The following is a 144,179-nucleotide window of genomic DNA, read 5'->3' on the forward strand; positions in this document are numbered from 1 at the left end:
GCTCTAGAAATTGTAGAATTGTAGAAACACAATTATCATTACTTGTGTACATCAAGGCTCAGTCTGGCAATGCGGTCTATCCCTCCTTTCATGTGTTAAGATAAAAACGGCTCATCCTCTTTAAAGCTGGGCTCAGGAACAATGATCAAGATAAGATGCAATTTTAAAAAGCAACACTCCAGTAGAACCACAGAGAAAATACATCATAACACGTCCAGAAAATGTCCAGAGCACCGAGCGCTGCTGAGACCAGTGAATGAAGAGTTTTGTGAAAGGATGGTCTTTCATTCGTCCTGGTGTAAGCAGTTTTGAGTCAGTTGTACTTTTTTACTTTTACACCCATGAAAAGGATGGAGGGGCATTAAGTTACTCATCCTTTATTGGAAAAGCAATAAAAAATGCAGTCAATTTTTGTGGTGTGACTAGCTTGTTATGAATTTCTGGAGGTGACCTTTGTATAAGTGTTGAGTTTCAGCATTGCGATTTTCGTCTTTTAAGGGGTAACAAAGGTTTTTACTGCATGCAACTGACTCATAAGACCTCTCTCTTTTGAATTGGATAATTTTGAAAAAGTTCTTCTTTATTCTCAGCTTCCCTACTCAGGAATGGGCTGCATGTACCTTGTTGTATTGCATGGAAATAGATGTTCATGGGTAATTTCACATACTCATAAAAATGATGATCTGGCGTGGTAAAACATCTTTGTCTGCTCAGCTTTCGTTCCTCAGTGTCTCTCTGCTTTGTTGTTGCTTCTGTCTGTCTTTTGCCTCCTTTTTTTCCCCATATCTGGGGCTTATAAACTCAGTTGCAAAGACCACTGTCATGCATGAAGCTACATTAGTCGTACCTTTTACCTCCTGGCTGCAGCCACACTTCGAAGACATCAAAGGAGGCTTTTGGGCAGGGCAACTGTCAGATGGCTGGTTTGGGTCACAGGGTCTGTGGGATTGACTGTTTTTTTTAAAGCCCCTGTCTCAGGGAAGAGTGAGCACATATTACTGCCTAATTGATGACCAGGCTCTGAAGGGTCTGCCTGTTCCTCAGGGTTTAGGTTTGATGATCATGTAGATGCTGAAAAAATAAATAAATAAATACAGGTTGAGCAGATTTTGAAAGGGACTACTTCCGCATGATGTTCCTCATTTATCACATACACTCCACACCAAATTACCATCTTGTAAGCTTCGATTAAGCAAAAATATCATTGTTAATTACAAACACTGGAAATGAGTGTTGCGCACATTCTGAAATGTCATATTCGGAAACCCAGTTAAACTCTTTCCTTCCACCTCAACTTCACACTATCCTACAGTACATCACATCAAAGGAGAAATGTGGGATTTTATTTACGTTAGGTAGCAGCAATCCTTGAGGGGTGGCAATGGTTATTCACCACAGTTTAAGCTGCTTGTCTCTAGTGATCTAACTACACTAAGCAGCACTAGCACCGTACCGTCTATGCCTCTCTCAGAAAATTCTCAGTTTGCAACTTTTTAAATCATAAAGCCTAACTTTTGTGTGGGAATATGAACATTGCTTGATAGAAAGCCACAGTACAGATATTAAATTACATGATTTAAGTTGTGGCCTTGGTATCAGAGACAGTCTGAAGTTTAATTAAAAGATCTGGTACAAGTTGCCTTTGTGGCTGCTTCCGTAAGTTAAATAAATGCAAATTAGGGATTTCAGGGAGAGTCAAAAAATTAGTGAAGTGAAAAGTTTCTTTATCAATATGCTTCCGTGGGGCAGCATGACATAACCAAGTTACTACAGTAGTCATTAATCAGTCCAGCTGTTGGGTATTAGCTGAGCAGAGTTGCTCATGGTTAGCACAGGAACAACATGAGATAGCTTGATATTATGCTGTTTAATAGTCATTCAATTGGATTACAAGCCACAGTCATTATCAGTTGTGTGCCTGTGCGTGTATGCATGTCTGTGCTGTGTAGAAGTTAACGAAGTGAGGGAAGTGGGAGAATATTATCCACATCTAATATCACCTTGTCTCTAGTCACTAGACAGGACAACAGTGGGGTTACATCAAGTCAGTAAACTGAATTTGTTCGTAACATTTTTTTATTACAGCATCAGCAGTGATGAGCAGAGATTCGTTCTAATGACAGCTGGTCATGGCAGTCACAGGGAGATTCCTCTGTAGTTCATAGATGATAAATGGGCATGGAAACTGAGCTTCTACCCTTGGGATAAAAAGAGGAGGATGCATCAGTTGACTGGTACATTAGATCAATGATTCACATTCTGCTTGGGGGAAGGTTGCAAGTCAATTGCATTATATTGCTGACATTTTAACAGCCATGTGTGTTCTGTAATAAAAGGCCTAAAGCAGCAGCAGAATAAAGAGAAGGACTATTTAGCTAGTGATTTACGAATGTGAAACATTTATTTGTGGGTTGATTTATCACAGAATTTTGCGGGAAATTAAATATTTTCTTTTTCACTTGAGACAATTAATAATTTATACATTTGAGTCATCCCTCCAGCTAAATTAGTTTGAAATATGAATAAAAGCTCCACTCTGGGGCTTAAGAAATTGATCGTAGGATTCAGTTGGGTTGGGAGAGGCTACCAAAAGCATCACAATCCTCTTGGATCTATTACTGTCAATCCCAGACTTCTGTTTAGTCTGACTGTAAGTGTTCAAAGTTCTCTGCTGTACCGCGGGTGAGCCCTTGATTCTGGGAGTGACTGGTCTGAAATCCTTTCAAAATGGCCAAATATTGCATGACATACTAAAACTGGCTGTGAGTCACCAAGCTGTCTTTCTTCTGCTGAAGTTGTATTGTTGTGGCTTAATGAAAGATTCTCCAGAACACCAGCGGTTTGAGTGCCACTGTGACTTCGAGTCACGGTGTGTGACATTTCAGTGCAGTGTGCAGGAGACTGCTAACTTCAACTGGAAATATTTCAGTTTCATTGTCTTCAGGCGAACCTGGAGAAGAATGGAGAGGAAAACATTGGGAACATTTTGTCAGATATGATTGATGTGAGGAAGAATGATTGAGGGCAGACAAAATACATTTTTACCTCCTCTAGCTAAACACCAGTAGTTTGCAGATGAGAAGTGTAGGTGGAGAGTTAAAGAGGTGAGAAGTCTCCCATCGTGACAGGAGTGCAAGCATTATCACCCAACAGCCATGGGTATTAAATTGAGTTATTTCTGCCACGTCCAGCTGCCAGCTGGTGATAAGCACTGTTTGGCTGAACCTATGAACTTACCGGCATCTCTTGGAACCTGTCCCCACTACATTAATTGATGCATGTACCTTCAGCCCTGTTGCCTCATATTATGGCAACGAAACGTACTGTAGCTGAGCTGAGCATATTGGCAGTTTGATTTAAAATTGAGTTACTGTACTGCTGGGTGACGCATGTGATTACACACTGCGCACCCACCTAAAGAACACCTATAGAGACGCAGTTCCTAAGCTACTAATAATTAAGATGCAGTTGTTTGTAAAATAGATTTTCTTGCAATATTTTATTGTTTTTTAAATTCTATAACAAGGAAAAAATGTAATTCATTTATTCAAACTGATGAACAGGAAAGAGTGCCTCAGAAAAGGGGAAAAAAAAGAACCTTTTACGTAATACAAACTAAAGGCTGCTCTATGAGAGTGCTGCACTCAGCCACAATCCTCAAAAACACAAACATGGCCTTGTAGGCCACTGAGTACAACTCAAGTATTTTGAACCAAAATCTAGAAGTGAGTAAACTACCTGGGAGCCTGAACAATGTTCACAAATTGTTGCTTCAACATGGCCTGTATAAAGCCCCAGTAAAATCTGCCACCGTTGCTCCAGAATGACATTCAACTGAACAAATACATTAGGATTTTCATTTTTCCAAAGGCTATGCTGCTTTTTTAAATGCAATGATGAATTATTTACCACTTGTGTCCTGATTGATGCTTCATTTCCTTAAGCAATGTTGCCCTTGGTTGAAAGAGTCCCCTTTTTCCAACACAAATTTCATTAGATTTTTACCTTCACTTACTGTTTTCAGGCTAAGAAAAGAAACTATTACCACCTTGTTGCTCGGGTCAGCAATTGCCCACGGCAAATAGGGCAGCACGGTGGCATAATGGTTAGTCTCTACAAGAAGCTGGCGGGTTTGGTTCCCAGGCTTGGGGCCTTTCTGTGCGGAGTTTGTATGTTCTCCCCCATCCTTGCGTGGGTTTCCTCCGGGTACTCGGGTTTCCTCCCACCATCCAAAGACTTGGATTGTCAGTAGGTCTGAGTGTGAGTCTGAGTGGTTGTTGGTCTCTGTCTGTCTCTGTGTGTTGGCCCTGTGATGGACTGACGGCATGACCAGGGTGTACCCTGCCCTCACCCAATGTGAGCTCCAATTGCCTTCGCACCCCCCGTGATCCAGAGATGGATAAGTGGTAGAATATGTGTGTGTGAATTACAGCCACAGACTCAAGAAGCATAAACTGCAGATTTTATACATTTGAATTATTTTACTTTTTTTTCTATGTTCTGTTGTTTGTTTGTTTTTTTCAAGATTTAGCAAGGGAGACTTTTGCTTTTGATGTTTCAGGTCCAGGGTAATGCTAAGCCTTTTGATAGGCTCTTGTAAAGAGAGATGAAGCCCAAGTCAAGGTTGAGGATTTACTGGGGAGCAGCCATAGTTACAAGGTTAGCCAGCGAGGCTAGTCCACTCGAGAACGCAGAGGGGGGATTAGAAGCTAAAGATTATACTCTAATGATCCTCAGGTTTGTGTGGTAAGAGCTTCAGCACAAGCAACATTAACCACTCATGGCCTGTCATCAAAAAAGAGTCCATGGCTTAATAAGTTTCACTAGTGAATTCCAGCCCACAGGCCTCTTTACTTGTCTTCCTCTGCACTCAGATAATATGTAGATAAAGTACTGTAAGTGTTGCAAAGCACTCTCTTGACCTTGATAAGGCAGTCAGCCATGATGAGGGGCTTGGGGGAATTTATACATGAGCTTATCTAAACAGCTCAGTGCTGACAGTTCATGCTGAGAGAAGAAGGAGGCTGGAAAAGAGAGAAAGAAATACAAACAATGATGATGAAAAAAAAAAAACCACAAGAATAAATCAGAAAGGATAAGAAATAAGAATATAGGAGGAATCTACAGGAGGTATATGTGTGTGAGTGTGCATGTGCGTTTGCGTCCGTGTGTGTGTGTCTTTGTGGGTTTGTGTTTTGAAAGGATACTCAGTAATTAAACCTATATCTTTGAAAGAGATCCTTTGCTCCTCTGAAAATACTGTATTCCTGTTTGCAGGATTACAGCACGGAACAAATAACTGCCTCAGAGGAATGAAAGCATTTCCATTTACTCAAGTAGAAAAAATATAAAGGGCACTATCGGTTTTGTGAAAATAATCACACCTCAGTCATTGATCATTAGATGAATAAACAGGGTCAACAACTGTCCCCAGTACAGAAAGCCAGAGCAAGAACACAGAGTTGCTTATTGGAGGATCTCTTTCCTCCTTTCACCATCTCTGTAATCCCCACCTACTTATACTGAATAGATTATACCACTAAAGACCACAATGATTAAACAAAAACTATCAGCCTTGGGTTGAAAGTTTGCTCTGTGCTGGATAATCCACCACTGTCCTGAAAATAGCTACTGACCAGAAGTAGCCATCTACTGACCTCATGAATGAGGGCATGCCACAGCAGGGTTGGGTACACGTCCAAGAAGGTCCATGCAGGTTTTATATCCATCAGGACTTGAGGAATCTGGTTTAACAGGTCAGATCACAGCCTAGCAAACCACCACTCCATTGTTTTAAAGTGGGACCACAGTATGTGATCAAATAGGTACATGGCAGTCAGACAGTCAGAGGAGTCACTTGGTACCCTGCAAACCCCAGCAGTCTCTGTCCTAAACCTGTAGAATTTAACACATCCTTTTAACACAGCATGAAGGTCATCCAGGTGAAAACAAACATTTGTTACCTACCTAGTTCAACAGTGAGTAGAGCATGTCCATATATTTTGAGTGCAAGACCCTGGAGAGTAGCCAAGTGGTAAATTGCTTAACTCCCTGAAAGGCAAAGAGGAAAGAACTGGCTGTGCCTGAGAACCACTGATACATGATAAAAGTGGATTTCAAATGTATCTTAGTAAGTCACTCAGAGGTGGAATGTACAAGGGAAACAATCAGTAATCATGTGACTTACTTTTTCAGGTACCAGCTTCTGAATATTTAGAGAAATAGCACCAACATAGTAATTAAAGGTCATAGGGGAAATTGACAATCCCTAAAAACTGTATAGGAGAAGGAAGGCAAGCTTCCCACTGTGGTGTGAAGACTTTCACTCCCCAGTGTTAGCCCTCATCAGTCCCAATGGTTTAGATAAACTGAAGGGGACTGAAATTAACTGAGGCACTCGTCCTGTACAGAGACCAATGACCATCTCAAACCAGGGAGGCCAAGAGTGGGGAGGCTGCATGAGAAAGGGATTGCCACTATTATGTTGCTCATGAGGGCAAAGATAAAAATCTAGCAGAAAGGGAACTGAGCACTATAGGGGAGTGAAAATGCCCCTATGGCTCTTCTTGTCGAGGCCATAACATGCATGGGATCCCGCTGCTTCCATCCACAGGCAATGAATGTTTCAAAACCTTCAGACAGTAATTTCACCAAATATATTAATGCATGTGTTCAATGGTGTTTGACACAATTACATTAGAAGTACTAAGGAAGAAAAAATAGTGACAGGATTCCCATAAAGAAATTCATAATCCGGCTAAGTATCAGCCTCATTACTTTATGTTAATCAACAAATGATTTTGAGAGCCATGCATAATTCATAGGCAGGGAATCTGCAAGGACAGGATGAAGATGCAATCACCCAAAAACCTACTGAGGATCCTCTTCACCTCTTCTGAGACCATATTCAATTGCAAAAGCTTAAATAGGAAAACACATTACATAGTGAGCTAAACAGAAAGGCTATGGTCATTACATTACTATTACCGCAAGGTCAAACAATTTTACTGAAAACAAGCTTAATACATTTAGTAATGAGTCTCCAATACTGTACATTACTGCAATTTTCATACCACCCTAACATTTTACACACCACCATGCATATTAATTTGAAAAAAAAAAAAATGCTCGAGGGCTTTGGGGAGAAAATTGTAATTAAACCAAAAGTACTCAAAACGAATTTGTCGCTTCTGAGGATGAACAAGGGTAAGGGTGCACGGTATACAATTCAAACAAATATACGATACGTTCTACATTCTTACAGCAAAGCCAAAAACAAAACTCCAAGGCACTGTGAAATAAAACCACAGTGGTGAATAAATGTTTTTCCTCTCTCCTGTTTTCTTCCTTTGAAAGGAAGTGTGTTTTTTAACAATCATGCCAAAATTACCAGTAAACATTCATCTATCACTTTACGGTGTAGCTGCATAACAACAAAATATTTGTGTTGGAAAAATGAAAGGAGCACAAAAATTAGTTTACAGAGAGGCAGTAGTACAAGAATCTATAAAACCTTCCTGAATAAGCTTACTATTGCAGCACTTCCTGAAAACTATCATGTAGGTTGTGATGTTACAGCTTGGAGATATGACTGATCAAAGATTCCCAGATAGGCACATCTGAAAGTCAGTAATTGGCATCACAATTGTTCCTTTATACATGCGTATTTCCATGACACACCCACACACACAGCTAGTACATATACTAACCGATGCATATTCATTCTGTTTTCCTGTTTTCTATTTCTCATGTGACAGCAAGTTATGCATTCAGTATTTCCATGACGATGAAATGTGGTGCCTGTATCTCATTATCTGCTCTCAAATATTTTCCTGTTGATGTGTGATGCTTGTCCTCTGAGACCCAGTGAGATTATCCATCGCTAGCCTAGTATATTCATCCAAACCCATACGTGTAGCAGTGGCACCATCTCCCATGAGAGAAGGTGTTGAAACATCCCCACTCAGCAGCTTAAAGGAGAACTGCAGTTTCCATAGGAACAAGTCTAAAAGCAATTAGATGTGAAGTGCAGAATTACGCTTGATGAGCCATCATTCAGGAACAGCCCTCGAAAATTCCATGAATGATGCGCCGAATCCTCCATACGGATTCTTTTTTTTATTTCCCGATCACATTCCTTGTGTTACCTATGTCTCTCCTTTCCTCTCATCGACAGATGCTACTTTAAAACACCAATCTCATCTCTACCTCATGAGGACCCTATTCATCTTCTCATCACCCAGCATGGTGACAGCGTTGCTTTCTGAAAAGGAAGATGAAGCTATGAGGACAGGGTGGGGAAGCAAACACAAGACTTTGGGGAGAGATTAAGAGGTAAGGGAAGACATTCAGGAGAAATTTAAAATTGGGAAGGTAAGGGCACACACACATTAGACAATGAGGAGAGAAAGGAAGGGAGACAGACACACAAAGATTGGGAAGGGGAAGATATAGTGATTGCTGACCCTGCTTGGGAGCTTTAGTCTATGTTCCATTAAAGCTCATCTGCATAATGTTTTTGCCCTCATTAAAGATGAGTAGAGAATGTAGAAGCATTCTGCCAGGTAAAACATGTGATAGCATCTCCTCCTCCTTTTCATCACCCAACCCCCATTTCCATTACTACCTCCCTGCCTTCACTCTTCTGCTTCCACCTGCCTCCTGTCCGACCTTCCCTCACTCTGCATATCAAAAACACATAAAAGAGATAAAGGGAACATCTGACAGTCTGCAGCCCTCTCCACCTCTCATCCATCATACATAAATGTTTCCATCCCCTCCCCTAACCCTAACCCTCCGCTGCTGTGCTGCTGCCTCCCAACTCATTTGTTGGTACACACACTTTTCTATCCCTTTTGGCATATCTCTGCTTGTTCTAGGCTAAAGCATGAATGCGCACCAACAGCAGTTTAGCTAAGTGCACATCTTTCCAGGAAGCAATGAAAGAATTTCATCTCTATTTTTGTCTTGCCCTCCTTCCTCTCCATGCAAGAGTGAATGGAGAGTGACAACAGGTCTGGCACCAAGGCCACTGCTAAATGAATAGCATTGTGGGAAAAAACATAAAAAAAAAAGAAAAAATACCCACAAATAGTGAGCACCAACTAACATAAAATTTCATCCATCACGTCACCCTCCTTTATTTGTGTTTGTCTCTTGACTTGGAAAATAGTGTCTGATGTAAAAATCAATAGATTTCCTCACAACTAATGTCACTCTGTATGCTGCTCTCTCCCACACACCTCCTCACTTGTTGAGAGAAAGCACCACACAGATTTGTTCTCATCTTCCACTCGCACACTCCATTTGTTTTCTTTGTACATCTTTGTACTTCTCTCCAGTTCTGGTCCCTTTTTGCTCTCTCTCTTTCTTTCTGCCTCCTTTTCTCTCTCTGTCTCTGACAGCTGTTGTTGCTTCTCTGTTTGCAGCCTACGCCTTATCTGGGCATGAATTCATTTAGCTGCCATTAGATGCCTCTCCACAGACCCTGCCCAGAGCTCTTCTAAAGGAGGAACCCATTTAAACAGCATAATTCATAACACAGAGTGCAGCAGTACATATGGAGGAGTAATGTGCTTTAATGCTGTCAACTGTGAGCAGACAAATAGCTGGTCATTAACATTCACATCAATGTGTGTGGGGGAAAAAAGTAGATGCTCCACTGTTGTTATCATTTACATAGTTACAGTAAGCGTTGTGTTTTTCACATCAAAGTATTCTCCCAGCAAAATGGCACATTCCATGGGATTTGTGCCAAAATGCAGGGTATTATTTTGCTCCCGCTGCCTACGTATGCAAATTCTACTCAATTTTTAAACCTTTTATCCAACTTCCCTGGATTGTCTGCCACTCATCCATGCCATCAGCTCATTTCAGCAGTCACCTAACCAGCTTTGTCGTACCATGTGCCTGTTTTCGACTAAACCGCTGTTCTTTCTTCCTTTTCCCTTCTGTCTCTGTCTTCGAAATACTTATAGACATACTGGAAAACTGGGTGAGAGTCTATCACACAATGGAGTACCCCAAGCTTCCATTCTTAGGCCTCTTATGCTTATGAAAACATCAGAAAATTTAATATCCTTCTGAGGATAGCATACAGATTTATGGTACAGTATTAGCAGGTGGTAGGAACATTGGGAAAATCACAGGTGGCCTTTGACACATTTTTCTCCAATTACAGAGAAAGAAAACTGAAATAATTGTCTTTGAATTCATAAAGTCACTGCTCTGCTTCTGTAACGCCTCACACCCCAGACCCTGAGAGCAGAAATGTGGATCGCATCTTTCTCCCTTTTGTCAGAGGCATAGATTTTTAAAATGCCCCCAATTGTCTCGAAAGCACAGACTGGGTAAAAATGAGTTTAAATCTGGGCTCAAGATCTCTGTGTTTGACACTGACTATTTATTCAAATCTCACATGTTCCTGTGATTTTTATCTCTCAATTTTATTCTATGGTAACTTATTTCTGTCTTCAGTAACCCATTTGAGTGGACTCATTTTTAAACAGTTCAGTACAAATAAATTGCACTTTTGTCCTTGTTTTACCTGTGACAGTGTTGAGACCATGGATTATGTGGTAACTTCCTCTTTACATCAAATCATCAGGTAGTTTTGTCATGTGCACTCAGCTCTGATAATGTGTCTTCATATCATTTCTCTCACACAGGTCTACTCATACATATTAATTGGAAATCAAATTGAAGCAGGTACGTCCTGCCCATCATTTTATCAGAGATATTAATGGAAAAGTCATTAACCTGTTAATGGCCAGCAAACTGTAATGGCCAATTAACTGGCATTATACATGCATATATTCAGTTTGTGAGGCATGGTTCAAATATTGGGCCAAAGCATAAAATGAGAGATTGTAAATGTGTAAAAAATGCAAATAATGATAAATTTAATGTATTCATATAAATCAAAGTGTGAGAAGTATTTTTATCGTGCTTCCCTTCACCAAACGCTACGCTTTTATTTCTTGCGGAAAACAAGGGAATGATCCTGAGATTTGTCCCTACTTGATGGTGTCATTTCTCCAAACTGCCGGGTCATTACTGCACCACAAGCATCTTGGCTTAATGTCTTCTGACTTAACTCTAATGACTGACTGCATCTGTCCCTGCAGGGAGGAGAACGGAGACGGAAAAGTCATACTAACTCTCATTTGCAACAATTAAGGCAGTGATTGTCATTTCAGCGGTTTTCTTAAAGCCTATCCACGAGGAGGTTTTATTATGACTAAACAAAAACATTTGCAGGATGGTAGTGGGGGAAAAAAGGAGAGAAGAAGTTAGAGGAATTAACAGGAGAGAAGCGGAGATGAAGCATTCACATCTTCTTTCCCACTCATCTATCTTTACAGTTTCTCTCCTCTCCATTCCTCTTTCACCCCCTTTTTCCCCACTTTGTGTGCTGTGTTGAATAACCCATGCATATTTAACATAGCTGCATCTTCAAAGCCATGAACTTATTCATTAGCATTTATAGTGCTAATGAAAGCACACAGAGTGCCAGCACCCTCGCTGTTTCCTTACACCTCCCTTCAGCTCCCCTCATCCCACCCCATGCCACTTTACACAATCTACAGCACCTCTCCCCGCCCCCCCAACCTGTTCAATTACACAAGGACAAACTTTAAAGTGAAAAGAGAGGAAAGTGTGGGAGAGGTAGCCGAACCCCACAGGGTTTCTTCCTCTCCTCATCCGCTACCACCACCATCACTTCCACCAAGGGTTGTTCTATTCATGTTTCAGCCTGACTGAGGAGGTAGAGGGGTTCCCAGTGGTCTTGAAGGTGTGTTGTTCTTTCCTTCAAATGCCCTCATTCTCACTGTGTCTTTCTCTATAGCCACTCTCTCCTAACCTCCTTGCCGCACGCACACATAGAGTAGGCTGGAAACGGCTGGATGCTCAGTTAATTGGACAGGAAACATTTCCCCTATCCCATTCACTTCTACTCAGTGAATGTTTTGAAAAGTGGACACAGCGACCTGGCCCAGATGTAATGCATGTCTACCCCTTTTGTCTTCAGTTTTGGTCTGTCGCCTCAGTTTCTCTCCCACACGTCCCCTTCCTATGGAGAGACAAATCTTTAAAGCTGAGGCCACGCATTCAAAGCGCGGCTGGACTTCCACACCTCCTCCACTGCTCGAGATTAATTGCAGTCCCACACTAATACACAGGAGCCCATGTAGGTAGCCTGATTGACAGAGAGCAAGAGAGAGACCGAGCATATACAGAAGCAATAAGGAAGGAATTGGAGAGAGTGATGGAGGAAGAGGAGGGGGGGGCAAAGACGGAAATTGGAGATAGTGGGTGTTTTGGAGAAAAGAGGACTCTGGAATGACAGAGTTAATCTGCACAGGAACAGATTGGCTCCACATCCCTCCTTCCCTGTCCTTCAAAGGGAAGTACAAATTCAGCACTCTGAGACACACATGTGCAGGAACACACATACACACACACACACATCACAAACACATACACTCATGGGATTATTATTCTCCCTGCTTCTGTCTAAATAGCCAGGACTACTGTTATCGTATAGGCTATGCACAGCTCTTCCTGTGGCTCATAGCTGCTCTCCATTTTTTGGCACTAAGATATTTGGGATGACCAGAGAACGGGGTCAGCAACTTGAAAGATATGGGTCAATGAAACACAAGGGATGTGTTAGTTTGAAAGGAAATTGATTCTCAGCAGCCAGAATGTGCTGTGACCTTCACCAACCTTGACAGGTGCTATTCTCATGACTTTGAGAGTTGAGCTTCATTTTGTTACTTGTTTGTTCCAAACAAGTCCCACAGCTGGTACTGCTGTGCCCCATCAGAACTTCACCCTACATTAGCTAAGATAATCTGGACTGTTCACCTCATGGAATAGCTGGGTTGAATTTTTTTTTTTTTTTTTTTTTTTTTTCACAGTTTCCACCATTTAAACAAAAGGGTAGTTTTCATTTTTAGTGCCTGAGTCCTCCATGCCCACTCTGGATTGAGGGCTACTGTCTGCCATGTGATCAAAGCAGATTCATATGTGCTGCAGGCAAGCAGCAACTGTGATTTCTTTCTGTATGATTTGAAAAGGAGTCCTGTTCTAGGGAGTGAGTGTGTATGGATTAGAGCATTGAGAGTCTGTGAAAGTGGCTAAGATGTCCTGCTTGCTAAAATGTTAGTAATTCTGCTGCGTTTATTGACTGCTTTCACTTTCCTTTTGTTTCTCCTCCGTTACAGCACAGCAGATTTTACACCGCCCTTCTTCTCTCCCACTTTCTGCCGCAAGATTCGAGTCAGACAGGCAGCATCAGGCTCTGATTGAGATCATTAGAGCTGCTGATTTAACAAGCTCCAAGCACCCCGTGCAGCTGTGGCAGTAAAGGTTTGTAATGCTGACATAAACACACACACATTTAAACTTACAAATTGATTGGACCAGCGGTGACTTCCCTGGGTAAATATCTGTTGTGTGGTTGCTTTAATGGGAAAGAGCTGTCCGCTCCATTGGTTGCAATTTATGCTGCAACATATCAGCCATGATATTGAACCCTGCACATGTGTGTAAAAGAGAGAGGAAGCAATAAAGAGCCAAGCAATGAAACCAGCCTCAAAGGAGGATTTCATTATTTGAAAATTAATTACATTGCATTTAAATTTTTTTAAACATTGTATTATGTTTTATAATGTAGATTTTCAAAACATGAGCGGAGGCTTTTTCACTGTCTCAACTATTTCAATGGTATGTTTTATTGTCACTACCTCTGTCTAAATAGCCAAGACTACTGTTATCGTATGCAGCCACTTCCACTTTCAGTCGGAAAGGCTTCTTATGAAAACGGTTCGCAAGTAAACATTGGCCAGTAAGATTGACAGCTCGAGGTCCTGTTAATCATTTATTTTCCTTTGACTGTCCCTGTAAGCGTGTCTGATCTCATTTGTGCTGACCCTGTTAGCTGCACAGAACGTTAATTTGTTTGGATTGATCCTAAATGCTTGTTAGCGAAGGCAGGACATTCATACAGGGACACGGCAGACTTGATATTTAAACTCATCAGATGCTGAGACAGTTAGGTAACATATCAATTTACACAACACAAATTTACTATTGTTACAGCACATTTGCATGAATTATATCCCTGCCATCATAAGGGGGCCTGAAAAACAAATGCAAAGAACCACTACAAGTACTTGACATGATTTAAATAACAGTGGTTTCTTGCATTTTTTTTGTGTAGTAGCAGATGGTGAAGAGAGTAAAGGGTTTTATGGAAAAAAAGCAAAATGTATTTATCCTCTTCAGTGAAGAGAATGGGAAATCTCATTTGTTTGGTGTAATTAAACCACTGTGTCCATGCCCCTGTGTGACCATCACACAATACGCTGAGTGAATGGTTTGAATTACTATATATTCTTTATAGATACAGCTACAGATTAAAACACCCAACGGTATAGTCGTTACCATAGTTTACTAGAAGGTTGCAGGTTCGATTCTCAGCCTGGGGCCTTTCTGTATGAAGTTTGTACGTTCTCCCTGTGCCTGTGTGGGTTTCCTCCCAGCGTCCAAAGACATCATGTTTGGGTTAACTGCTGACTCTAAATTGTCTGTACTTCTGAGTGTGAGTGGTTGTTGGTCTCTGTCTGTATCTGTGTGTTGGATAAGCAGTTGAAGATGAATGAATGAAGTCTCAGAATGAAAAATTTGATTGAATTATCATTTTTGGACCAATTGTTTGCTACAGTCTTAAAAAACTGCTTAAACATAACTTTAAAATGGGAAACTGTTGATTATAGGTATAGTTTAGATTTTATGTGACCTATATTTATGATGGCCTTTAAGTGCACTTTAAGTCATTGTTTCTCATTTCATTTTCTTTCCAAGTAATCAAATCAGGAACTCAGTGACCTAAGTTCCAATATGTGGATTTCTATAGCCTGACTTATTAACACTGTGTTCTTATTGAATAGCCAACTATAAATGCTAGGTCAGTGAGCTATAGAAAAAATAAATTAGCAGGTCATGAACTGATACATTATAGATACCTAGGTTGAAATAATCGTGAAGAAATCTGTGCAAATCATTTGGAAGGATTAAGGACAACTAATCATGTCACAAAAGAGCTACCTGCGAAATGTGATTTATCATTTACTTCCTTTTCAGGCATCAGTAAGCAGCCACAGCTGCAACTCTCCTCTTCATCAGCCTTCCCTTGTGTGGCCACAGCTACATGACAGATACAAAAGCCCCCTGAGTCTGGTGCAATTGTACAAGTCTGCGTCCTCCATGAGTTCATAGGTATTCAAAATATTTTCATTTCCCCCAAGGGGATTAATCATGATGCAGGCCATTGTAATTTGTTCCCTGAGATTTGTCATGTTTGTGTGCGGCAATGCTCGATGTTCTGGAACTGCACAAGTATCGACTCCATCAATCAGTATTACCTCAGTAACGTTGAGAGAGCACCACTTCCTTCGCATCCAGTGGAGGGGAAAGGCAATTACGCAGGCACCCTATGAGGGAGAGTGAGCTGAAGACAGAGCCACAGAGAGAGACAGAGATAGAACACCTGAATAGCAGAGTAGGAGAGCATGTTTATTTCCCATGCCATTTAATGTGCTTCTCTTTGTAATGAATGCCTGTTGGATATTTGGCATCTGATTGACGGTGCTGTGTGCACAAATAGCTTCAGTGGGCATGTGAGAGTGAATGATACAAATGTTAAGCGTGACCATCTGCAGTGCGTTTTTCATAATATGGAAACGGAAAATTGCACTAAGGCAGTGTGGCAAGTGTGCCTCTTAAAATTTTTTGTGGCTACATTCATGTGAGTATGTGATTATTCATTCAGCTGTTGTGGTTCATTAACAGCACAGTCAGTTTAACCTATATAGTATATGGTACAATGCCGATGAAAACATATTGCACTATCCTATTAGCAATCCAGATACCGTTATCCAGCACTGTAACTGTCTATGGACAATTATTTTAAAAACAAAATGAGGATGAGAGACCTTTCACCTGAAAGATCGAGCAGCTCAGCTGTTAGCTGAGAGACTGCTCGACAAATTCAGCACTGCCCAGAACATAGTTCAGGAGCCAATCCAGTTTCACAAAATTCAATTCCCTGATCCCACTGATGAATCACTGATGAAAGAGAACGGCTTTAATGTGAATCTAACTGACGCCAATGACGTGACCTGTGCCCCAATTTTTTTAGGACTGACAAGTTGTGAGAAAACTGTCTCCACCCACTACCCCGACATCTCCATGTAAGACAGTTGAATAACCCAATTTGACCTTGTTGATGCCATACTGTAGCGAAAATAGGTGATACCAACTGTGCTGCAGAAAATAGGTTACGCAAGTGCAGACAGTGAAAAGAGTTAGTATACATTCCTGTTAAAAGGGCTATACCCAAGGCCGCCTCTGCTCCTGCTGCCAAGTGCTGCCCAGGAATGCCACGTTAGCAAGGAGGCACCAAGACTAGCTGCTGTGAAAGCCAGGTTAGCTTCTGCAACATGATATTGGCTGTTGTGAACGCCCAGTTAGCAGCGGTGGATTCAAGGTTACATGTTGGGTGGTGTAGCAAGATAAAAAATTAAAACCACATGCTATTGTTGTATTGTAATATTGTTCTATTGTTCTATAATGCGTAAAAATTCTAAACTGTGCGTTGAAACCACCAGTGAGGAAAGACTGTATCCTCAGAAGCTTAGAACAATTTTGCTTTCAAGACAAGTTTTAGGGTCATTACATTCAAAAGCCCAAATTTTCTTTTCTTTTCTTTTCTTGTCTATTTTTGAAGGAACACTTCCTCTCTGGGCCAACCTGCTCAGTCAATTATGGGGGGTGACTAATTAAGCCACTTGTCGATAACTCATCCCAATTCAGGTACTGAGCAGAAATCAGGCGTGCACTGTCCAGACCACCACATCAATTTTGAGCTAATGCCAGGCATTTGTACAACGCTGTCGGTATATTTCCAAGGCATCTTTTAGTCCATCAACAAGCACTGTAATTAAGTTTGCAGATAAAGCGAGCACCCAACCAAAAATCATCCGACTCAATCACCGATTTTTCTGTGTTACAAGGAAATTGATCAGTTCAAGCATGAGAGGGATGGGGACAATTTTCTTTAACTTTGTGCAGCAACACACTTTTTATATTTTTGCCTCCAGCAGTATGACATACTCAAGTACTTGACAGAACAAGTGCAGTGGCTCAGTTATACATAGGAATAACATGCTGGGGAGTTTTTCCTTTGTTTCCAGCCCTCTCCTCACTCAAGCTGGAGTGGAGCAAGCAGATTTTGACAGATTAGCCTCATTATACTCTTCAGCTAGACTTCTATTAAAAAACCTCCACTGACATTATAATCTATGGTAGAGACATCTTTAGGAACAAAAAGATGGTGTATTATCTTCTTTCTATGACTGAAAGTCGGTCTGATGGTGACGATACTTTTAACCAGAAACAACAAACAATTGCTGCTGTGCTGTACTGCGCTGTGCTGTGTTGTGTTGTGTGCCAAATAATTTTTTCTCCATGGTGCTAATGCTATTCTAAGATTTATTTGCATTAATCAGGACTTTAAAAAAGATTTCATGATGCACATTACACATGGGGCACTGCAGGCAAACACAAAACACAACCAAGTACTGAAATAAGCACAGTGGAATATACTGGGTAAATATGAACAAGTCAAATGTGTTCTTATTATTTTCATAATGTTTTATGAAGCAAAAATCTTGCACAATCATTTGTGCCTGAGGTAAACCTGTCGTCATTTTGAAAAAAGGTTGGGAAAATTGACCATTCTGCCACTCAGCCATCATTCAAACATTAGATAACCTTTTACTTCCTACATTTCCTTTGCTGAAGTGTGTAAAGCGCTATGGCCAGAGGTAGTCAGTCACTTTTTTTTCCTTTTAGCATAATGGTTTTTGCTCACTTGGAAACATTGCAAATATAATTCAACATAAGCTTGTTATCTTCTAAATTTCATTTTCTTGGAGCAGTGTGCACGTCACGTTTTGAAAACAATGAGTGGGGAAAGTGATTTTAAGTAAAATAAAAAAAAACAAAAAACAAAAACACCCTGCCGTGGACTGATAAATAAGCTCATCCCTAATTCAAATTTTGTCAAAGGCAGGATTTACTACTCCATTTTCCAACCAAGCACTAGGGCATCACACCTTGGTGTGGTATGCAATCAATCTCGTGAATATTGCCAGTGTTGCTTCATTTTACAGTGTGTACAAAAGCATAGGCGGCATGCACCTTTCTTCTTCAGGAAATAATTGGGGGTAGCTGTCAGTGAATATATGGTTTAAATCACAACCCCCCCCCTTATCAGCTGCTTGCCACTCCTGCACTGTGTGAGGGGACAGGGGAGCATGCAAAACAATCATTTGTTTCTTTATTTCTTTCTTTCTTTCTTTCCTCAACCTTCTGAAACCAAAATTTTACCTTCAATTCAAGTGGCCTTGTGCTTTCAGCCCCCAGTGATTGAGAAAAAGACTCTCAGGTAGAAAACAAACAAAGTTGAGCCATCCCTGGTGGTGATGTTTTCATCGAGCCAGCCATCCCATTTATCATTCCATAATCCTGCATTGCAGGGAAAACCAACACTGGCTTTTTTTATTTAAGGCATGTAATTATTTTCTTAACAATAACTCTGAACCAAGTGTGGAAAACAGTAAAATTGGACAGTATTGTATAGTTACTGGTCTTTGCACTGCCATCTACATCTGCCTTAGCTTTAAATAGATAGCTGTGTTCAATCATGTTTCAAACCAAAAAAGTTTGAAACTGATTTTGTTTTCTTTTATGATAATGTACATGATTACTGTATTATACCCTATCTGTACCAGCATTTTCAAATCACACCAAATGTTCATGTCCCTTTGGGTGTAAATAACACAAAAACCCTCTTGTTGCTTCTATTACTGAAAGTGAAGCAGAAGACAATGGTGTGGTTGTTGTGTAATGTCTTACTTAAAGGTAAAGGTTTTTTTGCCCGTAATCTCTCTTTGCAGTGGGAGATTTAAACTTTTATATTAGCTGACTGAAGTAACAGTTGAAAGCCCCTTCAGTAGCTTCCCTGAAGCTTTTGGTTATATCATATTGTCTGCAGATGGAGATTTCTCACTTCATCTTCACTTTGAGCACTTTTTATTTGAAATGATGTGAAACTTTGAGGTTCAAAGTGCATATTTGACCAAATATGGCAAAAATTTTAAACTCTCTTTTAAGGTGTACATATATATACAGTTTACTGTAGAAATAGTACTGTTGAAATAGTTTTTACATTATCTCCAAAACTGCATATTTACATATGCCGTATTTCCTTCCAATAAAGCTTATATGGTCCAATCAATGAAATATAATCAATGAAAATAAAATCTATTTTTGTTGTAAATAATGAATAAAAAGAAAAAGTAAAAGTAAACAAGGATAACACGTTTAGTCTAGAACTGCAAAAAAAAATGGCAGCAATCCCAAAAGAAAAATGATTTAGAGCTAAATGAAACAGGGAAAAATGGGCATTCATTAAAGCCTGTGCACATTTGGGTGCGCTCAGCGCGCACTGCAAAAAGTACACAAGTCAACCCGCGCAGTCTTCAGAGAGGAATCTTAAGGTTGAGATCATTTTTAGATTATTTCTAATTTCTCTACAAGTCATTTTAATAATATTATTGTTGTAGCTGTTGTTTATCAGAGGCTCGTTTCACTAGCACTTGAATCCTTAAACAGGTCAACAGCAAGTCAAGTCTTTTGATCGCATTATGGGAAATAGATTTTTGATTTTTTTATTATTTGTTTTAGTTTTTTTTTTTTTTTTTAACTGACTCTGAGAGTCAACAGCTTGTGGAGACTGGGTTTTTTGTTTTTTGTTTTTTGTTTTTTTTTGCAGTGCTGAAGTCATTCTCCATCTCAGGCATTCAGGCAACAACAGCAGCCAAGGACGAGAGAGCATCAGCAGACAGGGAGGAGGAGAGAGAGAGAGAGAGAGGACGCTGCCTCCTCTCGCCATTGCCACAGTTGCCTCTCTGCCGCCGCCGCTGCTTCTGCTGCTGAATCCATGTCGGTGTAAATGCCGCTCTGACGGCCAGGGGAAGGAGGAGAAGCTCTGGATTTAACTTCACACCCCGGACAAGCCTTTATGCTCGGATTTCGGCTCTTTTTCCCTTCGCCAATGCAAAAGGAAATATGCAGCGAAGCTTCACCATCCTCTACACCAGTTTACTGGGGATGTGCTTGGGTTCGAGCTCAAGTTTCCCAAGTAACATCAATATAGGTGAGAATGAAGAGCTCAATTTCAAGTTTGCCTCACGTCTTTGTTGAACATGTGTGTTTTCGGGCTTTTCCTCTCGGCTCCGGTGTTGTTGGTCGGTGTTAACTCCTGATTCTTTGCTGCTCAACAGGAGGATTGTTTCCAACCGAATCGCACGAATATGAGGTTTTTCGGTTCGCCCTGTCGCACCACCAGGACATCCCCAAACTGGTGCCGCAGGTGGACATGGTCAAAATGGGGAACAGCTTCTCCATGACATATGCCTGTAAGTATGATCTGTGCTGCTGTGTACCTGTTTTCTGTCTGTTGATCTACTAGTTCCAAAGCGCCTGGAAGTCACTGAGTAGGTTGCCAAAAAAATGACCTCCTCTGGCTTCTATCACAGAGCTGCTTCAAAGACAGTGTTGGTGTCCTCGTAACTGTTGCGCGGGACTTCCATTCACTGCCTTCCTCTGCATAGCTGCTGCTTGATTTTGCGCTCCAGGCAAACCACGGGGATTTAAAAACCAGCCACTGCAGTATCATCATCATCAGCAGCAGCCCAACAGTCATATAACATCGTTTTTTGTTTTTGGTTTTTTACAGCTATGTGAATCGTAAAACGCCTGCCACGTATCTCAGTGCGTCTTGCCTCCTTTAAACCAGAGGGGCACACAAAAGAAGCAGAGCGTAGATCAGGGCTCTCTCTCACAGGGCAATGGGAACAAAGGGAAAACGACTCTAAATGCAATTCTAATTAACCACGGATCACAATCCGATTATTTATTTTTGGCAGGACACAACTTTAAACCCTCCCACCCTACCCCACAAAGACAGCTTCCATTCTGGCATTAATGCATGAACAATTTGTATATTTGAACTTTTAACACTGTGGTTTCCTGACCGATCTCTGTATATATACTATACACATTTCAATATCTCGCCTATATCTAATTAGAGTGATAGGCTTTTTATTTAATAATAATTCATAACATGGTGGCAGATAAATGCAGTATTTATGGTCAGTAAGGAAGTCTGAAAAATCGTTGTTCTGGGTCCCTGGTTGGAGCAGCAGAGACAATATTCTCTTGTGGTTAATAATGTGTGATAATATGCCAACCAAACAATAACTCCATGCCTGGGCGTTACAAAGGAAATGCCAGTCTAGGTCGTCTCTTCTTTGTCAGGCGTGAACTTATCCCTCCTTCTTATTCTGGCAAGAATTTGTTGGCCTTGAGGCTCTCCAGCCGCGTTTTTCCCATTCCATCCTCAACTCCTCCGAGTTTGTCTCCGGCTCCCTCACTCAGACTACTGAGGTCGTAGACTTCCAGGAGATGCCTTCCTGTCTCTCTGGCAGATGTGTCACATTGCCTCAACAGGAGATAATTGATCACTGTCGTCATTTGTTGCATTTCCACTTTAAAACCCACCAGGAACTCAACTGGTCTTTCTTCCTCCTCTGCTTGGTCGTATGCAGTCACATATTTCCATCAAAGCTAACAGAATAAAAACAAACGAGTGGAAAAAGCAAATGTGCTTTTATATATACAGAAAATACGAGCATCATGGCATTCTGACTCAGACGCTTTATGTAATGTGATTGAAGCAGTCCCAATGAGAATCAGCTCTGAGCTTAAAATTGGACTGAGCATAAAGCATTATGTACCAGAACAATCATGCAGATTTAAAGACATTCACTGTTGGCTGCCAATGAAAGTTGAAAACTGTTTAAAAGAATAATTACTCTCTTCTGAGTTGACTATTGTGTAGATTTCCCTTCATTTTGTCTTTTATTGACATCCATGTCTGTCTATATAACCATGCTCCATGAAGTTCATCCTGTTGAGTGGGTGTATTATTCTCCAGAATTGTCTTTGAGAATATAGTAAGCACTTTGGAAATTATTTAGAAACCTGGACAGTCTCCAAACGACCCTCCACCCTTTCCCCCTTTAGCTACTGAGGCCAGGATTCAGGCAGAGCTGTATAATGAAATGTAAACACACCCAAGATGCCCTCATTAATGAGGTGGTCCTTTGCTCATGTGAATGTGATGATGTGAATATGAGGGCCAGGCAGCAGCTGAACATCTCCAGGGATGTCACTAGTGGACTACACCAGAAGCTAATGCAGCAAGGGTAGATTTGAGAAAGGGGAACAAGGAGTTGGGGGTCCCAGGGTGTACCCAGCGGAGAGACAGCAGCATATGTAGTAGGGTTTCAAAGAACAGTAAGGCATCTTGAGCTCTTTTGTCTACCATGCAGCGTGGCATACCTTCCCTTACCTGTTTTCCCCCTATTTTTGATTTGATTGAAAGCATAAACAAAACACAGGAGGACTAATTTTACACAATAAGGTTGATTTTCCTGATATGAAAGTGCTCAAAACTCCTGTTTGCTGCATCAAGGCGCTGTCATGATTGCTGGATACCTCCGTCTCAGCCTTCCAAGTGATGCCATCGTCTTCGACACCCTTTCTTCATACTGTCACTCACGTCGCTGCAGTCCACAGGTGCAACGGTGGTCTGTGGTACAGTCGTGTCAGAAAGATTCACAGCGGAGGGAGATGGCAAAAGTGAAAAATGACACATCCTCCTGCTGCGTGTCATTCTTTTTAAGAGCGAGAGAATATTTGGATGTGGAGGCTGCAGAGATTTGTGAGAGAGGAACGAGGAAGGGCTCCGGGGCTTGTTTATAATGAGTCAGATGAGAAAAGCAGTCTATTCCTGGTTTTTTGTTTAGCAAGACTCTGTGGAGGCTGCGTGCATCTGCATCTGGGTGCATATTCGGCATCTGTGTACAATAATTTGAGCAAGTGGCGGTTCATCGCTAAAAGTGGACTTGAGTGTGGGAACGTGCACTGGGGGCTCAAGAGGTCCACGAATGTGAAAAGCAGCGGGTGAATGGGCCCTTGTGCATGGGGGATGAAAGGACCTCCAGATAAGGGTGACACTCATCAGCTGGCTTCCTCCAGGAGCAAGCCCTCCCACCCCTCACACACAAACACACCCGTAGTCATGCTCACTCACGCTCGCTGGCACCTGCCTGAAGAGAGTCAGAGTAAGGCGATGTGTGGATGGGGACTAGGGCAAAGGTGAAAAGAAAAAGAAAGGTCAAGAGAAGGAAAAGAGAACTAATGGAGACATTACATAGGTTATGGTGTGGTGCTGTATTTTATATCCTGTCTGGAGTTAATTTTAGATTAGATTCCTTTCTGTCATTGTAAAAGATATAACAATATTTTGTTGCACCGGTGTAAAAACCAATCTCAACATACAGTACCTAAGAAAATACAAGCAATAACTTGGTTGTAATGGCGATGTCAACACTCTTGTCATAATGTGACACGCAGACAGGAGATGATTTGCACTTTTTCTTTTCCCTTTGATTCACCCACACAAATAAATTATGAAGAGGTACAGAACCTGTATTTTTTATATGATGGATACTTCCATTTTTTAAAAACAGGGCCCAATGGTCCGAGACCACTTGTATGTATTGTTTCATTTTGGTTCCCCACTGCATGTGCCTGTGATTTCACATGTTCTGTAGTGCTGGGCTGGACTGGCTCTTTTTATATGTTTCCAGTGGTTAAAAATAACAACCAGGGAGGCTGTGTGTACAAGGAGAATATTAGTCACTGTTCTCCACAGATATCACATTACCATAATCTGCTATTGACTTGGTTTATAATAAGGACATCACTGAATCGCTAGCTTCATGTCAAATCCCCTGCAGTTTCACGCCTATATTATCTACTCTCTCTTTTGATATCCTACGTTAGGGATGAGGTTTAGGCTAAGCTTTGGCTATTTTTGGTGAGGAAAAACCTGCAGATTATTTTGCACATAGCAACAAACTGTAACACTTCACATCAGGGAATTTTGAATCTGACGTACATTTGGCTTCACGCGCAACTCGCTTACATTTGATTTTGTGTCCGGTTCAGCCATGCTGATAATAAGCCTTTCATTAAGACTAATTAGTGTTCATGGAAAAGACGATATGTGTTGTCAGTGTTACATAGGCAGCAGTATTTCCCTGGGTCTCTGAGGGCCAGTGGAAGAGGACTGGAAGAGGATCTATAAGGCAGCCATGATCAATGAACTGAGTACCGCACAGAAGCCTTCCCAGCCAATCAATATGGCACAGATGAGAGGAGAGTGGGGGGTGGAGGTAGCTTCCCTCAGGGCAGGCACAGAGGACAGATATGAATTACTATTGGACAATAGGATGTATGTAGTTCTATGTTGTGGAGAGTGTGTATAGGTAAAGGTCAAATCCAGGGTTGGTCAAATGGTGGTGGTAAATCAAATCCTGTATTGTTAGATGCAATTTATAATATCAGTGGTGCAAATGGGGATATCCATAATGGGCAGAACAAAGCATTCTGTTTTTAACTTTACTTTGAGCTATTGGATGAATGTGTTTAGTCATCGATACGAAATCAAGTGTAACGCTGTGTACAGAGAGGTGTGATATAAACTTGTTTCACAGCAGCACAATACAATCAATGGCTCTTCAGAAAGAATAAGAACAGAAAGTTTGCCATGAATGCAACGACTTTTTTCCGGTTTTCTCGGAACTGAGAGGCTGAGTGGTATGACTTGGTGGCATGACACAAACAGGCCACTTCAGACGATCAAAACATATTTACTCTTTTCTTTTTTCCATTTTTTCTTGAACAAACTTAATTAAGGTTTAGTTTTACCCCAAAATAATGTATTTTAGATCAATGGTTTCCAAACATCTTTGGCTAGTGGACAAAAGAAGCCATGTTTACTAGTGAGCCATCATCACTGCCTCCACGAGGACCAATTTTTCTCCTTTATTTGAACTGTTTTGAAGGGAGGTAAAGCTTATATATATGTAAAATTGTTTAAAGATTACAGGAGTATTAGTGTGCTGATATATATATTTTTTTCTGTGTTGGACCTGTTTTTCCCCTCTTTGGTTTGGAACCATTGTGTAAGAGAGTGCTAATGCTGTGTTGCCATGTCCTCAGAATTCAGTGTTTTGATGAGCAAAAGCATGTTTATGTCCAAAACCATAAAAGCAACTCTCAAACAGTTATAAACCAAGAGCATGAATTAACAGTTTCCCGTGTCCATCTATTGCAACATTAACCTGCCTCATGTTTTCCCTAATCAGTCTGCTATCATAATCTCACTACTAAGAAATGTGTGCAGTCTTGTAAGACTACTTCATAAAATTCCGTGGTCACACACTTGCATACACACAACAGCTAACAAGAGACAGAGCTTGAGCAGATGCATTTAATGTATTATTCAGCACAGCACATCCAAAGCTATCACTCCGTGGAGTTATAAGCATAAATATGTAATAATAACCCGGCAGAAAAAAGAGGATTGAACTGGCTCTGTTAAGCACTGTAATGCTTAAAAGTACTCACCGCTCCACAGGAGATGCCTCGAGAAACTAAAAAAGAAATGTCTCCTGGAAACTTTTATTTATGTACTTTTTCTTTTTTTTTCCCCCCTCTACACCCCATTTGCTCCACTCTTTTGCCCCCTCAGGGGCAAACAACACCCCAGAAATGAGTGTCTCGGCTGGGGTGTTAGTGTTAAGAGGAGGAGGGAGAGGAGGGATAGAGGTTAAGCTGCAACATCGTACCCAGTGTCTGGTGTCAGTGATGCTCTGGGGTGTTTTTTTTATGTTTAGCTACTGTGTTAGTCATTGAAGTACAGCTGTGGTGAATGACTTCCACAGTGGATGCATGCTCACAGGGATTACTACTAAGCTCATTGTGTTAGTGAAAAAGGCAGATCACTGCTCCCTCCTGACTGCTTGGGACATGACAGTTATTTGTTTTGGAGGGAAAAAGGAGAATGGGGAGGAAGAAAAGAAAAGAAAATGATTGTAGTACTCTTGGGCTATAGTCTGGCAGGTGCTGGTTTGATGAATGAGACGGCTTTTTTTTGGGGGGGGGGGGGGGTCTGAAGCACCAGGGATACAGAAAGGCCCATAGCAATCAATGTAGATCAGCCAAAACTGCTCCCCCAGTAGCGGAGTGTGGAGCAGGAGGGGGAATGAAATTGTTTCTGTGTGTTGTGCATGCTTGTGTTATTTTGCAAATCAAAGTCAGCGTGAATGTGCTTTTCGTGGAGCAAGGATGAAGGAAGAGAGAAGACGCACATGGTATGGAAGGAAAACATAAGTCATTTAATGATCTTTCCCTCTGATATGGTCTTTTTTCTAAGAGCCGCTCACCACAAACAAGCAACCTGAACCTCCATCCAGTGCTTTGATGTTTGAGAGATCAGCTGCAAAGACAAGAAACCTGTCTTCATCAACACATTCAACACTGACAGCTGTGTCCATTTTGCTCTTGTCAGTTTCTTTGTAAGCCTGCTCTGAATCCTTCTCTGTATTCATACAAGCACAGCAAGCATTTAAAAGAAATCCGTCGTCTCTGGAGGTAATGGCAGCTGGGACATGGCGGCCTGAGCTGAGACATGTGGGGCTAGCAATTAGAAAACAATGTGTTTGGTGATGAGGACCAGGACTTGTGCTGCGGGCTGGCGGGACCAGTTCTGGATGATGGCAGCTGTCATGTTTTTCCAATAAAAGACAAGACTGGTGTCCCTCTTTTGTCGCACAGCACATCTCAGGAGCTTATGTGTTCTGTAATGAGGAACAAATTCCATAAGCATATTAAACAGTGTGACAGAGTGCAACTGCTCTTACAGTGACAGCACAAGACTGCTGTTGTCATCCACAGAGCCGTGCACACGCTCACAGCGCTAATCGTCTGACACCGAGCCCACAACAGTTGCCTAAAATTTTTGAAGCAAACAAAATGAAGAAATCACAGCAAAAAACAAAAATATATTTTTCAAATGTGTAGCTCTCATGCTCCCCTTACACTCAAACCTGATATAGAGCCTCAATTCTCTTTTTTTCATTTTTCTTTTTCTTTTTTTTGGTTACATATTTGCAGCCATTTGTTACCAAATGAAACCTGGCTATAATCTATAATGGGATAGTACTGTTATAAAGATGTTTATAATGAAAGGATAAGTTGTTGCTAGTTCCAGCTTTTCTCATTTCCCTATTTTAGATAAGGAACTGCGTATCTGACTAATAGTTTAACAAAAGATTCTCTCTCCGTCTGGGGAATATCATTTCCTTTCGAATCAAATTATGAAAAAACTGTTGAATGGCAATAGAGGTTATTGGCTTATTTAGTCAGTAAAATATGAATATCACATTTATGTCTGCGCTCATGAATTTGCTCAGGTTCAGTAGTAACACTTTATTTCCCAGAGGCTCGGCTGGAATCGGTTGAAGACAATTGTTAATTTTAACAGCGGGTCCAAACGAATTAGCATGCAGGATGTGTGTTTGTCTGTTCTTGCCGCCTATCCACCTCCATCACTTTCTCTGTCAGAGAAATGAAAGTGTGAGGGGGACCGTCCCTCTGCACCTGTTGACACTGATACGCAGATGGGGAGATAATTGCGAAGGGATGATTGTTAAGAAGATAATTGGAGCTTCCATACCCCCTGACAGGAGTTGTACTGGGCTGGGTTTCTGACCTGCTGCCCAGGTAAGTATTTATTCAGCGGGTGGCTGAGCACCACAGCTAAGCAGATTTGAAACATGGCGAAAGCAGCGAGGAAGAGAGACAATGGCCTGGTGTGAGGGTTGGAGAGGGAGACACGAGGAGAGAGAGATGTTTGGAGCCGAGGGGGATTGCTCTCACACCCTCGATTACCCATTTAATGAGGTGATGCGGTGCCATTGTTTTATTACTTAGAGGAAATAGGAGAAATCTAGATTCCGCCGTGTGGTCTCTTTCCCACTGCTGGGCTGGCATCTGCTCTCTTTGTTTGCAGCGGTCCTTCTATCATCCCCTCTCACAGACACCAATGATTCAGTTTTTTCCTCTTCTTCAGCGAGCAGTTTTGCTTCCCATCTGCCCTCCTAAATTTTGAAGAATGCTGACTTTTTGGCTCTTCCTCATTAACCTTCCCTTGTCTCAGTTTCTGCTGATGTGAATCCTCGTGGATATCCAACGCTTCCTGACATTAATAAAATTGACTGTGTTTGGCTGGTCATGTACATTGATCACTGACATTCCAGCACTGGAAGTTTAAGAATTTATCATCCAATCCGCCTACTTTTTTAGTTTTTTTTTTTTTTTTCTTTCTTTTTACTCTTATTACTCGTTTCTTTTGCTTTTCCTCCCGTTGTCTTTCATTTTTACCACAGACGGTTAGCAGCAGTCACTTAAACTCGGTTTTATTCATCAAGTGCAGACAGTGAATCTTCCTTGAGCCTGGTGTTTATACCAGGAAACTGAAACCACACCTCTTCACCCTTGTTTTTTTTTTTGTTTTTTTTTTTACAGCATATGCATGCAATAAAACTTTCTGCAGCACACAGACTTTTTGAAATTATTTTCTCCAGAGCAGTTTCTCAGTTGTTTGTGGGAGATCCCAGGTACAACTGCTCCCACAGAAAGAACCTCCCACTGTGTTATGTCTGGGGACGTTCCTGCACATCCAGGTTGGTGCTGTGTTTTGGTCCCCTGGGCCCCTGTCCTCCTCACAGAAGGAGATTGATTGCACTGTGTGAGTCATGCTGCGTTGGAGGGCACATGTAGTAGGCCTCCTCCACCCATCACCTGAGGGATTCTTCACAAGCACAAGCTGTGCACGAGACTCACTCTTGTGAAAAACAGTAAGACTTTTTTTTTTTTTTTTATTGAGAGGTATTTTGAAGGAGGGTGGATGGAAGGGGGGCAGTTTTATAGCTGCATCAAGGCCATATAGCCTTATGAGGTCCTGAATGAATGCATCCATGAATTTGTGTCTGTGTGTGTGTGAGTGTGTGTATAAACTTCTTATGCCGGTCTTCTCATTAACATCGTTGATTAGCTCTTTGGAAGACGGATGGGTCCAGGGGGACCACAACATGCTCTCTGTTTTTATTACACACATCATCTGACAGTTATTAGCCATGGGTGGCTGAGTGGAGGATTTGTGTGCATCATCCAGTGTGTGTGTGTGTCAGATGTGTTTATCCCCTCTCAAAGTGCCCTGTGGTTGATTGAGTGACCCTTCACCCTTGTGGAGTGGGTGTATATTACTGCCTGATGTGACAGCAACCTCCCTGCTCCTGTCATACCTATTACCATTCAAAAGGATTCCTTCAATACTAAATGTGGAAGCTGCGGGGACAGTAGCATTGTGAGTCTCATATATAACATCCAGAATTAATCACTTCATACCTGCACTAGATTTTTCTTGAATGAAAGGGTGTGAGAGGCATGAGAGATGGGAACTGTGGGCAAAGATTCCTGGCAAAGACCCGCTCCAGCATCATTCTGGTTCGTAGTCAGCAGCCGAACCTCAGGAACACACCTACAGTAGTTCATATAAGGTAAGGTCAACTTTATTATCCCCGAGGGGCAATTCGTCAGCAATGCTAACAGATAAATCCAACACACACACAAATACACACAGTCAGGAAGGACATGTCACATTATACTGTTGACGAGTCCAATGGTGGCAGGGACAAATGAGTTCTTCAGTCTATCTGCACCTCAGCAGAGCATATCTGCGGCCAGATGGCATAAGATTGTATTCTGTCCAGAGAGTGCAGTCGGCGAGGATGGCCTGAGCCTTCATTTGTGGCTCTGGCTCTATATAAAAGTGCAAGTTCATCCAAGTTGATGCCAGCGATTTAACTGCACATTCTCACAATATAGCTTAGGGCTTGGGGCTTCAGTTCCTGTGCTAAAATACTGAGGAAAAAAGATGATAAAACATTTTGGATCACAGTGCACCTTTGTAGAATATGACAAAACAAGAAAATTGTGTGTTCATTTCTGCAACACCACATTATGAAGTAGATGACTGCAATGAATAACAATGAAAGAAAAGCAAAAACTGAGCTGGAAAAAAAAATTATGAGGTGAATGAAATAAGTAGATATCTGCAGCAATTTTGATCATTGACTTATTTTTTTAAAATCAGGCTTCATGCAAAAGGAACAGCTCTGGAAAAAGTAGTACTCAATCTCAGCAATGCTTTGAGGTGAATACTAACATCTACAATTCTAACATGCTAGTGTTAAACTGGTGTAATGATAAAGATGCTCCCCATCTTCCTTGAGCAGGTTAGCATGCCAGTATTTAGTAATTAGCAGTAAAAACAAAGTAGAGGAGGGGCTTATTGGAATTTCATTAACAGTGTGGATGTATGACCAAATCCAATTAAAATGCTAAACCTGCTCTGGAAATATGAAAATGTTCTGTTGTCTTTCTGGTGGGGAAGAAAATGTTGTTGCCTTGGGCTGCAGGAGATTGTGAAAGGTATTTTTACTAACTTCTGACATTTCAATGACTGGATGATTAATAGATTGATTAAAAAAAAATTGGCTTGTTTTGCAACTGAGAGGTAAAATAGATTTCTCTTCCTCAGACATCAGTCTAAAAGCTGTGGTCCTGTGGTGCAAAGGTGACTGAAGGTGAATGAAGATAGTGTGGTACTATGGGAATTTATGCTGAGGTGGAAGAGGGCTAAACTGGATTTAGCTGCTCACTCTTCCATTGCAGTCTTTCTTTTCCAATGCCCGAAGGAAAACAACACGATTTCTCCTGAGTTTGGCAAGAAAAAAAATGAGCAATAGAGAATTGTATGAAGTTGATCAGTGGGTACAAAGAGTAACTTAAAATCTAGCACCATACTTTGTGGACTCACTAACCAGTCAATGGCAGTTGAGCTCTATTTAAGAAGACCTTTATGGATGGCTGAACAAGAACCCTCCAATCAGTTTGCTCCTTCCAGCTGAACCCAGCTCCCTCCTGCTCTGAAATTCCCTTTCTACTGCTGACCTTAACGTCATTCAGAATAATAACATGCAAGTCCCAGGGGAGAAAAATAGTAGAAATCCTCTGTACCGTCTGTGTGTGCTTGCGTGTGCGCGTTCATGCGTGCATTTGTGTTTGTGGAGGTACATATTGAATAAAATATACTTGTTAGTATTCAAGGTTTGCTTGTGGTCACAGTAAACAAATTAGTCTTACTTGAAAACCTAGATGTGTGAAAAATCTGCTTCTGGACCAGTTGAATTCAAAACTATCCTTTTTGTTTGTTTGTTTGTTTGTTTGGGTTTTATTTTTGTTTTTTTGTTTTTTGACATATCTGGCAGTGCAGAGGTATCCATAAAGGAATCACACCTACGTATGAAGGAGCTGCTCTGTAACACTTCAATCCCAAAGACAGGTTAGTGCCGCTAGAATGGGGCAGCTCCGAGATAGGCGCTGAGCACAAGGGCACCTTGACTCATGTCACTCATGCATTCATTTTCCGATAATACTAATCATACTAATGTTGACCATTCAGATAGCCTCACTTCGATAGCCAGAAGGAAATAAACAGTCTCCGCTCATTGAGTTTTGTTTCTTTTAAAACAGTGCATCCAATTTTAGGGCTTTATTATGTAGAAATCAAGTGACACTTTTTAGGAGCCAGTGAACATCATGAAATTCTGTCCCCCTCTTTAAGCATTCATTAGTATTATGGAAGACGCAGCGTTCCCAACGACCAACTCACAGCCCTCCCACCATCCACAACTTCAGATGCAGGAGCCACTGTCACAGGCACACCCTCTTTGCGCGGCTGGCACAGACTGTCTGTCATTTGATATTTGGCTCATGCTAAGCAGAGGAACAGCTGCAGGGCACAGGAAACAGAACAGGGAAGACAGTGGCTGTGTGAGTTGTTTCTGACAGCTCCTCCTGTTGTACTAGTATCAGTTCCTTTAGGAATTGAGTAGGTTTTTTTTTTTTTTTTTTTTTTTTTTTTTCTCTGCCACCCAAAGCTCTTTGGCCACATCAAATTCTAATCAGCTCATGGTTCGTTCATAGGAACAGTTGAATATTTCAGGGTTTTGAAATCTGTGCATGTGCTGAAGGATTCTGCTGACTGAATCGTTATGGTCTGTTCTAAGTGTAAATAAAAAAATATTCTTCATTAGAATTGTGTTCTAATGTTCCAATATTTCAGATACTAACTCCTTGAGGGGAAACCTAATTATGACAAAACGCCCAAATTCTCACAATTCCCACTCCATCCTTCAAAAGGCCTTTAGCAGCTTTGAGCTACTCTAATCCCTGCCAAAGCAACAGACCGTTGCCTTGGCAACCTCAGTCCTGCCACCATGGCAGCTGTAACTGTGGCGAGGACACACAAAGTGCCAGAGTGGACAGGTGTTGCTGGGGTCCTCTCGATCACTTTAGGTGTTTCGGCCCGGCCTCCTGTGTCGCTACACATGTGGAGCTGAGGTAACAAGCTGCTCACACGCAAACACACTCAGTATGTTGCTCCTCAATTCCGCTATCTTAACTGAGGCTGCTGGGCTACACTGATGTTCTCTGCCGTGCTCACGCTGAATTAGACAAGCACATGGATCTCTTGCCAGCTCACACGGCTGCTCCCCCCCCGTTTTCAGACAGTCATGCTGTATCTATGAGAAATGGCTCATATTCAGTGAAATGTGGTAACCTGCTGTAGGGCAGAGTAATGGGACACTGCACAAAAAGTCAAACAAGCTCTCATTACCTTTTATCCCAGCAGAACATGGGTGCCACTGCTGAAATTGGTCCTAGAAAATGGGAAGGGGAAAATATAATGTGCGCTGGAAAGCAATAGCTGACAGAGTGTCCATTTACTAGCGAGAGCGTGTGCAGAGCATGAGGAAAGATAGTTCTCTTACTGAGTCAGTGTGGTGAGGCGCAAAATGACTATATCAGGGCTTGTTTTAAGTAGGGTGAGTCACCAGGCTTTTGGAGCACTAAAGGCTGCATATGTGTGTGTTTGTGTTTGTGTATGCACAGGCATTTTGTGTGTGTGTGGTACCACTCTCCCTTTCTCACCCTTCCTCCATCTCCGTCACACATACGCAAAGGCCCACACACACGTGCCTGCCCAGAGGGTGCAGGTCTGTGACAGGTTAGGCGGTTTGGGTATGGGCCATCCTCTCTCTGTCTTTCCCTAAGCTCCAAGCAGCGAGCTGGCTCTCACACGAGGGACAGGCAGCGACTTCAATCTGTTTGGTAAATACTGGGATAACTAAGGCCCACCCATCACCAGAGCGGAAAATAGCCTAGGCCAGACCTGCGGGCACAAAGATAGCATGCTATGCTGGAGGCATGGAGAGGATGTATCTTCCAGAGAGAAAAATTGTAAATGAGCTATTTTAGGATTTGAGAGGGTGTGAAGGAAGTCACAGTGACAGACAGACAATAAGAGAAAGAAAAATGGACAGAATGAGGGAGAAAAGCAAATAGGAGATGGGAGCCGCCTCCTGCTGCCAGTAAAATGTCAATGGAACTCCAGGGATACATTGATTAACCTCTCTACTCCTAATCTGCTTTCACCTCCTCCACCTCTCACGAAAGGCAAACACACAAGCTGGTGGGACACAGATGGACATGCAAGCCAGCTTTGCATAAAAACGTGCAACAGAGTAGTAGAGTGCACAAGAATATTAATTCAGTTTTCATCAAAAAATTGAAAAAAAGGAGTAATAATAATAATAAACTTCTCCAGTGTCTATCTATCTATTAATCGAGTGTAATTAAGTTTTGCTCTGTGTAATTCAAGACAGGGCTACAATGATTGTTTTTCCACTGAATTAATGAATTGTTTCATCTCGAAAATATCAAGGAAAATGAATATTATAATTTGCAGAGTCAAAGGTGACGTCTTTTTCACTTGACCTGACCAAATAACAGATTATTTGACTCATTTACTTGCTAACTGAATGCGTCCTATGAGAAGAAATCCATCGTAATGATTTAAGATGCGGCCATCGCTCGGCATACAATGCATACACAGTCACATAAAAGACATTACAGATAATCAGACTGAATTTTTATTGCATATTTTGCAGAGGCAATTGATGTACGTTGTAGATGAATGACGCATAAAATTCCAATGAAAATCTTACAGTTCACATTGCAATTTATGGATTCTTGCCAACAAAAACATTGATGTTAAAGAGACGAACAAGTACACACTAGACTGAAAGAGGTTGGAATCATTTCCATTGGCTGAATATAATTACCCAGACTTTCGCCTCTAGTTTTAACATCTCAATGCAAGTATTCCATAATCCTCTAATGAGGAAAGCCTGGAGACTAATATTCCTCTTGTCTCTTCCCTGTCTTTCTCATCTCTCGCTCACAGTTTGCTCCCAGTTCTCCAAAGGTGTGTATGCCATCATCGGTCTGTATGACAGGAAAACAGTCAACATGCTCATGTCCTTCTGCGGAGCGCTGCACGTCTGCTTCGTCACACCGTCCTTCCCCATTGAGACGGCCAACCAGTTTGTCATCCAGCTGAGACCTGAGCTGCAGGACGCTCTGGTGGGAGTGATCGACCACTACAGATGGACCAAGTTTGTCTACATGTACAGTTCTGATTCAGGTAGGAAAGAGAATTTGTTTGTTTTGATACCTTCTATACTGCATATTAGTCATCGTGTTGGAAGGGGACATTTTTTTATACTTTAAATAATATAAGTATAATTTCTAAATGAATATATAAGGCAGATGCGCAATTGTGCTACATGCACATGAAGACAGTCAGACACAGCAGCAGTTGTTCAACTACCATCATCTTTAGTCCTCTTTATATTGGCATGGCGACATCAATGGGGTCAATTGTAGCCATTGTCCAGAAATAATGAGCCATTGGAACATTTATTTTAGATGGCTGTCGCTGTACCGACAGCAAACACAGAAAAGAGACATTGACCTGCACTGACTAGCAGATAAATCTCACAAAGGAACAAAAGATAAAGCTTTTTATTGAGCAGTCAACCACAATATTCCATGTCACCGCAGTCTCTTGTACACTAGAACATCAAAAAAATAAAGTGCTGTAGCAATCATTTTAAACATCTCAATAATGCTCTTGCAGAGATAGACAGAAATAAACACCACACCTGCCAGCCTCCTGCTTCCTCCTCTCAAGCCAATCGTCTGTACCTTTCCCATAATGCCATGCCATCTGTCCCAGGTGTTGCGGGTTTTGGAGCATGACCATCATGAGTGTAGTGGTCTGTGTGCGTGTATAGCCCGAGGCATACTACCCATCTGTATGTGCTCTTTGCAGAAGCAAATTTGCATGTGGCACATGAAGGCTTAGTGCAACTTTTATCTGCTGATGTCTTTGACTTGTGTGGGAGAAATAAACAGGCTTAAGTCAGCTCTATAAGACAGATGTCACCATGTCACTCTGAGCGCACTGTCAAGTGTTGACAGAGGAGATTTCACAGTGGTCTTTAGTTTTAGCGATGTCTGACGGCTGTAGCACCACACATGTCCCACAGATTCCTTTTTATCTTCTGTGATCCATTCATTAGCCTCTGACAAACTGTTGAGTTATGTATGTATATGTGTGTGTGTGTGTGTGTGTGTGTGTTTGTGTGTGCAGGGTCAGCCCTGTGTGATTGCATGGTGTGATTGAGCAAATGGAATCCATATCAGTAGTCCTCTGTTGCCTGGATACTATGCTGCAGTCACCCTTCCTACAGGGTTATTTTAGCCTTTAAGAAAAATCATATTTAGTTGTAAGGCATTGATGTGGTGTGTGTGCGTGTGTGTGGGTGTTTCTTTCAGTGTCTTCCAATGTCCATGAGAAATATCACCACCTAGTGCTCTAGTTTCCACTCAAATATATTTCCATTATATTACATATATACACAGGCAGCACGGCATCATAGTGGTTAGCGCTGTGGCCCACAATAGGAAGGTCATGGTTTGGTTGTGTGGGTTTCCTCCGGCTACTCCTGTTTCCTCCCACCGTCCAAAGACATCATGTTTGGGTTAGCTGGTGACTCTAAATTGTCTGTGGGTCTGAGTGTGAGTGGTTGTTGGTCTCTGTGTGTTGGCCCTGCGATGGACTGGCGACTGGTCCAGGGTGTACCTCACACTGTGAGCTGGGATTGGCTCACACTTTCACACACTTTCCTGTTAATTTGAATGAGTAGTGTATTTTTTTTTTTTTTTTCAGTTTCTTAGTGCATTGTGGGAAGTGGTGAAGGACATACACTGTGCATTAGTGTCAAATTGTTGCCCTTTTTCTATTAACATCTGTCTTGATACCTTACTGTTTCAAATCAGCTAATAAAGGTGCCTCTCATTTTTATTTTCAAAAACCAAGAACGGAGAAACAAATTTGATAGCCCATTAAACCATCTCATGTACAATATTCAGGAAATGGTTTTCCAAAGTGTTATTTTCTCTTTTCTCAATTGCCTCTGTGTAATGCCTCTGGCCAAAAGGGTGCTTATGACAGCCAGATTCTATTATGATATTATTCTCTTCCAGGAAGCCTTCTGAGTACCAATTTTTTATTTATTTATTTATTTATTTATTTTACCTTGGCTATTTCTACAAGCGTCCCTGTCAGGCTGGCTATGATTTATAGGGGAGCATTGGGGCACAGAGCCACATTTAAAGACGCAAGAAGATATTCAATGCAAACACAATGAGCCCAAAAAAAAAAAAAAAAAGAGGGAAGCGAGCAGGGAAGGAACGAGGACAAGAGGAAATTATGGAAATAGTTCAGACACACTGATAACACTGAAGAAAAGATGACTCCGGGTCTCTTTGTAATGCTTTACAGAACAGAAAATTGTCAACACAAAGTGTTAATGAGATTCAAGCACCACTTTTAGCACATCTTGGCTGGTCGCACAGCTGTATGCTCGAGTGGCGGGCCATAATGCACATAATGCAGAGCCAGACTGATAAAACAAATAAAAACATAAAGCAGAGAGGAGAGATGAAAGATGCTTTAATAGGGAGGAACAAAGAAAGTGAAAGGCAGAAAAAAAGAGAACTGCTTGAAAGCAGGCTGTGGCTTTGCCTGGTGCTGTCCATGGTGCTGAAACCCTCCACTACTCAGTTGTTCCTTCTCCTCAGGACCAACAGACTTTATTCACTGCCATGATTAACTGCCTGCTGTGTTCCTCTGCCTGTTATCAGTTTCAGCGCCACTATTAAACCTGTCAATACTGAGGAATATGGTTATTCACTTATGAGGAACAGCCAATTGAAAGTGACATCCCTTAAGGTTGTCATCCCTCTTACGTACCTTCCCAGTATCGTATTACTTCCATTCAACGTACCTGTATTGCTATGGTTGCCTAATTTATTTACATGTACTATATTGTGGTCATGTGTGCAGGTGAAACCCCATCCATCTTTTTCTTTTCTTAATAGCTTGATGTCAAATAGGCGGCATGTATTGCCTGGAGAGCAGCTGGTGTGCATTCTAATAAGGTCGTCTTTTAGAGGCTGTGTCTGCGTTTCTCATTCTTCTTTTGGAAATCTCTGTGTCGTTGTTGTTGTACTGAATAAGCCACTTTTACATTTGTTCAATGTGCATAAAATGCCCATATGAACAAACAAGCATGGAGGATATGCAAAACAAGTACAGGCCCACGGTGACTTTAGGAGTGGTTGCCAGCTAAGCGTGAAGGGGGGGGGGGACAAATACAGCTACAGCATGTATTAGTTTACACTTCTAAATTTCGTAATTGCTATAATTCATTTGGGTAATGGCTGCCAGTCTGCTGCCGGTGAAATTACTTTATTTACCCTCTGGAACTACAGTTGCTGCCAGCTTGAGAGGAATCTGACTGGTCTACTGCCAGCAGCCAAGAAGTACAACAGTGAGTCAGATTGTAAATCAGAGCTCAAGATCAATGTGCTCTCTAATTGCCTTTTATTTCCTGTCTTAGTATGTACCCCTAACTCACAGGCTGGTCTACCCTTTCTCTGAAGAGTCCCGGCTACGTATCGGTGACAGTGTAATTGAGTAGCGTCTCCTGTAATTGGTGCTTGGATGGCATAGATCTGGCTATGAGCTTGTCGTCTGCGATGATGCACGGTTTGATTATTCGTTAGCGTGAAAGTGGTGATTATTTAGCCATGGCTCTGTATGTGCTGGAACAGCACACCTGTACATGTCAGTGTGCATAATGGAGTATCCCACTCGTTCCACTTCAGCACTGAAGCTACAGGGGAGTTTTTGATGGATATGCCGATCATGGGTAGTTTGGTTTTCCACACATTTGACTCTTTTGTTCTCCTCTTGGATCAATTTATCTTTCAGCTTATAATACAAACTACAAACATTATAAGATTACTCTTGGTATAATTCATGTGTTGCCCAATATATATAGAATCACATCTAGTAAATGAACACTAGTCATTCATCGATTCATTCATCTTTGCAGAACGTCTGGTGTTAATGTCTGAACATTTTGTTTTCCAGTGGAACTAGTTCAGTTTCTGTACATTTCCCATTGAGGTTCACCTCCTTCCGCTTTTCTCACCAGGCCTGTCAGTGCTGCAGAAGGTTCTGGACACAGCAGCAGAAAAGAACTGGCTGGTGACCTCGGTTAATGTGGAGACCATGACAGAGGCCTCTTTCTTGAAAGTGTTCCAGGACTTGGACAAGAAGAAAGAGGGGCAGATTATCATCGACTGTGAGACTGAGAGACTCACAGGCATCCTAAAAAAGGTAGAATGCTTCTACAAAAAATGCTATTTTTGTACGTGTTTGGAAATAAACATATATGCACACACACACACACATAGACAATGCCAAGTTTATAGTAAGTCTGGTTAATATATATATATATATATATATATATATATATATATATAATCAATCTTATTATAAACTTAACCATTACCCTCTATATTAAATTTAAAATTCTTCTTCAGAAAAGTATATTGAACACATTTTCAAAACATATTTAAGATCAAGGCATGTTTTAATCACATGAACAAAGGAGAGAGGCCAGCGTTGGTTGGCAGTCTGCTAAGCTGTTTGGTCTCTGGGACATCAAGGACAGGAGCAATAAATAACACAGCACTGGCATTTGGAGCCAACAGTTCTTGTGTGATAGCATCATCACTTACTCACCTCAGTCCTATTCAAAGAAAAAGGATCCTGGCATCCTCCCCCGAGCAGGGATTGTCCAATCAGAGCTTAGCAACCGTAACTAGGCATGAGACATCTGTGGATGTTGGGATTTCATTGCTTGTTGAAGAGGTGGGCATGGGGCTGTAGTTAGAGTTCTCCAGGTTAGTTTTTCAGGCTGGTTTAGATTTTCCAAAACCCAAAATAAAAGTGCTAAATTAAGAAGAGATTAATTAAACTGTGCTCGAAAGTAAGATTAGTATGTCTAATTAGTTTAATGAAATTACCTCCCAGACCAATGAGTATTATATTGAGTAACTAACAGTCTGTCATTTATTACTGATATATTACTATGTATGTTCCTTCGGGGGAAAAAAATATTCTCTTGAAAATGAAAACATAGCATTTGAAAATAAATTAATTCTTATACAGGGTAGGAAAAAATATCAATAAGCAGATTTTACTGAGAAATAACAGTTTGATGCATCCCTCAGCATTTTAGCATCAATCTTTTAGTACGATGTTCTCAACTTTGCATTTAGATTTCAAATGCGCTTCTGACACCCTTTATGCAGGGTTCCTGTATTTGAAAAGGCTAGTTGTCAGCCTGACATGGCTTTTTATCAAGTCATGTAGCTTTAACTTAATATTTTAGTATTTGCTGACTGACTGCAGCTCATGAAAGTGACAGAAACTAGAAATGCAAGGCTTACTTGTCCATATGAATTCAACAACCTTCGAAAGAATTAATAAGAACAGAAATGGTGGCGAAATTTTAATAACATGTGCAAGCCACTCAGGTTAGCTGGCTCCAGAGCGGCTTACGGCTGGCTGGTTCTTTAAGCATTTGTTTTCTTGTGCATCCCATGAAGTGAAAATGTCTGCTGTGAGAAAAGTGTCATCCTGTCAACTATACATGTGCTGTGTGTTACTGGAAAAGCTTGAACTCTTTCTTTGGTTTTTCAATGTTCTTACTATGATTTGTTGTTGCTGCATTTTTTTCTGTCTTAGTACATTGTTGCTCATGAGAGAGAAATGCACACACACACACAGACATGAAGATTGTCCCTATCTATATGTGTAGGTCACGCTCTGTGTGAAAGTTATTGATGGCCTGGTTTCTGCAGGTAAGGTATTGCAGGGGTTCTCGCCATTTTACAGGTGCTGAGCCCGAGAAGTTCTCTATCCAGACGGCTTCCATCAATCACTCACATCTGCTCCCTGCTGCCGCGCTGCCCTGCTCATGCACCCAAACGATGGCAAGCTGATACATACACGCAAACACACACAACACTTCTGGATGTTTTGCCCTTTGTGCTCACTTGTGTGCTTTATCTCCTTCTACTCGTACAGTACACAGATTCTGTAATGATAACTTCACTGCAAGTATCCTGAGAATGACGCCTGCTGTAGGCTGAATTTTGATGAAGTGTCCTTGGAGAACATTTATTGTGACGGAACAGGTTTTCTCCCAGAGACAAAGATTAGCCTGGTCTCTTGGGCCTAAACTCTGAATGACTCTTCAAATCTGAATGTATAATTAAAAATCTACTCTCATCCAAAACATTTCCATTCAACGGTCCACTGTGGCAGTCATGTGGGTTTTTTCCAATGTAGTGTGGATTGATGTCACTGCTCGTGCGTGTTCCCTCCTCTTTCCCTCTAGATTTTCCTTGCCTGAGGCCTGGCTGCAAGGCCCGCCTTGTGCTGGGGTCACCATTAATAACAAATGCCACCTTCTGTCATGACCTGCAGCATCATTAGAGAGAGAGACACACACACACACACACACACACTTAAAAAATGAGTACACCCAACCAAGTATGCTCAGGATAAGGGAGGAGTGAGCTCATGAACTGTGTGCAATTCCTTATGCTCTGTGCTAAGGCTATTAAATGCGCAGTGTGTGGTTTTAAATACTAGCTGCTCACTCAGCCTTATGTTATGTGATTGCCCAGGATGTTGTGATGAAACATGCACTCAGTTGAGGTACAACATGAGTGTTTCACCTTGAGTGTCTGTCCATATCATCTATTAAAAAAAGGACTGGGCACTGCACTACATGATGCTCACACTGTCTTGAGCCCTGGTGCTGGGCTGACCTGTGTCACCCGCTGCTAGAGAATGACACCAGTGTAGACAGAAGAGAGATGAGTGTACAGTGGGCGCTGGAGGGAGGCTTGCATACACAGCTCGTCCCTGACAGACTACATTATTAGATTATATTGTTCACCCATGAAGGAGTTCCAGAGAAGTAGGGTATTGTAACTGATGTGATAATAGATTCAAGATCGAATTGGAGCTCGTTAGGGGGATCGTGGTGAAAACAGAGGAAAGAGCAGGAGGAGGAGTGAAACAAATATAGCGGTGTGCTCAGCTCGCGCAAACTGATGACAAATTGCAATTTATACAACAAGGTAACATGGCACTTTACTTGCATTAAATTTTTATGTTTTGTTCATTTAATTGCTGCTACTTTCATTTATTTACTTTATTTCCTGTTCTGGTAAAAGCTATTATCGCTCACTTTTTTAATGTTCAGCATGGGTTGTTTTGGGGGACGATTCTTTGTGGTCATTAATCATTAAGTGAACTCAATAATTTGGTTTCTATTTTGTTGTGTGTGTTTGTGTGTATATATATGTATATATATATGTATACATATGAGAATGTGGTTGTGTTTTCAGGAGAGGAGAGTTGTAGATGTTTCCAACTGACTTCCAACCTCAAATTTTTTTCAGATAAATATGTGGCTTTTGTAATCTCTTAATATGTTGCCTTTTTACACAAAGATTAAAGCTGACATTTGAGAAGTTAGCTGTCCTTTTATAAAATGTTTCTTCCAACATTTCAGATTTCTTGTGAGCCTACTTTCTGCCTGTCTAGTACAAGGTCAAGTACTGTGGCAGACGCACAGCTGAGACGCTGTCAAAAGCACACCTTCACTCTCTCTGTAACACACATACACAAACATACACACCCACAAACCGACCCTCTGTTTTTGTATCAAAGACGTTTGAGTCTCTCTTTCTCCTCTTTTCTTGTCTTCCAGATTGTGGAACAAGGCAAGAATGCAAAGAGTTATCACTACATCCTGGCTAACCTGGTAAGGAATCATCACCACCCTGCTGCAATTTTACTTTAATTGGATTTCTTTAAAAGTTTAAAAAATACACATCTACTTGTTTTCATGCGCTAGAAGTGTTAACATTGGTGTTTAATGTGGTTTTAAACTGGATTCCTGCACTTCATCATAAGTTTTATCTTAGTCTGTTATGTTGTCTCATCCTATTTTCCTTTCCAGCTACAACATATATTTTCCCCCACTGTCAAACTTGCAGATATAACAACAGAGCACTTTTAGATTTACAGTGAAACAGAAGCAAGAAACCTGTGACAGCCGGAGGCAGAAATCTGTTCTGACACAGAGTGGCATGAAAGGGTCAGGTAGCCAATGTATGCAAGCTTATGTCCATTAGCTCTCTTTGTCTGCTCCTATTTTCTCGGTGCAAATGGTATGTAGACCCCTACAGCACTGTGTAGACTCACTGAATGCAGCTAAATGAGAAAAAAGAGAAAATTTACATCAACAGAAGCTTTAGTAATAACATTATTAATATGCAGCGGCTGGCTTGAACAATTTCTCACTGCTATGGGGTTTTCAGATTGGCTCATTCTCGCTTGTCTGGCCGGGTTACCAGATTTAATTTTAAATGATAAGACTTGGACAGTAATGATAGTTGATATGCAGAGTGCCCATCGTCATTTATAATGGACCCATTAAAAGGTTTGTGCAAAAAAATGACTTTTTCTGTGTCCTTGCGTATTTCACCTTTCACAACAATTTACATACTTGTGTGTACATCTGCAGCTGTTTGTGTGAAATGCTAAGCAAAGAGCAATTCAGGGAATATAAAAATTTGAATACATTTTTTAAGGTGGTTGAATATCTGCAACACAACCCCCCCACAAAAGTCTATAGAAAGGCTAGTTTCTATAGTAACCTCTTCAGCTTGTTGCACAACGTTAGCTCACACATGGAGCAGGAAAAAACGGCATCTGTCAGCTGATCAGCTGAGAAATATTAACAGCTGGCAAAACACACAGGTACATTGAAACACTGGTGAGAGGAGGCAGGGGTTGAGGGTTGCTTCTATTTTCCCCCAGAAGAGTGAGTCTTGTACCAGTCCCACTATACCCGAAAGATCAAGGACATCAAACAATTTGAACATCACACTACTTAACAGCCCGCCATTTCTACTTGACTGCACTTTTCCTTGCTGTATGGATTTGAAGATCACAGAAGTAAACAAGTGAGTGTTTGAGTCAGACATATGACCAACAGAGAGTCCAACATCAAATGACATGAAACTAAATAACATCAGGAGTGGAGAAGGCAGAGAAATACAGAGAGAGCTGTGTGTTGTCAGCCATATGCCTGGAGAGCTGTACCTTTTTTTCTGATCAGTCAAATCTTTGCTTTTAAAATCTTCGATAAATCTCACCACCGTCTGGACTCCCGCCCCTTTCTCTTCCTCTCCCAACGCTAACAGGCAGCTTACGAAGAGATAGAAACTGCCTCCCTTCCTCACTGCAAAACAGTCTTCTCTACATAATAGTTAGGGGAACAAATACAAGGAGGAGAAACCATTACAGTAAATCGCTTCCTTTCTCTATTCTACTCTGCTTGAGGCTTCTCTTGCGTTGTTCACAGAAGCCCATGAGGGTTTGATCCTGCCCCTGCTTACAGTAACTGATGAGGACAGTCTATCGGAGACTAGCTGCCATGAAATGGGGTTTTCGGTTTTCCTTCTTGGTACTCATGTCCCTCAGGAAAGACAAGGGCCGACTCTGCTTAGTGGGATTACCTTAAATGAAAACAAAGAAAATGTTGTTTTCATTATAATATTAACTCCTGCACCTTTGCTGGGAGAGTAAAAAAAAAAAAAAACTCTTATTACAAACCATTCTCCTGTTACTCCCTCATTTCTGGCCTGACCTCTTACCAGAAGTTTCATGTATCTGTTGGTTTGTAAGGAAAATGTAATTAGCAAGATGTGACGTAAGGTGACAATGATTTCAATGATATATGATTATTTAAATAACAAATACAAATATTTAGCATAGCAGTTCTTTGATTATTTTCTAATCCTGCTAACCATCTTGCCCAGTGAATCCCAGTCTGCGGATTAGGACCCCCTAAAGGCTTTAATTTACAATGTGAGGGGTGAAACGATGATTAATTACAACAAGTTTAACAGATTTTTTCAATTTTTTTGGGGGCTGGTTAAATCTGACACCCTCAGGCCTCTGAAAAACCTTCAAATGAAAGTAAAAACTTTGCTTTGAACTGCTCATGGTTGAAGTCCACTTTGAAGCGTTACCTGTGACCAGGGGTTGCAAATAGACATTGATTTGCTTGAAGAATTCACAAGCCAATGTACAGGATTATCACTCCAGCTGACATCGAGATTGAGCTCATGGTCATTCTTTCTGTACTCTGAAATTCTGTGAGAATGTTTCGGAATCAGCTTTGCTCAAAATGATTACGGACTGAGCTGATGAGCAAAATCATACTTTTTTTCTGTTTCCTGCCTATCCTGCTTCTTGTCTCAGGGCTTTCTGGACATTGACTTGACAGACTTGAGGAAAGGTGGGGCGAACATCACCGGCTTCCAGCTAGTCAACAACTCTGAGCCCACTGTCAGTCGTGTCATCCAACAGTGGATGGAGTTTGACAACAAAGACTCCAAAGTGCCCAAGACTGGACTCAAAGTATTTATTTTTCACACTCTTCCCCTCATTATATTCCTTATTCTGTCTTTATATAAGAAGGAGTGGTAAAGTAAGATTACTTTCGCTGGAAAGTAAATTTAGCCCTGTTCTTTGGTGATTGCTGATTTTTCTGTGTGAAGTTAGGGTTGGCAGGTTGTTACATGCCATGTTACTAGGTTTGTTTTGTGACCATCAGCAACAAACTGGCAAAAGTTCTGAATTGGTTTTCCTTAAATGTGGTGTACAGATGGCTCTTGAACCTGTCTAACTGGGAGTTTGTTGAATCAGATGTGGGATTTCTACTATTAAGTGCTTATGGATTTTTAGTCAAACCTCTGCAACCAACTGAAATGGTGAATTGATTGCAAATCCAAATATTTATGTATTTGCTGAGCCAAAAAAAAAAAAATCCAAAATACCTTGCCTCTCTTCAGCCAAAACTTTTATAAGTTCTTTGCATTGCTCCTTTTTGAATGACCTGCTCTCCCTTTGCAGTACACAGGCGCTCTGACATATGACGGTGTGAAAGTCATGTCTACGGCCTTCCAGAATTTAAGGAGGCAGCGGATAGACATTTCTCGCAGAGGCAACGCTGGAGAGTGTCTTGCCAACCCACCAGCTCCCTGGGGACAGGGCATAGATATTCAGAGAGCCTTGCAGCAGGTAGCTACACATTCATAGAAACACACTAACACACACACATACATGGACTGGTGCAAACACTTTCTCAAATTCTTGAGTGGCACATTGGCTAACAGCTCCTGAGCCGGGGCTGGCTGAACAAATTAGGTCTCATTCTGTCGAGTAAAGTTCACATTAAGTCGTGGGTGAGCTCCCCAGTATCAAATGTGACATCATGGCTAGTAAACAAAACCTGAGGCGACTCATTCAACTGTGATCATTATGGAATATGACATCAGCAATTGAGTTTAGAGGCAAAATATTTGGCAGTGGAAACAGAAATACTGCACTGGCTGTGAGACCTCTTGATCCCATTCACACACAGACACACGCATGCATCTAAAACCTTTCATATGGAGGAGTAAGGACAATTATTTTCTGATTTTTCTGTTATTATTTCTATTAACTCCAAGTTTGAAACTCAAAGATTTGGGGGGAAAAAAAATCGCCAATTAAAAAGACATTTAAAGTCCAATAGTTTGTTTGCTCTGACCCCTTTCATATTGGCACGGAAAAGTCTATAATAAACACACAATGTTTAAAAGGGCATATATGTAATTGCATGCAAGTGAGTGAATGTGTGTAAACGTGTGTGCGCAAGGACAGCCTGAGGATCCGTCTTCATAGTGGCCATGCATCAGCCTGCTCAGAGTCAGTCTACCATCTGCAGGCAGATAGACTAGAGACTGAAGAGATTGAAGGCGTGTTCACTCAATTAACTCCATCACACAGCCAAGGCAAACACTGCACTATACACACACACGCACACCGTCTGTCGTTCACATCCATAGGGACTCGGGCACTGTGAAATTTTTCATGAATGAACACTATACAAACATGTGCACAACTGCACTTCACACGCACTGCCTGTATGTGTGGCACGCCAATGCATTCCACCAACACAGATGTGAAGAAAATGTGTATGAATGTATGAATGTACTTCACAGCAGCCATTATTTATTAGTCATCGTCTCTTAGTTACTTCGTCAATATCTATGGCCATATTGCAGGTGCGTATAGATGGACTGACTGGTCACATTCAGTTCAACGAGAAAGGCCGCAGAACCAACTACACTGTAAGCGTTATGGAATTGGCCCCGTCTGGACCCAAGAAGGTAAGATGGCCCCATCAGGTTGTTTTGGATACTTTTTCTCTATGAAGGACTCTACTTAACGACTGTCTCCACAAGGTTCTTTTTATTGTTCTAATTATTGTTTGATCTTTACACAGACTCACGGAGTGAGTCCAGGAAAGGTGTATATCTATGAAACCTTTATAGTTAGACTCAAAATGGCCCGTGGAGACCAAAAAAAGTTTAAGACACGTTAAGCATTTTCTACTACTTACAGTGTGAGAGTAACCTTTCATATGAGCTCCCAAGTGATCCCAGGATTGTGTTGTTATGCTGCAGCCACACTGTTTTTCATCTCATCCTTAAAAAAACAAACAAACTTTAAATTAATTCAGTGAAATTGTTTTCTGGCAATTTGAAAATTGTTTTGTCTTTTTATCTGAATGAAAATGGGAAGTTTACAACAATATAATACTTATAAGAAAGCATGTAAAATAAACCTTGTTAAAATCCAAGCAAGGAATTTCATATTGGGGCAGGACAGACATATGCTGCTGATACAGGTGGAAGGTGAGGGACATCTCATCAGGATCACAAGATTTGAGAGTCACCCTGACATTTGCGGCCAGTGGATGACAAAATCACTATCAGCTTTGTTTTGATGGAGAGATTTGATAGTCAGATATGTCAGTCAGAGCAAAAGTGAAGGATACTTTTGCCCTTGATTCTAAAAGTGTCATCTTTAGCAGTTTAATAATCACAGGCCCTGGATGGGGCGTTTCTCCTTGTTGCAGGTTGGCTACTGGAACGAAGATGAGAAGTACGTAACCACTGCCAGCTTCATGAGAGGCAGCAACGACACTTACGGCCTGCAGAACAGAACGTACATAGTCACAACTATCTTGGTGAGTCAAAGTAAAGCAGGGCTTTTTGAGGGATTTGGGTTTGGAGGGAAAGGTGAAAAGAGACACAGAGACAGAAAAAGTCAAGGTAACATTTTTCATTTTCTTTTATGATAGAGTTCCTAAAAGTTCAGGCTCCTGTAAGAATTCAGCAAACATCATAGATTGTATCTCCCTCCCCTCCTTCCTCTCTCTGTTCTGTTCTCCTAACTTTTTCACTGTCGACTGGTGCCTACTCAGAATCAGAATCTCTTTATGTGGCTGATGCAGTACAGGTCCATTGATTTGTCTCAGGTTCACTGGCATCTGACTTGCAAGGTTAAAACATCCACTCTACATTTAAAAGACTATGCAAGGACAACACAATCTCACCTTTCACATCAAGAAAAACAAGGAGAGCAGAGAGGTCTCATAGGCAGTTCTAAATAGTGCTGGAGAAAAGTTACTTCTGAGACTTCTGAGTGTCAATGAGTCCTTCATTTTTATCCCCTCCCCCCATAATCTTTATTTGGCTTCAATGTCACCATCAGACTGTTCAACACAGCTTGGCCAGGCTGTGTTAAGTGTCCTGGCCTATATAAAAGATATGGAGCTGGCAGGGTCCCTGAAAAAGGTTGAGTTTGAGAATAGAGAAGCAAAGATTCAATCTGACCATTTCTCAGGCTGACCAGCTTCCCCTGACATTTCCTCAAAGGAAAGGATGTGGTTGGCAATACCAAGCTGACATGCAGTGGAGGATAATAGAGATGCTTACAAATTGCTGCAGGTACAGGATGTTCTCGGTGTCTGCATCTTGTTGAAAATTTCATATCAGAGAATAGTCCATGTGTGGAGATGCCTGGAGCCCAGCTTTTTTTTTTTGTAGTCTTGGTGTATTTTTCAAGTGGGAATGTCTTTTATCTCTGGGCACTACTGCTGCAATGAAATTTTGTTGGAGTGAAAACAGCCATAGCTCTTTAATGGAAAAAAGAGAAGAAGAAGATGAAAAGGAAGAAAAAAATAAATCCATACCCATTTTTGATTTATGATATTCTGCAGGAGACTTCTGGTCTGGCAGGGCTGTGTGGGTGCAGCTGATCTCCACTGTGAGAGGTTAATGGGGTAAAGGATTTCAACTATGTGCTTTCCTTATGAGAAATTCACTGCTCATTAGATAAAGGCTCTGTAAAGCTGATGGTGCTGAGAGACATTCATTCATTCATTTTCTGGCGCTTATCTGTTACCGGGTCACGGCTGCTGCTGGAGCCAATCCCAGCTCTCACTGGGTGAGGGCGGGGTCACCCTGGACAGGTCACCAGTCCATCACAGGGCCAACACACAGAGACAGACAGAGACCAACAACCACTCACACTCAGACCTACAGACAGTTTAGAGTCACCAGTTAATCCAAACATGATGTCTTTGGATGGTGGGAGGAAACCCACACAAGCATGGGAGAACATGCAAACTCCACAGAGGAAGGCCTCAGGCCTGTGAACCTAACCCTTGTCAGCCACAACCGGCGCTAACCACTATGCCACCGTGCTGCCCTACTGAGAGACTATGTAGAAAAAATTTAGAAAAAAAGGAGTGGCATCAGCACCATCCAGTCTGTACTACTTTCACAGACAGAAGCTTTCAGTCTGGGACCTTGTAGGTTCATCGGGAAATAGCCAAATGGAACAATATATTGTGGCATTACCAGTGAGAATCATCTGATCTGTTACATTCCCGCTGTATCATACAAAGGATCAGCCGAATGTAAATAACTGTTCAGCCATATCAGCCTCAGAGTCATAGTTAAGATATGGAGGATTTCTGATTGTGGCCTTATCTACAAAATGCAAGAAAGATTCTATCAAGTATCGACAAATCGTTGCCAAAATAGCTCTAAATGAACCCCTGGATTGACACAAATACACTTGCTTCAACAATTTTTTTTAATTAGTAGAGAAAGGATAGAAATATGTTACAAAAAGTTTAGTTCGGCAATATAAGCCAATATTTTCTCACCAGTCCCATTTTCACACTCCTAATATAAAACAACCAGCAAAGGGATGAGTGTAGAGCAGCAACATTACTTTCATATTGACAGACAATGTATATTTATGTTCAGTCTGCTCTAACAATAAACACTACTGCCCCTGAGGTTGAGCAGTTGAAAGCAGAGAAATGAAAGTAGTTAGTTAAAAGTAATGGATGAATCAAAGTAACACACATCAAACCAACACTGACAGTTTTGCATGAAAACATCAATGTAACAATATCCACCTTAATATATCAATAGTGTTAAATCATTTAAAATATAACAGCAGGTGTCAATGCAATGGTAGCTGAGTGATCAGACAGGGCAGCCGCCGATGAAGAGCATTAGGAGGACTATGAAAAAAGATGTAATCTGTTGGTATCTAATAAAAAAAAAGAAAATCCTCATTTAAACCCAAAGGTTGGAGTATCCCAGGAGTAAGGACCTAAAATAACTCTCTGGCATAATCTCCTGTCAGTGTTCCGTTTTCTAAGACGATAGATGGTTTTCTGACTTAAAGATAAGGAGTGAACACTTATTGGGCTGCATGGTAGTGGAGTTTTTCCACCTCATAACTTTTTTTGCTGACTGAATGGCCTCTTGAGGGACCATGTTGGTTTGCCAATGTGACGGTATCCCTTCACGCTCTTCCTACAACCCTGCTTTTCTGGCCTGTGCACACAGACCAAGCCTGGGTTAACAGGAGATCCAGAGGACTGAAGCAGAATATGTCTAATGGAGCTCCTGAGGCCTGTGTCATCACAATTGCAGATTTACACCGAAACCAGGACATGTCTGGAATTTCATGAGGTTGCATGTTGCGGGGTCATTTTCCATGTTGCATCATAGTGAGAGTAGTCAGTTCAAGTTTATTCAAATTTATTTTGAAGATATTTGAACGTCAGTAAGATGTGGAAATACATAAAATAGTCTGCTCTTTGAATGATTTATTGCATTTATAGCTACATAAAAAATCCACAAAATGCACAATGATTTGCTTTATTTCCTTTGCCATCTCAAAGCAAGTGTCAAAAAAACTAAACAGTTTTTTTTTTTTTTTTTTAAACTCTGTGTTGAAGTCTTTGAACTCAAACAAAATGACTCTGATATCATTTATTGATGCCTTTGTGTACCTCCACCTAACAATGGAGACAGTGCTGCTGTGGCGGACACACACAAGCTCCCACGCACATGTTGGCCCTGTCAAAGAGAGACAGCTGCACAATCTATCGTGACTCAGTTGCTCAGTAGCTGTGAGCTCTGGTCACATTGAAGCAGAGCAGACAAAAATCAACACAAGAATCTTTTTGTGATTCCAATTGGCTCACATCGGTAATAAATATTGCGAGTCATTTCAAGTCATCATATGCCGAGCCACAATCAAATTTCAAGACTTCGCCACACTCACTCGAGTCAAGTCATCCAAAGTGACATAATGCCACTCACTGTGTGCAGCTATGTTGATGTTTTTAGCAAGATATGATACACTGAAGAATAAATTCTGTAATTTTCAAAAGTCTGTTTAACTTTACTAACTGAAATAGTCTGGCCTTTACTATTTACTATGACCAAAACTAATAAACCATTTAAATGCTCGTGCAGTTTGTTACACTATGTGTGTTTACATCACTTCACATAGATTTTTGGGCACCGTGTGTATATTTGAAATATGCTCATATGGTTGAGGGACAATAGATCTCAACAGAACAGATCGAGGTCAATGAGATTGAGCCTAGGAGGGCTGTGTATGCCATGCAATATTTCTATGTGCAGGCGCTTGCTTGGTTTCAAGTATCAGTATATTTGTGTGTGTAAGGACACAAATTCTTGCTTGTGTGTGTGTCTCTTTTTGCCTGTGCGTTTGAGCCCAAGTGCACACCCTGCAGAGGCACTTCCTGCCAGACCCCCCCCCCCCCCCCGCTCACCTTCTCCCTGAGGAGCCATTTCTCTGCCAGTGGGCCTTGGGTTTCCATGTGTAACAATGATTACCTTCACCTCAACCATAAAAAGCAGGAGAGCCCAGATAACTGTAAGACTCGCAGGAAACCCCCACCCCACCCTCATGATATATTGTGGCAGGATTTTCTCAGCTCAGCACAGCCTTAGCTCCACATAACAACTTGTGGGAATTGGGGTCATGCTTGTGCTGGTGGACAATACAGACTGACTGAAATTCTATATGAAATACTTTTTTTTTTTTTTCTGAAAACAAAGTGAGGCCCTCGGTGTCATGTCAGCTGTAATTTCACAGGACACCCAATCAGGGTGAGATGAACAAATGTCAGTGTGATATAACAAGCTGAACAGCCTGGACCTGGAGCAGAGGTCAGCAGTGTCTGCTTCACCGTCTACCTGGCTCAAACATACGCACACACTCACATACACATTGTTCTTTCCTCTTAAATATGATGTCTTCTTGGCTTTAACAAGCCTGTCCAATTCCTCCGCTTCCTCTGCCTCATGTTATCAACACTCCTTTCCACGTGACAACGTTGTTGTAATGATCATACTTAGACACCTTTTGATGTTGAATTATGCACCATACCTTCAAGGAACAAAGCCAAAATAATACCCTGTAATTTCATAGAATTATCTTTTATTCCAACCTTTCACAGCAGCAATTATATTTTGGGCCTCGTGAGATTTTTTTTTTTCCAGTGGTTCAGTTTTGAAAAGGGTGGTGTGTGTTTGATGAATTGCATTACAGCACAAGATGTATCTACATCTCTTTCCAAACCGTCCACATCGTATTATTAAACCAAACTACATAGTAAAGCTTTATTATTGGCAATAATACTGTCTTTGACTTTGCAAACTATCTTGCTATAATTGTTGTCAACTTACTGTCACAACTGCTTGTGTCAGGAAATGCATATCAATGCAGACTCCGTTTACACATCACTGAAATTCTTAATAACTTCAGAAACACTTCTTTTATTTCCTGTATATGAGTTTTGACAGCTGAAGTAAATTTCATAAGAGGAAAATTTAAATCTCTTTTTTTACTCATGGTTACACTGTACTTGACAGGAATCTCCATATGTGATGCTGAAGAAGAACCACGAGCAGCTTGCTGGAAACGAAAAGTACGAGGGCTACATTGTCGAGCTGGCTGCAGAGATAGCCAAACATGTTGGCTACCAGTACAAATTGAAGATTGTTTCAGATGGCAAGTATGGAGCCAGGGATCCTGAAACCAAGATGTGGAATGGCATGGTGGGGGAACTGGTGTATGGGGTGAGTTGACAGAGATGTGTGTTGAACTATCTGACATTTAAAGCTAGAATAAATGTAACATCCCTTTTTTTTCTGCTAAACCCAGCAAAAACATCATGAGAATGATTTAAAGGTTCCTGCAATCACATGACAGTGAGAGTGCAGATAGCAAGCAGCTCTGGGGTAGTGGTCAGACAGTGCTGTTTTGGCCTGAATGCTCTCGTGCCCACGTTGACAATGCTAATAGACAGACATGTAGCAGGTGCAGTGCTCACAATCTTAGTATACCTGAAGCAGACCGACAATAGTCGTCACGGAACGATGGATCTAACGAATATTCTTTAATATTCGAGCTCATCATAAAGGATTTTTACCAAATGTCATGTTGCTTTAGGTGGGTAGGAAATCTGCTTTCCAGATACTGTAGAACAAAAGAGGCTGCCAGATCCACGGTGCAGTGATCTTCTGTTGATAGGTCTGTCTTTCTTTGGTTTCTTCCATCAGAAAGCAGACGTGGCTGTGGCTCCTCTGACGATCACTCTGGTGCGTGAAGAAGTCATTGACTTCTCCAAGCCTTTCATGTCCCTTGGTATCTCTATCATGATTAAGAAGCCCACCAAATCCAAACCGGGTGTGTTTTCCTTCCTGGACCCGCTGGCTTACGAAATCTGGATGTGCATAGTGTTTGCCTACATTGGCGTCAGCGTCGTCCTCTTCCTTGTCAGTCGGTTCAGCCCATACGAGTGGCACGCTGAGGACTATGAGGAGGGAGGTGAGCCACAGTCTCCCACCCAAGCTGCAGCCTCTAATGGAGTGCAGCAGGGCCAGACCCCAACACAGCCAAACCCCAACCCACAAAGTCCTGAGCAGACCAATGAGTTTGGCATCTTCAACTCCCTTTGGTTTTCACTGGGCGCCTTCATGCAGCAGGGATGCGACATCTCCCCACGGTAAGAAACTGAGGCCTCACTTTTTGTTGCACTGCATCCATGCTCCTTTGAATGCCTTCTTTTGTTTGTTGATACACAAAGACACACTCAGCACCACCTACGAACAATATATTTCTGGCTGCCTCACCAACGCTTCAACATGCTCTGTTGTTGTTTTTGTTCAACTCAGCGGAGCATTGTCTGCTGAGAGTATGTTCTTTGCCAGTCATTTGTCATACAGAGCAATCCTAAAAGTTTGTTGACCAGCAGCAAAGAGAGATTATGATGTGGTCATGCTGCAGAATGACACTTTCTGTGTGAGTGTAGAGAGACTATGAATTTGTGGGTTTCTTTTTTTCATTCATTCATCTTCTACCACTTATCTGTTTCTGGGTCATGGGGGGTGCTGGAGCCAATCCCAGCTCCCTCTGGGTGAGGGGGGGGTCACCCTGGACAGGTCACCAGTCCATCACAGGGCCAACACACAGAGACAGACAGAGACCAACAACCACTCACACTCACACTCAGACCTACAGACAGTTTAGAGTCACCAGGTGGGAGGACTTTGCACAGAAAGGCCCGTTACTATGTTTCTTTCATTCTTTCTATATATCTATCTAGCAAGCTAACTAGCTATATGGCTACCTATATGTCTGTCTGTCTGACTTTCTAGCCATCTATCTATCTTTAAAGACTGCCATGAAGGATCCTGGTGTGACTATTGAGTCCTGTGTGTCGGCTTCCCCTCGAGTGCTCTCATGAGCTGTGGCATGAAACCATTCTCAAAAGGTCACCAATTAAAAATCTCATTATGTGTCTGAAATTAGAGACACCGAGGTCGACGTTCTGAGCTTTCCAGGGGGACTGGGAGGAGGAGATGAGTGGATAATGTCAGTGTCATCACTGTAATAACCAGCTGAGACAGGTTAGGTCATAAGTAAAACACAGCTTTTTGTCTCTATTAACGTTAAGCAAATACATGATGTATATACTTGCAGTGTGGTGGTGTATGTATACATAATTTATCCACACTGTACTGACTATTCTGTGAGAGAGGGGAGGCTGATGCTTTCCCCTGAGTTTGGATTCAAACCTGAAAAGTTTCTCATATCAACATCTATGAGTAAATACTGGGGGCAACAAGCTCATGTTAGTAAATGAGGAGCTGGTTGGCTTAGATAAGTATAAAGTATACAAACAGTACATATTGATAGGTCTGACAGTAAAATAATATTGTTTTCATACCGAGAATACTTATCTGGCTCATGACCTGGCACCAATTTCAGTCTGTGGCTTTAAAAGTTGGATCTCGAAAGATACAAAATACAATACAAAAACTGTCCTGCTTTCCCTAAGATACAGACCCAGTCAGTAGCAAGTCCTTGAAGAAAATGCATCATCACCATGTTGTCTAAGCGGGTAATAGACGACACGGCTCATAGTTCTGAATGGGATTATTTGTTTAAAAGGTTGTAATTGAGAAGTAGCGGCGGTGTTCAGTCAACCTTCCCTGACTGAGTGTCTTAAAGTTTGCAACAATGTGCAGCCCTCAGCTTTTTTTTTTTTTTTTTTTAAGTCTTGGCTTCCACCTCGTGACATTTACAGAATATATTTCTACTTTGCTCTTTCATTACCCAAATATCAAAAGGAGGGAAATCTCTGCACGTACAGCCCTGCAGGCTACATATAGGAGCTCCGCGACAGACGATGAATATGGCTCTCCATTTCTGCACGTGTTTGCTTGATATTTACCATTTTCTCCTGGAGACTCCTGCACACCTAATGCAGGATGAAGCCTCTTGTCCTATTGGCCAAGTGTTTTCTTTCAGGCAGAAAGCACTTCTCCAATAAATATTGATTTCTTCTTGCTTCTTACCAAGAAGGAGAATATCACCATGCCTCTTCAGATTATACGTTCCCTCTTGTACAAGAAAATTGTTTCTTGTATGCGTGCAAGAACATGTAACTTGTTGGGTGTGTGCTTGACCATACATGGATTTGCATATATTTGTAGTATATCTGCTTTTTTTATTTTTTTCTGGGGAGAAAGCAATCTCTCCTGATGCAAGACCTTTCCCTGACTGTTTTATGTGACAAAACAGATCATTTCTGTACTTGCTGCAATGCTGTTGATGCTGCCAGAGAATTAAACCAGCTCTGAGGCGTATTTCATCATTGCTTGTAAAATAAGTGTAACAGGACTGTTGACCTGAAACTCCATTCACCCACTAATAAAAAGAAATGTGACATTCAGTAGCTGTGATTAAAAGTATTAAAAGTATTACAACTTAATTCAAAGTGTTTTGGGGAAAATGAAGTCACACTGAAATGTACCTGGATGTGTTCTGATCCTTGTGCATATTCTTTAATCATTTAAATAGGTTTCAGCTTCAAGGGCTCATATCCTCCAAGGACTTGAATGAGATGTCTTTATTTGGTGTCCTTTCAAGGTGACTCTTGTGCTCCCTTTTTGTGTTGTTAATGAAACACTATTTAGGAGTCAGTGTGACTTTAAACAAAAAAAAAACAAAGCAAAAAAAAACACACAATAGAATTCAGTTTGTGTCTGTGGCAGTTCAAGGTGAAGCGATCAGCATGGTTGGAATCTGCTTTATGTCATGAAAACCAACACAGTGAATGTTTCACCCCACAGAGTTCTGCCCCCGAAGCAAACATCTCCCCCCTTGAAAATTTAGGTGACCTAGTTGCCTTAGTTAGCGCACAGCAGAGTCACACGCCGAGGTGCACATTGATCTCCCTAGGCACTATCACTTTCCCTCCAAGATTTGAAAAGGACCTATATTATTGTAAAATGAAAGCAATAGTATTCTTAACCTTGTCTTCACATGAGCATAGTCAACCTTTTAGGACTTAAGAAAATGTTTCTTTTTTTTTTATCCACAAAGGCTTTTTGTTCCTGTATGCGCACAAATGCTTGTTTTCCCTTTTCTTTCTAGATTTTACAGTTTTACACAACTACTTCTAGGCGCATCATGGCTCCATGTGTTCAACAAGAGATGCTGAATATTGTCTTATTGTTGAAGGATCATGCATTAAAAGAACAAGCTGTTGCTTATAAACCAGTCATCATTGAGCCTTTATCACTGATGTTTGAAAACAGAATGTCCTCTGAGGTAGGCAGCTTGAAGCATTTCTCGCTTTATACTTCTCCATTTAATAGGAGACAAAAGGCCAAGGAACAACACTGACGATCCACTCTGTTCTGGATTAATCAGTGGGTGTGTTTCATTTCCCTGTCTGCATGTATCAGCTTGTGTGTGTATGTGTATGTGTTTGTATTCATATAGGCTAATTCAGTTAAAAGCAACATCTTATTGCCATTTTCTTTTTCTCCAGCTTAAAGGCATCTCTGCATCAAGGTGTGCAGGCAGCTCTGTGTGTCAGAGCATGCGTATGTACAGTGTATGTGAATCCGTGCTCATCCATGTTAATTCATACATTGATGTGATGCATTGGTGTGCATAGTATGAATTTACGTCTCCTCTCTTCCTGCTATTTATTCTCTGTGAGACCTTGTTTACTGTGCTCTTTCGAAATGTCAGCGCTGTCAGTCAGGCCCTCCCATAAGCCCCAGTCTGTGCTGCTGCTCCCCTCCCTCAGTTTATCTCTGCAGACAGGTGGAGTCTGAGAGATACCCCACCCCCAACCACCAAGAGTCTATCCATCCTTTCATCCCCCCAGCTGCTTCCTCGCCATTTTTCCTCTTTCATCGGCTCTTCTTTCCATCCTCATAGATCTCTCTTATCCAGTGGTTGGCTAAGAAATGATCATGTACTGTATGGTGGAATCCTCCCACCCCCCACCTCCTGTTATGGTTTGGTGATGCTTCATTTTTCATGTGGCAGAAACAGCTGCACAAACGAATAGATTTGCTTTGCTAATTGTAGCATAACAGATTATTGCACCGTTACACCTGTCTTATTTTCAAAATCTCATGGGTGCATTGATGATGGAAACATCCTTGGAGAGTATTTACTGTGAAGCATTAGCAGGACAAAATATGTACTTACTCTGGATTTGAAAAATTCCCAGCTTTTCATTTCATTGCTATGGTAGCAAAAAAAAAGTAGAAAGTAGGAACAGGAATACAACTGTCAAAAACACAGCAGAATGTACATACAGTACATAGAGGTCGCATATCAAACAGGACGTGGTAGATTTTGCTTTGACTCTAATTTTCTGTATGAAGCTTGGCGGGTCAGAGCTCTTGGCAGGAGGAAAACCTGGGGTTTGGGTTCATGATGTCCCTCCAGTGAATGTGTTTTGAGATGTTTATGTCTGTGTGTGATGCCTTTGTGTGTACCAAGGTGTGACTGTGTGTGTCTAAGACGAGTCGTCTCCTCTCCTCAGTGCCTATGTTGCCTCTGTTATATGATCATACACTGAAATAAATCAGCGCTGTCAGTCACGCCCCACCTGCCACAGCAGCAATTTCTCAGTCTGGCGGTCAGAATCAGTCAATAATGGATTGTGTATGTGGTGTATTATAGGTTCAGTGTTTCTCAAACTGAGTTTTTTTTTTGCATGCATTAATGCTTGTTTTCCTCTTTGAAACACTAAACAGGAGAGGGCAGAAACACTGTCACCTTAATATGCACACACCTATTTCACATATTCTTCGAATAAGCAGTTCCCTTCTCAACCGAGATATATAGCCACTGTGTGAAGTGTGAAAAATAAAACAGAATATTTAATAGTTGTGTTTTGATGTATTTGGCATTTTGCTATGTTTCATATATTTTACATCCTATATTATTGCTGGCCAATAACTTCTTGCTTTCATAATCTTCTCAGTGTGTTAAATATTGGTTTGTTGTAATGCCAGTAATCAGTACAGAGGCTGATTTCCAAACTGTGAAATATTTTTAGTGACAGAATGTCCTCTAATACCCCATCAGACAGAGCTTTCAAAATGGCCCTCCTCACGACTCCATTAGTACCTGATGATAACAGAATGTAGATAAATAAAGACATCAAAATGTTGACAGGAGGGAAGAATCTGTCTCAGTCAGGTATTCAGCCGTTTTTAACTTCGCAGTCATGGTGCACACAGAGGGAATGGAAACCCCTGAATGCGTGCTTTCAAATACTGCCCGATTATACTTTAACTCTTTCTTATTGCATATAATTAATAGACGGGAAAGTGGGAAAATCCAACATGTTGTCATGGAAGACTTGACTATCAGGTAGAAAAATGGATGTAATTAATTGCATGGTTTATTTTTGCCTGAGAAGCAAGGTGAACAGTCCACTGAATTATTAATTCTACAACTGTAAACATATGATATGTGGCACTGCGTTCTGCTGAGTGTTTCGTGATTAAGGATTTCAGATGTCGGCAAGCTTACTGTAGTTTTCCTTGCAGATATTGGGGCCACGCATACAGCACTCTCTTTGAGCCTTTCCTGTCTTGGACTGGGTCTTTACTGTTCTCAGCACAAGATCATGGTTCTTCATCTCAGTCAGAAATTTAGGGCTATAATGACAAAGCAGGGTCTGAGTGATTGTTTCTTTTGAAAGTGAATTGATTCCTCGTTTCTTTGTGACAAAAAGCAAGAGCACTCACAGACTGAGCGCACATAACGGTCCAGGTTTTATTCTGTGCCAAGGGACCTCATAGTATAACAGCTTTACTGCTGTTTTTACCTTTTCTCAAAATATCAAAATAATTATTCTGACAGAAGCAGTTTTGATACATTTTTTTCAGATCAGATGTTTATTTTAGGATCCTCAACTTGTTGCAAAAGATGTCTTTCATCCCATTGCTCAAATTTAACTTTGCAGTCTGCTGGCTGCTTTACATTTGGCTGGAAGCTCCATGCAGCCAAACACTGAGTTCACTGAGTTCACTTGTACCTTCAGAGCCTATCTGTTTTATTTATTTAATTGTTATCTTCTTTCCAATACCGCTCCTTTTTGCTGTTTTTGTTGACGTACATTCCACTTTATTTTTATTTTACTTTACTCTGCTTAATTAGTTTTTTATTACTAGTATTGCACATTACTGGCTCAAAGCAATCACATATATATTTTTAGTACATATATTTTGATGTATTTTCTGTTGGCTGCTCATTTCTAGATTTTGCTCTTGTAATTATTTTTGACATCCTATTTAATGTTGTGCAGTTCATCTGTTATGTCTGATATGTGGCTGCTATAACGGAAGAAATTCTGTTGGGGATCAATAAAGTGCATTTATCGATCTATCATCTAAATAAATGCAAGGTTGTTGGTATGGTACGGCTGCAAAACAATGCAACAGCAGCAAACTATTTGGATCTTTATTATGAAAAAATTATTAATCTTGTATATGGATCAAGTCACTATCACATATAATTGTGGACTGTTTGCCTGTCCACGGTGACCCCGCCCTCACCCAGTGTGGCTCCAGCACCCTGCAACCTGGAAACAGATAAGTGGTAGAAGATGGATGAATGAATGAATTATAATTCCTGAATGAATTGTTGCCTTATCAGGAGCGTTATTACTTTACACACAACTAAGTGACATAACTGCGGATTTAGTAATATGCCGTCAAAGGAATTGGTGATGACTTAGAAGGAAAGCATGATTTATTCATGAGATATGGTTCAGCTTAGTTCACTGCATCATTTATGTTTTATTTATCTGGAAATTGCATGGAGGCAACTTTTGATCATGTATTCATGCACACCACTAACAGAAACAGAGACACACACATAAACGCACACCCCTTCAGGATTTCACTGGGGTATCACACAGACAGAGACATCATCCCCTCAGAGGCATAAACTCAAATCTGCATCTAAAACACAGCGACACAGAGGCACACGTATGATTCTGGCAGCATATACAGGCTTTTGCTGTAATCCAGCTTTGACAGTATATGAATGTCTTTCATGCTTCCATGAATAATACACCAGGCCCGAGGTCACATGGGAAATTTACCTGTACTGCAGGAGACACTGCCAGTGGTTGGACTGGAAAGATGTCTGGCCAGTGTCTGCTGGTCCATAAGTTAAAAGGAGACGTAATGAGAGCTTTCCCTCAGTAATGGCAACCTTTTCCTACTATAGAGCTGGTTGCCATTATAGAGAGAAAGGCAGAGGGAGAGAGGGAGAGGAGGAGGAGTGAGATGACTAAAGTCTCTCTCAGTTCAGCTGTACTGTTTGGAGTGCAGAGTATGCTGCCATGGCAACCAGAAAGAGGCAGATTTTCCTTTCAGAGCAGCTTCACATGAAGTGTCTCTGGTCTGTGAGACTGCACTTCAGACCACATGTGTGCCACCTTCATGTTTTCATACAACGCTCTGTAAGTCAGGTCGTGTGTGTGCTGATGGTATTGGATTTTTTATTATGTTTTTTGTTTGTTTGTTTGTTTTTTTGTTTTTTTTTGCGAACAGTCTTGATGTTTGGATTCCTGTTTTCTCTCCAGAGTGAATTAGATGGTGTGCGTATGTGTGTGGGCGCATAGCGAGCACTCTCACAGCTCGCCAGCGCTGACTTATCACGGGTTACATGAGGCCAAGACAGCACCCATGATATCATTGAGCAAACACATGTACAACCATAGATTTGGACTGTCGTACTTCAAACCTATTGATTCCTGATTAGCAGGGAGCTTTGTTGTGCTTTGTTTATGCTCCATCACTCTGTTGTGTGTTGCAAAACACATACTTAACCCAGTCACTTCTTAATTAAATGAAAATGCATTGAACAATCCCATAGCATTGTTAATCAGATGACTTTTGTAAAATTCTCCATAGTGTACTTGAATGAGTATAATTACCTGCATTTTGTGTGGTTGCTGAAGGCTGGTCGCAGCACTATCATTATATTCTCTTCAACTCAGTGGCATGGTGATATTGACCTTTAGCTGGAGCGAGAGAAGGAGGAAGCTTCAGTAATAATTTTGTGCTCCTTGCTTGAAGCTTACATAGTAGCTTGGAATTGAAGCTGAAAGTGCTCAGAAGACACGTACAATCTAACAATCGTGAGAGCATCAAAACAAAAACCCAAGCAAATCAAATCAGGAGTAAACCTTCCACTATAAAAGCAACAGTGGACACAACACATTTTCCTCCCCTGGAGCCTCATTTAGCAGTGTTAAGACCAATAAGTAGCGGAAACACACTGTCAGTGTAAGATAGGTGCATTTTCAAAAAGTGACTTGTTTTCTGTGGCACTAAAAGCGTTGTGTGTTGCACATCCAACCAATTTGGCATGTCTGCTCTCAGCTTTGCTCAGTTTTGGAGCCACAGCAGAGGACAAAAATTGCCCTTTTGCATGTGCTTTCAGCTTCCACAATGACCTATATGGAGGCAGAATTACATTAAACGGGAATCAAATTTATAAATACTTTATTCTGGTTAATACCCTTTACATGTCCACATTATTATGCATGTGTTTAACTGACTGTCTTTTTGCTGAGGAGGTTTAAGGTATAATTAATAATACACTATAAATTTATAACATTAATATGCAGCTGAAGAAACTCTAATAAAATTAACAAAATGTCTGTGATATAACTCAGCAGCAGAACAGATGACTATCGATATGGACTGTGTAGCTGATGTAGCAGCCTTTCACCTGGTCGTATTTGAGAAAAACAGTGGACTAGTGGAACTGGAGAACTCTTGATGGGAGCAGCAAGCAAAGATATATTTAGTCACTAAGAGCTGTATTTGTTTGGCTGAATGTACAGGAGTCTTTGTGTCACATTCTCTCCTCTGGTCTTGTGATGATAGGTGGATGTTGCCTGACATGGTGTTGATATAAATAATGCCCTGGTGTTATGCTAGTGTTTTTGTGTTTTCCTTTATAACTCATACTTGTCACATCCAGTGAACTGTGGCTGCTGAGGATGTTAGCAGCAGTTCACCACAGCAGTGGTCAATTTAGTCAGCGGATACTCACTAACTAACTGTGTTATTACACTGGCAGATTATACGGTACTGCTGCTGTATCTGCAGTAGATAGACACACATGAGCACACACATACTTTAATAGTCCCAGCAGGAGAAATTTCAATGCATCATCAGGATTCATTCAATCATTCATATTCAATCGCTTATCCGTTTCCAGGTCGCAGGGGTGCTGCAGCCAATCCCAGCTCACGCAGACGGAGACCAACAACCACTCACACTCAGACCTACAGACAGTTTAGAGTCACCAGTTAACCCAAACATGATGTCTTTGGACGCTGGGAGGAAACCTACACATACACAGGGAGAACATGTAAACTCCAACAGCCACGGCTACTCAATGCATCATAGGCAGGAAAAATTAAATACACTAAGTAGTAAGTACAGCAGATAAAGGAGCAGGTAATCAAGGGCATTCAACATTAAGACAAAGAGACTTTTCCTGCCTCTGTGCCTCATACTTTTCGTTTTCAGGTTCCACTTTTCCAGCCATTGTCAGTCTCCTTTTGTCCTCTCAATTGATTGGCACAGAACAAGTCTTGTCCGACCAGATACATTGGGAGTGGTTGTGTCAAATCATTAAGAACATACAGCTGTTTGGCTGATTTTTTGGAAGCAAAGAAGGGGAAAAAAGCATTGTAGCAGAAAAGTCCTTCTCCATCCCTGATTTGTCTTAGAATCACACCATAATTAGAGACCATTTTCTTTCTCATTTAAACCTCTGTAATTCCTAATCCATTGTAATGTGGCCATTACTGGCTCATTTTTTACACTTGCTAAAGTCATTAGTCATTGCTAATTACCATATCGAATAGAGGAGGCCAGCCAGGGGAATTGTAATGAGAGTTTAGTGCTATAGCAGAATCTCTGGGAGCTGTGGGTGGAGATCATATAACAAAGGATAAAGATCTGGATCTGACAGAGTGACGATCCAATTCATTTTGCTCTCCCACATAACAACGCATACACACACACCTTTGTTGGTGTCACAGACGTGCAATAATCACAATGGTAGTATGTGTTGCCCATATACAGTGCAATACATTCACACTATCTGAGTATCCCAAGTGAGAACAATGCTTACATTTATTAAATCTGCCGTATTTCATGCACTTGTATTATCAGCTGAATATGTATAAATGAGAGCATTCACTGGAGTGTTGTAGTCTCTTTCAGCTCATTGTTTCAAATCAGTGGGGTTTTTTTTTCCCACCTACCTGTTTCCAGATGCACCAGCAGCTCCTCCCTGTCACAGCTCTTGTTTGATCACTCACGGCAGGCTGCACTCCATGCATTGCTCATGCTATGCAGGGAACCAGGGTTAGCAAGGAAACCCAAAGTGTTGAGTGAGTCACAGATGTTAATGATGTCACAGGGAAGGTTTTGACCATCCTTTCTTAGCTTGTCTCTTTCAATTTCTCATTTTAAGTACTTTATTTCTTCATTTATTTCTTCACACAGATATACAGTAGAATTATATGGTAACTTGAATTGGGAATGTTTCTATTCCATTGGGGAATTAAAGGGTTCAAATTTGGTTTTGGGATAATACAAGAGAAATGCTATTGAACTCAAACCTGCAATATACATAGCTTAATGAAATTGGTAATTCAACCATTTTTTTTTCTTGATAAAATGTTTCTTCTTGTAGCTCAAGTAGAAGTTAACTCCCTGCTAAGAGTAATGACATACTTCTTCTTTCACATAAACCTACTTGGGCCATGTTGTTTTGTTCAAAGGAAATGTATCAAACCAAGAGCCTGTCAGCCTAAAAACAGAACAGTCTACGCTACAGTACCAGTCACGTTAATACTTTGGTCAAGTAGCATTAGGTCTTTTTAACCCTAGAAGACCCTAGAACCCCACAACATGGTAATTTGTTTAATAGAACTGTAGTGAGCGGCCATCTTGATTTTCAATAAGTTAAAAAATGTCCTGAACATTTTGTGATGACAGAGTTTGAGCCTTAATTCAGCTACTTGGTAACTGTGTGTCCGTATCTGCAACAATCATTAACAGCACTGTGTATACCTGTGTGTGTCTGTGTGTGGGTCGGTGTGGGTGCGTGTCAGATTTAGTAATGAAGCACTGACACAGCGCTCTGAGAAACAAACAGCGGACGGATTGATGTCCTGATTATCAACATGGAGGGAGACAACGAATCATTTTGAACAGTCGATGAGACTTGTCCCACCCTTGTATAATGGCAGCTATGACTGTGACATAACTTATCCTTCCGTATATCTATCACGATGAACAAATCAAGAATCGTTTCGGCATTCATGCTATGCATGTGCAGTTGTACTGAATTTCTATACACATTGCAGCTGTTTGGCTCGTGCTCATTCTGCTCACATTACTGTTCTTTTCAATAGTAATGCAATAAAAGAGGCAGCATGAATAATTGATTAATCATTGGCTTAACAAGACTATGAAATTACAGTGTTACTTGGACGATTTCCCTTACTGTAATAAGACAGCTTAGTTAATGTTTCAACGGAGCATCAAGGCTGGCTGCTGTGCAGTAATGTATGAGGAGCAGAGAGGAGGCTCAAAGGAAGCAAGTTCAAAAGGAAACAAACAGAGACAAACAGGTCTGTGTTTGCCATTCGTTCTGCTCAACTAGGGAAGACTACTGCAGAAGAGCCAAAGCACACACACATTCACTCTTCATCCCAGTCACACACCAAATGGTGACCTGGTTGTTACACACACTGTCTTTGTCCTCAGGAAAGAAGTGCATGCATATTTGTATCTTGTATCGTGTGTGTTAGTGTGCGTGCATGCATACTTGAATGCCTCGGTGTCGGTGCCGAGGTGTAGGCCATTGTTTTCTTGGCTGAAAAAACAAACCCTGTCAGCCCTCAAGCACACGAAGAGACAGGCACAGAGCGCAGTGGTGACGCAGGGTGGATGGAGGGGGAAGGAAAAAGAAAGGAGAAGGAGAAAAATGGAGAAAAAAGGGCAACTGAAAGAGAGGGATTAGACAGCTGTTTACTGCCATCTCTGGAGGCCAGCGGCAGTCAAAACAAAGAAGTTTGTCAGCCTCTGGTGGAACTATCCAGTTTACATTTCATCTCTGCCATTTCTCTCTATTTTGCTCTCTCTTGTATCACCCTTTCAGCTTAACAGAACAGACTTTTCCTCCAGTCTTAGTGTGAGTCTTTGTTTATCATATCGTTCTCTTTTTAACAGAGCTCTGCAGTTATTAGACTCCATTCACACAGCAGTGTAGTTCACTGAGTATTGTAATCACTATTGTGAAATAGCTAAAGAAATAATCACACAGTCAACCATTTATACTCATTTTATTTACAGTGATTCTGTCCTCAAACCCACTCAGGGTAAAGTTCTGGCCGATATCATCTGGAAGCCAGGAGGAATAATTGTTTCCTTGATATTGTAGCTGAGGAACTTCTTTGTTTCATGAGTTGATTCTTAGTTTTGAAACTTAGTTTAGGGGATTTAGTGATGTTTTCCAAATTCCTTTAGGCTTAAATGACAATCAATTTCAAAATCTCACCATGGAGAATTTTTTTATTATTATTTACAGCAGGAACAGACTTTGGTGCTGGTAGTGAAGAATGGAGCCTTAGCATAGGAACATCTGAATGTGAGGGAAACCTCTGATCAATGACTTAATTGGAGATGGCTGGATATCCACAGTTGAGATGGTGAAGGGGTGAAGGGGTCACAGAATCCTGATGGTGCTGAAATGACAGCAGAGAGAGATTGAATGATTTTAAAGTTTGACAGCTTACAAGTGATTAATTAAAGGCCAGGGTGTCAGGTTGTGGTAGGAAGAAAACAGCAAGCCTGGTGAAATCTTCTTCAGTTGTTTCTGTTGTAATGGATGGCTTTCACTAAGCTTGACTTGAATTTGAAATCCTCTCGGGAATTGTACAATATTAAAAACATGTTGCGTTATAACTCCACTATCTAAACCACAGAGATCACTGCTGTGCTGTAAGGGTGCAGGGGCTTTCTCAACATTTACCACTGCTGCTCTATTACATTCATTAAACCCGCCCTCTCTCCTTTTTTCTCTTTGCTATTAGCTGATGTGGAGTGCTGCAGTTCTAGGCGATAAAATATAAGCCACTCACTAGAAAATGTAAAAATTCTGCTTTATCATGCAGCAAATACCAAAAAAAAAAATAGCTAATTGTTCTGTGTGCACTTCACTGACTGTGATATAAGACCAGTGACCATCACGTCTAAGTTTTCAAAAATACTACCAGCTTCAACTGCAACATGATGGACGTTACAACATTAAATAATATTTAGGCAGGTGATTTGTTGCCCTTGACTTTATGTCACTTTTAGATTTCAAAATTGATTTATCAACATTGTTTGTCCATGTATAGTTAGTCAACAAATGTGTGGTATGTAAATATATCGTATTTTGTATTTCATAACACATGATTACAAATATTGAGGAAAACAAAAATGAGCCCAAGATGCATTTTTCCTGTTGAGTGTCCACAGTCTGAGTCGTAAATAAGCAGACTTTTTTTGGTTTTATAACTAGTGCTAAAATTGTCTCTCCTGACGCAGGAGAATCAACCTCTTGTTTGTTGATGGTTTTGCTGCAGTAATTAATATTAACAGAGGTATTTGGTATTTTGAATTTGGAAATACATGTTGCTCCGCTCACTTCGCTGCCAAAAGCTTAACCTTACCCCACATCCTTCTGAGCAGTGATCAGTGAACACACACACACACCCTGCAGACAGCTCTGCAGTCTCACGCCTGATTTTCAAAGGCTCTTCATCCATTCTCTGTTTGTTTTCCACTTGTATCCCAGCTGCTCTTTCATCATTCATCCTTCATCTGAAAAGTATCTTAAATGATTATTTTTCATCACCCCCCACCCAAACCACCATACTTAATCTTGCTCTCATGCTCATGCTCCATTTGGCTTGACGGCATAAAGGTGAATCATGAAAGCCTTTTTTTTGTTTCAGATTTGTGTCATTTTCATTGCGTAAGCCTCGTTGCTCTGTCCCTCCATGCTTGTCGGGGGCCTGATATGTAACACAACATGATTTCTGCTGTTGCTGTTCTAGCTGGCTTGTCTTGGGGTGAAGAGATGCACAGGGGAAAGACTTAGGGGATTTTGTGAAAAAAATCTTCTTTTTTTTTTTTTTGTTGTTTGTTGGTTTGTTTTGTTTCTTTAAGTGCAATTAGAGCCGTGTCTAAGTGTCTCCTCTGTTTATTAATCCCCAACAATTAATGCGCGTGGAATGAAACATTATTGGCAACTTTCTTGAAGTGAGATTAATTTGCAGGCAGGAAGCTGAGAGGGCCTTTTTGGAGCTGGTTATCTTTCCTCAGCACATTGGACTAAGCTCTCCAAGCCTGGTGAAATGAAGTGTGTGTGAGTGCTGGAGAAGTGTGATGCATTATAGGTCATTCGGATGGTGTGCACTTCAAAGGGTTTTTGACTGATTTTAATGATTGTGCAAAAATTTGTCCGGAAATAAAAAAAATTAAAAAAAAGACCAATGCTATTAATTTTCCAAACCGTCAGGGTAATATATGATTTATTCAGTTTGATACCCTGAAGAAATAACCTGGGAAAAGATTCTATGAAGTGTGCATGATCGTGTAAACACACATGGTTTATTTTTGACCAACCGAACATCCCGTCTTCCTGTTTTTAGCTCTCTCTCTGGCCGTATTGTCGGAGGCGTGTGGTGGTTCTTCACCCTTATCATCATCTCCTCCTATACTGCCAACTTGGCTGCCTTCCTGACAGTGGAGAGGATGGTATCTCCTATAGAGAGTGCAGAGGACTTGGCCAAGCAGACTGAAATTGCCTATGGAACGCTGGACGCCGGTTCCACCAAAGAGTTTTTCAGGGTTAGAAAACCTTTATTCACACTCTAACCTCTGTCACAAATGCGCTGAGTTTCATGTTTCTGGTTCACAGTAAATATCACTCTTTTTCCATTTGAATGCTATAAACATGAAGTAAGAGCAGTTATTGTCATGTGTTATATTCTATTATACAGTTCAGACATATGTCAATATTTCTCTTTCTCTGTTGCTCCTTCTCTTATCTCAATTCTGGCTCTCAGAGGTCTAAGATTGCTGTGTTTGAGAAGATGTGGTCCTACATGAAGGCGGCTGACCCGTCAGTGTTTGTCAAGACCACAGATGAGGGTGTAATGAGAGTCAGGAAATCCAAGGGCAAGTACGCCTACCTGCTGGAGTCCACGATGAATGAATACATCGAGCAGAGGAAGCCCTGCGACACCATGAAGGTGGGAGGGAACCTGGACTCTAAAGGTTATGGCATTGCAACACCCAAGGGCTCCCCTCTCAGGTAAATACCTGCATTGCAGTGTGGCTGAATAAAAGCCTTCAAGGGCTTTTACTGGAATTCATGCATGAGCATCGTCTGTCACTGGTCCATTTCTCCACAGAACTCAGTTTTTATGACCTATGACCACATACATGAGCCTGGCTTCATGTATGATTAGTTTGATGCATTTTGATTTATTTATTCATCTTTTTTACATCTGTTTTTGCCTTTGTTTTTTTGTTGTTGTTTCACATCAAAAGTGAGTGTTGTTATCTTGGTCTTCATACATAATCAGCTGTAGAGGTATGCCATTCCTTTTAAAATACTTTATCACACTTTTTTCTTCAAATATTTAAACACATCACACATGTTTACAACTTCATTGTTCCCATTTTCATGACTTCCATTGCCATGTTTGTTTACATATATTTTTATGCAGCTAGCCTGTTGCCATAGCTGACTTTTGAGCAGTAGCACAAGTGCAAAGTAGTACTGTATGAAATATGTCCCACGCTTTTTTCCCTGCTGGCCTCTAATTGCGTTCTTCTGTTTGGGTATTTGTGGTGGCTACTTTCATACAGTATACATTAAAACTCAATTATCCCCTTGAACACACACACATATACAAAATGTAAATGCACCTCTCACAAACTAGCAGGGCCCTTGAAGCAGGATTGCAGCAACACGGACCGTATCTCATATGGCTACTTTCTCACTTTCAGGGCTCGCACTTGAAAGTGAAGTCAGCAGAGTTGAATTTGCTATATTATATATTTAAGTGATAACCGATGTGATGAATGATAATTTTATATTTTATCTGCATATGCCAATGATATCCAAGAGCAGCAGCTGTCATTTCACATCACATTACCATACTAACCAACTTCACACTGTATTTCTCCTGCAACTACAGAGAGCAGAGGAGCTGGTGGCATCTGAGGCTTTTAATCTTTCTAATAGGCCCCATTCATTTTAATAACAGGAGCCATATGGGGAGATTTCTTTCAAATTCTGTGAGGATTCACTCAGTTCCCACCTTGGTTCACAGCCAAAGGTCAGAACAGGCGGACAAGCCTTACTCAGGGCCTCCTTATAAAATTGTGAAAAATTGGATTTTCCATAGCAAGTAAGTGCTGTATGAATAGTAAGACAAGCGGTGAACTGAATCTGTTCCCAAGTCATGTCGACAGAGGGGCCTAAACCTATGCTGTAGCAATGGGACTCATTGTGGCATAGCCGAGGATGGCACCCATTATCTCCCTCTCTTTGTGTTAATTATTAGCAGAGTGATGTTACTCTCAGGTTGTCATTCTGCCGATTAAAAAATGTCTGATACTGAGTTTCATTAACAGATAGCAAATGTTCATGATTGAATTTTTTTTAATTAAGGGATGGAAATGGGAAAGATTCAAATGTTTTAATGTTGTTCAGGGAGAAGTTCATAAATTGTTATGTTGGCAGAATCAGACATGAGTGAATGATGTCCTGTGAATCCAAAGCATTCAGTTCAATTACGTCTGCATTGCGCTGTGAGTACGTCACTTCATATTGCTGAATTTTCACTGAAGTTTCTCTCTCCAAATGCTGTCAGATTCATCAGCTCAAACCAACCAGGCACCACTTCTCACCGCATGAAATTCACGTGGATTATTCTTATGTAAATAAACTGTAAAATATCACAACTAGTGATAGAGTACATTAGCTCTACAGTATCAACACCATCACTTTCAGTACCTGAACATTAAAATCCATTCATGGTGCTACAGTTCAGGAATGGACATTAACAAAGTCCATTTATTGTATTTAAATGTACAAAAAATATAGTATTACATCACTTCTAGTTGTTGCTACCATTCATTTTCCAAGATATTTTCATTCACAACATATATCTGAAATAATCAGTTCCAAATTCTGATTGACAGAAAAACTTTGCTTATTTTGCCTTAATTAATAATAATTTACTGGACCAAACAAAAATATCTCAACCAACTGAAAATAGCTGAGTAGACATGAATGTAAAAATAAAGACAGTCCAGTGATAATAATAAACTATATTATTTGAAATATAAACTTGTGGAATATTTTTCTAGAGTAGCATGAGTACATTTACTTTATTAAATGAAAACTTCTTTCACCGCTGAGATGAGCAGCAGTAGATTAACATTCATACTGCACGGCAAATAACCGAAACAAAAACAAAAAAACATTACATTATATGTAATGTGGCTCCTCACTCATCCCATATTTGGAGCACAAATCTAAACTTTCCTTAAGATACCTGAAAAATATATATGCTCTATGTGCTATATTTTGCAGTGCAGACCTGGTTGAAACACAAAAGCTCAACTAACTCTTCAATTTACAGGGCTGTCTTTAACAACAGTGATCAGTCTGGTTAATGTTTTGTATATATTCTGTGTTTCTTGCTCCATTTTTTACATCTACGATGTCCAGCCACCACCATGCCTGCCTGACTATTTACCTCATCCTACCTGACATAGCCTCCGTGACATCTGCTCGCCTTGAACCAACTGATCAAACTAACCTAATGACCGGCAGGTCTGCAGACCATTCATGTCCACATTCTCTGACTTCTTTCTTTCTGTTTGAGTCCACTGGGCTGAGAAAGAATTCCAAGGTTTTACCAGCTCTGTGTTCCCTACAGCTGTTGTGTGCACTCAAGGTTGGGAATAAAGACTCTTCTGCATTCACTCGTGAGAAAGGCAAAATGTCACCAAACCTAACTGTTAAATTATTGCTGACGGAGGAGCTGACACAGATTTTTTTTCTTTCTTTTTTTTTTCGGGATACACCATCTGGAAAAAGCGCTAATCGTTACTTCTTTAATGCAATTTCTATTCGATATCAAATTCTGCCTTTCTGTGGTCTATGGATGGAGCGAGTCCTTCTTCTCAGCCAGTCAGCTATAGGAAATACACTCACACACACTGACCAGAGAGAACGAGCAACCTTCAAGGAGATGCTTTGGATGAGATAGTTCATATGTTTAGGGTCTGTAGTTGGTCACAGTTTCCTTTCAGTCTGTTAACAATAAATTAAACTGCACCTGACAGTAATATTACTTAAAGCCGCAGTCTGTATCAGTGCTGATAATTATAAATGAATCAACATGAGTTTCTAACCACTCGGATGCCAGTATGGGTTGAATATTGATAGGTTAGTTTCCATAGCAATCTGTATACTGGTGCCTCTGAAAGGAAATTGCCATCTGTAGACAGTCCTCTGTATCCAAGTCATCTCCATTTATAGTCTGCTCTGTCTCCCTCTGAGGCCCCTGCTTGGTAAAACCTGACTCTACTACAGTATGGGTGCTCAGCATCTAAGCCCCAACTTACATGTACTGAACATTTGCATTGAAAGCCAGTACTCCTGCTTCATTTCAGTAGTTATTTGCAGGAGAGTCTCAAATAGAAAGTCGATGTTTTCATAATCACCACCACCATGCGACAAATCTTTTTATATCTGTCCCATAGAGTGTCTCCTAATTGCTATCATTTTATATTATTTTCAAGAAACCCAGTAAACCTGGCAGTGTTAAAACTGAACGAGCAGGGCCTCTTGGACAAATTGAAAAACAAGTGGTGGTACGACAAGGGAGAGTGCGGCAGCGGGGGCGGGGACTCCAAGGTCAGAGCCAGTTTGAAAAACCCTGCGGGTAACCCACCACCAGTTGGAGGTGGAGGTGGGGGGGGACCTCTGGGGAAGTGGGTAACCGGCAGGGCCACACTGCATTTCTCCTCACGCAACACTTTGTCTTTCTGTGTTATGGGGAAGAGTGAAGGAAGAATTCCAAAGGGGGGATTATATGACATGAAAACCGCAGAGGGGGTGATTTTGTAAGATAATTTAAAACAGATCAATGTCTAGTAATTAAACCAGCTGGATCCCTCGAGCTCAATGATATTTTCAAACCACACACATCCATTAAGTGGATATGGATTATTCTCATGTGTGGATATCAAATGTGGCCATTTACACCCCTTCTTAAAGCTAAAGATAGAGTTGAGCCATCTGTGTTGTATAAATGAGGGTAAGCAGTGTGCCGGTTACCCAAAGTGATATAGTAATACACATCTACTGCCCTAGGGAGCAAGTCATCAAAGCTAGATGGAGTATTAATGCATATCACTTTGACTCTGATGTTTCTAATGATTTTTATGTTTTATATTGGTACGTGTGTGTGTGGCATGTGTGACGAGTTTTTCTGTTTTTATGATCGATAAGCCAGCTCAAGTATTAATGTGTGTATGTATTTGCTGCTGTGTGTTTCTGAAATTAATAACATAAAATAACATGGTATAATATGTTATTTATGTTATTTCCTTATGGTTGGAAGAATTCCAGTAAACCTAGCGGTGTTGAAACTCAATGAGCAAGCCGTCTTAGACAAACTGAAAAACAAATGGTGGTACGATAAAGGGGAGTGTGGCAGCAAGGACTCCGGAAGAAAGGTTAGTCTCCCACCCAAACCTGTCACCTCACAGCACCTCCCAGCACAACCCTGCCTTGATCCTAGTCCAGCCCCACGTCCAGCCCTCAGACTCTTTTACACTGAGCAATGCCTCTGGCAGTACTGCCGCACTGGTCCGAACATAAGACGACCCTGCGTTTTGCAACAGATTTTCAAATTTTGACTTTGTTTTTGTTGTTAGTTTGTTTTTTTTTTTTGTTGTTTTTTTGTTTTTTTTTGTTTTTTGTTGTTTTTTTTTTAGATGAGAGATATTAAGTGTAACAGAGAAGCTAGATACACATTAAACAAAAAATGTGGCTTGTCATTAACAGAGTAATGAACTGAAATTCACGAGTTTCATAAATAAATCCAAAAATTCAGGATATCACTGTACTGAAACAAGTCACAGAGAAACATTTTGAACTGTAATAATGACATTGGATCAAAACAAACCCCTCCTGCTGTTGTCAATGCTTCTTTGACTGTCACCATTATAGTTACTACTATCACTCTTTCTGTGAGTAATAGGCCACTAATATTATGCTACATTGTGTAATGCTTCTGCTCTTAACTTGATCCACACCTCTCATGGTGTCACACGCTCTATTAGTGCTAGTCATTCAAAAAAATGGTACCACTTAAGTTGCAGGGCAATTCATTACCATGTAACTTGGCCAATGTCATTTGTTGAACAGCAGACAATGTCATTTAAAAGACTGTCGTAAATACTAGATCAGTGTAATGGTGCTGAAGGCGTCAAACTGACTCACCGATGCCAGTTACACAGCTGTGTAACAGTTGTGCTAACTTTAATGGCCATTAGCCACCAAAGGCATCAGGGTGTACCAAAGTAAGGCCAGGAGAGGAAAAGACCTACAAGTGTATTTTTTTTTTTTTTTTTCCTTTGTTTGTTTGTTTGTTTGTTTTCTACCAAAAGTTTTAAAACTCTGCTTTAGGCTAAGGTTATTGGACATTTCTGTGGCCAATCAGTTAGAGATATTCAACCGGAGCCCTCAGTATTGAAACCAAAATCTGCTTTTGTGAATATAGAAAAACTTTTGGTGTGTTAATTTCAGAGCAAAACGTGGTCTTATACTCGGGCCAGTATTCTGTGAATGCAGTTGCCACGTCGGCAGGCTAAATCCTCTTGAACTGGATTGCCCAGCACACAGACGCAAACTCACAGATCAACTCCCTGATAACCTTGAGTTCATTCTAGATTAAAAACAAATCACTGCAAAAGCAATTTGCTAGAATAGATCTTCTACCCAGAGTGGAAAAAATAAGAAAAAGAAAGAGGACATGAATGAGACAGATAACGTTGGACTTTTTTGTATCTGAATTCTCACTCTTATTTTAATTGTACGCCAACCTTCATGTATTGATATAAACTCTATAAAATCAAGATCAACCCCCAGGTCACACAAGAAATAGTTTTTCTCAGATAGAAAAGATTTGCTCTTTCTTTTTATATGTGCTTCCTTCCGAACTCATATTTTCACAATTTAATGAAGTGTGGTCAAACTATGTGCTATGCTGGGCTCTGTCTCTGTGGAGCATAAAGCAATAGTATATGAATATATGCTATTATTTATATTAACATTAAAAAGTCTGTAAACCCAGCAAATTTTACATTTTCGATTGGGAACTTGACTTGGCTTAAAGAAATCTTATTTGAAATCATGCTTGGTTGCCTTCTTCCAGAATTAAATGAAAGAACATGTGCATCCTAACCATGCAGCTACAGCTAGTTAGCTTAGCTTGTCATAATTAACGAAATCATCAGTGCAGCATCAGCAATCCCATTTTAGCTCATTTGATTTATTGAATATGGGCAAAAACAACAACAGCAACTAAGTAACAAATAAATCAGCACACAAAGCCTGTTAATGTAATGTTAAAACTATTAGATTTTATGCATGGTGGGAACATTAGCCAAAGGTAAGCTAATTGGCAGCCGGCTTTAGTTTCATATTCACTCTGCAGGGGTGGGAATGGTAACAGTCTTCTCCTCCACCAGTCTGCAACCAAGTGAATAAGCTTTTCTTTCAAAATGTAATGCTCTATTTTGCATCAATTTGCTCCTCAGCTTAAAACCTCCCACACTCCTCAGAACGGCTCTAACTCCCCACTCATTTATTCGCTGTGTGAAGGGAAAAGATACCTCATTCATATCTTTTGGATTTTTACGTAGAAAGTTCGAGTACATACACACAGAAGGTTTAACCACTAGGCTCACCTGTCAATACAGCTCACGGTGATAAACATAAATTGATTGTGAGACTCCAGACTCTCAGTTCTACATAGCACATAGTTGTTTTGTGCTTTTTGGTTGTTGTTTTTTTTACATAATATTATAATGCTGCCAGGGGCTTATCGCAATAATTTGTGACCCCAAGATAGACTAAATATATTCAAATGAAAATTTGGCCATTAGTTAAAATTTAATTCAATGAAAGGAAAAATAAAAGTGGTGGCTGACACAGTGGTGAATGACAGAAAAGCATTCCCCCAGTGGATTTCCATGAAGTATCATCTCTGTTAGTCCTCATTGTTCCACAAATGAAATTAGATTGACGGATTTAAGCCTTAATCTTAATCATTTCATTTATTTATGGACTATAAAAATGCATGCTTATGTGTAGGTGTTATTGCAATAGAGAATTATGACCTATAATATATGAAGCAATATCAAATTAGATTAAAAGGCTTTTGTACTGTTGCTGCATGAATGCATGCGTTGTGGAGTGTTTATACATTTGACCTGTACCTACCAGTCACTTCATGAAATGTTATTTATATAAAGTATTTTCATCTGTTTTAGTGTTTTGACTAGATAAAGACATTGTGTAGAATAACTGGAAAAGTATGAACTTGTCAAGAGAAGTCTAGATAAGGATCAGTTTAAAATGTCTGGGGCCTGTCTCATGAAGCAAGTTCATTACAGCAAAGCTCTCTCTAATTTACTATCTGGGTTTACTAATCCAATCTAGTCTATGATTCTGGACATCTAGTCCCAGAAAGGTAGCTTCAGCACTGTGCACTTTCAAGGTGTGGCGCTTCAAAGAAACATAAATAGGTTTGCCTTTTTTTCTTGAGAAGGAAAATCAATAAAAAAGAAGAGGAATTGTTTCATTTATGTGGCTTCTGTTGGTGTGGAGAGGTTCAGTGGGGGAGCATGCTTTGTTAAATTCAAAATGATTTAATGAAGGCCTGCAACGATAATGTGGCTTGAATAAATCACTGGGAGCTAATTTCCAGTATGCAGACTTTCTTCCTTTTTAAATTAAAAAGGCTGATTACTTTTCGTCATTAGGGCTCAGTCAGAATACTTATTATTTATATGACAGTGTCATCCTGACATTGCCTCACATACTATGCGGAGAATCTGAATGAGTCTGACTCCAAACCACTCCCTGAAAGAAACCCAGTGCACTTAATATGTAGCACTATGCTCTATTCACTCCTGCTGTGGTTTCTAAACAAGCTGTTCTACTAATTACTTATGACCACCTTGCTTGTTGAAAAATGGGCTAAAAGTTGAGTGAGCATCCCCGGTGTCCATCATAAATGAAAAACTGTGTCCTGCAGTAGGATATCAGGCCGTTCCATCCTAAAACTACTGAGCCCTCTGACAGGTTTCAGTGTTCTTCAGCCTGACTTGACATATCTCTAAGATTCCTTTAACCACCAACCAACTAAAATTTGAAGTCCACCAATGTTAGTTTTTTTCTGAAAGCCATAGTAACACTGACTGGATCACAAAGATTTCTGTTCTGATAAATATTCATTTTACCAGTTTCTATAGAGTTACTCCCTGCCTGTCGTTTTAACATGATTTGCACTACATTTTCTCTCTTCTCTCACTTTTGGATTATTTAAAGAATTTTTTCTCTGTTGCCTGAAGCTTCAACCAACACTTAACTAGTTCTGTGAAATCAAGACAGATATTATCTAAACGTATTGAATCCTGCTTTGTGAGACAAACCTCTGAAATGTGTTTTATTGTTACTGCTTTGTCTGTAAGTGTTGTCTTGGACACGTAGGCTGTGTGTTTGGTTTTTTATGATGTGTGGGTCTGTGCAAGTATATGTTTGTTATTTTGCTATAATACACTTGTCCTTGCTGTTTATGAGACTAATGTCTGTTGAAAGTGTGTGTGTGTTGTGTATATCTGTAGAGTCTTTGGTCATGCTCCACTTCACTGCTGCGTCCCAACACTCGTCTCTGCCTCTTCTTCCTCCCTGTCTTCCCTTCAGGACAAGACGAGCGCTCTGAGCCTCAGCAATGTGGCGGGAGTGTTCTACATCCTGATTGGCGGCCTAGGCCTGGCCATGCTGGTGGCGCTGGTGGAGTTCTGCTACAAGTCCAGGACCGAGTCGCGCCGAATGAAGGTGTCCACAGCGCGAGCCGCTGCCGTCTCAGCCGCTCAGGCCTTTCACTGCTCAGCCTTAGACAGTGGTGCTAGCGCCCCCTACACAGAGCTGCAGAGCTACGGCCTGTACGCCAACAACACTGTTAAGATATAAGGGCAGAGCACAGCCACGGGGTAGGAAACGCTGTGATCAAGCCATGATGATGATGATGATAATGATGATGATGATGACATCCGCCTCCTCACACCCGTCCGCCCATCTAACCGTGATCACAGTAGGGCCTCTCAAGGCTTCCACCGCAGTGCAAACGCTCTCCTGTACTTCTCTCTACCTCTGCCGCTCCCTCGCTAAGTCTTTACGTCACTGATCTCCTGCAGTGTTGTCGAATCACTTGATTTTAAATTGCCCTTATGCCTCATTGTTTATGTTCCTTGCTTTCTATCAGTTTTCCCTGTGTTAGCATCACAGGGTTGTCACCACATTATATTCTCCTTTAGTCCACCTTTAAATGTATCTTTTGATTTCTCCAGAAGACACTTACCTTGGTCCATATCTCAATGTGCAATCACTTCTTCCGTTGGACAAGGTAGACTTTAGAATCTGTAGTACACATCTCTTTTTTTTTTTCCCAGTATACAGAATTTTTTTTGTTGTTGTTTTTTTATTAGCACTCATTACAATAATCTCTTCCCAAGTGCAGAAATTTGCCCCATAGCACAGGTGTAAAGGCAATTTGAATCACAGTGGTACATCTATCTACCTCTGTCGCTCTAAGCAAATCTCTCCCCTTGCTCCCTCTTCTCTTTTTGCTGACTGTCTCGCAAATGCAGGGCCCATTGTGGTGAACATCCTTTATATGTATACCATAAGGCAGGCCTCGTGCGGCTCACATGTTTTCCATCACTGTTTTAACGCAGAAAAGGTCTAACCCAACTAACTTGTATGTTCAGAGGTCTGAAAGTGAGCACTTGTTGCTTTATACTGTATTTAGGGATGTGAGGTCTCCTCCAACAGCCAGTGTATGTTAGCCGTTAGTCGTCTGCCTCAGGGATCAATTTCCCAAAAACAATCCTTGATTCATTATTCCAGCATCAAAGCTCCTTGGGCCAAATTGATATACTCTTCATGTAAACAGCAAAAGAAAAGAACAAACCAAGTAATGGCCAAGACAAACAGTGAACTTGGACACGAATCTCTTATGTTTTAATCAGCTCACGAAGAGACATCTGATCAGTATGCTGATGAGATTGGCGAGGAGCCTATTAGTCCAGCGGTGCCTTTATGCTGTTTGGCTTGAAAGAAACAACAATGCTGTTCCAATTAGAGGGCGGTGTAATTCTCCAGTCCCCATGTAGCACTCACCAGTTGCTCCAGGTTGCCCCTGCTTTGCCCAGTTTAATCAGTTATAGATTAGAGGAGGCAGGCAAACACCAAAGAGCCACATGTGTGTGGCTCACACACACATGCATCACACATCATTAGGTCAGTTTTCAAGCCCAGTGGCTTTCATTGTGCCAGGCTGGAGAATGGAGCTATTAAACCAACGAGTGAAGCCTCAACTTCCCTCTTACTGCCCACACCTTGCTCTGCTCCTCCTGTTGGAAATTAGGACATTGATGCACATCAGGCGGCACCACAGTTCACCACCTGCATATATCACTCAGGCTTACACAAAGAGGGTGAAAACTTGTACCGCTATGACTCCTAACACATATTCTGCTTCCCACAAGCACCACATTCAGATAGCGACATCAGCAGTTGGTTATGCACATATTTATATAATAAAGACCAGTGAAAATGCATAAGGTCACTGCAGAGATATGTCTATCCTTCTGTAAATGAAAGACCTTTTTAAGCCCATTAAGCTTTCGCTGTTGTGATAAGGATATACTTAGAGTGGAAGATAAAGAAATTTGGTATGCAGACTAACTGAGTTCTGTTTGTTTCCGCAGCAATCCATCAATGACGCCATGCGCTGCTCCACCCTGACCAGAATGAGTGGCAATGGGAGCGGAGGAGAGAATGGACGAATCCTCACACATGACTTCCCCAAGACCGTTCAGACACTGCCCTGTATGAGCCACACCGCCAGCATGGGACTGGGTGCCTCTGGCATGTGATCATCACATGACTGTGCTGGCGGCGAGGAAAAGGCAGGGTGGGGCAAAGGAAGAGCACCAGACTCTTAAGGACCTCAACAATCATGGCTGTCCAGTTTGACCCATCTGTTCTCCTGGCTGTCAAAGCGCCCGACTCATTCGAAACTTTACTTACTGCCAAAACGCTCGTTACAGACTACAAACAGAGACTCACGACTTTTTTTTTTTTTTTTTTTTTTTTTTTTTTTATGAGTTAATGTTTGAAATCGCGAAAACCGGAAAAACATAAAAGGGAAATGTGCTGCAATAAGGAAGCCGTCAAGAGGGCGTGTTTTTGGAATTTTTTAGTGTTCATTTATGTGGAAAAACAAAACAAACTTTAATCTTCAATGTGACGCCTGCGCTGTGCCATTTCAATGGAGCTGTTGACGTTAGTCTGCGTGTGCAATATCTTCACCTCCACTGCTGACCTTGTACTACCTAGATGCTTTGCAATGGCTGGGAGAACGTGTCTTTGCATCGATGGGACTGAGGAGGACACAAACACTTCCGACTGCTACAAACATTTGATATTGTTTCTGGACATTCCCGCTCTCTTTCACTCTCACATTTACATGTCATTTTGGAAGGACGAAGTGCTCTTTGTAGCATGGTGTGTTTTTATGATATCGTATATGGTTTACACTGTTGTAATAGCGTAGAGAGCTTTGTCAAAAGCAATTTAATTTGACTTCTCCTCGACTGAAGGGCGATGCTGCTAAAATCAGCGGTTGACCAGGCTACAACAAACGTGCATTGCTGCTACACCTCATCTAACACATCATGCCTTGTCTTTGTGCCATATGACCATTCTCACAAATGAACACAAGTACATTATACACTTATTGCTGCTGGGCCATTTGTCTGGCCAGCATATAGATAGAGTTTTAGTATTTAATGACCACAGAGCTCAGAGTCAGACATGATTACTTCGACCTGTGTGAGATGACACACTGACATATAGCTCTGTGGCTATGTACAGTACTGAGTGACCTTACACTGTATTCAGCTGTTGTGACATTCATAGCATATCCATTGATATACTGGGAGTCTATTTGCAGCATGATAAAGAACAAAATCAACAATTCCAGGCACAATCTGGAAAAAATATTCCTCAAACTATTGTTAGAGCGGTTGCTGCATAATTCACTCACTCCTGTGATGTATTTTCAGCCATATTCAGTTTTAATGAAATGGGCAGTGCAGCTTTTCACTCTCAATTTATTGAGGGTGGCATATCCCCTGCAGATTGTGTGTGTCCTATAAAAGGAAAGTCGGCCTCCTCTCACTGTCGCTAGCTAACACAGAAAAGAGACTTTTACAGTCAAATTTATCTGTAATTTATTGGGAGTCAAGGTTGTGTTAGCTGCTGCTGCTGCTGTAGAGTTCTCCTTCACAGACCGAGTCGCAAGAGAAATGGGAGTGTTGGGCCTCAGACCGCAGAGGGCAGAGATGACAGAGGCCAGACAGTCTGGGATGCTCATGAAATTCCGTTCCATGCTGTAGACAATTACTCAATGATGTCCTTTGCTCTAGTCGTCCTGTTGGAAATGGCATGGATATTGTCAACAATTAAAGCACATAAGAACAAAATGTTCATCTTGCAGAAGCTCTGAAAACCTATTTGTTCAATCAGCTTCTTAGAATGAGAAATGAGATCCTGCACAAACGCAGAACTCCCTGCTGTAAGCTGTAACAGTTTTGGTCACTTCACATGAAGGATTTCAGCATCCCTGCTCTTGTCTGAGCTCTACCCACTCAAGTGGAGTGAATGGGACTTAGTAGTAAGTGATATGGTGTGTATCTGTGGAGCAGTCAAGATTTAGCCATATTTGGGTGAAAATGTGACGACAGTTGTAGAGTTGTTTGCTGATGCTGTTGGCCCACTGTCAAGCAAATCTGATCAAAACCAAATTCACACAGTCTCGGCAAAGCAGAGGTGATTTTTTTTTTTTTTTTTTGGCTGTAATGGCCACTGGCTTCTATCATTTCTATCTGAAGATGCACCATACATTTTTAATTTTTGCATTCTTTACCACTGTGATTCAAAAAGCTTTTTTAATTATTATTAAATTATTATGTTTAATTAGCATTATTATTAAATCAGCCAGTAGTTTTCTAAAACCCCTTTCAGTCATTTTTAGCTGCACATTTACTGTGCTATATACTGCAGCCTCGCGGTATGCAATTTATTAGAAAAATTACAAACTGCTGTGCCTGTTCACATCCTCATGAGGGAAAATGTCAGTGAAACTCTTTGCTTCATTAATGTGTTTTTAATAATAGCAGAGAACTAAATTACAGTTTAACAAGCTTCAACTACACAGGCAGCACTTGTCTTTTAGGATCAGTTCATTGTTTTCCCAGGATTTGTTGACAATAAGGAAATATAAAACAAATAGGAAAGCGGAATATGTCCAAACTTCCCCATTAAACTCATCAGTGAAAACTAGCGTGACAAAAATCAATATCATCACAGCCCAAAGCGATGTTAAGGTTGCTTCCTGTGCCTTCTAAGAAACATGAAAATATCCCTCAATTTTTTTTCTTTTTTCTTTTTTCTTTTTTTTTTTTTTTCGCTCTTTTGGCTTACTAAAATATTCTTACCATTAAATGCAGCAATTTCAGGCACCTGGCTTGTCAAAAAATGCACCGGACATCATCGTGTGAGATGCATACAGTCTGGAAATGGGATTTTCTCTCTCGCTGTGTGACGTCAGAGGTCAGTGTTATGTATCACACACTCAACCTGACCTCTTAGAAGAGGCCAAGCACCTACACAGCTGCAGCACTGCTCATCTTCTACTTCCACAACTGGCCGTTACTTACTTTTCCCATCCCAGGTTCTGCTTTAAGATAACAAAAACAGCCAAATCTAAGATACGGCCTTTCACGCTCTCACTCTCCTTACATTGTCAAACAAGCTAGAAAAATGGGCAGTCACAGTTTACTGAAATCATACATATCTCCACCTTCTATGTATATAAAAGGCTTTTTCTCTTCCCCAGTGAAAATGTTTGTTCTTCTACAAACCTCATGCCTCAGTGTACCTGGATTAGTTACCTACTGCGTGAGTACTTTTACTTTCTTCCTTCGCATCTTCTTTTGCTGTTGTTGTATTAATTAGGACACAGCACAGCACTCTTTGATGGAGGTGTCAGCCTCTGACAGATGTTTTATATGCCATGACAAGATTTGTATTAAAAAAAAATTTAAATTAAAAATAAGACACTCAATGTTTGTATTATAAAGAGAGTTGGGGTGCCAGAAAAGTGTTATACACTTGGACAGGTGTTTAAAAAAATACAATGATGTTGAATAATCTGTAGATGCTAATGTTGTTTAAAGCCAATTTTCTGTTAGTTTTATTTTAGTTTCTTGGTGTTTTTTAAGTGCTTGAAATTTAACATCATTTGAATATTTCTTGGTCGTTTTTCCTTTTTCACATCATTTTACTATTGGAATCTACTCAGTTTGTTCACCAGAAACATAATTATTGTTGGGTTTTGTTTTGTTTTTTTACTTTGAAAAGGGTGTTGCTGTGTTTTAAATTGGAAATGATGATCAACAAATAGGTTCAGAGTTTTAAAAAACTAAAAGAAAATACAACTATTAGGAGAAATAAACTTTTTTTTTCTAACCAAAGTGTCCTGGAAGGAAGTCATCATGCTTTTGTAACTGAATAAAGGAATCAACTATGTATATTGGTTCAGTGTTTTTTCCAGCAGAGTAGTATTTCTCCCTCAATGCCTTTCAAGAATGGTATATGATCTAAGAAAAAGCGAACGGAGAAGGATAAGCATTGCGTGAGCCTGAGAGGATCCAAGTACTAATCTCAGGCAGTCTGTCTCATGTGACAGAAGAAGAAGAAGAAAGCTCTTGTGTGTCTTGTATAAGCTGTAAAACTATTAAAAAGAGCCAGTTTTTGTTGACTTGATGTTCTTCGTCATGATCTTTCAGATTAGTATAACAGTTTGGTATGCAGCATGTTCACATGTATGCCACTCAAACCAATTTGTAAATGTCTGCATGTGTTATCTGCTTGTATGAGAGCAGGTAGATGGCCCTGCAGAGAGCGTGAGTCCAGAGATGTGTTTTTGGTATTTTGCCTGAACAGGAAGCGTGGGAGGATAGATAGAGAGAGAGAGAGAGAGAGAGAGAGAGAGAGAGAGAAACCTGTCCTCAATTTGGGGATATTGCAGTTCTTGCTATCACTGACTGGCCCGTGTTCCAGTTTGGCTACAATTGGCCTTTGTTCCCTTTAGTCTTCCTATTTCTTTCAATGACCTTTCAGACCAAGCTGTAAGTTCATTCATCCATAATTTTTGCCTTTTTCTTTCAGGAACACAAGCCAGCGTTCACCATCTTATGAGCCCTCCAAAGAAATAGACAGAGTTTTAGAATTACATTTAACTTAAACCTGCAGTGATTCATTTTGTGGCCACTTGGTAGGAATGCTACAAGAGAACCAAAGAATAACACAAATTTGTAGATGGGTTACAAGGATGCGCTTACACACAACACTGTGTGGAAAACACCTTTCCACACAGCATTAACAGCTGACAAACATTACTATTTAGAAATAAAGATGCTGGATACCTATAAGAACTGCTCAAAGGCAAACGTTTTAAACACACTCCCCCTTTTATAGTTACCTGGCAGCGTGATGATCCATTTTACAGTGAGAATGAGACTAAATGAGGCTACACATAAAGTTAACTAAGCAAGTAAAATGAAGCGACCTATATAGGAATATAGGAACAGGAACACACAGAGGGTTACAATTAGACATCCTGTCACACAGTTAAAACCCGTTCTGGTTATTATATTTACGGCATTGGCACGTTATTTTTCCTCCTTTCCAATGTAGCACACCTTGGATAAGTGCCAGATGAGCTGATATGAGGCAACCCGTTTTTATTATTTATCAGATCAGAGATGATACATTGACCTGCCTCACATGCAGGAGCTCTCCACATCTGTTTAATCTTTCTTTCTGGAAAATTAAAGGTTTAATGTTTCAAGTTTTCCATCAATCAGCTGGCCCTCTAAATGTAGATCGAACATGGAGCCTTTATCCTCTCCATTTACCAGGCCGTAACATGCCTTAAAACACTCCGCTTTCAGCCTTTCAGCCTTCATAATATCCACGGCTCTGACCCTAGATAGCGGAGATGGGTGATAATTGTGTTCGGATTCACTGTTATGAAAGACCTTGGATGTGAAAATGTGGCAGAGAAAAGAGTCTCCCATGAAACGGTGGCAGCAGATTTGAGCTTGAGTTGCCTGCATGAACGATCTTTTTTTTTTTTTTCTTCAACAGGAAATTAGCTTTTTTGTTTGTTTGTCTTGATTTAGTCTAGAAATGTTCTAAAAGATGTTTGAAGCTCCTTGCTCCTTTGTGCATATTTAGAACGCAGAAGAAGACGCGACACTGTTATGTTGATGACGATTTTGACTTTTGTCATGCTATTACTCCAAACACAAACTCACTATGACACTTCATTGAACACAAATCCTCAGTACCTATGCACATCCCCTCAGCTTGATCATCCGTCTATTTGTTTGTATTTTATCTATGCATTTTCTCGCCGCATCATTTAAATTCATTGCAAATTCTGTGTGCATAAAGGGTGAAAACGAAAAAGATAACTTTCATCACCCCAAGCATTTCTTGCAACATCCGTCTATTATATGGTTGTTTGGCCTCGGGGAAGGAATTATCGCTATGATGAAGACACAATATAGGATGTGTCATTGTGTTCTGCCTTTATGTGTGTTGCACTCAGATAGCAGGGTGCCATAGTGTGTCCCACCCCATGATTAGTGACATCAACAGCCAGAGAGGCCCCGCTTTCTCTCACTCTGACAGCTATAGGCCTAATGCATAATTAACATCTCTCCCATCACTTCCCCTCTTTGTCTTTTCCAACTTAGGTGTTTCAAGTGTCCAGGATTTTTGTGTTTTTGTTTATCATGTCTTCTCACCCTGTAAATCTCATAATTGTAATTCATGACTGTGAAACCAAGTGTTAGAAGAGATTTGTGAGACATCAAAAATGTGTGCATAATACCAGAAATGCAGGTCTGAACTTCCTATCCTGTACTTCCTCACTTCTTCGATCTTTGAATGCGTGTATGCCTGAGTGAATATCCTGGACTGCGGCCAGACTGTAAGTCACTTCACACTGACTCTGAGCTCACACCTTGGATGAAATTTATCCTAAGAAAATGAATTGATTTCCCCAGGTTTTAAAAGCCCAGGTAATTAGTCCTTATCTAAAATTAAATCTGTGCACGTCACCTGTCCTGGATATTTGAGGGCCGGTAAATCACATCCTAAAATGATCATACCTTCAATAGTACAAGAAAAAAATGTATTTGACAGTAAAATAATGAGAATACTTTAGGTCCAATGAGTCTGGTGACAGCAGCAGAAACGTATCAGCAAAGAAAGGATTTGGATTAGAAAGCAGAGAGCAAGCAAAACAAGAGGTTGGGAGAACAAAAAGAGAAGTTGATGGGAGAGCACCACTCTGGAGTTTGTGACACTGAATGCTGCTTAATGTTATCCAGGTGAAGATTTCTCACACACTTTGTTAGTCTCATGAGAAAACTGCTGTTGACTGGCAGCAGCAAGTGGGCACACACTCACACACCTATATACAGACATTACAAAACATTCACACATTTTCTATTAACAACAATCCATTAACTAACTAACAGGTCCAATTTCCAAGACACCTTGACAAACACAGGTGTGGAGTCACTCTCTCATGTATACTAAATATTTTAGCCTCATGAGTGGATCTGTTAAATTGGTGTCATCTCCTAAAATAGTTTAAGCCACAGATTTAATGGATTAAATTAATCAACGCCCATTTAATTAGCACTGCTATGTCTGTCAGTCACATAGAGCACATATGCAGATCCCTTCGGTTGAAATGTTGCTTTGTGACACAGGCTGAGCTGATATATCACCAGCAGTTTTTTATCATTGTCATTTTAAAAACAAGCATGGCATCATAATGAAAGGACATTACAACGGTTAAATTACATCCCAGGAGACAAGTTAGGTCCCAATCAGGTGACATGAAAAAAAGAAAAACAACAGCATTAATCTTGTATTTTGGTTCAGAGGTAGGCAGTTCAAGTATTCAAGGTTAATCAAGGATAAGAGACCAAACTGTGTCTATCCTCCTGTATCAGGCCACATCAGTCAGTCAGTCATTATTTCCAGTTTTATTTTAGTGATACCGTCTCCTTTCATATCCGTCCCTTCCTGCCTTCATGGGTTTTTGTTTTTCTTTTTTTGCACCTGTGTGATTACCTGCTGCTCCCTAACGTGTTTCTGCTGTGCCTAATTTAGCCCCACCAGAGATTATCATCTGAGTTCCTTTTGTGTCACTTTGTCTCAGTTCTTGTGCAGCCCAGTGTGTGGGTTTTTTTTATTCCTTCTGTGGTCAGTACTGCTTTCACCTTGTGATTCTGATACTTCTGTCTGATTTTTGGACCGACTGTCTGTCTGCCCAACGCAGAAATGAACAGCTTGTTTACTGCTGCCTGTCATGAGATTTCAGTGTGCTGTTTGTAACTGCTTAAAAATAATACTACTTCACCCAGGTTGTGTTATTGGGAAGGACTTTTTTTGTCACTTCAGGTGTAAACCCACAAAATATTGCAGTATGAAAAGGTCCTAACTTGGGTTCAGGTTAACTGGTTTAGATTATTCCTGAGCTAAAGCTTGTAGCTTGATAGCATGATAAGGATTGCATCAGTGAGTCTCTTTATAAGACAGCTGCTAAAACCCTCTGTATTCTGGGAGACCTGGACTGTGGTTTGTTGAGGTGCCTCATTAGGGATGTGTTGATGTTCTCCGATAAACTTTATTGAATCAGATGCTGTTGGAAGCTCCACTTTGTTTTATTCAGGTAATTATTCCAAGAAAAGCTATGAACTGCCAAAGCTCCCTGTTGTCGAGGACATGGCAGCTCTGTGTGTGCTCAGGACCTAGTACAGCTGAGAATACCCTCACAAAGTCATACATTTTGTTGGTTTTACTTGTTTGTGTGTGTCATAGTGGTGCTCATTGATTTTTGCCGTGGGCGTTGTGTTTTCTAAATCAGGTCTACTCCCCCACCTGTCTCCTGCTCTGCTTTTGCATTTCAATAGTGCTGTTATGAAGGGAGGTATAATCTCACTTTGTAGATGTGTCTCCTCCTGGTATGTGAGCCATGTATTTCCAAATAGAGGAGGAAAGGAAATCAATAATGGTGAAGACGCTGCCGCCAGCTTGTGTTGTAGGGCTGGAATAAAAGTCCTGCAGCCATCAGGAGAGAAACACTCACCACTTTTTGGAACAGCTTGAGTAAACTGCCTCAGTCTGTGGCAAAAGGGCAGAGCTGCTGACTTTGATTTCTTCTTTCTTTTTATTTCTTTTTTTTTGAAGTCACTTGCATTTCACCTGCTCTCCGCTCTGTCCTCTCTTGAGCCTGCTCCCTTTTCCTCACTGTGTTTTTTGTACACCCACCAGCAGCTACAGGCAGCGGCTGCACACATTTCTAAGTGGGAGTATGTTTCCACTCATGTACACGACAAATACAGACAGAAGTGAAAATGAGGACATTAAAGCCAAAGCACACACACACACACTCCACCCACACAGATGCTGAAGACAGAAGCCCTGTTCAATAGCATGTAGCACCTCTCATCCATCCAGCCCTCAGGCAGTCTTCCTCTTCTGCGAATGACGGGCACTCACAGCAGGATGAGATCTGAAGAGAGCATCTAACAACACAGTGACGACACACAGACATCGCCTCAGGACAGTCTTAGGACCTGTTCGAATCCCAAGTACATGTACCATGAAACACTGTGCATGACTTTTTATGTGTGGGAAAACACACGCCTCTCAAATAGCTTTCCTTCGTTGTCGCAGAACGCTGATTTGATATAAAACAACAACTGAGGTTTAAGTGCCAACTGTCAAAACCCTGCTGCCTTATTTGCACATTTACCATCGTTTAAGAAAACACAGCAACACAAACATTTCTGGGATACAGTGGTTATGTATGAAAAGTCTGTACACGTGTTTTCAGTTTCCCTGAGAGGTGATACCTTTAGTCAAGTGTTATGGTAATTATGGGATGTCTCCAAACTTAATGAACCAGCCAGAACATCCAGAACATGGATGTCAGGTACATGACCTATAGGTCTAATCAGGCACCATATGATATGAGCAACCAGAGAGGACAAGCTATAACTTGACCATCCACAACACAGTAACTAACCCGAACGCTTATGCTCCACTTTACTGCATCAGTAGAAACAAACACTTATTTCCTCCACCTTCATGGCTCTAAGATGTGTTTGTTTGTACAATTAAATTATGGATAAAAAGAGCCATGGTTTTGATCTGATGTAGGTACAAACCATTCAATTTTACGCCAAAAGTAAAAGACCAAAGAAGCTTCACCCACTGACCAAACTGTGCAGGGAGTCAGACAGACGCTACAGTGTCCTGAGGCAGACGTGTCTTAAATATTATCTCAGCTCCTCAGTGGTCAGGACACACATCACAGCTCATAGTTTGAGCCTTCACTTATCCCATTAGCTGTTGATTTATAACTGGTAACACAATCATATCGGTCTGAAAATGAAAACCTATGAGTCTGTGCTGACTTATTATCCAGTTGGAGCTTTATCTGGGCCTCCCACATCTCAGTGGCATTGTGGGTTGCCCAGGGACCAACTGAAAGGGACAGTCAATCAAGAGGCAGAGCCAGGCAGTCCGATGCTCTCAAAATTAACTGTCCCTGTTTGAGATATGTTCCTCCTCCTTGTTGGGGGCGATGGAACAGTTTCTCTGTTGCCAGCTGTCCTGAAGTTCGGGGAAAGCATGCACCCTGAGCTCTGCATCTCTTCCCCGCTTCCCATCTGTCCGTCTCAGTCAACGCAGGCAGGCAACGGCTTTGGGGGCAAGATGGATGGAGATAGAATACTGGGTGTGGGGGACAGAGGGAGCTGGGAAGCAGGAGAGAGAGAGTGAGAAAGAGATGGCGGCCATCATTGCCTCAGACAGAATGACAGATGAGGGGATTATGAAACAGGGCTACTTTCCACTATGGTCAAATTTAGGGAGGCTCCCTGCACAACCCGGGAGGACTCACAGCCAATCTCTCAGGTGGACAGGGTCAAAATCCAAGGAAGAGGAAATGCTCTCCATTTAAATCTAATATTTGTTTCAAGAGGTCCAAAATGTCTTTCTTAAATCACTGCTACGAAGCAACACCTCCATTTCCATTATCATTTGTTGTAAAGTTTCTGACACGAGCAGGCATTTGTCATTTTCCTAGTCAGTGCTTGGTGGTTTGGTAGGCGGCAGCTGTGAGTGGGGAACCTCTGTACTTACAACAGACAGTTGCTCTGTCAGAGCTCACTTGAAAGACATTCATGTCACTATAGAAACATCCTTAACTTGAAACTTCCAGCCTTATCCTTCCCACAGGCCTGCTGCATATTTAGTAGGCATGATAATCACATTTTCCAAGACAGACACATTGCATAAAATGCATTACTGCGGTAATGGTGCATTTTGTCCAATGCGTTGATATGAATGTGTGTACAACTTTCTGAGAAAGAGAGCATGCATCTAGGAAAACACGTACGGTTGGACATGCTTCAGCGGCTGAATTGTGCAGGTGTGATTGTGACTTTGGAAAACAAATGTGAAGTAAACCCTGAATAATGGATTCCGCCCCAGCAGGAGTAATCAGTGAACCCTGAGCTCAGCCTGTTGAAGTTTAATAATATTCTGCATGTCAGAACACATGACAGCAAAGATGCATAATCCTCCTCTCTGTATTGAGAGAGGCCACAAACTAACACTCCCTCTCTTCCTATCCCTATCCCCCGTTTCGCCTGCTTTCTCTCTGTCACAAAATGTGTACACACACATCATCTGGTAAAGCCTTTCAGATTAGCTAGCCTGATTTAAACAACATTTAAAGAGCAGTAAATAAGGGAGAGTTCCAGTTGAACAGAGTTCACATATCCCCATGCCCTGCAGGGCTTTGTGACCTTATCCCAGCCAGGTTCCCTCTGTTAATAACTAGAATGAAACTCTCCGCAGCATCTTTGCTTTTCGTGCTGTGTGACCGTGACTGTTTGTGCAATTTCTATCAATGTTAAAAATCTTTGGACTGCAAAATCACCAGTTATTGATAACAGACACTTTGGAATGTCCTCAGCTTTCTCAGAGTTTAATGACTAATACTGAAGATTAAAATTATGTTAAATATGGATCAAAATGGGGTGTGCAGTGAATTTGGGTTCAGAAAATGGCAAGCATGTATGGTCATGGAGCTGTTACTTTACAGGAGGAGATAGTCTAACACCTCTTACACTTTGATTCTCTCACACCCTTAGACATGAGCTAACTACATGATAGCATTCGTACACTTGATCCCACAGAAGCTCTTCAGATAGTGAGGACTCTGTGACGCAGGTCCACTTTCTCCTTGCATTCAGGTCAGCTTTATCAATCATCAAGCAACAAACAAGGTAGCATCCAATTCTCATTTTTCCCAGCGGGGATTTCATAGAAATACAATTTCAATGTACTTTATTTTCACCAGCATCTTAGAATTGTTTCACTTTGTCTCCACCTGTGCTTCACGCCAAATTTGAACTTTTGTCCAATTTACAATCAGTTGTCCCCTGAGCTATGTAATTCTCGCATGAGCGGTGTCAAGACTGCCAGTGAACAAATTCAGTCTGCTAACTTGTAGTTACTTGTACTTGTAGCTCCAAGCTCAGTCACAACGCTGTGTAGAGATGATTGAAACACGGAGGCAAAGAAGTTAAACTCATCATCTCAGTACACATCACAAAATATCTATGTTAGAATTAGACTGAAAACACATTTGCTTTAAACGTATTTATTAAATCCACAGGTTGAGGCTGAAAGCTAGGTTTTTAATATTTAAAAGTATTGAGGATTAATACTAAAAAAATGTAAGAATTACAAGTATGACCCCTCAAAAACTCATTCACCTTGGGGATTTAAAAGTCTAGACTCTAGACTTTGAATGCAAAATGCATAGACAAGTATGTGAACAAGTCTGTCTGCCAGCAGCCAGTCATTTGTGTGTACATGCTGCTGAGCAAGCATATAACAAGCCTTAATGTCATATTAGCATATGACATTTATAGGAAGCCTTAATTAAAAGTACTATTATATTTATCCTTCTCATACGGCTGATTTCTATAATGCAGCTCAAAGCTGACGGCTGATTGTTGACATTAAATGAGGAACATGTAAATGAAGTTTACACAGGAACATGGAAATACTGAAATCTTGATGGGTAATGATGCTGCATGGATCTGAATGCCTCATTATCGTGAGTTTGCATGAATTCACCCATTTAATGTCTCGTCCTTTTGCTCCATCTCCTTCCCTCTCTGTCTCGCTTTCTGTGCCCCCTCGCTCTCTCTCACATCTATCAGTTCTTTTTTGTTTTCCACATTTCGTCAGTGTCCCTCTCTAAAACACATTTGGCTTGGTACAGAGAGCACTGAGAGGAAATGTCACATTCCACTGCAAGCAGCGGACTGTCATCCTGGAATGTCAATGGGCTGGTTGGTGTTGGGGTGGAGGGACAGAACGAATGGAGCGATGAATGGGCGAAGGAGTGGAGGATGACAGCAGCGACCCTGTTCCATTGTGTGTTTTTTAAAGACATGGCGGTTTTTGATGATTATTCTAATCCCACCAAGGACCTCTCAGCTTGAACCGGGTGCCTTATCTCCCCTCCGCAGTCATTCTCTCATTAAAACACAATCACAGGCCACCCACTCTAATAAACCTTCAACTTCCTCTTTGAAAGAGGATGGGGAAGGGGCTAAAAATGGAGATAACAGTAGGTCTGTCTGCCAGCCTCTCTGGTATGTGACATGGGGAACAGGAATGCTGTCTCTAATCACTTCTACTCCAAAGAGGCGATTTAAAAATCACTGGATTTGGTGATTTTATTTATTTATTTATTTTCCTAAATGATGAGAAAGGTCACTCTTTAATAGAGGCTATGGGGATTACAGACTGCAGAATGGGAGGTTGGTTGGCTGTGTATACCTTGATTGTTTTTGGGTGCCTTTGAAAAATGACTTGGATTACAGTTCTGCAGTCGCAGCTCTTGGGACAAGTTGTCCAAAGATAACGTCAGTCCAAACACATTGGAGCGAGGCTGCAGGCGCTGATGCTACAGCCTGCAATCCTTTTTGACTACCACATCCCAGCCTGCCTTGCTATGACATACACTCCAGACAGAGATTTAAAACCTCTTTAATCATGAGCTCAAGTGAATATATCAACCCCTGCAGCTTGGCTTCAACTCAAACATGCTGCAGTGAAGTAGGCCAGTCTGTTGGCTGTCTACTTTAACATGTCCACATACTGCGTATGTACATCACCAGTATATATGCTCTGGTGGACAACTATGTTAAGACTTTCTAAATTACCTAAATTCCACTTCTGTGCTGTTCTTAGTGCAGTTTCTGGTCACTTATTGGCTGACAAATCCACAGTTATATCTCTAGGTAATGTAGTTCTGCTAGACAGAAAATGAATAACCAAAACATCTGTATCAGTGACTATGTAAATGAGGATGTGACATAACTTCAGATAGAAGCGTTTTTGTTTTGACTCCACTGATGTCTCCAAGCACCAAGATGTTAAATTACACATCTTAATTAATAGTAGTCTTTAATACTTTAATCACACCACTGATGCAGCTTGTTGTTGACTGATGCTGGACCTCTGCAATGCAGCAGTCAGGTTTTGAACATTTTCCACCAGATTTTATTTAGAATTTCTCTCCTTTTCCCTCAAGTCAAGTCCACTAATCAGCTCCCTCCACTTATATCTGACTCAGAATTACTAATCAATGAAGACTACCTGCCTCCCTTTACAGAATGCTCTTCGTGTCAAGTCCAATTTATCAAATACAGTAACACTGTAATCGATGTCCGTGCCCAGTCTTGCTCCCTTACGTCACCTCCATATGAATCTAGAAAAGAAGGAAGTACCTTAGTGGAAGCCTTGGTTCACATGTCAGAGATTCAACACTACGCCCTTTGCGACTGGTCCCGGTTTAGTAATGTAAGAGGTGGAATTTATGGAAATAATATGCATTAAAAAGATGAGAGAGAAGCCAAAGTCAGAGCAGGCAGCTGTCATTGGTAGTGATTCTGAGGTCTACGAGGCCTTTCACCTTGTTCCTAAATTATTCATGCAATCTGTCAGTGCTGCTGTCTCGGCAGACTCCTCTCCCCATGTGTTCAATGATGACAGAAATCCTGCTCTATGTTCGCTGCTATGTTCTGCAAATCCCCCACAGGAGACACACACCACACTCACAAAGCTCCAGCACATGCTTTTGTGCGTGAGCTTATGTGAGAGAGTGGCCCACGCATGTGTGTGGGTATGCACACTAACTGAGCCCTCGCTCTGGTACCTCAGTGATATCGATGGTTCCTCAGTATGTCCCGATGTGTTTTCCCCATCAGCTTTAAGATGATTTTGCATCTTTGTTGTGCTCCTCGTAGTCTTTTTTTAGTGTTGTCATATGTCTCTTTAAGTGTTGCCCTTAGGCACAGAAGAAAGCTCAGTGTGGCAAATGAATATTCAGACACAAATGTGCAAAGGCTGTTCCGTGTCTCTTTATGAGGGAGTATAAAAGACAGATATTCCTTAGATGATGGAGAGCATGAATGAAGTAGTCCCTCAAATAGCCTCCCAGAGTTACATGAAAAAACGACTTATATGTGTTCCAAGAAACACTGAAGATCGACTTCCTACAATTAATATTCATACCGAGCACATTCTGGTCACTCATAGCAATATGTGCGTCTGATGAAGCACATCCAGCACCCAAACTAGACACCTGCTGTGTTCTGGGCAGGACCATGCTGCTAAGAGACAGACGTAGTTGTGCATCACAGTGATACAGGACGCTGTCACTCAGCATCAGCACGGCTTGCAGCTCATCTATCAGACGATGACCATGTGGCGTTCAGACCAGCAGTCTTAAAAACTTTACAAGAGCTTCTGACTCCACTGCAGCATTTTCACATCCAACTTGGAACATTTTGTACGTTCTGCACAAGCTGATATAAACGACTCTCATTTCTCACACTAAGTGGCTATTTAAGAAATGGGAGGACTGTTTGTTTATACAGATGCTGATACCAAGTGTTTGTGCAGCAGCCTTAGTGAGGCTAAAGTAACACATAGGCTGAATAAAGATGCACACACAAGGAAATAATGTCCATGCATACACAGGACGTTTGTGTCCAACAATGATGGAGTAAAGAAATACCCAAAGAGCTGGTTATCAATACAACGGTAACCAAGGCCCACCACTTTGACTCCATGACAACTGAGCATCAGCTCAGTGATGCCGAGATACCTCATATCAGTATTGTTAGCCTTTCTTCCTTTTTTTCATATCAAACTTTTCACTTCCCCAGCTGATGGATATTGTTCCTTTGTTGCAGGACTTACTGTAATGCTAAGACTCACTGATAGGGCTCCGCAGTAAATATGATCTCATCCACAGTTTTGGTTTCTGCTGTTTCTGTTCAGGCGTCTCCTTATCTCCCAGTCACACCTTTGCTTTGTAACAAACTGAAATCCCAAACTCTCCCAAGGTGCGGTCCGCTCTCCTGTGAGAACGGCCGGATGACTTATCACTGAGAAAATTATGACCAGAAGGTTCATCAGAAGGGATGAAACAGAATCTATTTACTGAACTGTGTGTATTTGTCAAACTGAACTGCCTTCTCAATCAATCTGTCATCATAGCTCAGTTTCCTCCATAAATCCCTCCTCCTCCACCTCTGTACCATTTCACTCTCACCCAATTACTTATTTCCTTCTTTCATCATCTTTATACAATCATTATCCGCTCCACATGTTTTTCATTATTCAGGTGGCAATTGGTCAAAAGTTATCTCTCCCATATCACTTTCTTCAAGCAGATATCTACTTTGGCTTTGTTCGTGGTTTGATTTGTTCTCTGCCTCTTCACTCCATGGGAATGAAATTTTCAATTCATTGGTCTCACAAAAGAATTTGAAATGCGTTTGAAAACAGCACAGCAGTACAATTATGATCCGTTTACTTGCTACATGGAGACGGCAGAACAAGTTGTAAATACCGCACTGAAATATGTGTTAGCAAGCATTTGCTGTTTTATAAAATTAGCAGACCAATGTGATGTGTTAATTTAAATTTTCTGGTGACCAGATTAATGGAAGACCATTATTTACTCTCCTGTTGGGTCTGCATCAGTTTCCACAAACTCCTGAGAGAAGCTTTTCTGTTTGCTGCTGACCAGGTAGTGAACATATTCTTAGGCTCTGTTTCATTCATTTGTTTTCTGGTGTGGTGTTCATTTGGTGAGCAGGAAAACAGAACAATGCGCTGAAAGATGCTAATACCAGCAGAATAATTCTGTGGCTTCAAACTGGCTTGTTCTAGCACAAACATCTGTGCATGATGTTTACATGTGCATGATGACTCTTTCTCTGCTTTTCTTTTGTATGTTACACTTCCATCAAATGGAAATATTGGCACAGATTTCAGACTGATGCATTTCATATCGTTGGAAACTCTCCACTGAGTTTGGATTATGTTTGGTTGCTGGGTGTGTCTTTGTGTCGACTGACAAACTGGTGGAAAGATATAAAGAACAGGAAATAGTCAGCGACACTGAATTGGAGAGAGCTAAAAGGTTATGCAAAATTTTTTTTCCAGCTTGCTCACATTGCTGTGGGTAAAGCCACACTGCATTTTGTTGTTGGTAAAATATTATCTGTACGAGCACTGAATTAAATGTAGCCTGGAGCTAAGTTTCAAACACCTATCGCTCACACCACAGGTACAGATACAGATGTGTCTGTATCATACACACTTACACATATCGGACAAAAATATATAAACTAGCAACAAGCCATGCGTTTTTTAAAATGGTGCGGATCATTTGAAAGGAATCCCACAGCCAAGTGTGTTTCTCAGCAGGAGACAATGCTATGAATCAATGAGCCAGTTGAATGACTACGTGTAGTGCCCCTTGCTCTTAACTCCCCCTTCCTCCTTCCACACACATTTCCTGTTTCTCCTGTCCTTCATCTCCCAGTAGGTGATCCAGATCCGCTTGATTTGTTTGTTTTGTTTTTGTTTTTTTCTACAAGGAATCACCAGGATATACAAAGTCCACCATGTTGTTTTCCGCTCTAACCCGCTCAATCTGTGCAAGTGTTGCCTTAGATATATAGATTTTTTTTTTTTTTTTGCAAAGGGTGCAAAGGAGGTACACCATCTTTTATTCAACAAGTTAAAACACCAATCATGCAACAAAGAAGGTCAAATTCTGTCACATCTGAAGTTGCCGGCTGGAATCATCAAGCTTCTTCTTCAGGGGGAGGGCAGTAAGAGCTTTCAACTGAAGTTCCCTAATCCTGCAACACAAGGCTGCTTTCTGGGTCGGGTTGTCTTTTATGTCTTTTGTGGTTTTCTTTATATCAAGGTATTTATGATGTGTCCTGTGTTGCTCACAGAGGCAGGTGGCCAATATGTTTACCTTGGCTCTCAGAAGCACTGACACAGAAGAGCATACTCATGGCTTTATCATCGTCTTAACACTCAGGGGGATTATACAAAGACAGAGACAAGCAAGGTTTGTCAGCCTCAGACCCAGAGGAGAACCCCCCCCCCCCACACACACACACACCCTGAAAATTGTAATCCTTCACAGAAGAGGGGCACTGTGAAACACACACACAGACACACACACAAAACTGCAGCTTTGGCAACTTGAGCACTTTGCCTCTATCTTTCCCTCCTCTTGACTCTGCTTCAATTCACCGCACTTATATCTGCAGGAATTAGCTATGTGTTCGTCTTTCTGGATGTGCAAGGTAAACAAAACGTTTTTCACTTCAAAGACAAAGTTTCCCAGTTTCCCAATTGATAGCATTGTTCTTGACATTGAGTTTTGCCAGGTTGGGTTTTGTTCCTCTCATGTTCTTAGTGACTCCCTTGCTGTTATTCTACATTGCACTGAGAGCAGGCTGGTCTATTTTTGTGGAGACCTGAGTGAGTCGTTTCATAATTATGGAGGATAATTATTAAAGATTCTCACACATACACACATCCTTTTATAATATACTGTTCCAGACTTACATTGAAACCACTCTCTCTGTTGTATTTCTCACCTTGACCCTCACTTAACATAAATTCCTATTTTAATCCCTAAACCTAAATGCTAACCCAAAACTCATTCAAATATCCTATCATCTTTTCATATTTCTATCCCAGTGAGGAAATCCGGCCCTCTTCATAGCAGACGCATACACATCCAAACACATATACACAGGCGGCTCCCCCCCTTGTGATAACGCCTACAAAACGCCTGTCATCCTTACTCAGTCATACACAAGCAGGGAGTCGGTGCAAGCCGATGGATCAATTTAGTACAGAAAAGCAGTGGCATTCTTCAAATGTAATGGGCTTTGATGTAGGCACTCAGCTGCATTACAGAACCCCCCTGAAGCCAGTGAAACCTCTTTTCATCTGCCTGCTTCCTATGCAGAGGATGTTGGCATGAAACGTGCCTTACTTCTGCTATGCTGTCTTTTATTCCTTCTTATTCATAGAGTGGCCTAGCTCTTGCGCGCCAACACTCACACATCCCTTTTTCTTTCCCTAATTTTGGGGGTGGGGAGTTAAGTGGGAAATAACTAACTTATCCCAGCTTGTTTCTCACATTGCACTCTCCCTACCAGCCTGAATCTCATTTTTTTTACCCAATCTGGGAGAATAACATTGTCAGAGGAGGTATGAGGCTCTATGAAAGGGAATATTCACAATCTTTTAGGATTTCTTCCTTTTTGTAAAAGTATCAATCATTTGTGTAATTGTCTGTTATCCTGCCACTGCTACAGACTGCCCCCTGGTGGAAAGTGATTTCATTGGCTGTATTTAGATGTTTTTGAGATGTTTTTGTGCATTGTGCATTTTTGTGCATTTTGTGTGAGAGACTTGGTTACGTTTTTCACTGGTGTTGTCAGAATCCCACTTTGGATTGGCTTCCACAGATTACAGACTGGATGGATTGGATTAGATAAAAAAAAAAAACAAAGTAGTAAACTATCTGGACAGATATTATTTAAGATATATCCCCCCTCCCCCAAATTAGGGAAAACCATCCAGGAGCAAACCCAAGGCTTCTTTATTTCTGCTGCAGCTGCAGCACTTCACAGTTGTCCCAGTAATTATAACGGTTTCTGAGCCAAAGTGAGAACCGTTTCTCTCCCGTCACCCCTCTCCTCTACCAATTTTCTCTCATAGAGTGAAATGCAATAGATCGCTCCACTTCCATTTGTCTTGTGTTATCACCTTAATGACCAAAAAAATCACTGAGACACACGTACATTAAATGAAGATAACGCATGATTTGCTTTAATAAGCTTTATTTATACTAACATTAAAAAGTCATCCAAGGGGGCAGGCAAATAAACAATAATCATTTTAAAGTAATTTACTGCTATTGGAGGCAGAGGAATGAATACAAATAAATCAAGATACAAACCGTGCTGTTTTCAGTAGGTTAAAACAGGAGATATTAGTGAGGAGAATGAAAAGCGTGTCTGTAGTTTGCATAGAGCCCACAGACCACTGACCACACCACACCAGCCAACGTTTTCTACAAAGCTCCATCACATGGCAGGAAACCATTGTGCTTTTCACAGCCTACACAAGTGTAAGACTTGTTCTCACTGGAAATCGCTGCCAAGTACAAGTCCCTTACTATGCTCTGTTCTGTATTAGAGATTATTCAGTGCAAAATGTTATGTAACTGTATTGGAGGATATTTTCTGCACCTGTGGCTAACAGACGCCTGCTGGTGTACAAAAGGAGCAAAATGAATTAACGTTAGGAAAACATTATGGGCAAATCCTAAACTGTTTAAAAAAGAAAACACTCGGGTGAAATAAGTGATTTGTCAAATGTGTCAAATATGTAGCATCTTGGCACACTGGTGCAGAAATAAAGTGTTGTTTTTAAGAGTCAACCACCATTAAGACTGTCCGTAATCATCAGCTAAAGCACATCACCATTTTATTCAGTGACAGGCTGTGTCTTTAAATGTGATGCAAAGTAATGTGAATGGATTTGAAAGACAAAGCAATTACGTGAGATAGTATAGCATAGCATCAGAAAACAAAACTCACCAAATAGTTTCACAGTACAACAAAACAGGACACGAGGGAGTGGCAGTCATGAAATGTTTCTCATGATTGGTTTCTCTCAAGGCTTATGATGCTGGTCATTCAAGGAAATTTTCAGAGAACTTCAGTCCCTTTTTGATGAAATCATGTCTGCTTTATGATGCTTGTTATTCTTTAGTGATATCAGCAAGTCATTTCATGATAACTGGCACATAAAGGTCTACAACTCTAATATGTAATAACGCCCAAATCCATTAACCCATGTTGAGAGATGGTTGAAGTAGTTTCTTTTCCGTGAGTTAATGTTAATTTCAAAAATCAGAGATTGGAACCAACGATCCCCAGTATCCATCTGTCTATTAGTTTGTTAGTTTGTTTGTCTATTAGTCTGTCTTTCAATGACATTTATGTGCATGACCGTTTCAGGATGACCCTTTTTATTGTTGCCTAAATACAATGTCACACTTAACTGTGCTATATCTTTAAGTGTGTCTGCTGGATTATTTCTGACTGTTTAACATGATATATTGGCCATGGAAAGATGGCAGTTCACTGTCCACCACACAAAAGGCATGAGGGCCAAAGCCTTAAGTCAGAATCTGTGATGTAGACTAACATTAACTCACTATTTATCTAACAATCCCACTAAAAGACATAACACATAGCTACCAATGGCACATTTATCAAAGTAAAAAAAAAAACAACACACATTATCTCTCACCTTTCACCCTTTTAAGCTTAAATTTGTTAGTAAATGAACTGCACGAACCCTTTGAGCTTTAACATTCTGTGGAATGTAGCACTATACAAATGAACTCTATGACTAAAATCACACAGACCTTCCTCTATTCCGCAGAGAAACTCTCGAGCAGGTCACGGGGTGGTTTGGCCCAGGCACTCAGAAGCACCAAGACTGGCGTTAGAAGGGCCATGGTAGAACCCAGAGGTAGGTGTTGTGGCCTACGCTTCTGCTAGTGAAGATGGCTATCGATAAAATGACTCCTCATTTGCAGTGGACATACAGTACAGGCCAAAAGTTTGGACACACTTTTCTATTCATTTGAATGAGAAGGTGTGACCAAACTTTTGGCCTGTACTGTAGATGCATGCACTGCTTCATCCGTAACAGACCATCAACACTCGTGATTGCAAAGGCTCATCCGATAAAACTAATCTCAATTCAATGACTCAATTTCTTCACTGTCAGAACTTCAGAGAAAGGATTTTAACCATCAGGTGACAACAAACAGGATCCATGCACATTCTCTAGCTTTTGCCAAAAAGAATGTCTCTCAAAGGGACACTGTAAATAGTTATTGCAATATTATTTATTCATATTCTACTGTTTATCCGATTCTGGGTCACGGGGGCACTGGGGCAAATCCCAGCTATCATTGGGCAAGCGCAGGGTACACCATGGACAGGTCGCCAGTCCATAAATAGGGATCTTTTAAGATAACTAATTTGCATTTAATCTGCCAGAATTGCTTTTAAGGCTAATAAATGAAACCAGTGATGCCATTCAGCAAACACAAGCATTCACCAAACGTGTATAAGAAATCCAAAATGATTGCCTTCCCCATATGGGCTTTAATCCTCTGACATGCATAATCATAAAAAAACCTTACTCTACTTGTGCAATATTATTATTGTTTATTCTCACTCCAAACATAATGCTTATTTGACTTGGCATGTGTAGTATACTGTACTTTCTTGACTCATGCTCAGGTCTTCTTGTTTATGTGATAGCTGGGGAAATGGTGACACCTAGTGTCAGTTTTTCACAAAATTATTTAGAAAATAATTTTGATTGATTTAGTTTATCCACAAAAGACTGTTAATCACTTTGATGACTTTACATTAGAAGAATCTTTGGTCACTCCTGAAGTTCAGTGTGCATTTAGATACTCTGAAGCCACTTGAATTTCCAGAGAACAAAATGAAGTGACAACAATGAAAAAGTCAAGGAGCAAAAATCCAATCCTGTACCACCATTGTGTTTTGTGGCAAAATCACTATCTCTCTGCTTTCTGCCAGGTAATTTGGCCATGAGCTGTGACTTGAACAGTCCCTCTATGATTCAGAGAAGTCCAAAGAAAAGTAACTGAAACCCAGAATTCAATGAAGTGAGTGCATTCATTGGATTTCACTCCATTTGTCTGCATGTGCATATTATCAGACTCTCAACTGGCTGAGCCTCAGTGCTGCTGTATTATGACACCTAGCTCTGAGAGAAGTACTCAAGGACTAGGCGGAGGTGTCCCAAGCGGTCGTTGAGTGAGGTGAGGGACAGGACAGTGGTCTGATAGGCAGGGTCCAGCTGGAGGACAGACAGGAGCCACCAGCACCAAGCTGGGCCGTTGGACGAGGCCTATAAAACAATTCAAAGGGATTCGATTAGAAACATATAACCTCGAGTAACATGAAAATGTCTTTAGTACCAAAAAAGCCAATTAGTCCTTTTCAGAGGAATCCCTTGGCATCGCTGCTCCCCATTTTTAAATGGTGAATGATGTGTACAATTTCTTAACTGTTCTTTTTTTATCTTCTATTCATTTATTCCATCTGGCCAAATATTTCCAGTTATTTCATTTGCACTACACATGAAGGCTATCTCGATGAACAGAATGCCTTTTTTCATTAGTTACCAAGTTAATATCACCTCTTCTCTGTGCTGAAGCTCTGCATTCAGTTTGATTGGAAAAAGTCTGCACAGCATTTAAAAAAATTAAGTGAACTTTGACAAAAATAAAAGAACACATTATCTACCATGTAGAGAATGACCAATCAAAAACAAGTTTGAAATCTCTGCCAAGTTCATTTTCATTTTCTGATGCCATTAATTGAACAATGGTTTATCTGTAACACAGGTTTAATTTAACTATGACTAAAAGAGCCCAAAATAAATTAAATGAAAAATATGAATGGTTTTAAAGAATAACACCAAAATAAGCTATCCATGGCCAGTTATAATAGGTGAGGAAATATCATTTAGGCAGTGGACAATGTGACTGGCTACCATGTGCCAGTTTATCAGTATCATGGTAATGATTATAAAAATTATGAATGTGAAAGCTAGCAGCTACTGCCGCAATTGTGTTAAAGCCTCAACCTGAATGTTTTCCTCCTTTTCCGGCATGGTGCCATACTGTCTGTTGATCTGCTCACGGATGCGACTGCCCAGGCGCTGGTACCAGTCCTGAGCCTGCTGATACACACTGTCATGGAGGCACTGCAAAAGCTCCAGCTCACTACCCTCAACCTAGGACAAAGTGGACAAGAAAACAAGACAAAGATGGGGGCGAGCACGAAGAGGTCCAGTGATGAAGCTGAGTAAAGGTATCACTTTCTTTGGGCATCTTTCTGTGAAAGTATAGTTTGTGATTTCCAAATGCTAACCTTAAGGTCCTCCAGGTACTCTATATCAGCAGTGTGGTAGCCATCTCTCTGACCTCTCTTGAGCACTTTGAATCTGCTGCCACCAACAGTGTCCACATAGGACCGTCCGTCAGGCAGCAGCTCTAGGCCAAGGATCTCCAGCATACAGCCATAGTCTGCAAACCTGCGGCACAAGAGGCAACAGCTTCTGTTTATACAGCTAAAAACACATCATCATATTTGCCAGTGTGGTGCAGAGAAAGTGAAATATCTATTACATTTTGTGTCTTTATCCCTTTCCGGGGGATCATCAACATACTTTGTTTATGTATATTTATTTATGTGTTAACACTGACTGTGTTTTATACCCCTTGCCATGTTCATAGCTACACATGCCAAATTTCTTGGTGCCTGTTTCCATGCAGCGACGCATCATCAACCGATATCGAGGCTCAAAGATGTGCAGCGGGCAGGGTACTCCAGGGTAGGCCACCGTGCAAACAAATATAGGGATGTCCTTAGTAAGACTGCAATGGAAGGGACGGAAAAGAAATCAGTAAGTGGGTCAAACGACTGCTACAATAAAGAGTAAGTTGTATTATGACCATCTGCCTACTTAGAGAGCTCAGCCATCTCAGCATCATGGATCTGTTTCCTCTCAGCCAGCTGTGAGGGGAAAAGTTGGGTCATAATGTCCTGAAGCAGAACTGTGGGGTTGTACTTCCTGATTTTGAAGTACTAAGAAGAGAGGAGAAAGAGCGGGTTGTCAATAATCATATATAATCGTATAACTAATCAAACAATCCAGGATATTCCAACAATAAAATTACAATTACAACCTTGTTGTTGTAAACGCCTGCCAACCAGTCCAGAATTTATTTGTGTGTGAATATTTCAGTTACAACTAAGACCTTGACGTGAGTAGCAACAATGTAACTAAAATCTAATCAGTTCATTTTTGAGTCAAGTTGGAAGTGCCTCAAAATGTTTGATCACTTTCTCAAAAATGGGAGGGACTGATGAGCAGCTGTCACATGACATTATCAAAACATGAACATTTGAATTAGTAGTTTCCACTTTGAAGCATTTTAATATTTATTTATTAAGTGAATGTTTTAGTCAAACGTGATCTCCCTGTGTGTGTTTACACAAGGGCTATATATGTATAAGTATGATTGTCATTGACAAGCAAAATAGAAGAACGAGGATACAGTGAGTTCTCTCGTCCTGCAGCTTCATGTGAAATTATTAGCAAATGGACAATTTAAGTGTAATCAGTTATGAGCCTGACTGTGCTAAAACTGGCTTCAGAAGACCACAAGAAGGTGAAATCAGCAAAGCTTTGATAATTAATCAGCTTTTAATGTTGAAATGGTTGCAAGTTAAAAAGAGTGTTGTTTTCGATTCGGTAGAAAAGAGAAATATGAAAGTGTCTGTAGGTGGTTACCTCTTGCAGTGGCTGTTTGCAGAGTGGGCAGCGGAGGTTGTGGTCCAGACTTCGCTCGATGCAGTTTTTACAAAAGGTGTGACCACAGGGAGTTGTGACCGGCTCAAAAAACAACCTTCAGAGAACAGAGAGAGGCCTAAACTATAGTTTACACAGGCTTGCAGAGGAGGAATGTTTGTGCTATTTGTACAGTAGATGTGAGTGGTGATTATTTGTGTACATTAATAGCAGAAAAAACAGCGCAACAACAGACTCAGCCTGATCTACAGCTCTACAGCAGGCAAGGTTCAAATAGTGAGCATTTTTGACCAAAGGGAGCACACCAGGACACTGACCTAATGCAAAGAGGGCACTCAAAGTCTGACACAGAGAGAACACCCAAAGTTTTCCCTCTGCTGTGACTACTTTCACCTGAAAGATAGGGGATATCAAACTGTCAGTTCAGAGCTTTCTGATCAATACTGAGAAAACAATTGGCAATAATTATGCAATTTCAAATCACATATTGAGTCTTATGGCAAAGCAGTATAGAGTAGAACTTTGTATATTTGGCGTGTCAGCATACCCCTGTCATGTCCTTCTACTTTCCTCATCATCATCTCCTCATCTTCTTCAGCAGCAGGCAGGAAGGACACAGCTTGGCAGAGACTGAGGCAACACTCAGTGCCTGTGTCATGTTTCATCTTGGAAACCAAAAGACACACACACTGATCAGTTGGGGTTATATTTATATTCTAAACCAAACACTCACGAAACCTAACCAGCTCACCTGATGTTTATCTCTCCTCTCTTTACCCTCTTTCACTTCTCCAGGTGGGTGTTTGAGCCCCTCGGGGTGTGTTAGCCCCTGTGAACCACTGAGGCTCGTAATGGGACAGGGCTCTTTCAAGTACTCTGACACTAACTGCAGCATACAGGTCACCTCCTCTGGCACTGCCATACCCTCTGCCTCCAGGATCTGTCATTTGAATCCATTTCACAACAGAAATTATTCACATGAAGGTAAGTAAACCAAGATTAAATGAAAATAGGTGCTTCGTTGTTGTTCTTCTTCTTCTTAGAAATACATTTAAAAATTAAATGTGTCTGTAAACAATTGCTGTTGTAATTGTTGTTGTAAAAATGTGGCATATGTTATTTGTATTTAAAATATTTTCACTGTTATTTTATTACTTTTGCTTTCTTGCATTTGTGATATTTTCATCAGACATCAGTACTTCTGCTGCTACCACTACTACTATGTAACAGTGTCAATAACAACAATGAAATAAAACACAATTGAAGTAAAAATTCACACAATGAAAACCCACACAGACTAAAACTAGACTGTGAATTACATAAAAAAATTTTAAGCAAAGCAAGACCCAAAAAAAGACAGCAACCTCCAGCAATAATATCCACAGACTGCACCCACACCTACTGGAGACAATCTTTAATCAGAGCAGACAAGTCATGCAACCCAGATTTACTTTCTAAACATTTCAACATCATTTCGATTAAGATGGAATTTCAAATGAAAAATCGCACACTCATAACTAGGAAAGTCTTCTGCATCCATGCTCAGGTTTGTTCTTCTTAATGAACCATAAATGAACTATGCAAACACTATATTTTCAGATTTGCATGTTAAATCACATCTGGTTTGAGTTTCTGCCTAAAGGAACATGATCCTATCTTATGATGAGTGGCCAGTGATGTACACAAACCTTCTTGATTTGACTCTTGGCAGGAACAAAGTCAGCCTGAAGTTTTAGGCAATAGTGGAACTGGATGAGGGCCTCTGTCTGCTGACCCATTTCTAGCAGCACATTCCCTTTACGAAAGAAGCCCTGCAGAAACACAAGAGTGCAATCAGCACATCACTGTAAGAGTGAGTGTCACATGTAAAGCATATTATTACTGAAACCATGAAAATTCTGTCATACCATCACATCATAAAGTAAACTGTTTAAATCTCCTCTCCCTATGCAATTGCACAAGGAACTGAATGTAATGTGAAATGTATAGGTATAGGTTAAGGATTTAAAAAAACAATATAACTAAGCACACACAGCAGGCGTTTCAGCACTAGCGGCACATCGCCCACTGTCATAGAGTGATGAAATGAAATTATGACATAAATAGCTGTTTCTATAACTTCATGAATGACATAACATGAATAAAAGCAGAGAAAATCTCTCTAAGGGGGTCAGTAAATGTTAAAATATAACAAGATAAATTAAAATGCATGTTAAATGAATGATGATGATGAATGCCCGCTGTGATTTTCTTTGGCAAATTTTAAAACAATACTGGATATGAAAATTAAAAGATGCCATTACAGCAAAACTTTATGTGTTTTCATCAAATCTGGTCTGTCTCACCTCAGTCCAGTTGGGGCGAAGGCAGCAGAGGTAGTCGAGGTCTGTCAGAGCATCAGAGAAATGCAACAGGCCCCAGTGAGCTTCAGCTCTGTACACCTTTAAACTCAGATCATCTGGAACTGGGATGCAAGAAAACAGAAGGAAGAGAAAGAAAGTGGTGGTGATGGCGATGGTGCTTTATTTATCAAACATATGGGAAATTCAGCATTACAGCAGCAACCACAAGACAAGGAGTAGAAGTACTAGACACATGTAAAGTGGCAGTGATAATGATAAAGTAGCAATAGGAAAAACTTTCAAGTAGTGCAAAAAATGTAATGTAAATATAATTAGTCCAGTGTGCAGATTTAATTGCTGCAACAGAGTGGTGTTATAGTCTGATAGCTGCTGGAATGAATGGCCTGCAGTAGCGCACCTTCTTGCTGTAGCGGTAGTGCTCCTTGAAGAGGCGAGGCTTCAGTGCTTGGACTCACCTTTACTCAATTCATAATAAAAAATGTACACATATTGACAGGTATTAAGTTATTATATGAAACAGCATACATAACAAATAATGCTGCTTTCATAAGCCAATCATCTGATGCCATTTGTGCTGATACTGACTTTAAATAGGTAACACATTAACAAGACATGAATGATCCTGATCAAATACTCCTTCTCAATCACTGCCATTGTTTATAAAATGTTACTGGATCACAAAAAAATAACACTGCATCCACTATGATTTTAAAACAGCGGAAGCCAGCCTCCCAAAGTGAATCCAAAATGAGTGTACACCCTTCTACATACATGAGTCTAAACTGAAAGTAAAACATGTACAAACTGTGTTTACTGTACTTTTGTGTCCAGTAAATGAAATGCTTCAACTGATCTGTCTGTGTGAGCATATTTATAACTCAGCTACTAAAGCCACCTTTCCAGTCAAGTCATGTTTATTTACTTTATATAAATGCTTTAATTACAGACACTCTCAGTGTCTACAATGCCAATGTGAAAGCCAAATGGCCCACCCATAATTCTCTGATGACATACAAAACTGTCACAGACAGAGCTACCAGGAAATTATTACATAAGGAGAGAGGTGGAGGAGGGTAAGGCAGCAGTATTTAATTGGATTGGAGGAGATGGCAAACATGTAGGATATCTCAAAAGCACATTGATTCACCGAGGCACAAACACTCCTCCTAGGACGCCTACTTACAAGAAAAACTCATCTGGGGCAGAATTTGTCCCTTTTGCATTTGCTGCTGTAAAATACGGTCATCTGCACCAGCAAAGACTGCATAGACGAAGCAGAGTAAAATGTTTGTTTGCAAGGCTGTTTCTCAGAATCCAAGGCATTCCCCGAGCTCTGAAAATATTGCACAACATCTTTACATTCCCCATTATTGCACATAAACTTTGGCGTGCTAAAAAGCACAGAAAGCCTGTTCTACAAACAGGGACTGTTTAAAACTCCTACTGCCCAATATTTTCCCAAACAGCAGCTATCACTGCTCCTGTTATTGACAGAGAGGGAAAATGACTTGTGCGCAGTTACTTTCCCAGTACATAACTTTTATTCTGCACAGAACATGAGTGTTTGTGGCTTTGCCTTCATGGATCCATGTGATCAGATAGGAAAGTAAGACTCTGGAGATTGATAACTGACCCAGATTTATATTCAGGTCATCATTACGGAGAATTCAGTGAATCCTTGACACACATTACCGCGCATGCATTAGTGGTGTTATGTGAAAGAGACGCACTGTCATCGTCAGCCAACCAGCCAAGCGTGAGTGCAGTGCGTAAAAGTGGGAATCCAAATTACCGTGTTCTTATTTAGATTTTAGTTTTATGGTCACACAAGTCGTCTTATGTACATATGCTTTCAGCGGTGAACCTGAGCACACATCAGACCAACATCTGTGATGAAACGGTCTCCCCTTACCTAAGTCTAGTCCCTCGTTTGTGATGCGTAAAGCTTCTGCGTACTCGTTGGCTTTGAGCTTCTCCTGTATTTGGCACTTGATCCTGGTTTCGTCTGGGCAGCACTTTTCCACGATGCTGATCAGCAGGACGTTGTTCCTCACGCTTTTCACCTCTCTCTGTTTTAGCTTCACTTTGCACGCCGGGCACTTGGACGGCGGGTGGCCCTCCACGCACCTCCGGCAGAACGTGTGGCCGCACGACACGGTCACCGGCTCGCACATCAGGAAGAGACAGAGCGGGCACTCCAGCAGATCCATGGTGGGACGGTGTAAGTCTCCGGGGCAGTGTCCCGAGGGGAGAAAAACGGTTTTTTCAGTTGATGCAATGCAGACGGAATGGGGTTTTCTTTGCGGCGGCGGTGAGCTGACCATTTAAATAACTGCAGCAGCCGGCAGGACAGTAACCGTGTCCCCTCTTATGTCACGGCTGCTACAACCGGACCGGGTGACGTCCAGCTAGGCTAAGGCTAATTTCACCTCTCATATGCTCACCTCAATGATTTCCTCTTAACTTAAAGCTGGCACTATACATTTTAGCTTTAACTTAGTCTTTAATTTGGGACACATGACGTCTTTCCTCTTCAAGCAGGTTGTGTATTTATTTAAAAAGAAAGAAAGAAAAGTCCGCTTCCAGTCCAGTGGTCCGCTCCAAACTCCGTGCACGGCAGAAATACAGGAGAATACGAATTATCCTTCTTTTCGGTGCTCGGTGTCCGTGTTTAACCCCGATACCGACTTGCGCACAGCCACAAGAGCTGGGTTACTGTGTAACACCATTACGTTACATAAATAAAGATCACGTGACGCGGCGAGGCGCATTTCTATTGGATGAGACGGAGGCTTTACGCCCTGTTGTGAAACGCGAGGATGCCGAGTTTCATAACATAATTTCTGCGACAAAACTTACTTGTTTTTCACTCGGTTTGATTAAATTTAAAGGGTGGAGGGGTACATGCCTCGATGGCCCCGCTGTGTTTTGTCACTGCGGTCACGGAGCGTGTGAAATGGGAAGGAGCCGCCGTCAGTGAAGGCAACTCCAGCACGGGAATCAAAATCCTGGCCTGTGGGCGGGGTGACGGACGGGTCCGTGACATAAGCCAAATTATGCCTTAAAAAAAGATTTGTTAACTCCCCCGTTGTAATGCAGAAGTAAGAACAAGATCCTTTGGAGGCAGACTGAGTTACTGAGGTGAGGGAAAAGGGCATCCTTTCTGCAGGACAATGCTGCAGAGCAGTTTGATAACAGAGCCTCTGTGCATCGGTTACACAATTTAGTTCATGTTTGAACCTATTCTCTTGAAAATCATTAGTTAGTGTAATAGATTTTAGTTGGTTTTATTTGTTTTTTAAATTCTCCCCTAAATTGTATATTTTTTTTTATCTTCATATGGAAAGCTGTGGCAACTTGCTGGTACAGGGACTAGATTAGTAATACGCAAGTGAAGTGAAGCTAGTGTACTTCATGTGGCATAAGTATATGATTTGAAACATCAAATTTAAGCCCTTCAGCTTTGTGGTCAGGTTTTAATAACCAAATAAATTAACCTGCAGCATGTCCACAGGCAACCTTGTAAAAGAGTTGCATTTCCCTTACAATCCTGAATATGTAAACCTCTGGGGGGGGCATTTCATTGCACTTTCATAGCTTAAAATGAATAGGCTTTAAGGAGGGAGGCGTGACTATGTAATACAGTGTGTACACATACATTGCATTTACTGATCTTTATAGATTTAACATTGTGTAAGTATAACGCATCAAATCATTTCTTTCAAATTGAAAGTTTTCAGCACAGTTGTGTGAATTAACAGTATTGTACTCTTACCACATTTTAAAAAAGCAGTTTTATTTCAAATGCTTGAGGAGGCATTCTAATTTATCTGTGTGATATTCAAATTCTTTGAACATGTGAACATGAAATGGTAATAATATAGCTTTTAAATAAAACACCATCCCAGACAAATCTGGCCCACTGAAAGCACTGCAAACTCATTCATTTCTTCTTACACTAAGTATACAAAAAACAATTTAGACTTACAAATAAAAAAAAAACATGACTACACAACAAACTTAGGCAATTTCATCAATAATACTGCACATAGCAGCATCCTTATCCCATATTTTGTCTCTCTTTGATGCAGGAACACTCTTGTCCTGTTGACCCACTGCCATACAGCTGGCACCAGCTTCCTCTACATCCATGGGTTCACTTTTCAGCCTCTGGGCCTGTCCAGAAGAACACCCAATATTAGCTGCTGCAGACAAACTCCTTGTCCCATCAGCAGTTCCATCTGGACCCTCCATCTGTGGTAAGTCATCAGGTAGGGAGGCGAGGCACCCCTGAATCATCTCCACCACCCTTTCCAGATGTTTCTGAAACCTCTCAGCTGTCTCTAGTCGCTGTCTCTTTTGTACCTCCATCATCACCCGCAGTGTCTCCCTGGCTTGATGCGGCCTGTATTCATTTATCAAGTGGTGCATGTGAACAAACAGAAGTTTTAAATCCTCCAGCTTCTCTTCACGCTTTATACTGCCAGGACTCTTGATAAGGATATCCAGCAGGTCCAGAAAGTTCACAAGAATGGACATGTTGAGTTTCTTCAGTTCTCGTTTATGGTCAAACTGCACAGGATGGAGCCTTTCAATACCCTGGCTCTCTAGAGGTCGAATGATGAGGTCATCACACTGGAACTGGTTGCCAAACATCATGTAACTGTCTCTGATGGGCGGAGGTGGCTTGGGAGCCAAGCTCTTGCGGATGTTTTCATCTGTGTACTCTTTGATGTACTGCATCGGTGGAGGAGGCAGGGCACTAACCTGCTGTGGTTCACTCATGGTGCTTACCTGGTGACAAAGTGGCAAAAAAAAAAAAATCTTATTTATCCTCAAAAAAGTAGTTTAATACTTTTGAAATACAAGCATACATCAATTAGAAGATTTAAAACACCAAGAATATCCACACTGCTGAAAGAAGCTTAGCTTTTGAGATTAAGTTTTACATGTTAAGTCATAGTAAAGTAATTCTCCTCTGATTTGTGAGCAGCATGTGTAAATACGCGTCATAAACACAATGCAGTAAGATCCACACCGTTCGTGAGATGTTTCTTAGTAGACATACCAGTCACGGAAAAATGTTACCTGCTTCAATGCAGCAGTATTGAATTTCTCCCTCTGCAATAAGCTGTAACGTAGCTCACTGTGTGTATTTGTTGGGAGCCGAGGCAGCATCTGGCAGCTCCCCAAACGAACCGCCGTAAGGACAAAGTTACCCTGCTAGTAGTCTGCGGGGCTGAAAGCTAACATAAGAGAGCCATGCTATTTGCGGTGGTGGTTTCCTGTACGACCAAACGATTCTACCATTTGCTGTCCAAAATCTGTACCGACTTTGCCAAATGTGTTTTCTGGACATCGAGCTAGCCAATTAGCAGTGTTCATGCTAACTTTGCTAGCAGAGTTACGTCGTTACATCAAAATTGAAGGGAACTAACAACGCCATTAATTTAAAAGACAGAGATAATGTTTTCCATACCTCTCCAACGACTCCCCCGTACAAATACAGACAAAGATAAAGACCTAGATTGAAAAGAGCGGTGTAAATGCGAACCGGGGAATCAGCTCACGACCTGCTGAATCGTCTCCATTCGCTCACTAACATGGACGTTGGCCTCTGTCCTTAGCCCATTGGCTGAGCCATCCTCGAACAAACGAACAAACCACACGCTGATTGGTCAGAAATGTTTTGGAATTAATTGATCAAAATTGTGTATTCTGGAGCAAAATATGAATCTCTGCTCGATTTTCTTCATAAAACAGCCATGTATGACCAAACTTCTATAATAATCACAACGGCAACAGCGTTAACGACACAAGTATTACTATTCCAGAAAGAGTTTTATTTTGTTCTTTTTTTTACCGGTTTCATATCATATTTTAATTTAATCTAATTATGAGGGATAATCCACCTCAATTTAGAATTGCAGTCTCATCAGATTTAAGAATAAATTTGTGGAACTATTTTTCCTGATGGTGGTGCTCTAGCATCCATTAAATCCGTCTGGCCTTTGGGGGATGAATGGATTCACCTTTTTCTCTTCATGTGTGCTGAAGTCCAGTGCTGTTGTTGCCTGAAGTCAAATCAGTTTTCTAACATTCCCATGAATAAAACAAAAATGCAGCAAATCCTAAAAGGCATTGGAAAAACATTGTCATCACTATAACACTACTCTTTATTAATTCAGCACTGATGCATACACCATTTCCTAGGTCAAACAAAAATATGTTTGTGCTTTTAATAATAAAAAAATATAAAGCAACCAACAGCAATGTGTATATCATTAACTAAGCATTTTATCATTATTTCCAGGATTCAGATTTTATCTTCAATGTGCAAATATTTGGTATAACATGCTCAAAACTATGAAGATTCAAGAATTTTCCCCAATTCACTGCGCATTTCACAGACTAAGCAGTTGCAACATCGTTAGCGAAAGTACATGTGAGTGCATGTATAGTGTGTGTGTGTGCAAACACATGTGTGCATGGGTGTTTGTTTGCTTGCACAATTCTTTTTTTTTCTTTTTTTTTTTTTTTTTGCCGTAAGGATGTGGTTTACTGAATGCAACAACTACATGCCGGAAGCTCCCCAGCTTCTATCAAGTCAAGTAATCCACTGCTTTTTTTTTTTTTTTTCTTTTCTGTCACGGCGAAGTATTCACTTTCTCTCCAGAGGCTACAACTCCTTTAGTTACTTATTGGGTTTGCTCATAATCGTTACCATGTTCCCCAGGGTGATTTTGAAGGGAACAATGATCAAAAAATCTCAACAAAAGAAAAGAACATCACCTTGTAACTACAAAGAAAGATTATTTGTTCTGGACACACAAGACCTGAAGTATTCTGAACGCCGTCCAGGGGTAAGTATTCACATATTTAATACTTCTGTTTTTGGGAATCTGGTGTCCTTGGCTTTAATATGAGTTTTGTTGGTGTGTAGAGTAAATAAAGTAAGGATCGTGTTCTTACAGAAAAAGCCCATGATGAAAGGTTGCATTGAGCTTTCCAGAATTAAATGTGTGGAGATTGTGTGTACTGATATCCCCATTCCATGCATCTATAAGTACCCTTTTCAGGTGAGAAACACATGTATAAAATATAGTGTTATATACAGAAAATATGATTTATTTACATTTTCTAAAATACAAATGTCTCCATAGGTTTTTCATGGCAACCATTACCTCTATATTTTCGCCCCAGACAACGATTGTCGTCAGAGATGGGTCAGAGCGCTGAAAGAGGGTAAGAATTAATAGCAATGTAAGTTGGTGATATAAGGTCATGATACAGGATTCAATAGATAATGGTGAGGCTTGGATTTTATATAATGTAAATTCATGAGCCTGATATACAATAGATTTATTTAATCCTGTCTCATATAGAGACAAAGAACAACGACTTGGTTGCAAAGTACCACCCAAACTTCTGGATGGATGGAAAATGGAGATGCTGCCAACAGTCAGAGAAACTGGCAGCAGGTTGTTATGTATATGATCCAGTGGGATATGGTTTGTATTAATTCTAGTTCTCACATATATTTTAATGTTTTCCTATATTGTGCATTTGATACAACATGGCATTGTATTATCAAAGTATATATAAAGTATGCACTGAGATCATGTGATTATGTCAAATGTTGAAACTGATCTATAGTATTTGGTGTTGGATATCTTAAATCAACTATAAAAACATATTTTGATTTGTCAGAATCCCTCTTCAGCTGAAAATTTCTCATTATTTCTCCACAGCTTCCAAAAAGCCACTCCCTCAACTCCCTGATCCAGAGGTAGAACTTTAAGCATGAATAATAAGTCCTGTCATTGAAATATTACTGATGGGAGAGTCAACACTGTTCAAGTTACATGGGGCAGAAAAAAAACAAATTATATTAATATGATATGATATGATATTCATTCTTTCACTTGTTTGGCTCTGGCTTGTCAGATGGGTCTTGGGCCTTGTGATATATTTTGTATTGTTTGTTTTGTATTGTTCATATCAAATACTGGAAATTGAACCTGAATAGCCTTGTGATGCAGTGAAAGTCCTTTTCTGTGAGGTGTTAACATTATTTTTTCCACTCTGTTGCTCTCCTCTTGAAACATGTTGCAAGAATGTATTCTTTTTCTAAAGTTCATACCACTTGGTAATGTCGTAACATCGTTTTCAGGGAGGCTTTTTCTTTATTTTTTATCTCTGACAGATGGAACTACGTGGTGCAAAACAGAGGAAAGTAATCGCTCTGCAAGACTACATTCCACAAGGATGTGATGATTTGCCTCTTCAGAAAGATCAGGAGTACATTCTGGTTAATGGCTTCCATCCTGAATGGTGGGCTGTACAGGACAGTCAGGGGTATGTGACAAAGGACTGGCTCCCCCATCTTAGTTCTTTGCTTACGCTGAAAAATAACAGCACTTGCTCTCGTATAAGGATGATTAGTTGATGTAAATTTTTTTCTGATCTCTCATCAGGAATACAGGCTTTGTCCCAAGTACATACATAGCTGAAAAAAATAGCAACAACTTTGAGAGATTTGAGTGAGTTTGATTTCATTTCTGTTTTCTGTGTTGCAAGTTAACATCCCAATGACTGCAAACTCATTCTGTATGGAAATGAATAGTTGAGATTTATTTTTCATCTCACAGATGGTACAACAACAATATAACCAGAGCGGAAGCAGAGGATTTACTACTGAAAGAGGTAAAATCAGCCTCAGTGTTTAACGATCCAAAAAGCAGTTTCTTTACACTTGTTTACACTATCAGCTGAAAAATCAATTTCATTAGCAATACTTCTGATTAGCAGGATGTTCTTTTTGTATAATGCAGTGCACTTTTGCAGTGACTGTGCCACCTACAGTAGTGTTGCATTTGCAAAATTAATGCAAATGCTCCTGCAAAATGAGAATCTGACATGACATAGGACCTGAACAATGTTTCACAACCACAATGTTTCCTCCATTCTTGAATTTCCTGCTGTGTACTTTTTTGCTAAAGTTTGCAAGTGGGAGGTAGAGCAGCTATCCATCATCATCTATTAGGCAAAGTGACTACCTGGCCAATGCCGTTTTAAGCTGCAGATCAGAAGAACAATCAACAAGAAAGAGCTGTATTATTACATTTAGATGGTTTTCTGTGGTTTCAACATTTTGGTTTTAGGGAAAAGAAGGTGCATTCATGGTTCGAAACTCCAGGCAAGCAGGGGTCTACACAGTGTCGGTCTTCACCAAAGCCCCAGGGTAATTTCACATCTATACTATCTTTATGTCACTAACTGGTACAAATAATGAAATTATATTCATATAATTAGAAAGTGAATCACCTGATACACATTTAAGATTGCTTTAAAATTAGGTTCCAACAGATAACAAGTGAGCTGAGATAAGCTTTATCTTTAAGGTATATATTTTGAATTTGAGATGCGGACTGAGGAAACTTTGTGTCAAAACATCTCTCCTTTTATTTCCTTAAGGTCTAATGGGGAGAAGAATCCAAGAGTGAAACATTATCTTATCAGACAGACAGAAGGAGGAGAGGGTACATTTTATTTGGCAGAGAAGTACCTGTTCAGCACCATTCCTGAGCTCATCCATTACCATCAACACAATGCTGCCGGTAACTGTGGCTTTCCGCAAACAACAGCATTGCTGGAAATTTTTTAAAAGGAGATTGGATTTATAAATCAGCTCCTTGTTCTCAAACATTATGGCCAATGGCAATTTCTAAAAATAGCTTTGTATGAACAGGCTATCTGTAAATGTGTTTATCTGTTTACAGGTATGACAACCCGTCTGAGACACCCAGTCTCTCTGAAAGGAGGCTGCTCCCAGGACCATGCTGATCCCTCAAGAGGTTTGAGTATATGAACTTTTGTGCATCGCCCAGCTTGTCAAACTGGACCTCAAAACTGACACAACTTAACACTGGATGTTTTGCCGACATCTAGTGGGTTCTTTGTTATGCTTTACAGAAATGTACTCGGGGTGTGTTATCAGCTGAAGTTCCCCATTTGCTCTGTTCCTCCGATGATCTGCCTTTATGGTTGTTACAGGTGTTGTTCACTACACTTCCCTTTTTCCACACAACAGATCAGTGGGAGGTGGACCCAGAGGAGCTGATCCTGGGTCAGGAGATAGGCAGCGGCCAGTTTGGGCTGGTCCGGGAGGGCAGGTGGAGGGAGACAAAAGTTGCAGTGAAGATGATAAGAGAAGAGTGCATGTCCGATGATGATTTTAAAGAAGAGGCAAAAGTCATGATGTGAGTACTATTCATGATGATATCCACACAAGAAGAGCTGAAAGCCAATCAACTTATGGCCATGTTTGTTTGGACAGGAGATTGTCCCACTGTAAACTGGTCCAGCTCTACGGCGTCTGCACCCAGCGTTCTCCCATGTGTCTTGTGTTTGAGTTTATGGAAAATGGCTGTCTGTCAGACTACCTGAAAGAAAGGAAAGGGCATTTGACTCAGAACCTGATGTGGGGGATGTGTCTGGATGTCAGTGAGGGGATGGCTTACCTGGAGAGCTCCAACTTCATCCATAGAGATCTGGTGAACCAGCAAATAAGAACTTTTTATAACCCACTTTTCTGTCAGGCTTGTCAGAGAAGTTCATCCCAAATCTGTTCCTCTTTTACTTGCAGGCTGCCAGGAACTGTCTCGTTTCAAAGAATGATGAGGTGAAGGTGTCTGACTTTGGCATGACCAGGTGTGATTTTCTCTGTTTACCAAATCTTGTACTGTCCCTCATATTGTGTATCACAGTATTTGTGATGTTTTTGCTATGGTTAAAAGTCATCTTACAGCTGTATAATGGCACGTGTCCACTGTCCGGACTGTAGATTTGTTCTTGATGATCAGTACACAAGTTCCCAGTGCTCCAAGTTCCCTGTCAAGTGGTCGGCTCCGGAGGTCATCAAATTCTGCAAGTTCAGCAGCAAGTCCGACGTCTGGTCATTTGGTGTGTTGACCTGTCTGTTTCGTTGCATTTCAGTGTTTGCCAGGTCTTTGTGGACTTAAAACATATCTTCTTTTGCCCTTTCTGGAATACTTTAAATAATTATGAGGTCACCAGTGAAAGCAGGTCTGTCCCAGTTCGGGTGATTGAAATTGAAAGCTTAGCGAGACCACTAAGGTTTAGTCATCATTGTGGGAAACATTTTATGTTGAGCTCACAAAGCACAAGATTGTTTGAAAAAAAATTTGCATTTTGAACACCTGCAGAAGAAATGTGTGTTTGAAGACCTCTTTCATGCATCTTAATAAGTTTATTGTTTTGTATTACTATCGATGGGGGGCAATGCCAACTAGCATTCCCTGTGACAGGATTCTGTAGTCACTGGCTGTGAATTTCTTGTATCCAACAGATCATAAACATTATTATGTTTTATCATCATTTCTACTAGTTGATTGCTAGGAAAACATTAGTTTGTTTGGGGAATATGTCAACTTCATAGTAGTTTATAATGAATAATAAGGCACTCTTACTCAAGATTTTAATGATAAATTATGAGTAATGTTTGGAGGTGATTTTTATGCATAATCAGTCAATGGAGTTAAATATAGAAAGTAATAATACTACTGAAGTTAATGTGACATGAAACAGCCATGTAATCAGCAACAGCATCCAATCCCCTTTTGCATTGTTTCCCTCTTCACCTCTGCTCAGGGGTGCTTATGTGGGAGGTGTACAACGAGGGCCGTCTTCCCTATGAGAACCGTACCAATGCAGAGGTGGTGGAGTCCCTGAGCGCAGGCCTGAGGCTGCTGAAGCCCCGGCTGGCCCCAGACACCATCTACCAGCTCATGGAGTGGTGCTGGAAGGAGGTGAGTGTAGGAATTTAATGTATTTCTATCAGAGGAACTGCTGAATCACAAAATGTTTTCTGTTCCCATTCCCAGAAACCAGATGATCGTCCAACCTTTGCTCTTCTCCTACATGAGCTGGCCTCTCTGACCCATGAACCAAGATGAAAACAAGATTGAGGACAATGGTTTTAAAAGAGCTTTATTTATCTAATTTAGGGATTTACTAACCAATTGCTCGTCAATGTTTTTTTCAATTACAATTAAGGTGATTACAAAATACAAGACAATTTTCAATCTATGGGCCTTGCACTTTATTTTTTCATTGTTTTGTTGACAATTCCTGAGAATGCTGACATGCAGCTACAGTTGCTCACTGCAGGTTTTTATACCTATTTTCTGTATATTAAAGAGATAAGATTATAAAGATGTTTGGTGTTTGGGTTATTTTTTATTTTTGTTTTTTTCTTATTTTAGGGAATTGCCATAAACTGTATAATTCGGATGTGTTTAATTTTCCAATACTTATGGGGAGCTATAGCTATCAGCTATCAGTTTGTGTTAAGGTAAGCTGAAATGAAATCCAATCCAAAGTTTTCAGTTTTCATTCCCAAAAACTAGGTGTTAGGTTGGTATGCCCAAAAAGGCCAGAGTTATGAATGAGACTATATATAGTTTATACTAAACAACTAGAAATGGTAAATCTGTAAGTAGTAACGCTCATCACCAGATTATGGGATGGCAACACACGAGTTTGTGCCATCAGTGGTGGTCTGCAGCCACAGTGGCTCACAGATGGAGCTGTAGGTGATGATGGGGACCAGGGGAACGTGCTGCTCACACTGTCACAAAATACCTACAAGAATCATGTCAAGGGCACTGACTCTACATACACTGACTCTACAGAAGTTATGGAAAAAATGTCCTGAGGGTTGCACACATGTAAATGACTGCCTCATTTATCGAAATCAGGCCCAATAAAAATCGCATAAATCCTCCAATATTTTACTAGCTGTTGCCCACTACAGCCAATGGGTCTTAAAATGATCAACCCGTTGATAATACACTTGTAGCCTACATGGACCTGCAATTTATTTACCCTTTCATTACGTTATCATCCATCTGTTTCATACATTTAGATTGACAAGTATTTTCAGTGCAATGGTTACCTATATTATTAAAGATTAAACAAGTTGGCCAAAGGGCATCTTCCCAGCAGGGGTGAACCTTTAACGATTTATTTTCCCCAGTGTACTATAATTCCAGTTTTATTTTGAATCTGCGTCTGTTTTCACTTATCTCTTTCTGAAATCTGTCTTTCCAAATAAATGTAAAACTGTCAAGTCAGACATCAGAGGTTATACTCAATATGTCATTGAGTTATCATTGAGTAATCTCATTTGATTATTTGACCCCTTTAGAGGACAATACACTCTGACCTATTTCGTGCCGCGGATCAATGTTCACCTGATCAACCCTCCCACGTCTGTTCCTCATACACACACACATCACATATTTAAGGTGCATAATTACAACTTTGACGGCCAGCATGCTCAATAATTCATATGAGCTGAACTAAGCAGAATCAACATTTGGGAGGGGGTCCTCACCCCCCCCCCCCCCCCCCCCCTCTCTCTCTCTCTCCTCCATCACTCGGCTGTGACTGTCCCTTTAAGAAAATGCACTTGCAGCCATTTTCTGCTCTTTGTGTGGGGTGGATTAGCTCTGGGTAGGGACTGGGCGAAACTGGAGCATCAAACGGTACAGAAGACGAGGAGGAAAAAAAAAATCTCCCGGCCAACATTGGACCGACACCGTCCGCCCGTCTCCGTGTGCCGCCGGACGGACATGCTATTGACAGGTATGTGGAGGGAAAGCGGCGGCGGATGGAGCCGCAGCAGCGGGGACGGGTCGGGGCTGGTGATGTGCGCTGGGTAGTGATGATGGCTGGAGATCACAGAGCTGTTTTTTATACCCCCCCCCTCCTCCTCCGTCTGACACCGTGCATCCCTCCTCCGGTACTCATCGGTCCGGTCAACAATCGGCCCCGATCGGCGGAGACGGACGGCGGAGCCGGGGTGGACGGATGGAGCTCGCTCGGGTTTTCGCGGATTTATTCTAACACATGAATGGGACCCCCCCATCACCACCACTACCGTTAGCTTACATCGGCAGCTCCACACAGAGATGGGTGGGGTGAGGAGAGGGCTCGTCTCTGGCAAGTGCACCGATGAGGGGGGTTTCTGACGGGAAGCTTCAGATGGCGCATTCACTCTCTTTCATCATTCTGTGTTATTATTTTTTTATTATTTCATTTATTTTTTTACCCCACCCCCATCCACCCCCACCCCCATCCAACAGGGCACAGACTGTAACGGCGTGCAGGCCCGTTACTGATGCTCACACTACAGGTTCACCCACTTCCGTTTCACACTACCGTCTAAACATGTTCCTCCACTCGATGTGACATCCAGCCACCCTGCCGATCAGAGGAGGGATCTGTTACCTGTTGGAAAGCTCTACCAGCCAGCATGATGTAATGATGAGGCTGTAGTTCCTGCTGGCACTCATCCATGCCACATACAAATTCCATCCCAAATATCATATGGTCTATATAGAAAAAATCTAATAAAATAAAAAATCCCCCAAATCACCTTTAATTCAACAAATGAAGAAAGAAACCAGTTTGGATGTAAGAGATTGTTGGTTGCTTGTGGCTTGATTTTATTTCCCACAGTCATTTCTTGTGCTTAAAGATACATCAGCCTGTCAAGTACCAAGAGTTTTGATCACAAAATTACCTATTTAGGCTAGAAATTTAACAAAAAGGTCAAAATTAGTTGTTTTGCTGTTTTTTAAAAAAATGTGAGCATTTGGTACTTTCTCTCTTTTAAAGCATTGTAAACTTCTTATATTTGTGCTGTTGAGTGGACAATGTTTAGGGTTGTATTATGGGACAGTTTAAGACATTTCATCAGCTAAATGTGTAGTAGAGTTTAGTCAGTAACAGGAAATGAACAGAATTTAATTTCCCAAGTCATATATAAACAATATGGTTAATGTTGTAACATGAAGCTTGTAGTTGCATATTGTTTCTCCTCAGATAATTGGTCAGAAGAAGACATTAAAAGCTCATTGTGTAGATGAGTTCTTCTTTTCAGTCAGGTAAATTCATGTTTTGACAGATAATTACAGACAATAATACATTTGATCCTATTTGCCACCATAAATTGGTTAAGGGATCTCCTTAAAACCCCAAAATGATGCATATAGTGCAGACAAAAAAAAGCAGATGGTGTCAGTGTAGGTTTTTGTTTACTGTCCTCCACCTGCCAGGCTTGGCCATGTGAGCTGGGGGCTTCTGTCATTGTTGTAGCTCCAACAAGGTGAGCATGACATAATGGGATCATGAGACAATAGAACTTTTGCCCTGTTGGTCTCTGAAACAACAGTTGACCTGTGAAATACCTCAGCCAGGCAGCTGGCTGGCCGGCGTGCTGCACACGATGACACACTGTTGACTGCACAGATGCTGCCGAAACAAACATGTAATTGGTGTCACTGCATGTGTGCTTGCGAACGTGGTGAAAATAATGGTGCATGTTTAAATGCTCGAGATTCCCTTCTCTTCCACACTCTTCCACACGCATCTCATCTTATTGTACGGATGAATATATGTTACAAAGCTAGCCTTGGGGGGAGATCCCATTGAGTGGTGTGACCCTGGCTTTGACACACTTTTCTCTCAACGTGTCTTTCTCCCAGGGAAGATGAATTACACAGAACCCTTAGCAGAACACTCCACATGATTTTCCTCTACAAATGATGTGTCATTGGGTTCATGTTGCTTGTTTCCTGCTCTGTCGCCCTATCAGGCTTCATTCGCTGACATTATTTGGAGCACTTCCTCAACACTATTGGATTGTCACAGTTTAGTCATGAGGAGATCTGACCCAAGCCTCTCATGTATAGAAGCTTTAGTTGTGTTGTCAGATTGGCAAGGGGTGATATTGCTGTGAATGTCAGTGATGTTCTGTGTTGAATTAGCTAAAGAGCCCAACTACTGGATATGATTTTCTGAGGAGCGTGGTTGTCTTAGTTGCCTTCTATTGTAACACAGGCCTGCAGCTACGTTACCAAGTGTTCAGATAGGAATGAACAGGCTCTTTGCTTTGTAAAGATACACGCATGCACGCGCACACGCACACACGTGGCAACTATTGAACAGAGTCTGTTGTAGGGTGGGAAAGTTTATTCAGCCAAACCAGGCTTCAGTCTGTGCCTGTATTCCCGAGCAGAGACAGGAGTTCAACAGCGCTGAGCATGTTTGTCTCCCTGACAGAAGGCCCCACCCTTAACCCCCCAATAGCCCCCCCAGCACCACCACCATAGCAAGCTGCTGAATGTTTCATTTTCTATAGTCTGAACACTTAAAAATAGCCAACCAGGTGCCAGATGCGCAAAGGTCTCTGTAGATTCATGATTAAAAAAAATAATAATGAAAAACAGTCCAATTGGTGAGCACAAAACCACAAATATGCGTTCATATCCATCAGGTTGCATTCACAAACACTGTCAGACATTTCTGACAGAAGAATGAAGACAGCTTCATCAGTTTCACTGATTTGTGAAAAAACCAAGTTCATCAGGAAACTTTAAGTAGTAATTCCAACTGTTAAATCTGACCTTCATTTGTTGGGACTAGAAATTCTTCCTTTAACTACAGAGTGCAGCAGCTCTGAAACTGTGATGAGGAAATATTGAGATAATAAATAATCAGTCTGTAGACTTAAATTATTGAGCATTTTAACAGAATTCATTAGTTAATTAAAGAAATGCATGAAGTGCATTATTTTGTTGTATCCAACCCCCCCCCGCTCTGAGAAGAAGTGTTTTGAGAAGTGTTTCTTTTGTGTGAAGGCCTCATTTATGCATCAGGCCACAGGTTGTGAGAAGAACACAGGAAACGCACACACACAAGAAAATCATCTTTTTATGTTCTTTACAACAACATTAGAAGGCGGCATGCTGATTGCACACAGCAGAGAAGTACGTGCTGACATTTTATCCTCAGCCTTGCTGAGATTGTTCAGCACTTTGGTTGTTTCCATTTCATGCTTCCTAAATTTGTGGTATCTATCATTTGTTCCTGGTACTGCAGAAATTAAAAGTTTCTGTTAAGGACTACAGCACATAGCTTGTCATATGCTACAATGGAAAATAATGCTACTACTCAGCCAATTTGATGATATCAGTTATGAAGATGATGGAAGGAAAAGAGGTTTGACAGTATATATTTAGCAGAAAAAGTCTCCAATGAACATTAGTCCATATTCATTTACTCTTATCACTGCTATCTTTATCATGAAAGCTTTGATGATTTATTCATGTCTCACTTTTGCCCTGAGACACCCTTGTGCAGAAATAGCACTTGCTTTTACTAACTTCGTGACTTTTTCACAGGAAACTGCACCCACCTCAACTTAATTAGTGATAATATTAGTAAGCCTACATGCAGCTTGTAGGTTTGGCAGGCCACATCTGTGTCAAGCTGTATTTATGGTGTAGTAGAGGAATCTGTCAAGGCGTCTCTTGTTTGCCACACTGCTCTCTGCCTTTCTAAGATCAATCTGATTTTTACGTCTTGGCATTTCAAGAATGAGATGCTTCAAATATTCCTCTATTCAAATGAGGAGCCTAAAAGGAAGGAGTGACAGAGACCTCTGCCTCTTACTTCCCCCTGAGCATCAGTTTATTGCCACATCGTGAAATAGGAGAGGATACAGGTGCAGGGTGAGCACAGACACACTGCACCACACAGACCAAAAGGGGTTTTCAATGAGGAAATGGTGTTGTCTAGACGTTTCAACACTAAAAAGCAATTTCACTGCATTAACTGACCAACATATATTTAATTTATTCAATTGTACCTTCTAAAGCATTGGCTCATCCCAAATGTGATCATTTTAAATGATATTAGTCCACGTGCCACTGATTGCCGCCATCAATAGCACGGTCAGGTCCATGTGATTAGGTTTGTATTTTGTACTGCTATCACGAGAACTGCTGGAGCAGGATGTTTTACATGTTCATCTGTAGCTATTAGCCATTTCACTAATCCATCCAATAGTTTAGCTGCCTATTTCAACTGTGTATTCATTGGATATATCTAATCCATTATTCATAACAGACATGAGTGTATTTGTAGATAGCTATTTCAGCATTTCTCCATAGTTATTAGTGGTAGCAAATAATCTATCCCTTACTTTTGGCTAAATTAGCCTTTATTCATTATTTGTAGCCAACAAGTTCAACAATTTAACCATTACTCTTAGCTTAAGGATGGTGTTTTTTGCTAACTGTTCTCCCCTCACTGATAATATTTCTTGTTTGCACATATGTAGTGCCAATTTAAAATGTTAAACGTATTTTTAAGATGAAATTGTAGTTTTTCTTTCATCACATTTACTCCACAGTCTTTCCCCTGTCTCTCGCTGTCTTAAAGCACATTCAACCTTACATCATCAGACTTTCTAATATCGCATTTGCTTCCTTTTTCTATGTCAGACTCGGGTGTTGTGTGAGTGACGCTTTGTTACCATGACGACCCACGTGACCCTGGAGGATGCTCTGTCCAATGTGGACCTGCTGGAGGAGCTGCCCCTCCCGGACCAGCAGCCATGCATCGAACCCCCTCCCTCCTCTATTATGTATCAGGTACGATGCTCACAAGCACCGACCTACCTCTTCGCCATCACGCTGAAGTTTTCAGTGTATCATTGTGCAGCCTGTGCTAACTCACCCTTTTATCTCAACTTCTGCAGGCTAATTTTGACACCAATTTTGAAGACAGGAATGCCTTCGTGACCGGCATCGCTCGTTATATAGAGCAAGCCACAGTCCACTCCAGCATGGTGAGACCCTGGTTCCCAAAAACCACACATTGTGGTTTACCATCATATTAGCTTTCCCATTTCATGGCTTAAATCAATATTTTGTTGCCTACGTTTAATAACAGCTGCCTCTCTTTCAGCAAACACAAAGGCGACTTTTGGAAGCAGCCTTGCACCCTTAAAGAAAGCCTTGTTTTTTTTTTGTCAAATGATTATCATTTGGCTCCTTTGTTAGCTTTTGGCTAGGACACGCATACACTCATATAGACACACATTCCTTTCACATGGTGGTGAATCAGGCAGACAGTGGAGCACTAAACCTCTTTCCCCTGTTGCTGAATGAATGGAGAGTGTGATTTGACTGGTAAAGAGGGGAAGTAGAGCTTTATTTGACCCTGTTTAATCAGGAAGTCCTACTGAAGTTGAAGCAGATGTATTTGAGGATGGTTCTTGTTTAGAGGAGTGATAGGGAAATCTAGATCACTCCGAATGGAAGAAATGTTAAGTGCTTTTCCACAAGTAAGAAATAGAAGATTGAGTCATCAACCCGAGATACCACTTTGAATGTTGTGTTATATTTGTGCAGAATGAGATGCTGGAGGAAGGGCATGAGTATGCTGTGATGCTTTACACCTGGAGAAGCTGCTCTAGAGCCATTCCCCAGGTGAAATACAAACACACACACACATGCACACATTAAACAGATAACTAATCTTTGCCTCTGCTCAAAATGTTGTTTCATTTGCTTCATTCAAAATAAATTGGAGATTGCTGTATTTTGGAATGTCATCACTGGATTGGAAAAATATACCTCAAGATTACGACGTTCTTGGGGTTTGACCTCCTTACAGATTTATCAAAACAGATAATATTTGTTTACCTCATGTATTTCTGCCAGAAAAGTCTGTTATGTTGCATGTTCTAATATTGCGGCTGCAACAGCAAGCTGTATGATGGCACCCTCTTGTGCTTGCTAGGTGAAATGCAATGAGCAACCCAATAGAGTTGAAATTTATGAGAAAACAGTGGAGGTGTTAGAGCCCGAAGTTACAAAGCTCATGAAGTTCATGTACTTCCAGGTAAGACTCAGTTGATATTTTATATTTTACAGAAATTTGAATCAGAGCTGCTCAAGAGACAAGTGCTCAATTCTGTATGTATTTTTTATTTCTCTTTAAAGCGGAAAGCCATCGAACGATTCTGTAGTGAAGTGAAGCGTCTGTGCCATGCTGAGAGAAGGAAGGACTTTGTGTCTGAGGCCTACCTACTCACTCTGGGCAAATTCATTAACATGTTTGCAGTGCTCGATGAACTGAAGAACATGAAGTGTAGCGTTAAGAACGATCACTCTGCCTACAAAAGGTAATGACCTGTGCATCATGAATTATAGATCTGTGTGTGAATGTATGTTTTTTTCTTGTTTTTTTTTTTTTTTCCCCCATCTGAAGAGCCAGGTGAACATTTGTCTCCTCTTATCTCCAGGGCAGCTCAATTCCTGAGGAAGATGGCCGACCCTCAGTCCATCCAGGAGTCCCAGAATCTCTCCATGTTTTTAGCCAACCACAACAGGATCACTCAGGTTGGTGTGCAGAATCCTGTGTGTCTTTGTACAAATGATGAAAAGGAATTTTATTAGTTTGAATAAAAGGAATAGTAACCTAGCCACATTTTTGAAATGTGGAGGCATTTCTCTATATGTGTGTTAATAATATATGTTCATAGTGAATCAAATGATTGTAGCATTACTTCATCATACTTCATTTTATTAATAAAATTAAATGAATCAGTGCTTAAAATAACGGTTGTCTTTAGCCGGAGAATCTTTTCTATTATTTGTCTGTCTCTGTGCAGTGCCTGCATCAACAGTTGGAGGTTATTCCTGGCTATGAGGAACTTTTGGCAGATATTGTCAATATTTGCGTTGACTATTATGAGAACAAGATGTATTTGACACCAAGTGAGAAACACATGCTGCTCAAGGTACACATGTTTGACTTCTGAACATGCTGCCAACCAATGGCAGTCAAATGTCTGATCTGTAGTTGGCTCAGTTTCATTTGTCACTGTAACACAAGTCTTCGCTCTCCCTGTGTCAGGTGATGGGCTTTGGTCTGTACTTGATGGATGGGAATGTGAGTAATATCTACAAACTAGATGCTAAAAAGAGGATCAACCTGAGCAAGATTGACAAGTTCTTCAAAGTAAGGCTTTTGCTCTTTCAGCATCTCTTTTATCCAGGAACGTATTTGCACATAAAAGCAGCAGGTGAGACAGTTGTCCTTGCGTTTTTCAGCTTCAAGTGGTGCCGCTGTTCGGCGACATGCAGATAGAGTTGTCACGCTACATTGAGACGAGTGCTCACTATGAAGAAAACAAGTCCAAGTAAGAGAGCCCTCTCAGATGTCTGTGTTGACAAAACTGCACTAAAACATAAAAAAAAAAAAAAATCAGAAGCTTTTTGACCCTCTAGACACCCTGCCCCCACCCGTGCCCTCATAACCATCCATCTTCTCCTTTCTCTTCCCAGGTGGACATGCACCCAGAGCAGCATCTCGCCGCAGTACAACCTGTGTGAGCAGATGGTGCAGATCAGGGAGGACCACATCCGCTTCATCTCGGAGCTGGCGCGCTACAGCAACAGCGAAGTGGTGACAGGCTCGGGCCTGGACAGCCAGAAGTCTGACGAAGAGTACAGGGAGCTGTTCGACCTGGCTCTGAGAGGACTGCAGCTGCTGTCCAAGTGGAGCACGCACGTCATGGAAGTTGTGAGTTCTTGTGTGGGTGGGGAAAATTGGTATGTGTGGGTTAACAATGAAAAGTGGTTTCTACCATTGATCGTTGGTCCATTTAATATTGCTCTGATGTCTCCTCCAGTACTCGTGGAAGCTGGTCCATCCCACAGACAAATTCTGTAACAAGGACTGTCCCGGCACAGCAGAGGAGTACGAAAGGGCCACACGTTACAATTACACCAGCGAAGAGAAGTTTGCCCTGGTGGAGGTCATTGCTATGATCAAAGGGCTGCAGGTAAAACATCTGTTGCCCTTGCGGGCATCCAAATGTTCATTTTGAAAATATGACATCAACAGGTGGTACAAAGACATCTTATACAGCAAGAAAGCAGCTAGCAGATAAGTGGCTAGTCATAAAACTTAGTAATAGCAGCATGCTAGATAAGATAAGCATACAGACAGGGAGTAAAAAGGTTAGCCTTGCTAACGTTCCTCTGGCTGTCGGTTTCATGCTAAACAAAATTGTTTGACTGCAGCCTGATATTTAAGACTCCTGACTCAAAAATGTGTAGTATTTACTTTTTTGTTTTGTTTGTTGTATGTTTTTTGTGTTTATTGCTACTTTGGTTTAATGCTTGACCCCTCACATGCACATTAACGTACGTACTTTTTAACTGGCATATACAAGCATAATTTAAGAAGTATTCATTAAAAAAAATTATGTTGTAGAAACTTGATACTTGCAGTGCCCATACATTGGACTTAGGTAGGACACATCTTTTGTCTAACAGTTTAACTTTCAAAACATATCTGTATATTCCAAGCTTCTGGATTTACCTGAATAATTATTCTAAACATTTTTATGCATTTTAAAAATGATTTCTTCCACCATGAAGGCATCTATAATGGATCCCACAACAGATATTTCTTTAATGCTGGGCTTAGGGTGGGGTTGAGTCGGAGGAGGAGGAGGAGGATGATGATGATATGATGTGATGTACTGTATAGGTTTTGATGGGCCGAATGGAGTCAGTGTTTAACCAGGCCATCAGGAATACCATCTACGCAGCCTTGCAGGACTTTGCCCAGATGACTCTCAGAGAGCCTCTGCGCCAGGCTGTACGCAAGAAAAAGAACGTCCTCATTAGGTACATACGCATAAAGATCATCTGATTAAATGTACTTTAAAATCACATCAATAACTTTTGTGATTGTTGTTTTGTTTTTTTGTTTTTTTTGTTTTGTTTTGTTTTTTTGAGCGATAGGGGACCTGAAGCACTTCTATAATCCTATTTTGTTTATAGTGTTCTCCAGGCCATCCGAAAGACTGTTTGCGACTGGGAAGGTGCAAGGGAGCCTCCAAACGACCCCTGTCTGAGGGGAGAGAAAGACCCGAAAGGTGGATTTGATATCAAAGTTCCCCGCAGGGCTGTAGGACCCTCCAGCACACAGGTAAACTTATGGCTTAAGACCGTCATAGTATTAAAGATATTCAGGAAAAGGCAAAATAGGGATGACTCTGACCAGTAACAACGGCTGCGGAAGAGGTCTTGAGATCTTTTATTTCTTTTTATCAATCAGTCTACTCAGGGAAAAATCTAAAAGTATTACAAGAAAAATATATTTGAAAGACTTTTGGAACTTCCCTGTTAGTTTTCTTACAAAGTTATTATTTGTGTTAGTTGATTATGTTTAGTGGCTTTGCATACATCCCAGCAAACAGCTGCGCACACACACCTCCTGTGTGAGCAGAGCTGCTCTAAACATTCATCAGCAGACAAAGCGCTTCAAAGAAAACATCCTGCACCTGCACAGGGATTCTTCTCAACTGACAAAATAACAGTTTTTTTATTACATTGCCGCAGATTGAACTGTCACAACACACATTTCTTAACAACTGCAAAAGTTGTTTGACAAATAACAGTGAAATTGTATCAATTCATTTCAATTATCAATTATCAATCAATTATGTCAATTAGATTATACTGACTCCAGGATAGGATCAAGATTGGATTAAGAGACGTGATGATTAATTAATCTGTAACATTTAACCCTATTGCCCTCTATACTCCCTCTGCAGCTGTACATGGTGCGCACCATGCTGGAGTCCCTGATAGCAGATAAGAGTGGGTCTAAGAAGACTCTCCGCAGTAGTCTGGACGGACCTATCGTGGTGGCCATAGAAGAGTTCCACAAACAGTCCTTCTTCTTCACACACCTGCTCAATTTCAGCGGTGAGATTATTGAGGCTAAAATAATTTGATGTGGTTTTAGAATAAACACACACTTATTTTTCTTCCTTTCCTGCTTTGCAGAGGCCCTACAACAGTGCTGCGACCTTTCCCAGCTGTGGTTCAGAGAGTTCTTCCTGGAGCTGACCATGGGCCGTAGAATTCAGTTCCCCATTGAGATGTCCATGCCCTGGATCCTAACTGACCATATTTTGGAGACCAAGGAGCCCTCCATGATGGAGTAAGAAAAAAAACCCAGCTGAAAAACTGAGATTGATTAAGAACAGATAATATGGTAACGGTTATTCCCCCTCCCCCAGATATGTGCTGTATCCTCTCGACTTGTATAATGACAGTGGATACTACGCTCTCACAAAGTTCAAGAAACAGTTCCTTTATGATGAAATCGAAGCAGAGGTAATTCAATTTTTCTCAAATAGGCTGCATCAACCTTTACCTCTCTTGAGAATGTTTTCTTCATGATACGCTGTGTCACTTTTTAGGTAAACCTTTGCTTCGATCAATTTGTCTACAAGTTAGCAGATCAGATATTTGCCTACTACAAGGCAATGGCTGGGAGGTAAGAGAAGAGACTTAAGAGGCTTAATTCATCAGCATTCTTGGCATACACTGTAGCTCTCTATGTACAGTAATTAAGATGTATGAATTATATAATCTGTCTTCCACAGTGTCCTCTTAGATAAGCGCTTCAGAGCAGAGTGTAAAAACTATGGTGTAATCATCCCATACCCTCCATCAAATCGCTACGAGACGCTGCTCAAACAGAGACACGTACAGGTACTGGAACAATACAATCAACTCCGTCTGTGCTTTAGGTTCTTCTATTCTATGGCAGACATTTTGGTCGACATTACGTCATTATTTTTACGTAATATCTGTGCTGTACCTTGCAGTTGCTGGGTCGCTCCATTGACCTGAACCGCTTGATCACCCAGAGGATTTCAGCAGCAATGTACAAGTCTCTGGACCATGCTATCAGTCGCTTTGAGAGTGAGGACCTCACCTCCATAGTGGTAAGCTCACATGCCAGGGATGTGCACCTGTTAAAGATGAACTCACCCCCTTTCATATCATAATTGCTTTCAAATGCTTCCTGGACAGGAGTTGGAGTGGCTGCTTGAGATCAACAGACTAACCCACAGGCTGCTGTCCAAACACATGACTCTGGACAGCTTTGATGCCATGTTTCGTGAAGCCAACCACAACGTCTCTGCACCCTATGGACGAATCACGCTCCATGTCTTCTGGGAACTCAATTTCGATTTCCTCCCTAACTACTGCTACAACGGATCCACGAACCGGTCAGTTTGAGCTTGGGGATATGTGGAGAGACTTTTCATTTAAAGCCAATTTGGTTGTTAATCTTTCTCTCTCCCTCTCCCTTCAGCTTTGTTCGCACAGCCATTCCCTTCACCCAGGAGCCTCAAAGAGACAAGCCAGCCAATGTACAGCCTTACTACCTGTATGGATCCAAGGTATGGTGTCTCGAATGATTTAGAATTTAGCCGGCGTGATAGTCTTCTAAAAAGTCTGTGGTTAAATAAGTAAAAAAAGCCTGTCCCCCTGCTAGCTTCAGTTTAACTCTGTGTCTTCCTCTCTTCCCAGCCTCTGAACATTGCCTACTCCCACATATACAGCTCCTACAGAAACTTTGTTGGCCCGCCTCACTTCAAGACCATCTGTCGTCTCCTTGGTTACCAAGGCATTGCTGTGGTGATGGAGGAGCTCCTTAAGATTGTCAAGAGCTTGGTATTTATCTTCATTTTCCACCAGATCCCAAAAAAACCTGTTTGCCTCCCCCTCAGTGTGCCGGTTTCTTAGTCATCTTTTTGTTCCCTCCTTGTGTCCTTTCTTTCCTTTGCCTGCTGTGCACTATCTGTCTTCCTTTGCACTTTGCAGTTACAGGGCACCATCCTGCAGTACGTAAAAACACTGATAGAAGTCATGCCCAAGATCTGCCGTCTACCGCGCCATGAATATGGCTCCCCAGGTGAGATTGGTCCTCATCGCTGCAGCGAATAGAGGGCACGTGGGTTATATCTGCAGCATTTATAACATCAATTTAAATCCCTATACAGCCGTAAAATTTAAATTGAGTTATCATCTCCACCATGTTTGGTAGAAAAGTGGAGTAGATATTGAATGTTATCTTAGAATCAACAACATTTGATATTTGCTATGTGCATTTGTCTGGTTGCACCACTTCACTTCCTCAGTAAATGTTTATATAACCTGGTTCACAGAGGATATTTTTTCCTGCATCAGTAGTGAAGGGATAATGTGACATTAGCTTGTGTTTGAAGTTGCATTTAACAAAACCACTGTCAAAATCAATTAATCAATTAGTATTTTGCTAAATAGTTTCCTGCCCTGCTATTTCAGAACCTGTCAGGGGCTGTGACAGTTAACAAATGAGTGTGAAATATTGCAGCAACTCTTATCGTGCACTTCAGTTCGTGCATTCCAGGTTAGGTCTGTTAAAGCAGAAATTATATATATATTTATTTATTTTTCAAAAAGTAAAAAAGTCTTCCTAGTAAGAGCGCTGTAAGAGGCTATTTATTTGTCAGTAGCTGATTTTTAGCTGTACTGCTGACATGGGTCTAGGGATGGCAGCATAAGTCTATCAGTAGGTCAGGTTGCCTGTTTGGTCCAGAGTGGATCACTACTCTGAGAGCAGCCCTTTATCACTTCTTTCAGAAGTGTTTTTTTGTTCTTTAACAATAAACAGAAGTCTCTGGGAGATGTAAAGGTGAAAAAGATTCCAAATACAAAACAGGTGTTCCAGTTAATTGAGAAGCTGCTGCATTTGAAAGTGGACTACTGCCAATTGTAGGTAAAGGATTGAATTTTGGCTCTGATTGTTGATTTTATTAGTAAAAAAGTCTGTAAAATCATCACTGCTAAGAGCTAAAGGAATCAATGGTTCCACTGAGCTACGACTCTCTCTCAACCTGGCTACAGTACTGTACAGAAACCAGGAGATATTCTTGTTTTCTTTTGTCAACACTGAATAGTAGTTATAGTAATATATCAAGGTGCCAGACTCCTTTGGTTCATTGCTTTATTTTTCAGAGGAGCAACAGAATCAGAATTTGAACACAGTGAGGCCATAGTGCTATTCACAAGGTCAGCAATCTGTGTAGGGTAGAAGACATGGCAATTTAGAAAAAGAGGACTGAATATTCTCCTTAAATTTGGCCACAGCATTTTCAGATAAATGCCGACTATAGTTGAATTTGTTCCTAGACGCTTTGCAACCATTTATTGTAAACTGAAATGCAATTAGGTACAGTAATGGTGGGAGAGAAGATAGTTGGTCAATTTCCATGCCATAAGTTGACACCAGATGAAGGGTGTGATTGAAACAGTGAGTAGGTTCCTTGACACACTGGGAAAAGTCAGTTGAGTCCAGTAATGACTTAAATGCAGAACTAAGGCTGACACCATCTACATGAATAGTAAAATCACCCACTATAATGATTTTATCTGTACTGAGTACAAATCCTGTGACCAAGGTTTGGAGACAGCACTGATTTGGGATACATTTGTATATTCTGATTAAAATAAAAAATTGATTTGAAGTATTTTGAAATGTGTGATACACAAAACAAAATGATTAAAAAATTGTGTCAGGCACACAAAGGCACAAAAGATGCTTTACTTCTCCCTACTTACATTGCATCATTGTGTACTCCATGACCTACACTGGCCAGAGCTGTGTGTGCAGATTAAAGGCCTGTCAGATGGGATATCCCTATGAGGAGAGCCTAGTAATCTGTAGATTACTGATGTTCTGTACCCTGAGTTCTGAACCTGGCTTACTGGCTGTGATCTTACCGTCAGCGGTTAATGATCTCCAGGTCCTCTGCTGTGAGGGCCTGATGCTCGGACCAAATGTGTGTCAGAGCAGCTGGGCAGGACTGCTCCCGATTTAGCCTGCAAGCAATGGATTATCAATAGGATGATGAGGCAGCAGTACAGACGTTCAGTTTAACTGCTTGTGTTTAAATGTGGGTATCATTGCTGCATTTTTCCATTTATGCCATTCCAGGTATCCTGGAGTTCTTCCACCATCAGCTTAAGGATATCATTGAGTATGCTGAGCTGAAGACAGATGTCTTCCAGAGTTTAAGGGAGGTGGGGAATGCCATCCTTTTCTGCCTGCTCATCGAGCAAGCTCTGGTAAGATGTTTCCCTTTGCAAGTTGTTCATTTCCAATCTTATAGTAATATATATTGTTATTATATACCTGGTTCCTTCGTCTTTTCATTACTGTTGATGTAAGTTCATTAGTTGTATCCCAGTTATTCAGTTGCCCTCTCACTATTAATCCCCTCTGTGTTGTTTGAGTATGATCAGATGATTCGAGTAGGGACTTTCATGTGTTGTTTTTTTGACTGCCATATTTTTGTACTATGGATGGGGAATAACCTGGGTTCCTGAAGGTTTCTGGCTCATTTATGTTATTGATCTTAAATCAAAATTTGTCAAAACCATCAGGCCCCCAGTCTGAGTGTCCCCAAGTGTGTTTGATCTTTGATGTTTTTTTTTTTTTGTTTTGTTTTGTTTTGTTTTGTTTTTTTGGGTTGTTTTTTTTTCTGAAATACAACTCTATTTTTCATTACACGCTGGCATCTACCTCAGGTGGTAAGGATTTAGGTCTTGTCGTTAGTATCAAAATAACAGAGACTTTGTCTTTTATCTTTTGTTGGTTTGGGCTGCTGTGTTTGCTTATTTCTCTTCCTCACCATGTCAGATTAGCACACACAGTTTCACCTCCAATCAGCCATGGAAGCAAAGAGGACTGAACCACTGTGATCTGAGTGAAATTTAACATTTTTACAGAAAAGTAAAAGTCAAGACATATATTTGATCGACAGTTTAATATGTCAATTTTAAAAACACACATAGGGCCAAATGTAATGCAGAATCATTACATCCTTGACTTCCATGGAAGAGGTGATGTCTGGTTGGTTGCTGTCACAGTCTTGTGCTTAACTCTACACCTCTGCCGCCATACTCTCTTCTGGTTCTGGGCACCTGTAATGCCTGTATACATAACACAACTTCAGCTCTCACTCTTTCTGCCATTGTCTGATTGCATTGACCTCAGTCTGTATAGGGTGTTTGTGTGTGTGTGTGTGTTGGTTTGGACTGCAGGTGTGTAGGGGTGTGTGTGTTTGAGTGTGTGTCTTGCTTTTATCATTGCATGGCTTTCTTTTCTCACTCATCATCGTTTAGCTGAGGCTGCCGCTTCTGTACATTTAGTTTGTAGCTTTGTTGCATTGACTAACAATCCCTGTGATACCAATGAAGATAAGCAAGCTGGAGAAGTAAGCGTTATCCCACAACTTCTCTTGGCTAATATACACGTAACATTTTATCATCATACATCCAGGAGGATGAGAATTTTTTAAAGATGCTTTTAAAGTTGACCTCTTGTTGCCAAACCAGATTAGATGGAATGTTGTACTTAAAGTGTGACAAATTATAATCCTGCTAATGTTGGCCTGTCATCATGACTTGATAATCTTAGACCCCACGATACACACAGGCACTTACTTCCTCCGTTATCGCCTTCTCTTTGTAAACTTGGGATAGTGTGACAGTCTGGATCCCATGGCAGTTTTCTCAACACTGTAAAAGTATATTTCAAAAGCTTTAGTTCTTAGTGGTTGCAGCACTCTGTAAGTACTGGTTTGGAGACAAGGTTAAGAAACTCAACATCACCTCATGGCTACCTGCATGCTGTGTATGGGTGTCCATGAAGCAAAGTGGCTCCTGTTTTTGATTTAAATGATGTATTTTTGTGTTATTCTTGAATATTAGTCCCAGGAGGAAGTGTGTGATCTGCTCCATGCCGCCCCATTCCAGAACATTCTGCCCAGGGTCTACATCAAAGGTACACAACACAGATAGATGTGATAATTTAAAGATGAATAAAATGAATAAAAACCAGTCACCTTTGAGTTATGTTTCATTTTTGTACAATCTGCCCATGTCGTTTCTTGTGTTTGTATATTATGCAGAGGGGGAGCGTCTGGAGGTGAGGATGAAAAGGTTGGAAGCAAAATATGCCCCTCTCCATCTTGTGCCTCTAATTGAGAGATTGGGAACCCCACAAGTGAGTTGAACACCACTCTTTCCTCAGGAAGGCTGACAGACATGAAGGAAGACAGATGAGGAAAAATATTGACCATTAATTTGTGTTTTATTATTTATTTATCTATGTTGCATCTTTCATACTTATGTGTACTTTGGCCTTTCTATTCACCAGCAAATTGCCATTGCCCGTGAGGGAGACCTGTTGACCAAAGAACGTCTGTGCTGTGGCCTTTCCATGTTCGAGGTCATCCTGACACGCATCCGCAGCTTCCTGCAGGATGCAGTGTGGCGTGGGCCTCCGCCCACCAATGGGGTGATGCATGTTGATGAGTGTATGGAGTTCCACCGCCTGTGGAGTGCCATGCAGTTTGTTTACTGCATCCCTGTGGGCACACACGAGTTCACAGCAGAGTAAGTAACATCTGCACATGTATATCTCACTGAAACTCCATGAATCCTTGCATGCCTCCCCACAAGGAGAGCCAGAGAGGAGAAAAGAGAGACTGCCTTTGCATGTCTTGCTTTTCTCTCTCACCTCAGTAGCTAAGAACACTGCAGGGTGCCCCTGGATCAGAGAAGACGGGTTGCGTCTTCTTGCGTCTAATTATGAAATCTTGTCACATCCTCTGGAATACATTTCCATAAAAGTAGTTCATTTTCTTATGCATAATTCTTTTTGCATTTTTTAAGACTTGTGCTGCACTTGCCATATATATGGGGAAAATGTTGTGATTCCTGTGCTGTATGGATTCTGCCTTTCAGACAGTGCTTTGGGGATGGGCTGAACTGGGCTGGCTGTGCCATCATTGTGCTGCTGGGGCAGCAGCGTCGTTTTGACCTCTTTGATTTCTGCTACCACTTGCTCAAAGTCCAAAGACAGGATGGCAAGGATGAGATAATCAAAAATGTGGTGGGTGTATTATGTCCTATGCATTTACTCACATAAATATACTATCTGGTGTTTCACTTGTTTTTTCTGTTGACATGTGACTTAATTCCACCATTCTGGTCTGTTTTCATTGACAGCCCCTGAAGAAGATGGCTGATCGCATAAGGAAGTACCAGATCCTCAACAACGAGATCTTTGCCATCCTCAACAAGTACATGAAGGCTGTGGAGACAGACAGTTCCACTGTGGAGCATGTGCGCTGTTTCCAGCCTCCTATACACCAATCTCTGGCTACCACCTGTTGAAAAAGGCCCTTCTCACAGCGCACACACACTCAAAAACAATTACACAAACACATTCCCTATAGCTGTGATACTAATTTCTGCCTCTTGCTGGTCCTGTAGAGGTATAGATTACCACAATGACTCCCCAAGGGGGGTTTAAGAATCCAAAGACAGATCCTCTCAAACTCTTCCTGTGTCTAAACTAAACTGTCTTTGGATTCTTTAAACCCATAGAAGTGGTCCAGACCAGAGGTGGAAGCGTATATTCACATCTTTTCTTTTTATTTTACTACCTGTGTGGCTCTCACTCAGACTCATGCATGCCTTCTCTCATTCCCCCAGCTGCACACCTGTGGAATGGACCACTGATACAAATGCCAAAAGAGTATGTCTATCTTATGATCTGAGATCTGAGAATTTGCGATCAACAGCAGAGACAAAAGCAAACCCAACAAGGTTTCAGTAAAGTATGAAATTGTACAACATATAACAAATTTTCTAAGTTATATAAAGTTATTTTAAGTTCAACGTGCTGCTCTTTAAGTGCTACTACAGCTCCTAACAGCACCAGGAACACCTGTCCTATCATTATATGTGCCCCCTTATATGACTCAAACCTGGTCAACATTTCAAACTTGCTCATTTGTATAATAATCTGATCTGCCTGTTTTCATGATACATACTGTCTCATAATGCATTTGAATATTTCTTCATGATTCTTTCTACACCTGCTTGCTTTCAAAGGAACATATGGCATTTTTTTATTTGCTTTAATTTATCATCTCCAGCTTGTTTTCTTGCCTCCCGCTGACATGTTTTTATTCGGTCCCAAGTTCCACTGTAAATTTCACTGTTGAACAAAGTGCAGTGTTGAGTGTTGTAATTGTTCTTGTTTTTAATTCATTAATATTTTAATTTACACATCCTTGGTATAGTTGCCTCTCTTCTACTGACTGAAAACCTCATCCATGTTTTTTTGCTCTCTCTCTTTTTGTCTGTTGGAAAGAGTTTTTTATTCTGTACATGAATACAGTGATATTATTTACAATTTGGAAAAGACACATCTTCATCTGGATAAATGTGTTTGCTTTTTCAAGAGTTAAAATACAGATAAAAGAAACAAGACTAGAAAATACCTCTAGGGTGTATACAGACAGTGCTGTACTAGATTAAACTGTTTTGCGTGTGAGTGGATGACATTGGTCGAGCAGACCTACGAACACAAACTCTGCACATAAAGGAAAAAAAACACAATTAAAATTGTCAATTATAATTAAAGGGCAGTTTCCCAAATATAGTCAGTATTTACTATTGATGGATTTTTGCTTTAGATATAGCAGTGTTATCGAAATATGCAAAAAAAGTCCCCTATTTTTTTCATATGAAGGAAAAATAATTATGAATAAGTAACCTTCCCTAAATAGCCCTGTGATCTCTTTCTGCTCCGTTTTAAATGAGTATAGTTTTTTTTTTTTTTTTTTTTTTTGTAATTCCAGTGTCTTTTTATCATATTTATTCAAATCTGACTTCTAGTTCATTTAAAGGTTAATCTCGTAAAGTGAAGGAACCGATGTATCATCTCAAAACCTTAGCATGGCAAGTGTAATTTATTGTCATCAATGGCTCCATTTGTGACATGAGGCTTTGTTTATGATATTGTTGTACAAGTGACCATGTTTTCAAGTACAAAAAAGGAGAAAAGAGTATAAAATGTACAACAATGTACAACTATGTTGTATTTCCATGAAATAAAAAAAAAGGTTTAACTGAAAAATTGAAGTTCTATTTACCGTATTGGGTTTTAATTCCTTTAAATACCATACTTAACTCTTTTTTTTTTTTCGCTTCCGAGACTTTTTCTACAAATCCATATTTGAAGATATATAAATATATATACGTAGATTGATAATATTTCTATTTGTTCTGTTTATTCAAGGCATTCATTGTGAAATTATTGTTGGTTAGAAGGATCGATTTGAGAAAACTCGAATTTATGACTTAACTGTTTCTAGAATGTTGTCTATTATTTCCCTACAGGCACTTGTACTGTTGTACACAAACCCTGCATGTCTACACCTAACATAAACAGCTATTATCAAATCGTTCTGTATAAATGTTATTCTTATCTTAATGTGAAACATCTTAGTACAGATAAAGAAAAGCTACTTTATGATAACGATCATTAATAAAACTTCACTACACTACTTCAGACATTTGACTAACCGTCCCAGGATGAAACCTGAACTTCCGGGTCTGCATAGTGGGTGGGAATACGTCATCCGGGACTGGATGCTCATTGGCCATAGGTACGTAAACGTGCTTATGACGTGTTTTGAAATTTCAGCGGTCTGTTGTGAGTGACGGAGCGCTGCAGCCTTAACAACACGGCTAGAAACTGTCGGGTAGTGGCTGAAAAATGTCTTTTTCAAGGGCCCCAGTAAAAAGGTTCAACGAGCACGTTGGTAAGATCCGTCCGAACACCGTTTCGCTGTTAGCATGTCTGTAAATTGTCCAAAACGTGAAGTTATTTTACGCTAAGTCGGTTGTGTTAGCTGTCATACGTTAGGATGTTGCACTTTGTGTGCTGTCGTGTTTAGTTCACTCAAGTTCATATGAAAAATAAAAACGCAAACCCAGCATAGGTTAGATATTTAAACGAGCAAAGACGTGTTGGCTAACGTTGTGCTTCTGGCCGAAGGCTGTGCTCCTCCTCCGGGGTCTTATGAGATTAAACCCGAGGACCTGAAGGGAGCCGCCTCCTTCGAAAAATCTGATCGATTCAGACATCTCAAGGCGGGTGGGTACATCCACTAGCACACAATAACAACGAGGAAAGGCTCAAATAATGTCAACCAAAGCATCATGTTTCGTGCCATGCATTTTCACTGCTTGTGTCTCCAGCCACTGGAGCTCCAATGCCTTCACCACTGCCTTCAAGAAATGTCCTGGTGTCTCCTGTCCGGAGGACTCTGTCTGTGGATGGACTTGTACGTTTTCGGTTCCATCGTTGTGTAATAACACCAGTTTAGTACTTCTCATTAGACAGATCTGCTCTCAAGAAACTACCCCTTATTTTCTTTTTATCACAAGGTTGAAGAGTCAAGTGTAAAGAAGGAGAAGAATGGCATGACCGTGGATAGGAAACAGATGAAACTCTTGGAGAAAGAGGTACGCTTCATTCTGCATCAGCACATAACCACAAAATGTTATGTCCAATTCTGTGACAGTTGATTCTTACTCTGTGACACAACTTAACAGAAAAAAATTAAAATTGTCATGCTTTGACTTATTTGGGAATTAAAATTTTCACAATGTATCCCTGCAGATCAGGTCCTTGGTTCAGCAGCGAGGGGAGCAGGACCGTCGGTTGATGACTTTGGACGAGGAGCTGAAGAAGGTGGAGGCCAAGCTCCTGGCTGCAGTCAGGGAAAAGACAGGCCTTGCTGCCAATGTTACCACACTTGAAAGACAGAAGACTGAGCTCAAGAAAGTCAATGAGTTCCTCAAAAACAAGGTATGGTGCATATAGAGGAAGTACCATCAAAATAAACAGCTTGTTCATAACAGGTGGAGATAAAAGAAGAGTCAGGAAACATATGGTGAATCTCCAGTGATCTCACCCTCCATTTGTTCAGTCTGGTTGTTATCAAAAGTTGTTTTATTGTTAGAATAAAAATAGCTCTGAGAAGACATTATGTTGCTTCAGTATTGTCACAGGCTCAGGCGGGGGCTGTTAAATGTCATATGGGCCATTAAGACCCACAGTGTTTGTATATTTAGAATTCTCTTAGGTGCCAAAAGCTCTTTTTCAAATCCCTGCAGTGTCAACAGCCAGGGCTGGCGGCATTATGTTTGTCACCAGCCCTGGCTGTTGACACTTTCAGTTTGCAGGTTACCTTCATTTCCATCCAATTGTCCTGAATGGAATATTGGGATATTTCTTTAAATAGTCAATGCTCACAGTTACAGTGACTTCAAACTCTTTTGGATACATGAAAGCAAGCTACAAAAACATTTTAATTACTTCTGGCACAAACAGGAATTTTGACCAAAAGATGAAGATAGGTGTGAAGGATTTCTTACTCTTGTATTATGATACAGACCAAGATGGAAAGATTCTCCTAGTGTTATTCTCACCAGAAGAGTTTTGTGGTTTTTGCCTCCACCACATAGAATAAAATTATGATGTCATGTCATTTAGAATTCATATAATTAAAGCTTAAATTCCTGGTGATGTCATAATGTTTTTCCAGTATGGGATGGGAGGTTCCTGCCATGGATTTTTTTTTTTTTTTTTTTTAATTTTGTTGTGTTTTTTAGGTGTCTGCTGACACTACAAAAAAGAGAATTAACTCATTAACAATGGAGCTGATGGAGGCCAGGAACACTGTGGACACTAAAAACAAGGTATGGGTTGTGTATATTTACTCCCTTCATCACCCGATGAAATCCTTCATATGATATGACAGTCTCAGTGCATGATATTGTATTGATGTGTGTGTGTGTGTCCAGGAGTTAAGCACTCTGCAGATTAACTCTGAAGGCCATCTGAAGGTGCTAGAAACTGACCTCCAGGTCACGAGAGATACTGTTATAGCTCTGAAGGACAGGAACAAAGACTTGGGTAAGACTTGCATTCAGAATTACCAGGTGTTTACCAATATAAGTAAATTAAATAATCTGAGTTTTTTATTTATTTATTTATTTATAGAGGATCTCCTTCAAGTGACAAAAAGTCAGAACAAAGAGATGGAGAGTGATAACACTAAGTTACATGGTGAGACCTGAGAATTACATGATTTTTGATGTCTATTTCCCCAGTGCAGCACCTTTTGTACACATATCTTTAAGGTTGCTTGCTCACTATTCCCCACAATTCTTTGTTTTCTAGCCATGATACGGGAGCTTAGGGAGGAGATCAAAGTCTTACAGGGATACCTGGATACAGCTAATGACCAGATTCAGGTTACAAAGCATGCCTACATGAGCAAATCATCCAGAAGTGAACATATGCCTTCTATGTTTTAGTAATACTTTAAGTTACACATCCTTGATTGATTCCTTCATTTATAGGACCTCCGCTTGACGCTCCAAGAAAAAACACAGGAGAACACTGTTGCAAGTTCTCAACTGGAGAAAATAAAGTAAGAAAACGGGTTTTGTATTCCTCCAGGCAACTTAAATCTCAACTGTACCCAACGATGGTCATTTGTCACTTCTCCATAGGCAACTAGAAATCAAACTAGAGCAGTGCAAAGCTGAGCAAGAAATCACTCAAGATACGTTGAGACACAAGGAGGAAGGAGCACAGAGATTCCAGCAAGAACTGCAGGTGTCAAAGGAAGCTTTATGGAAAGTGGAGAAGATGTTGGAGGACCAAGAGCTGGAGCTCAAGTTTGCGCAAAACTCAGTGGTAGACATGGAGGAGCAAACTAAGCTGGCCAACCAAAAAGTTCATGACTCTCAAGCAACAGTTCGCCAGCAGGAGGCAGAGCTTGCTCGACTCAAGGAAGTGCTAAGAAGGACGGAAAAGGAGCTGGATGAGAGAGTGGCACATCTTGAACAGCGGTGTCTTTTCTCTGAAGAGGAGAGGAGTATGTTCATCAAGTTACCTGTTACTACGTACATTTAAATGACAAAAATTTATTGACAGTCAAGTAATGTGTGCATTGT

The 144,179-nt window shown here is 40.8% G+C and overlaps 6 protein-coding genes across 13 annotated transcripts in view; 4 read left to right on the plus strand and 2 right to left on the minus strand.

Moving 5' to 3' along the window:
• Positions 1-20,174: 20,174 nt before the first annotated feature.
• gria1a (glutamate receptor, ionotropic, AMPA 1a) lies at positions 20,175-80,094 on the plus strand. 8 transcript variants are annotated; one of them, XM_029513039.1, is made up of 16 exons: positions 20,175-20,290; positions 20,418-20,552; positions 38,652-38,836; positions 42,294-42,347; positions 44,858-45,016; positions 45,512-45,679; positions 46,708-46,812; positions 47,565-47,675; positions 52,708-52,914; positions 53,398-53,688; positions 53,764-53,843; positions 68,412-68,610; positions 68,829-69,076; positions 72,589-72,703; positions 77,786-77,920; positions 79,837-80,094. In XM_029513039.1, exons 1-16 carry the CDS (start codon positions 20,203-20,205, stop codon positions 80,020-80,022), a joined length of 2,466 nt encoding a protein of 821 aa, XP_029368899.1. In that variant the 5' UTR covers positions 20,175-20,202; the 3' UTR covers positions 80,023-80,094. The 8 variants fall into 8 exon arrangements, with proteins under 8 accessions (XP_029368899.1, XP_029368894.1, XP_029368892.1 ...); XM_029513034.1 differs by lacking the exons at positions 20,175-20,290; positions 20,418-20,552 and adding an exon at positions 34,537-34,726; XM_029513032.1 differs by lacking the exons at positions 20,175-20,290; positions 20,418-20,552; positions 72,589-72,703 and adding exons at positions 34,537-34,726; positions 73,413-73,527.
• Positions 80,095-99,556: 19,462 nt separating this feature from the next.
• Positions 99,557-110,478, minus strand: lonrf4 (LON peptidase N-terminal domain and ring finger 4). Its single transcript, XM_029513098.1, has 12 exons — positions 109,451-110,478; positions 107,521-107,639; positions 106,864-106,986; positions 105,927-106,115; positions 105,723-105,840; positions 105,493-105,568; positions 105,158-105,272; positions 104,327-104,448; positions 104,079-104,237; positions 103,732-103,894; positions 103,445-103,594; positions 99,557-102,703 (listed from the first exon to the last, which is right to left on the minus strand). The coding sequence occupies exons 1-12, from the start codon at positions 109,860-109,862 to the stop codon at positions 102,554-102,556; spliced, it is 1,896 nt and encodes a 631-aa protein (XP_029368958.1). The 5' UTR covers positions 109,863-110,478; the 3' UTR covers positions 99,557-102,553.
• A 744-nt stretch (positions 110,479-111,222) lies between these two features.
• On the minus strand, positions 111,223-113,151 carry med7 (mediator complex subunit 7). Its single transcript, XM_029512720.1, has 2 exons — positions 113,018-113,151; positions 111,223-112,332 (listed from the first exon to the last, which is right to left on the minus strand). The coding sequence occupies exon 2, from the start codon at positions 112,321-112,323 to the stop codon at positions 111,559-111,561; it is 765 nt and encodes a 254-aa protein (XP_029368580.1). The 5' UTR covers positions 112,324-112,332; positions 113,018-113,151; the 3' UTR covers positions 111,223-111,558.
• Positions 113,152-114,195: 1,044 nt separating this feature from the next.
• On the plus strand, positions 114,196-119,779 carry itk (IL2 inducible T cell kinase). The gene is made up of 17 exons (XM_029512152.1): positions 114,196-114,401; positions 114,513-114,617; positions 114,702-114,783; positions 114,924-115,049; positions 115,290-115,327; positions 115,745-115,896; positions 116,016-116,081; positions 116,190-116,244; positions 116,703-116,782; positions 117,016-117,158; positions 117,321-117,395; positions 117,632-117,800; positions 117,878-118,094; positions 118,187-118,251; positions 118,385-118,503; positions 119,212-119,369; positions 119,445-119,779. The coding sequence occupies exons 1-17, from the start codon at positions 114,264-114,266 to the stop codon at positions 119,514-119,516; spliced, it is 1,860 nt and encodes a 619-aa protein (XP_029368012.1). The 5' UTR covers positions 114,196-114,263; the 3' UTR covers positions 119,517-119,779.
• A 1,286-nt stretch (positions 119,780-121,065) lies between these two features.
• Positions 121,066-138,527, plus strand: cyfip2 (cytoplasmic FMR1 interacting protein 2). Its single transcript, XM_029512191.1, has 30 exons — positions 121,066-121,209; positions 125,916-126,065; positions 126,173-126,262; positions 126,828-126,905; positions 127,219-127,320; positions 127,422-127,603; positions 127,724-127,820; positions 128,093-128,221; positions 128,338-128,442; positions 128,535-128,623; positions 128,769-129,006; positions 129,116-129,268; positions 129,982-130,121; positions 130,278-130,425; positions 131,054-131,207; positions 131,289-131,445; positions 131,525-131,621; positions 131,708-131,784; positions 131,894-132,002; positions 132,119-132,238; positions 132,327-132,526; positions 132,613-132,700; positions 132,831-132,974; positions 133,125-133,215; positions 135,280-135,410; positions 137,058-137,130; positions 137,258-137,352; positions 137,506-137,744; positions 138,096-138,243; positions 138,360-138,527. The coding sequence occupies exons 2-30, from the start codon at positions 125,949-125,951 to the stop codon at positions 138,525-138,527; spliced, it is 3,759 nt and encodes a 1,252-aa protein (XP_029368051.1). The 5' UTR covers positions 121,066-121,209; positions 125,916-125,948.
• Positions 138,528-140,857: 2,330 nt separating this feature from the next.
• hmmr (hyaluronan-mediated motility receptor (RHAMM)) overlaps positions 140,858-144,179 on the plus strand; it is an 8,697-nt gene continuing 5,375 nt past the window's right edge. Inside the window, exons 1-11 of the mRNA XM_029512623.1 lie at positions 140,858-140,968; positions 141,205-141,303; positions 141,408-141,493; positions 141,597-141,674; positions 141,832-142,020; positions 142,827-142,913; positions 143,019-143,130; positions 143,218-143,283; positions 143,398-143,471; positions 143,580-143,650; positions 143,733-144,100. Of these exons, the coding sequence (XP_029368483.1) occupies positions 140,923-140,968; positions 141,205-141,303; positions 141,408-141,493; positions 141,597-141,674; positions 141,832-142,020; positions 142,827-142,913; positions 143,019-143,130; positions 143,218-143,283; positions 143,398-143,471; positions 143,580-143,650; positions 143,733-144,100 (1,276 nt within the window). The 5' untranslated portion in view covers positions 140,858-140,922. The remainder of the gene's footprint in view (positions 140,969-141,204; positions 141,304-141,407; positions 141,494-141,596; positions 141,675-141,831; positions 142,021-142,826; positions 142,914-143,018; positions 143,131-143,217; positions 143,284-143,397; positions 143,472-143,579; positions 143,651-143,732; positions 144,101-144,179) is intronic.

The sequence above is a fragment of the Echeneis naucrates genome, chromosome 10 (assembly GCF_900963305.1).
Source record: "Echeneis naucrates chromosome 10, fEcheNa1.1, whole genome shotgun sequence".
Lineage (NCBI taxonomy): Eukaryota > Metazoa > Chordata > Actinopteri > Carangiformes > Echeneidae > Echeneis > Echeneis naucrates.

Coding starts and splice junctions, on each gene's coding strand:
- gria1a (XM_029513031.1), top strand. CDS start 34,552: ATGCTCATGTCCTTCTGCGGAGCGCTGCACGTCTGCTTCGTCACACCG. Junction 46,813..47,564: donor CCCCGTCTGGACCCAAGAAG/GTAAGATGGCCC, acceptor TCCTTGTTGCAG/GTTGGCTACTGGAACGAAGA. Junction 47,676..52,707: donor ACATAGTCACAACTATCTTG/GTGAGTCAAAGT, acceptor TGTACTTGACAG/GAATCTCCATATGTGATGCT.
- cyfip2 (XM_029512191.1), top strand. CDS start 125,949: ATGACGACCCACGTGACCCTGGAGGATGCTCTGTCCAATGTGGACCTG. Junction 126,906..127,218: donor GCTCTAGAGCCATTCCCCAG/GTGAAATACAAA, acceptor TGTGCTTGCTAG/GTGAAATGCAATGAGCAACC. Junction 131,208..131,288: donor ACACCTGCTCAATTTCAGCG/GTGAGATTATTG, acceptor CCTGCTTTGCAG/AGGCCCTACAACAGTGCTGC.
- lonrf4 (XM_029513098.1), bottom strand. CDS start 109,862: ATGGTCAGCTCACCGCCGCCGCAAAGAAAACCCCATTCCGTCTGCATT. Junction 106,987..107,520: donor TTCGCCCCAACTGGACTGAG/GTGAGACAGACC, acceptor GTGTTTCTGCAG/GGCTTCTTTCGTAAAGGGAA. Junction 103,595..103,731: donor AGTACCTGGAGGACCTTAAG/GTTAGCATTTGG, acceptor ACTTTGTCCTAG/GTTGAGGGTAGTGAGCTGGA.
- itk (XM_029512152.1), top strand. CDS start 114,264: ATGTTCCCCAGGGTGATTTTGAAGGGAACAATGATCAAAAAATCTCAA. Junction 114,618..114,701: donor TCTATAAGTACCCTTTTCAG/GTGAGAAACACA, acceptor ATGTCTCCATAG/GTTTTTCATGGCAACCATTA. Junction 117,801..117,877: donor GAAGAGGCAAAAGTCATGAT/GTGAGTACTATT, acceptor TTGTTTGGACAG/GAGATTGTCCCACTGTAAAC.
- med7 (XM_029512720.1), bottom strand. CDS start 112,323: ATGAGTGAACCACAGCAGGTTAGTGCCCTGCCTCCTCCACCGATGCAG.